This window comes from Hypanus sabinus, chromosome 8 (assembly GCF_030144855.1).
Source record: "Hypanus sabinus isolate sHypSab1 chromosome 8, sHypSab1.hap1, whole genome shotgun sequence".
In the NCBI taxonomy this organism is placed as follows: domain Eukaryota; kingdom Metazoa; phylum Chordata; class Chondrichthyes; order Myliobatiformes; family Dasyatidae; genus Hypanus; species Hypanus sabinus.
Genome location: NC_082713.1, coordinates 21334536 through 21465030, shown reverse-complemented (window position 1 = coordinate 21465030; position 130495 = coordinate 21334536). Strand labels below are relative to the sequence as shown.

General features: G+C 42.3%; 1 protein-coding gene across 4 annotated transcripts; it reads right to left on the bottom strand.

The window, feature by feature from the left end:
- Positions 1–12101: 12101 nt before the first annotated feature.
- Positions 12102–91825, bottom strand: eda2r (ectodysplasin A2 receptor). Of its 4 annotated transcripts, none has more exons than XM_059976812.1 (13): positions 91721–91810; positions 90959–91239; positions 73494–73568; positions 61500–61610; positions 52627–52805; positions 47911–47996; positions 38630–38794; positions 36159–36299; positions 32629–32728; positions 22911–23400; positions 20085–20121; positions 19131–19165; positions 12102–14823 (listed from the first exon to the last, which is right to left on the bottom strand). In XM_059976812.1, the coding sequence occupies exons 3-12, from the start codon at positions 73530–73532 to the stop codon at positions 19158–19160; spliced, it is 1356 nt and encodes a 451-aa protein (XP_059832795.1). In that variant the 5' UTR covers positions 73533–73568; positions 90959–91239; positions 91721–91810; the 3' UTR covers positions 12102–14823; positions 19131–19157. The 4 variants fall into 4 exon arrangements, with proteins under 4 accessions (XP_059832795.1, XP_059832794.1, XP_059832796.1 ...); XM_059976811.1 differs by lacking the exon at positions 91721–91810 and adding an exon at positions 91329–91343; XM_059976813.1 differs by lacking the exon at positions 90959–91239 and having other exon boundaries at positions 91721–91825.
- Between the last annotated feature and the right edge of the window lie 38670 nt (positions 91826–130495).

The following is a 130495-nucleotide window of genomic DNA, read 5'->3' as shown; positions in this document are numbered from 1 at the left end:
CAAAAAAAATGTAAAATCTGATAAATGATCTAATTGACAGCTTCCGTACTGATTGAGCTAATAGAGTTCTCACAAATTGAATTATTAATTTGAAGAGATTACAGAAGTCCAAGACTCCTCTCCATTTTGGATCAGGTTAACAGCCAGCTGAAATACATTATAATTATTACCTCTGCTTTAGGGCGAGTCCCAAGACCTGATTGTATTAAGAAAGAATATGGTTGTCAGAGAGGGCAATGCCAACAGGCTCTGTGTTCATAGTCAAATGTATTTATTTCACTCACTTTACAGATTTGTGCACACAAAGAACAATAACTCCAGCTAACAACTGGAAAGCTTGCCAGCATACAAACGGCTTCATTCAATAGGAGTCTGAGAGTTATAGTTCAACAATTTGGAAAACATGATTAAGACAGTGAACCGAGATTAAGGCAGTGACATTCACAGCATGTCCAATCTTCCAACAAAAGGTAACAAATACAGCATCCCTCAGACACTTCTTGAGCAAATGCAGAAGTCCATTGCCCCTGCCTTGGTGGTCATAGATCAGAAGTTCAGCAAACACAAAGACACAGAGATAAGAACAGAAAATGCTTCAAGTACTCAGAAAGTCTGATAACATTTGTGCATTGAGAAATAGTGTTAATGTTTCATATTGAAGACATTTATTTGGAATTATGAAAAGGCAGAAATTATACTTAGACTATAGAACAATCCAATACATTATGGGCCCTTTGTCCCACAATGTTGTGCTAACCTTTTAACCCACTCCAAGATCAATCTTCTCTCCTATACAGCCCATAGCCCTCCATTGTATATCCCCTAAACTTTCCTCCACTTCTCTACGCATCTTAAAATGATAACGTTTTGAGGCAGCAGTACAATGCAATACAAAAAATTACTACAGTACGGTGCAAATGTTTTAGGCACCCTAGCTATATATCTGCATGCCTAAGACTTTTGCATAGTTCTGTATTTCTCCTATAATCTTATACAGTTCTATCAAGTCACCTCTCATCTCCTTCACTCCAAAGACCAAAACAGTAGCCGGCTCATCCTTTCCTTATAAAATGCACTCTCTAATCCAGGCAACATGCTAGTAAATGCCCTTTGCACATTGTCTAAAACTCCAACATTCTTCCTATAAAGCGGCAACCAGAAATTAAATCTTGATTTAAGTTGCAGAGGTGGGAGGGTTGGAATGCCTGTGATAGGTTGTTGATACCAGATTTGAGAGGGTGGTGGAAGTTTATTAATCACAGCTGATCCAACTATCATCATTGGGCTACCAAGGGTAAGTAAGTGAGAACACATCCACAAAATGTAGTACGCTATGAGAAAATAACAATAGTCTATTTTGGCAAAAACAATAAAGATTAGCATATTTTCTAAACGATGACAGATTGCAGAACACTGACATTTAAAGTGTCTGTGGAATGGAGTGCCTGATTCACCAAAGGGAAGTATGCAGTTTTACAAATAATTAGGAGAACTAAAGGAATTTTTAGGGAACGTGAATAAAAGGCATGGGTAGAATAGAATGTGAAGATGAAATTACTGCTGTCACAGCAATGATCTGATCAAATGGCGGAATGGGTTGGGGAGATGGTTACCCTTACTCCTGCATTAGACACTAATGGTTATTTTGTAAACAGGAGATAAAGGAAAACAGGGATACACCTGATTGGGAGGTGAGATGCAGTTCCCAGGAATCATTAGAAGAGTTGATAATGAGATTTGAGGACCCGAGTTATAGGGAAAGGTTGAATAGGTTAGCACTTTATTCCCTGAACCATAGGAGAACGAGAGGTGACTCCATAAAGGTATACAAAATTATAATGGGTACAGGTGGGTAAATGCAAGCAAGCTTTTTCCACTCCATTTAGGTGAGATGAGGACTGGAGGTCATGGGTTAAAGGTGATATATTTAAGTGGAACATGAGTGGGAACTTCTTCACTCAAAGGGTGGTGATAATGTGGAATGAGCTGCCTATAGAAGTGATGGATGTGGGTTCAATTTCAATATTTAAGAAAAGCTTGGATAAGTTTATGGATGGGAGGGGTATGGAGGGGTATTTTCCAGGTGAAGGTCAATGGGACTAGGCAGAATAATAGTTTGGCACAAATTAGATAGGTGAAGGGCCAGTTCCTGTGCTGCAGTACTCTTTGACTCTATGAGTAGAAGAGAATGAGGTGAGAGAGGTCATAGTGGGTGTGAGATTCAGGGTGCACTGAATGCAGTAAACTAAAGGGACATGAAAGCCTTAGAGAGGGTGCAGAGGAAATTTACCAGCATTGGAGAAAACATCTAATGAGGAAAAGTTGAGTGAGCTTGGACTTTTCTCTTTGAAATGAAGGTGAATGAGAGGTGACTTGATAGAGGTGTTTAAGATAGATACAGGCATAGCTTAAGTGGAGAGTCAGCGGCTTTTCCCAAGATGGCACTGGCTGTGCAGTTGAATTATCCCTTTACCTGGTAAATGCATTTATGTCCCAGGAAGTGATACAAGGTAAGTTTTGTATCTCCTTGGGGTGCATGGGAAGATAGGATATTGGCATTATGAAAAATTAACCAGAGCATCACAAGATCGATGTGATGGTGGCATCTTATTGAAGGAGATGGAAATTACAGAACTGATATGTTGGAAGAGTGAAAGGAATCCCATCACAGCTGTCAGGCCATAAAACACAGGAGCAGAATTATGCCATTCAGTGCAATGAGTCTGTCCGCCTTTTGATCAGGGCTGATTTAAAGTTCGAAGTTCAAATGATCAAAGTAAGTATTCTGAATACAACATTGAGATTCTTCTTCTTGCAGGCAGCTGCAGAATAAAGAAACACAATAAAACCCACACAACAGAAACTATCAAATACCCAATGAGCAAAAAAAGGACAAATCATGCAAACAATAAAAAAAATGCATGCAGGATATTAACTGTAGAATCCCTTAAGTGAGTCCACAGCACAGTTCAATGCTCAACTTCCACTCAACCCCATTCAACTGCCTTCTCCCCAGATCAGAACTTTTAATGCCCTTGCTAATCAAGATCCTACTATCCTCCAATTTTAAAATACCCAATGGCCTGTCCTCCGCAGCCACTTGTGGCAATGATTTTCACAGATTCACCATCATCTGGATAATTAAGTTTCTTCTCATCTCTGTTATAAAGGAACATTGCTCTATTCTGAGGCTGTGCCCTTTGGTCCTAGACTCTCCCACTATTGGAAACATCCTCTGCACAGTCACTCTATCTAGGCCTTTCATATTAGGATGGGAGGAAACCAATAACCTCATGCAGCAGGAAACAGGCCCTTTGGCCCATCTTATCTATTCTGGTCAGGACACCCAACTAAACTACTTACCTTTTCTGCAGCTATGTGCGGCTCTGTCCAAGCTGTTGTGTATTTCAGCCTCTCGTTGTTCAATTTCAGATGTTCTGCATCTGCATTTGTTTACATTTCAATAAATAAACAATTTCAAGTCAGAAAGAGATTACTTGGATGGCATCCTGCATTTGAAACCTGCTACTTTTGTTCTTTCAGGCAGCATAGTTATAAGATTGGGAGGTAATTGTATCCTGTGCTAGGAATCATAATTAGAGACTGAATCAGTAATAAATCTTCTCACCCAGAAAACTGAAGGTGCAAACACTAATCCTGAAAAAAATGTATGGAAGAATTAAACTGTACAGACAATTTCAGGGCAATGCTGAATGAACAGGGAAGAGCGACTTGGGATAGCTCCAGTGGAAATTGATGCAGACTTAATAGATTGAATGTCCTCTTTTTCTTAACTTACCTTTTTTTTTAAGTCATAATAACTTGGTAATGATTTATTATTGTCACAAAAGATTCTTGCAAATTTCTGCAGATGTACAATAAAGAACATTCTGACTAGTGGTATCACTGCCTAGTAAGAAATCTCTAATGCAAGAGGCTGCAGCAGGTTGTAGATTCAGCCAGATGCATCATGGGAACAATCCTCTCTGTCATCAAGGACATCTGCAAGAGGCTGTTCGTCAAGAAGACAATATCCATCTTCAAAGGCCTTCAGCATCTGGGGCATGCACTCTTTGTGCCATCAGAGAAAAGTCACAGGGACTTAAAGATATATACGCTCACCATCTTAATAACAGCTTCTTCTCCTCTACCATCAGACTTCTGTACAGTCCAGGATTCTGCCTTCTTCATGTAACATTTGATGCTCTTTCAAATTGAGAACCTAGCAACCTCCACTTTAAATATACCCAACAAGTTGGGCTCCACAGCCATCTGTGGCAATGAATTACACAAATTCCTCCTCATCTCTGTTCTAAAGGGATGTCCTTGCATTATGAGACTGTGCCCTCTGGTCATAGAATCCTCACTATAGAAACCATCCTCACCACTTTACCTTGGCCTTTCAATATTTAATAAGTTTAGGATGGGAGGAGACCAACACTCTCATGTAGTATGTAAACAGGTCTTTTAATATTTGGTAGTGTTCTGTAAATTAATTTATTTGAAGTACAAGCTAGGTGCCTGAATTGATCTGGCAGCCTATTTTTACTGCATTAATTAGTTCATTATTATAAACATACCCAGTTCTTGAACTCACTGTGAGCCAGAATTAGCAGGACTTGTGTCCTACTCCAGAGAGAAAGAAAATGCTTAAAGGTTCAACAGCAAATGATCACTCATCTTTAAACTGTAAATTGCAGAACTCAATTTATTTCCATTGGGGAAAATAAGTTATTGCAGATTTTTTTTCATTGAGAAGAATATAGAAGAAGAGGACATGCATGAATTGGATTGTTCACCTAAGATTGGAAGGGCAGTTTCAGAATCAACAGGAGCTGAAGTTTCAAGCAACAGATTTTGTGAAGAGTCATTGATACACAGAATAATCTTTCTTAATTGGCTAGTTACATATGTATCAATTAGCACTTTTAAAAATAGGCCTGGTTGAGTATCTGGTTAGGAATGGGGCTGAGATTTCACGAACAAGCACAGATATCAAATGTTGAGTGAAACGTGATGGCCGTTGGCTCCTGGGAACACACAGGAGCTTGACAGGTGGAGGGGCTTTTGCTTGTTTCATGTCAGCATAAGCAATCTTGGACCTTACAAACATATAATGAGGAGCAGGAATAGTCACATTATTCACCATTTAATCAAATCATGGCTGCTCTGATCAAAGTTTTTGTTGTTGCCTACTTATAGTATCTTCATTACATACATTCCCATCCATCATCATTGGCTAATATAACAACCATGTCTCCAGTACCTTCACACAAGTAATTCTATATAACTTGCAAAATTACTGGCTGATCTCTCAAAGTTTCCGAGCAAGTTGATAGGGCACATAAAAAGGCATATGGCATGTTTGCCTTCATTAGTTGGCTGATTGAGTTCAAAAGCCATGAGGTAATGTTGCATCTCTATAAAAGTCCGGGTAGACCACAGTTGGAATATTGTGTTCATTTCTGGTTGCCTTATTATAGCAAGGATGTGGAAGCTTTAGAGAAGGTGCAGAGGAGTTTACCAGGACACTGCCTGGATTAGATGTCTTATGAGGATAGGCTGAGTGAGCTTTTGTCTTTGGAGTGAATATGAGAGGAAACTTGACAGGAGTGTATTAGACAATAAGCGACAAAGATTGAGTGAACAGCCAGAGACATTCCCAGAGTCCAGATGACTAAAACGAGGGGGCATAACTTTAAGGTGATTGGAGGAAAGTATATGGAGGACATTAGAGGGAGGTTGTTTTTTTTTTCCATAGAGAGTTGAAAGTGTGTAGAAAGTACTTCCAGGAGTGGTGATAAAGGCAGATACCTTAGGGACATTTAAGAGACTTTTAGATAGGCACATGGATGAAAGTAAAATGGAGGAATATTTGGGAGAGAAGGGTTAGATTGATCTTAGAGTAGGTTAAAAAGTTCCCTAACATTATGGGCCAAAGGGTCTATACTGTGCTGTTGTGTTCTATGTTTTATGCTCTAAATATAGAGGATCCAGTCTATATCCCTATTTCATATTACTGCTTACTTTACAACAACCAGAAAAGAACTATCTTTTTCCCATTTTCTCATCCCTGTTAGCCAACTCATCATTCACTCATGCCTATATGTAACCTTCTAAACCATAAGCTTTTCTTTTCAGCAATAACCTTGGGTATGATACCTTATCAAAGACTTTTGAAAGTCTAAATATGGTAACCTCACCAGTTCACCTTCATCTAAAATACATGTTTCTCCTTCGGAGATTGCCAGTAAGATACACAAATTATGAATCCCCTATCACTATAGCATGTTGACTTTGACTGTTTCCTGAGAGTCACATTACTAAATCTTCATTAATAATCTCTTGCATTTTCTCCATGACAAATGATAAGTTTACTGGTTTAGACCATAAGATTATAAGAGACAAGAGTGAAGCTATGCCATTCAGCCCATCGAGTCTGCTCTGCCAAACCCATTCTCCTGCCTTCTCCATGTAATCTTTGATACACCATTCAACCTCCATTTTAAATACACCTAATGACTTGATCTGCACAGCCATCTCTGGCAATGAATTCCGCAGATTCACCACCTTCTGGCAAAAGAAACTCCTCTTTAGCTCTGTTTTAAAGGGGCAATCTTGTATTCTGAGGCTGTGCCCTTTGTTTCTAGACTGCCCATTAAAGGAGAAATTTTTGATTTGTTTGTAGAACAAAATTTGATTTCAGAGCAATGTTTGTGGAGTAATATTTAATCTGATCACCCTGCTAAAAGGTAATGCTCTTCTAATTTGAACATGGTTTCATCACACCCAGTGCAATCAGCTGTGCTGATTGAGAATATATGAGGTAGGTTCACTATTTAGAAATGCCATTAACCCAGGGCTTTTGGAAAATTCCCCAAAAGGTCAGGCAGTAACTGTGGGGAGAGAAAAGGAGCCCACATTTGAACCTGAAACATCAACTTTTCACAGGTGCCAACTAACCTGCTGAGATTTCTAGACTTTTCACTTGATCTACATAAAACAACATAAGAAAAAGCCAAGCGAAGTTGCTCAAAATTACATTAATCAAACAGTTTTAGGCATTTGTGGGTTTCTAGAGTTTTAATTCCTCAGAGAAACAATGTTTAATTACACAGCAAATTAGAATGCTGATCAGGTGGAATTAAGTCCTCACCTGAAGATAATTAAGTAAAATTTCAAGAATGGGGAAATTGGTGAAAATTGGCTTGTTGCATAAATCAACCGACTACTGTGTTGTGGAGCTATTTGAATCAGGATGTGGATCAAAAGTGATAAAATTATACAACACTGAAAATAGAGCCTTCATCCCTACCTACTCTACTAAACAAATTGCTTAACTGAGCTCATCCCAGTGTGCCATGTTTGGCCAATTCCACTTCTAAACCTTTCCTATGGTAGTAATTAGAAGAGGACATGTCCTAGGTGGTGGAGGACCTTATCGGTGGATGTTGTCTTTTTAAGACACCACTCATTAAAGATGCCCTGGACACTATAGAGGGTACTGCCCTTGATGGAGCTGACTAATTTTACCACTCTCTGCAGCTTATTTCAATCCTGTGCAATAGCTAACCCCCCCCCCCCCCACTACCAGAGGGTGCTGCAGCCAGTTAGAATGCTCTCCACTGTACATCTGTAGAAATTTGTGAGTCGTTTCGGTGACATACCAAATCTCCTTAAACTTCTAAAGAAATATACCATTGTCTTCTTTATGGCTACATCAATATGTTGGGTCCAGGTTAGGTCCTAAAAGATACTGACACCCATGCATTTGAAATTGCTCACTCTCTCCACTTCTCATCCTCCTATAAGGACTGTGTGTTCCCTTGCCTTGCCCTTTCTGAAGTCCACATCAGGTTTTTGGTCTTACTGACGCTGAGTCTTACTATTGCTTCCTCTGGAAGCTTGCTCCACACACTCACCTTCCTTCATATGAAAGACTTGCCTGTCAGGTTCTGTTTAGATTTTTTCCTCTCACTATAAACCTATACCATCTAGTTAAGAACTCCCATACCTTGGAGACAGTGTCTCAGAGTTATAGAACTGATTTCTGCAGGAACAGACTTCTACCTGATGTCTGCAGCAAGAAATGACTGGTGACGATCTCTGATGATGGATGCTGCTTGCTATGACAGTGTTTCATGCAGAAGTGCTCAATGGTTGGGAGGGCTTTACCCATGATGAACTGTGTGGCGTTGCTTCCAAAGTAAATCTTTGGAACATAACACTGAAGTAGAATAAAATTAATCTATTCTCTCTTAGAGTAACAGAGTCTGCTATTTTTATCCAGTCAGTGCAGAAGTGGCCATCTTAACAACAAACTTCTAACTCACAACTAAACACACATCCTGAGTCAGTAGCACAGAGCTTGGCAGCTGTCCATTACGAGCTGGTTATATAACAGCAGCTCATCTTTAAATACTGTCTCTTCATTATTCACTCCAGAACAGAAAAGAAAGCTGGAGCTGCCAGCTTCAAACAAAGCCTACAAATCTCTGATCAAACAGCTGCAGAAGATCATTAACATCAGAAGGCAATTCCATCGATAATTGCATCTTGAATAGCTCTTCGGATCTAAATCCTTGTACTTTGTGAGGTTTCATTCACACAGAGGAAAACAAGTACACTGGATCTGATCTTCACAAGAATTCTGAAACACAAGGAAACATGCTATCAGCTGAAAACAATTTTTGGATGGATACGTGTTTGCTCCATTTTTCCACTTGACCTTGCCCTCTGGGTTTCACATATGCTCCAAAGAACTATCCATGGCACACTGGAAAATTGGACCATATCATCCAGCAGTACAGCACATAGATGGAAAAGTGTTTAGATTTGATCCCTGCTTGGCTAAGCATTCATCTGGCTACACTCAGAAATAGGAATATTAAACATGATACCCACTTGAAGCCATACAGCATATGGATCTACATCTGTGTGGATAACAGCCGAGAATAAGATTGGGCTCAGTTCTGCAAGGTTTATAACTAAGTATCACTCCTTTCTCGAATCCAAGCTTACACATGCAAAACACTAAATTGGACTCATAGAGTACTCCAGCACAGAAACAGGCCAGTCATCCCATCCAATCTATGCTGACCTGACCTTCTACATATTCCCATCTATTGCAACTGGACTATACACTCCTAAACCCCTCTCATCCATGTACCTATCTAAACTTCTCTTAAATGTTACAATTAAACCCGCAACTACTGTTAGAGTAATTTTTGGGTTTGACACATTTTCATTTAGCAAATGACTTCATCCACCAATCCTGAAATCTGAATATAAATTGCAGCTCTGAGCAAGAGGTCCCTAAAAGCCTTGAAACTCAGATCAGACATTGCTGATTAAAATTCATTTAGATGTCTGTGGTGTGAGTGCGAATTGGAAGGCATGACGTTTGTGTGTAGTTTCAAAGAAAGCATTGTGAATGCATTGTAATTATGGAATTGTCCTATAATGTTTAGCACACCAATATCGAGCCCCATGTTGGCCAGGCAGACCTTTCAATGGAAAAGGCCTCATTATGATGCCTGCTGTATCTTGTTTTGTCGAATAAAGAGGCAGCTTCATAATCTACCAGTACTTTTCTTCAGTGATATCATTCACACAACCACCACCAATTCTGCTGACAGCTTTTTCCTCTGAGCAAAGAGGTTTTCTCTTGCATAGCCCTTAAATATTTCACCTTTCACCCAAATGAGCCAACCTGGGGGGAAAAATATAACCACAATATTCTGCAGATGCTGAAAATCCAGAGCAGAACACCCAGAATGCTGAAGGAACTCAGCAGGTCAGGCAGCATCTGTAGAGAGCATTAAACAGTCCCTTCATCCTCACCTCAAAACTTATCAGAGAGAGAAGGTCATTGCCTGAAACATCAACCGCACTGGACTTCCAACATCTGCAGAATCTCTCATGTTCGTGTTTATGATTTGCTGCACCACTGTGAAGTCTCTTCAAGGTATGTCTACCATGAAGAAGCTTAAATCCAGATGCAGGGTCTTGGTCCAAAACATCGACTGCAACTTGTTACATTGTGGTAGCACAAACACTCGAGTATGATGTTCTCCAAAGGGGTTGTCTATTAATGTGTTCTCAGAAGGATCTGGGAGCCACATATTGCTGGTGTTAGGATGGATTCTCTTAATGGAGGATGTTTGTGCATGATTGATCCAAAGAGACACTGCACGGTCCTTGACAGATTAGGGTCAGGGTCCAGTGGCGTGGAATGCAAAATGACCGTGGACCTTTCTCTGCCATTGTAATGTGTCACCATCTTCTGCCAGCTCCACCAATGAGGTATTGAGTGGATCATTCTCTGTCTGGAACTTCCCCTTTGACCTTACCCCCATGGGTGACCCTAGCAGGAGCTAAGTGCGAGATGGTTAATCTCCAGACAGCTCAGCTATTGGGATCGCAGGAATACACAAGCCTCTCCACCACAACAAAGTGACAATCTTTGGAGCAGTGTTATATGTTGTGCAACTTCAATATAACATTCCAGCTCCTGTAGTCAATGTCCCAATGCCTATTTGTTACTTTCTTCAGAGAGATTTTTATTTAGTCATTTCAGGGATGTGGGCAATGTCAACATTTACTGCCCTCCCCAGTAGCCTATCTTCCGTGGATAACTTGGAGTCCAAGAAACTTCCATAATTCTGAGTTTCTGTGGACAAATTGAGACAAACAAAATGTGAAATTGGACAGAGAAATATTTTTTGTTGTTGCCTGAATACAGGACGAGAAACCTTACCATCTCTACACCCCTCGAGCCACACGCTGTCCTCGATAACTTGCAGCCACTGGGACTGCGAAGAGGTTCAAATATGTGATACTTCCTAACAAGAACCTCAGATGTCCGAGTTGATCATCATCTTAGATATATTGTTCAAAAAGAAAAGAGCTGGTCATTGACTTCAGAAAGGGAAGGGGATGCACATGCTCATTTCTACAACGGCATTGAGACCGAGATGGTTGAAAGGTTCCATTTTCAGAATCAGGTTTAATATCACTGTCATATTTCATGAAATGTGTTTTGCAGCAGTAGTGCAGTTCAATACATGAAAAACTATAAATTACAAATATATATAAATTAATTAACTAGTGCAAATAGAGAGCAAAGATAGTGAGGTAGTTCTCATAGTGTATGAACATCACTAACAGCTTGTCTGGTCCAGTCACATTGACATCACAGCCAAGAGAGTTCACAACACCTCTATTTTGTCAGAAGGCTAAAGAAATTTGTCATGTCCTCATCAACTGTTACTAATTTGTATTGACGCACAGAAAACATTCTAAATGGATGCTCAGTACAGCAACTGCTCTGCAAATAATCACAAGAAACTGCAGAGATTTATGGATACAGCTCAGTACATCACAGGAGCTGGCCTCCCCTCTGTCTATGGTTCTCACTGCCTCAGTTAAGCAGCCAGCATAATCAAAGACCCACACCTCCTGGATATTCTCTCGCTTCCCCACTTTCATTAACCAGAGGATACAAAAGCCTGAAAGGATAGAATACCAGGCTGAAGGACAGCTATGATCCCTTGTTATCAGACACTTGAACAATAAGAAGGACCTTCGGCCTCATAATCTACATTGTCATGATCTTGCACTTCATCATTGACCCGCACGGCACACTTCCATAAGTTTATTACACTTTATGCAGCCCTGTCACTGTTTTACCTTATTCGAGCTCAAAGCACCATGTAGAGGTTTGATCTTTATAAGCATTATGCAAGACAGATTAATAGTTCAGTATAGACTAGATGGGCCGAAAGGCCTGTTTCTGTGTGGTAGTGTTCCATGACTCTACAAACATTGTATTCTATCTTGGTGAATGTGACAATGTTTCTAGTGGGCTGCACGGCCAACTCCAGACTCCATACTAATAACCAATAACTTGAAGAGATTTCAAGGAAGCTTTACATAGATGAAAGGTCATCATCTTGAAATGTTAACTCTATCTTCAAAGATGCTGCTCGACCTACAAAGCATGTACCGCTTTTATTTCGTATTTCCAGCATCTGTTGTACTTTTTTTTCGTTTTACATCAGAATCAGGTTTTACATCACTGGATTTTGTTGAAATTTGTTGATTTGTGACAGATGTACAGTGCAATATATAAAAGTATAAATTCAATAAGAAATTATATATATGTATATATACACATACATACATTAAAAATTGAATAAGCAGTGCAAAACAAAAGCAAAAAATAATTGAGGTAGTGTTCATGGGTCAGTTTACTGTCCATTCAGAAATCTGATGACAGAGAGGAAAAGGTTGTTCCTAAAACATAGAGCATGTTTCTTCAGGCTCCTGTACCACCTCCTGATAATAGAAATGAGAAGACGGTATATCCTGAGTGAAGAGGACATCGCCTTTTGAAGATGTCCTCAGTGTTGGGGAGGTTAGTGCCCATGATGGGACTCACTATACATCTCTTCCTTCAACTCTATTCAGGGCCCCAAACAGTCCATCCAGATGAGGCAATATTTCACTTGTGAATCTACTGGGGCTGTTTATTTTCTCTGGTGCTCCCAATGTGACCCCCCCCCCACAATGGAGAGACCTATCATAAATCACGAGACCGCTTTGTCAAGCACCTTAGCGCCATCTGCCAAAAGCAGACCTTCCTTATGGCCAAACATTTTGATTCCCATTCCCATTCCCTTTACACCATGTAGGTCCATTGCCTCCTCTTTTGCTAAGATGAGGCCACCCTCAGGTTGGAGGAGCAACACCTTATGTTCTGTCTAGGTAGCCTCCAACTTGATGGCATGAACATCGATTTCTCCTTCCAATAAAAAACAACTTTCCTACCCTTCCCCTCTTCTTCCTATTCCCGACTCCGGTCTCTTACCTCTTCCCACCTGTCTATCACCTCCTTGTAGGTCCTCACCTCCTCTTCTTTCTCGGCCCACTCTCCTCTCCTATCAGGTTCCTTCCTCTCCAACCCTTTACCCTATCATCTTCTAGCTATCCTCTTTCCTCTTCCCCCGACCTTTTTATTCTGGCATCCTCCTTCCTTTCCAGTCCTGAAGACCGGTCTTGGCCTGAAACGTCCACTGTTTATTCATTTCCATACATGTTGCCTGATCTGCTGAGTTCCTCCAGCATTTGTGTATGTCACTTTGGATTTCCAGCGTCTGCAGAATTTCTCGTGTTTATGATTTACAACTCTCTGCAGCTTTTTCCAATCCCGTGCAATAGCCCCTCCATACCATACAGTGACACAACCAGTTAGAATGCCTCCACTGTATTTCTGTAGAAACTTGCTGGAAAAGACAGCCAGTCATTGATACCTCACAGTCACCATCACTGATCTGAGAAAGAAAATATGACTTTATTTTTAAAAAAAGCTGATTTAATTAAATGCCCCAGTCATCAAACTAGGATTCAACTTGTTTTATTTATTCTCTTGATAACCAGGCCAAAAGCACAGTACTACCATTCCATAACCAAATTAATAATGTTGGGGACATTATTAAGCTATTAATTGTAGAATAAGCACTTAGTGAGCAATAAACTAGAAGCTTAAATATAAACAGACACCAACTCCAACAGTTGGGTACATGGAGAAAACAACTTGTTTAGTGGGTTGGGAAGGCTAGAAGTTCAAAAGTGGAGGTAATAGAATGGGAGATGAACCTGGATCCTATTTGTTTTGAGTGTGGAAGGACAGCTGCTTGAGGACCTGAGTGAGGTTGAAAAATGTACTCCACTTGGCCCAAGCTCTTCTCACACCTTTCAGAGCCCTGATACTAGGTACTGGATGCTTTGATAAATGATAAGATCTCCCTCCTGTCTGTGTTCTGAGTCCGCTCTTCCTTTGCTTATAAAAAAATTAAACATTAAACATCTTACATCAACATCAATAACTATAGTTTTGTTCAAAAAAGTTGAATATCCAGATAAGTGCTTTTAGTCTTTAATGTTAGTGCAAAGTTATTGAAATAATTTGCAAAAATGGAATATCAGCACACAAACAAATAAACAGTCAGTTAAATGCAAGAAACTTATAGTAGATGACAGAATATAAAATTCCACAGGGTTAAATCACAGTATTGAGTTCATTTCTTTCCTGAATGCCCTGCAAAATATTTCAGACATTTTTTTAATGGGTAATGTTTTTCCCAATTTCCCCCAGAAGATAACTCATCTTACGTTTTCACCTTAAGGCTAGTGGGAATAATGGCATGCTGATTGCTTCTTGAGCCCTTACTCAGCTGCTGCTATTACAGGTATTTATTATGTAGTATTACTGGGCTACTGGCAATGAATACCAGCAATATGTAGAGAACTGAAGTTCCACATCTTCCAGAAAGTAATCCCGTTACTGAAAAGTATCACTGGAATAGCAGAGATAAGAATTGTTCCTCAGTAACAAACTTGGATTGTCTAAATGGTCCTCATGCCCCTTTTTGAGATTGCAACCAGATTTTGTATCACCGTCCTCAAATCTATTAGGCTTCATTACCTCACCATTCTACAGAAAAACTTAAACCCATCCCAAATAACTACAAATTAATTGGTCCAATCAATATCCATTAATTATGTTCCACTGATGGAGTTGCTAAGATGATCCAAATGTCACATCACTGTAGTGGCTGAAGGGTCTTCAAGGGATCCGGCACCAATGTCCGAGTACAATAGCTAAAGAGCTCAGTCCCCTTCCTGTCATTCCCCATCTTTCTATGAGATTCCTGTTTTCTAAGTGCCTCTTCCCCTTCAGGCTCAATGCGGAAAATTCCATCTTGAGTACTCAACCTTCCCACAATCTCCGCAGGAGCTAAATGCACACACCTGGAACAGCTAGAAAAGGTGAAAAGCTCGCATTAAAATTAGGAAATGGTGATAATTTAACATTACAATTAAGAAAAAAAATAATAATTTCTGTAACTAAATTACACTAATCATTCTAGTTAGCCCCCCCCCACCCCCTCCCTCTATTACCTCAACCACTGCACTGTAAGCACTTGAAACCACTGTTTATAAAGCTGTTTATATTATAAATGTGTTGGCGCGTGGCCTAGTGGGCAAGGCATCAGACTAGTAACCTGAAGGTCTCTGTTTTGAGCCTCAGCTGAGGCAGCGTGTCTGTGTCCTTGAACAAGGCATTTAACAACACATTGCTCTGCGACATCACCGGTGCCAAGCTGCATGGGTCCTAATGCCCTTCCCTTGGACAACATCGGTGGTGTGGAGAGGGGAAGGCCTGCAGTTTGGGCAACTGCCGGTCTCCCATACAACCCTGCCCAGGCCTGCGCCCTGGAAACTCCAGGCGCAGATCCATGGTCTCTCGAGACCGACGGATGCCACCACCACATATTATAAATACAAGCTGGTATTTATGTGTTTATGCATATTTTATTCCATATCCATACTTCTGACATTATTATACAATTAATTATTCTTTATCATTAATGTTAGTATCAATGTTGCTTTCATGTTGCACATCTTGCTAATACATGGCAGCAAATTCCTAACACGTGAATGTACATGGCAAATAAAGTTGATTCTCGATAAAGTATTTTTGTTCTGATGCAAGCTGATCCCATCGTCATGAAGCCGGAGACAGTTAGCCTTTCTCCTTTACTCTTTGAGGTGTATTTCTCATTAAGCTACTCCCAAATTAATGCATCCTTTACAACTTGTATTTCTCCTTAGCACCACTGAATCCTGTTTCATCTACGCTTTCTTAGTTCCACCTCGCACCCAGATCTAGTATCTAATATCGCGGCAGATCTACCACTATAAATATCCTCTGACAATCATTTTTCAATGTAAGACCACTTGCTCATTAAAGATTAGCATTGTTTGTCAAATGCATATCTAAAGATCAATGAATACAATGAAACACGTCATTTGTGCCAATGATCAGCACATCTGAGGACGTGCTGGGGGTAGCTCACAAGTGCTGCTAACGTAGCATGTTCACAACTTAGTAGCCCTAACCGGTTTGTCTTTGGAATGTGGGAAGAAACCCGCCCTCCCAAAGGAAACTCCTGTGGTCACATATTGTGCTGTGCTAACCATGTATCCACTTAATCAAAGTTGTTTTCAGCTAGACTTGTATTATTATGGGAGTTTACCTATGAGTAATCATTTGTCATTGGGAAATTAGTCTATGTGGACTTCGATAGAATATTTTAAAAATCCACTTGGTGGCCACTTTATTAAATGCACCAGCTTGTTAATACAAATATCTAATCACCTAATCATGTGGCAGCAACTCAATGCATAAAAATATGTAGACATAGTTAGGGGGTTCAGTTATTGTTGAGACCAAACATCAGAATGGGGAAGAAATGTGACTTTGACCATGGTACCAGACGGGGAGGTTTGAGTATCTGTTAGGTTTGAGTAACTGTGACCAGCTGTTCTGGGGCTGAAAATACCTTGTTAATGAGAGAGGTCAGAGGAGAATGGCCAGACTGCTTCAAACTGACAGTAACTCAAATAAACATGCAATACAACAGTGGTGTACCAAAGAGCATTTTTGAACGCACGACACATGAAACCTTGAAGTGGATGTGCTACTGCAGCAGAAGACCATGGACATGCATAGGGGCCACTCTATTATAGTTGTAAGGTAGCCACTGAGTGAATGCTCATATAACACGCAGGGAGGCTGTTGAGTAGACAAAGAGGTTTGGCTGCATGAAACAATGTAAAGAACAAAACGCTGGAGGAACTCAGCAGATCAGGCAGCAATTCTGGAAATGAATCAACAGTCAATATTTCAGGCCAAGACTCTTCTTCAGGACTGGAAAGGAAAGGGAAAGATGCCAGAATAAAAAGGTGAGAGGAGAGGAAGGAGGACAGCAAGGTGATAGGTGAAGCCAGGTGGGTAGGAAAAATAAAAGGCCCGAGATGAAGGAATCTGAGAGGGGAGGAGAGTGGACCATAAGAGAAAGGAAAGGAGGAGAGGACCCGGGGGAGGTCATAGGCAAGTGGGAAGTAAGAGGCCAGAGCGGGAACAGAAGTAAGGGAAGGGGAAGGGAATAGTTTTTTAACCGGAGAGATCGATATTCATGCCATCAGGATGGAGAATATAAGGTGTTGCTCCTCCACCCTGAGAGAGGCCTCATCTTGGCACAAGAAGCAGCCATAGATTAAGACTTTAGAATGAAAATTGGAATGGGAATGGAAATTGGAATTAAAATGTTTGGCAATCGGAAGTACCACCTTTGGAGAATGGAGCAGCGGTGCTAGATGAAGCTGTCCCTTAATACAAGGTATTGTGTATAATAGAAAGGCGGACTTATGCATTGCTTACCTATTATGCAGTTTACCTTCTCCTTCATTTGCTGGGGGCCTCCCACAAAACTGGCCTGACCCTCCACCCCAGTTACCGTTTTAGCATATTTTTCTGGGTGTGCTATGATATTCTGGGGCAAGAGTCAGCAATACATAATCACAATTTATAAATGTGATAATTGGTGTCACTTCCAGAATTTGAATTCAAGTTAGATTACAGGAAATCTCAATACATGGAAGTTCTGTATTGCAGAAGGCAGCTTAAAAATATCCAGTTCATTGTTATATAGAAGTTAATTATATTGTTTGTAGACTTTGATTCTGACCCAACAACTTGCCCTTAATCAATTCTTCCAAAACATGAAGCAACTGATCAATTATCTCTTGGCTTTTTGTTGGGTATCTCTGGCACTAAATAATTGATGCAGTATTTCAACACAAGTTACAAGCAACTGGAAATATCCTATTAACTTTTGTGTGATATACGCATAGAAGAAACAATAAATCTTACTAAATACTCTCCAAAGAGATATGGCTCATTTGATTTCCAGCTGCATGAATACTGCAAACATTACATGCCTCCTGATTTAATAAAAGGAGCTTGCATTCAAGTACTAAATATCATGGATCAAAAGTTAGGAGGAGTGGTAGTTTTAAGGTGGGTCCTAGTGAATCAAAGATGAGTGAAAAAACAAAGTGGTTTGGTGGAAGGAAATACACAGTTGGGGAGTTAATAAGAATATTCAGAGCACAACATAGCAGGTTAAAGAGAATCAGGGAGTAATTTTAAACACAAAGATACCTATTATAAAGACAGATACCAACGTAGACTAGTAATGACAAGAGTGATATATGCTCGATACTTGCGTAATGCAAGACACAGGCAGCAGCATTGTGGATAGACTTAAGTTTACTTTAGATCGAGGGTGGGTGTCTAGCCAGGAGACCTTTCAAATAATTTACTTATGGAACAAATAAAATTCTGGATGAAGCTTTTGAGTATAGACAGGCTGTGTTATAGACAGAAGCATGTATTGTTAGGGTGGTAGAAGTGAGAAAAGCTCATCTTGAAATGGATAGAAGGTCAGAAAATCAATTGTGAATTGTACTATTTGACTGGCACGCATAAGGCCTATAAAAGATTCTTCCCCTTGGAAGCTGGACTCGCCATCTTTGGCTGTTCCCAATCCACTCTATGCTTCCCTACAGCCATACAATAGTCTCTGATGCTGGGGATGACTGTTGCCAAAAGACTTATTCTGAGGGAATGGAAATCACCCTCTCCCCCTTCTTTCTGGAGCTGGATGACTGACATGATCTCAGTCATACAGATGGAGAGTCTCAGGTTCATGAGAACCAATTCAATTATAAAATTATATAATTAAAATTATAAAATTTCAGGCCATCTGGGATCCATTTCTTGCCTACCTAGATGAGGGCGGGGGCAGATGAACAATTTCCCCCCAGCAAATCTCTCACGGTCCTCATTTGAGACTTAATGTTTAGCATTTTTGAGCACTCTGTACAACACTCATCCCTCTAATGTTATGTCCCTTTTTTCTTTTTTCTTGCTTATTTTATTTTTATACATGCCTGACCTTATATGTTCCTGTTGATTTTATTGATTTTCGAAAACAAAGTATTTAAAAGAAAAAAAAATCAACCATGACAGTTCAATATTGATTATCAGGAGGAAAATGCAGATGTACATTGTTTTTTTTTGTAGAGACAGCAATTTCCAAAAAATATTTCACTCTGTTGACCATCCAAAAAGAGAATCAATTCAGAAAAGAATCCACCAAGGTAGGTAAAGTGATGAATATTGCAGAGACTGGGGGAGGGGCAAAGAAAAGACTTACCTTGAGTAGGTTCATGGGTTTTTCAAATCAGGCATCTAATAAGAAAAGATGTACATTAGCTGGACAGATGGAATCAAATGGTACAAATCAACAAAAGGATGCATACGCACATTCTAGAAAAAGATATTCTTCAACATTCCAGAACTGGTAGCAGGCTGCACAATGTGGCTTGATCTTTTGGCAAGGCGGTGACCAGCTCTAGAATCTTGAAGAATATCTATCACAGTAACCTTATCATAAAAAGGAAGAGGTGATCACACAGACATTGCAGAGCACAAGGTTGAAATGTCTGGGACATCTACATAAAGCACCATGAATCTGGGTCTAATTGAAACCAAGGAATTTCACCAGAACACAGATGAAATAATAGTTCTGATGAAGGTTCTCAGACTGAAACATCAACTGTTCATTCCTTTTTATAGATTATGCCTGACTTGCCAAGTTCTTTCAGTATATTCTGCGTGTTGCTCTGAATTTCCAGTATCTACAGAATCTCCCATGTTTAAAATGAAACAGTTTGATCAATATCCTCAAGTGCCCAATTCAACTTTGGAGATCAGAAGGATTTGCAGTTTTATGCTTGTGTTTCTCTATAAGTGGGGGAAAAAAACCTTTGGTTTTCAGTATTAAATCCTTGCATAGATTTTGACTGTAGGGTGCATTCAGCTCTACAAATCTAGTTCCACTAAAGTCAATAACCAGTTGAGCATAAAAGATACAATTTAATTCTAAGTGGACTGTTCTGTTTGGTGTTCAGGCTGACAGTTAAATGTAAAACTAACCTTAAATAATTGAACTTCTGTTTAACACATTTTGTGGCATCTTAGTCTGTGCATTTAGATGCCTTGTCCTCTAGTTCACAATGTTGTCTACACTTCTGAACCACTTAGCACTTCAGGATCTCCTGATGTCATAAAAACTCTCCTTAAGAATGTCAATCTTTTCTTTCCTTACCTACAATTAGGCAGCTTACTTCAGGAAACCCTCGGCACTAGATACAAAAGCAATATAAAATAGGTTCATGAGAAAAAATAATTTCACTCTGAAGTCTGAAATTTTCCAAAAGTAATTGCAAAAACAAAACCAAATTCATAACTACAGATAAATTGAAACAAGTGGTGAAAATACACAGCAAATAGAGATCCAACTACTGATTACAAGTGGGAGCAGAGACTGATGAAGTCTAGGACGATGGTCCAAAGTGAATTTCTGATGTAATTCTACTGATCAGCTGCTAGAAGGAAATGGTTGCCTGTATGAATGGTGAGCTAGGGAAGATGGTGATGCTGGTGTTATGCAAGCTGGTCCTGGGGATCACTTCAGAAGCTACATTTTAGCCCAGAGTCTATCCCATATGCTTTAAAGAGGAAGGAGAGAGAGAAAATTGGACCACAACAACTGTGCACTGGGTGTAGCCATCAGAAGTCTCACAATGACCTAATCCTCCAGTAGCAATGGAGAAACAAAGGAAAATTCAGAGAAAACAAATGGTCATAGCATCTTCTATGAAGTTAAAGGGCAGTGAAAGTAAAATGGAAATAACCAGAGAGAAAGAAAATTGCTGGTCTGAGGTGAGAGAACTCTCAGTTAACAGATTTTTGCTTGGCAACGTGTGCAAAATGCTGGAGGAACTCCGCAGGTCAGGCAGCAGCCATGGAAGTGAGCAGTCAATGCTTCAGGCCAAGACCCTGCTTCAGGACTGGAAAGGAAGGGGGAAGATGCCAAAATGAAAAGGTGGCAGGGGCAGGGGAAGAAAGATAACGAGAAGGTAATAGGTGAAGCCAGGCAAAGAGTTGAAGATGAAGGAACCTGAAAGGAGAGGAGACTGGATCATAGGAGAAAGGGCATTGAATCATTTTTCCACTAAGTGCCATTTGGAGATGTCTAGTTACTCAGATGCCTATGAGACCATGACCTTTGCAGGTCTCCCATACATCACACACAAAGCCAGTTTGACTTATTTTTGCTCTAAGCAACACAGGTCACTGCAGTTCCATATACTTAGAAGGGCTTGGAATTGGTGCCACTCCTAGTGAACATAAATCTCACGATCAACAGTTAATGTAACAAGCTTGGGCTGTCGACCAAGTTCCATGACAGCATGACTCAGAGTGCTACAAGGACAAAGAGTATGTGAAAGGAAGCATCACATGTTGATGCAAAAATACAACAGCAACGGAAATAAAGAAAAACTCTTTCAGCTTTCCAGGAGATGAGGTACGAAGTGTGTTATCGTTGGTTATTTTAAAACAGGTAACACAGCCAAGAGAAGAAAACACAAAGTTAAAAGCAAAACACTCCAGCATCTCAATGATATACTATTTGATCCTGTTCTGTTGAACTCTTTAAATTATGTTTTTATATTTCAAATAAAACATTAATGACCTGAGCTCTCTGCTATAATTGATAATTTCAAAGCCCATTGAGTTGCAGTCTTCCTAAAAATACAAGATGGAATCACAGAATACGATCATCAAAACACATCTCTATAAGTACAAATATTTAATTTGACTTGCTATTAATTTAATTAATACCCCTAGTTATAAATAACTGGAAATTGAGCTATTTATTTTTCAAGTGCTGGATTTCTATATAATGAAGACACAATTTGAACTCACTTGTCATTGTAATAACCTTCTCATATTTGACTGATTTAAGTGGTACCACTTATCAGACACTTATTGAAAGAGTTAATTTATACACCATTAGTTTACTTTGAGTAAAGACCTTTCCTTAGTAAAAGATCTTCTTATGTGAAAATGAGGACCTGCAGTAGAATAGTGTGGCAGGATCTCAAAACTAACAAAATCCATTGAATTCCATTTAAAGATAAATAATCTGAGATTGCATCATCAGGCTCTGTACATGCCTGAACATCCCCACACACTAAGCAAGGAAACCTGACCAGCAAAAACCAGGCCCAACCAGGGAAGAGCAATGGGGGCAAGGATAAAGGAGGATGTTTCCTTCCAGAAAGGAGGAACATGTAGAATGTGAAACTTTGCAACTTCTGGACAGAAATTGTGATTGTACTCTGTTAATTCTGCTCGGCTATTTGTGGGTCTGAGCACTTCATGGGGCTCAGCTTAAGAATCTGTCACTTGCTGATTTTTACTCTTTCCTCTGCCCCACAACTTCTCACTCTAGCTTCTGCCTCCTTCCGGAACTGATTAAGAGAATCGACCCGAAACTTCGGCTGTTTTGATACCTGACTTGTTGGGTTCCTCCAAAATTTTGAATGCTGATGCCAAGGTTGCTAACCCTAAAGCAAAGAATCTCTTTCTAGTGCATTCCGCAACACCAAAATAATTACAGATGTCTTCCAAACAGCAGGAACATGTACACTTGTATTCCTTTATACACATCTCCTCTGTTGTCTGGTTGTGAACACCCACATCACATTGCCATACCCTTCATAATCAACATTCTGCATCTTAAAAGAGAAAATTTGCTGTTAAGAATGTGAAAACGCTAATCAACAAACATCCTTTCTTGTTTTACGTTTTCAAATGGTTTCAAGTGTTTATTAACGCACATGAATGCTTAAAAACATAGCATATTTGATTTATTTGGGTTGGTTATGTGGAAGGAAGCCTTGGCGATACAAGTGATTTTTGTGTTTTCCGCAGTAAGTCCCCCACCTTTTTTTGCTCAGCATAGTATTTGCCCATTTCTCACTTGGAGAAAGGAAGGTAAAAGGGCGAAGAGAAACAAGTTTCCAATCATTTCCAAATGTGCCTGAGACATCAAACAATCATTTTAATTGAAACAATTGCTCACCCAGTTATTCCCAGTGGATGGACCGTAAAGCTGAACGTTACCACTTCTAACACCGTGGCATTCCTCTGATCTGCTCTCACTACGCTTCCACACCCACGGCTCCTTTACACTAGGATCGGCTGTAACGCTACTGGAGGCTGTATTAGGCCTTGAGGGCCGGTAGTGTGCTGCGGTCTCTTGGGCCTCGACAGTGCATTCATCTTGCACATCCGCCACATACTCCTGTAGGTCCAGCTCAGTGCACTCAACCGGGACGTGCTGCAGTCTGCTTTGGTGCCTTGAGGCGCAATGCAACAGAGTGGTGCTGTAGCCTTCGCCCACAGGCAGAATACTAACACTTCCATCGCATTCCAGGAGGAATGTGCCATCTAGTCCATCATTTGAAGATCTTGGGGTTGGACAATCACTGCAGCTGGTTGCTTGGACCAGAGGTTGGCCTTCGGGAGAACTGTGTGGAAAGGAGCTAGGGAATGTAGCACATGTAACGGTGCTGTAAAAACCAAAAAAAAGTTATTAATAAATAATTACCAACAAAATTTTACTCAGTGACCACTTAATTAGGTACCTGTGTTTGTTAATGTAAATATCAAATCAGCCAATCATGTGGCAGCAACTCAAAGCATAAAATCATGCAGATATGCAGACACATTATCATAGAAATGGCGGAGGATTCCATGCACTGCCTTCTCAATACTATCAGATGAAGTTGTATGCAGAACTAGTATTCTGCTTTCCATCAGCTCACTGAAAATGGGGGGCTGTTTTCCAGATTGAAGAGTAACCATTAATGCAGCAAGAACCAGGGATTTTCTTGCTCTGCATGGACTAACATGTGGCCACACTGACGTTTCACCTGTCGTGTTTAGCAGCATCGTAAGTGGCACCTTGTCAAAGGCCTTCTGAAAATCCAAATAACCAATATCCACTGACTCTCCTTTATCTATCTTGCCTATTATTTCCTCAAATAATTCCAATAACTTTGTCAGGCAAGATCTCCACAAAGAAAACTATGCTGTCTTTGGCCTATTTTATCAAAGTAGTCTAAAACTTCACCTTTAATAATGGAATCTAAAATATTACCATCTATTGAAGCCATGGAACTATCTGGTTAAATCACATCCATTCTTTCAGAAGCATGCATGCTGTGGAGGACACAGGTAAGAATGCGCCATTCTGAGAGTCCAAAGCAGAGGTGGATAGAATCTCGGTTTCAACGTAGTGAGGACGGAGTGCGAGAAGAGGTCGATGAGCTATAAATCAGCAGAAACCCCAGAGGGAGAGCAGCAAGAAGTTCCGACTGCCATTTATCTCTCCCCTCATGGCTCCCATTCTTAACTTCTTTACTTACCATAGTCCACCACTGGTGGCCCTTTGTGTTCCACTTAGCTTCTCCACTTTCCCCTTACAGCACCATCTTCTCATTTCGGCCATTGGGGAGGAGGTACAGGAGCCTGAATTCACACACTCAACGTTTTAGAAACTGATTCCTCCCTTCCACCATCAGATTTCTGAACAGTCCGTGAACCCATGAACACTACATCGTTATTTTGCTCTCTTTTTGTCCTACTTATTCTTTATATTTTTCTTATTGTAACTTGTAGTATTGTTATGTACTACACTGTACTGCTGTCACAAAACAAATTTCATGATAATAAACTGGATTCTCTTTCTCCATATTTTCTCTCTTTCTCTGTCTCCATCTATCACTTAGTCTCCCAACTCCACGCCTCCTCCTCTTCCCTAATGACACAATTGGTCTGTCACCTTTTACTCCCCTCCTTAGTCCACCAGTCACCTCAGACTCCTTTCTCGCTCCCTTTCTCCTCTTTATACTAGCCACCTTTCCTCCCCAACCTCAGCCCTGTTGCAGGTTTTCACCCAAAACATCGGCAATTCCTTTCCTCTTACAGGTGCTGCTCAATCCGTTGAGTTGCTCCAGCAGATTACTTGTTGATAGTGAGGAAAAACTAAAGCAATTAATTTTAAGTTCAGAAAGAAGGGGTTATAATTGAGGAGTTATGGTCCTGTAGTAATATTAAAAACAATAGCATGATCATTGTTTGCTCTGGCGACCTAATGCTGATTTTTATTTCTGTACCTGCATTAGGGAAACAGATGAGGTATTATGCAGACTTTGTTTTGATGTGAACAGGTTCTAGGCAGTTGCCTGGAGCCCAAGGGGCTGGATATTCCAAAAGGTTCACATGAAATCTGTTTTGAGTAGCATGAGGTTACACACAAAAGCAACATTCTACTAACCACATGCACAGACCAGTTAATCTGCTGTTGAATGGAATTTAAAACAGGGCAAGCAAAGGTCAACAATACTCTGATTACTTTTGTTGAAACAACTGGAGTGTATAATTCCAGAGTCTGTTTGCTTGAAGTTAATCAAATGTTAAATTTCACCTGTTAATTCTTTGTGGCTTTTGTGATATTCCTGATACCAAGTCCAAAAGGCATGACCACTTCATTTTCTTCTCCGTTGAAGGCCATTGACTAAATTATGGCAAACAGGATTGGTATAGATGGGTACTTGATGGTTAGCATGATAAAGTAGGCTGTGGGGTCTATTACTGTGCGCTATGATATTAAAATAGAAAAAAAACCTCTTCTTTCTGCTTTGCCCTGCTGTCCTAGTGACCCCATAAAAAAAAATGAGATCCATGATTCACCTGACTGCCAAAGTAACTTTTCCCAATATTAACAAGTTAAAATAGTGGGGAGTTGTCATTAACTTCGAAATGTCTTGACTAAACTAGCAAAATGCTTACAGATACCACTTGGAGACCCACTGTAACTTGCTCCTGATGGGCACTACATATGTGGCTGTCAGCACAGAGGGGTAAGAGACAATGCAGATACTGGAATCTGGAGCAGCAGACAATCTGCTGCCAAGGTTTCAGGTTAAAACCACAGGGTTTTGATGGAAAATATTAAAGATTCCTTTCTTCCCACAGATGTTGCTGAACCTGCTGAGATCCCCCAGCACATTGTTTGTTACAACAGCTCAGAATTAGATTTAATATGTTAAAAAATCAGAAATAAGTAAGACTGCAAGATCTAGGAGCAGAAATAAGCCATTTAGCCCATTGAGTCTGCTCCACCATTTCATCATGGCTGATCCAAATTTCCTCTTAGCCCCAATCTGCTGCTTTCTCCACGTATCCTTTCATGTCCTGACCAATCAAGAACCTATCAACTTCTGCCTTAAATATACATAAAGGATGGGCTCAACAGCTGCCTGGGGCAAAAAATTCCACAGATTCACCACTCTGGCTAAAGAAATTCCTCCTCATCTCCGTTCTAAAAGGATGCCTCTCTATTCTGAGGCTGTGTCCTCTGGTCTTGGACTCTCCCACCATAGGAAACATCCTCTCCACATCCACTCTATCAACATTTCTATAGGTTTCAGTGAGGTCAGCCCTCACTCTTCCGAATTACATCTAATACAGGCCCGGAGCCATCAAACACTCTTCATAAGACAAGCCATTCAGTCCTGGAATCATTTTCGTGTACCTCCTTTGAGCCCTCCCCCCCCCCCCCCAGTTTCAGAACATGCTTTCTAAGATAAAGGCCCCAAAACTGCTCACAATGCTCCAAGTGAGATCTAACCAGTGCCTCAAAGTTTCAACATTACATCCTTCCTTTTATATTCTAGTCCTCTTGAAATGAATGCTAACTTTGCATTTGTCTTCGTCACTACAGACTTAACCTGCAAATTTACCTCAAACAAGAAAAAAATCCGCAGATGTTGGAATTCCAACAATATACACAAAATGCTGCAGGAACTCAGCAGGCCAGGCAGCATCTATGGAAATAAGTACAGTCAACGTTTTGGGCCGAAACCCTTCGGCAGGACTGGAGAAAAAAAGCTGAGGAATAGACTTAAAGGTGGATGGGGAGAGAGAACCACCAGGTGATAGGTGAAACCTGGAGGGGGGGAATGAAGTAAAGAGCTGGGAAGTTGATTGGTGAGATGAGGTGATAAAGGAAAAGTGGGGTGGGAAAAGAGATTGGAGGCTACCCAAACAGAACATAAAATGCTGCTCTTCCAACCCAAGTGTGGCCTAATCATAACAGTGGAGGAGGCCATGGATGGACATATTGGAATGGGAAGTGGAATTAAAATGGGTGGCCACTGGGAGATCTCGTTTGCTCTGTCTGCCAGAAAGTTTGATAGAGTGGATGTGGAGAGAATATTTCCTATGGTGGCAGAGTTTAAGACCTGAGGACAGAGCCTCAGAATTGAGGGTCACCCTTTTAGAATGGAGGAGGAAATTCTTTAGCCAGAGGGTGGCGAATCTGTAGAATTCTTTGCAAGTATCCAGAATGAATCCACAATTCACTTTTTACCAACAGAGCAATGCCACCCCATCTGCATTCCTGACTATCCTTTCAATACAATGTGTATCCTTGGGCATTAAGATCCCAGCTAGAATCTTTCAGCCATGATTCAGTGATTCTTAATATGTCATACCTGGCAATCTGCAACTGAGCTGCCAGTTCATCTGAATACTGCACGCATTCAGGTACACCACCGTCAGTCCTGTATTACCACTTTTCTATTTTGTCACACCATGCTCAAACTTTTGATTCCTAACCTTCTTTGAGATCTTACCAACATCTGCCTCTGAAACCTCTCCACTATCTGTTCTGGCAGTCTGGTTCTCATCTTCCTGTAACGCTAGTTTAAACCCCACCATGAAGCATCAGTAAAGTAGTGAGGTAGTGCTTTGCAGGTGCAGCAGGCTTTCAAGAAGGCAAATGGAATGTTGGCCTTCATTGCTAGAGTGATTGAATTTAAGAGCAGGGAGGTTATGCTACAACTGTACAGGGTACTTGTGAGGTTGCACCTGGAGCACTATGTGCAGTTCTGGTCTCCTTACTTGAGGACGGATATACTGACTTTGGAGCTGATTCACCAGGTTGATTCCAGAGATGAGGGGACTTTAGACTATGAGGAGAGATTGAGTCGCCTAGGACTGTACTCCCTGGGATTCAGAAGAATGAGAGGAGATTTTATTGAAACATATAAAATTAGGGAAGGGATAGGTAAGATAGAGGCAGGAAAGTTGTTTCCACTGGTAGGTGAGACTAGAACTAAGGGACATAGCCTGAAGATTCAGGGGAGTAGATTTAACATGGAGATGAGGAGGAACTGCTTTTCCCAGAGTGGTGAATCTGTGGGATTCTCTGCCCAATGAAGCAGTGAAGGTTACCTCGGTAGATATATTTAAGACAAGGTTGGATAAATCTTTGCATAGTAGGGGAATTAAGTGTTTTGGGGGAAAAGGCAGGTAGGTGGAGATAAGATCAGCCATGATCTTATTGAATGGCGGAGCTGGCTCGACGGGCTGTAATGGCCTATTCCTGCTCCTATTTCTTAGGTTTTTCTTATGTTCATAGGTTCAATGTCCATTTAGAAATCAGAATGTAGAGAGGAAGAAGCTGTTCCTGAAATGCTGAGGATTCACCTTCAGGCTTCTGTATCTCATTCCCGACGGTAACAGTGTGAAGGGGGCATGTCCTGGATGGTGGAGAAGAGGCTGTACTTAGCCATAATGCTCCCTACCTTCCTCCAAAAGCTAACATTTAAATTTATACCTCATTCTTCATGAGGCCTTACCAATAGAATCCCATCACAATCTGGCTCAGTGCCTTCAGAATCATAAATAAATCTTGGTAGGGCACTAAGTCAAAATAGAAGAAACAGAATTCTTCAGGATATGACCCTGTCAATTACATTCACGTAGCTATCTTCAGGTAAAAATCACACTGTAATCTGTGGGGTCAGTGTGAAAGCACCAAATAAAGAAGGCCTCAAAATGGCACCAAGCTGTGACCTCTGCTAAGTCGCAGCTCAGATGTAGTTGTTTTTAAATTGTTTTTTTTCAGGTTTATAAAGATGGTTTTGGAGGCAGAGAGGGAAGTTAGTGTTTAGGATAGGGTTTAAGGACAAGTCTGTGGGGGAATTAGAGGTCAGACGGAGTCCAGGTTTCCACTCCATGCTCGAAGACCAGTGATGCTGACGTGGCTTATCTGTGGTCAGATGTCATGTGTTGGCCCAGCAGAGAGCGGAAAAGTGCCCCACGAGGTTAGTGAATGGTCGGCGTTCCAGAGTCAGAGTTTCTCATGGCCAAGCGAAATAAGTTCTGATGCCCCCCCGGTTCATGACTCAGTGAGACTGGAGTTTAATGCCTAGTGTTCAGTGAATCGAGGCCCGAGGGTCAAATCAGAAAGTCCAGAGGTCAAGGCCCGTTGGACGGAGCCGAGTCCGTGAATCTCTACAAGTCCGCTGGGAAAGTCAACACCCAGCGTCAGTGAACCCAAGTCTGAGTCTGCTGGAGACTGCTAACCTGTCCTGGGATGAAGAGACTGTGTGCGTGGGTGAGAGGGATGAACAGACCCTGTTCTGCTGTTGTTTTATTGCTTTCTGTAGATGGAGCACGTCAGCCTGGGAAGGCAGTCCATCTAAGAGAGGGAAAACTCTGATTTCAAACCTCCGCTGCCTTGTGGCCGTACCCACTTATGGGAAAGGCTTCGGGAGTAAACCCTGAGGACAAATCCGGAGCTGGAGTCCCTAAGGCAGTCCGATGTTGTCTTCAGCCTCACTCTGGCAACTCCTGTGACGTCACTGGTGCCAAGCTCCCTTGCCCTTCCCTAGGAGTGGCATGGAGAGGGGAGACGTGCTGCTTGGTCAACTGCCAGTCTTCCATATAACCTGCACAATGGAGATGCAAGACTTTCCAGGCGCAGATCCATGGTCTCGCAAGACTAACAGATGTCATCATCATTATTGCTTGCTGTGTTGGGCCTTGTTCTGCTGAGCAATGTTGATAAGCTAATTTGGCATCGGAATGTGTGGCGACATTTGCAGGCTGCCCCCAGCACACCCTTATGCATGGTGGTTGTTAACGCCAACGGCACAGTTCACTGAATGTTTTGATAGACACGTGACAAGTAAACTTGAATCTTTAAAATGGATGAGAGGATGATACAGACTGGTGCTTGTGTAGAGCTTGCAGCTGTACACTCAAGCCTCTGCCTGCCTTCAAAAGAGGGATTCCTATACTTTCCCTGCCCCATCCTCTTCCAGGCTCAGAGTGAACCTCACTGCCAACAATAATACATGTGAAGGATCCTGCTCCTCCCTCTTATTCATGGACCATTTTCTATGGAAGTCCTGGGGTAGGAATGCTTGCTAATGGGAACTGCTATCCCAGCCCTTCCCCCCCCCCCCCATTAAAGTACACAACCTGAGAAGAACAAGGTGCCATTGCTTATAAGGAAGCTGTTGAGAGGATTAGCTTTATTTGTCAAATGGACATTGAAGTGTTGAACTATACAGAGAAATCAAATCAGCAAGGATTGTGCTGGACAGCCTGCAAGGGTGGCCATGCTACTGGTGCCACCCAGAACTCACTAACTCAGCCATATGGTCTTTGGAAAGTGGGAGGAAGTGGGAGCAGGCGGAGGAAATCAAAGAGGTCATGGAGAGAACATACATACTCCTTACAGACAGCAGCGAGGATTGAACCCTATTTGGTGATCACTGGCGCTCTAAAGCGAAGCATTAACCGCTACACTGCCATGCTTGTTGTTTGGTCTCCTCTTGTTTCCCATCAGTCTCGCACAAGAGCTTCTGGTGGAGGACATTTATACAATACGGAATACCAAGCCACATGCTCAAAGTACATCATTACATCATGGAAAGAGTTCGGAAAAGGTTGACGAGGATGTTGCCATGACTCCAGCGAAAATCAGAATCAGGTTCAATATCACCGTGGCGAAAGTTGTTGTTTGCAGCGTAAGTACAGTGCGATTCATAAGAAAAACTATACATTACAGCAAGAAATACAAATATATATAGCGCTAAAAGAGAGCCAAAAATTAGTGAGGCACTTTTCATGGGCTGGTTCATTAGCCATTCAGAAATCTGATGGCAGAGGTTAGGCAGGTTAGACTTTATCCCTTGAAACAAAGGAGACAGAGGTATGATTTTATGGAGGTGTGTAAGATCATGAGGGGCATAGAAAGGGTGAATGCACACAATCATTTTCTCCGGAGGAAAGGACTTCCAAAACTAGAGGACATTGGTTTAAGGTGAGAGGAGTAAAATTTACAAGGGAGCTAAGGGGTAATTTCTTCAGAGAGTTGTACATATCTGGAATGAGTTGTCAGCTTTGAGGACATAATGAGCACAGTAGATAGAGGGGAACAGATGGACGTTATTTACTTGGATTTCCAGAAGGCATTTGATAAGGTGCCGCATAAAAGACTTATCTATAAGATAAGGATGCACAGAGTTGGCATGGATAAAGGATTGGTTAACTAATAGAAAGCGGAGAGTTGGGATACATGGCTGTTACTCTGGTTGGCAATCAATGGTGAGCGGTGTGCTACAGGAGTCGGTGCTGGGCCTGCAACTGTTCACGATATACAATAACGATGTGGAAGAGTGGACCGAGTGTAGTGTATCTAAGTTTGCTGATGACACTAAATTGAGTGGAAAAGCAAATTGTGCAGAAGATACAAAGTGTCTGCAGGGAGATATGGATAGGTTAGGTGAGTGGCCAAAGGTCTGGCAGATACAGTACAATGTTGGTAAATGCGAGGTCATCCACTTTGGTAGGAAAAATTGAAGATCAGATTATTATTTAAATGGCAAAAAAAATTGCAGCATGCTGCTGTGCAGAGGGACGGGAGTGCTTGTGCATGAATTACAAAAGATTGGTTTGCAGGTACAGGAGGCTATCAAGAAGGCAAATGGAATGTTGTAGAGGGATTGAATTTACAAGCAGGGAGGTTATACCACATCTGTACAGGGTACTGGTAATTAAGGGTTATGGGGAAAAGGCAGGCAGGTGGAGATGAATCCATGGACAGATCAGCCATTATCTTATTGAATGGTGGAGCAGGCTCGACAGGCCAAAAGGGCTATCCCTGCTCTTATTTCTTATTTCAATAAAAGTATTACAAATACATTGGGACAGTTAATTGGATAAGAAGAGCTAAAGGGATATGGGTCAAATGCTGGCAAATGGGACTAGCTTCGATGAACACTTTGGTCGGCATGCTCGAGTTGGACCAAAGGGCATGGTTTCAAATTGTTTGATTCTTTATGCCACAGCATTGTGCACAATGAGATCCATTGAAAGGTAGTTATCACTAATCCAAGTTATTTATAGAATAACTTATTAAGGCAAACTCAACACTGGGTGCCACAATAGTGTAGTGGTTAATATAATGCTATTATAGTTCAGGGCATCAAAGTTCGGAGTACAATTCCAGCTTCCTCTGTAATGAGTTTGTGATATACATGGGTTTCCTCCTGGTGCTCTGGTTTCCTCCCACAGTCAAATGACATACCAGATGACAGGTTAATTGGTCATTGTAAACTGTCCTGTAATTAGGCTATGATTAAATAAATGGGTTGCTGGGCCAGAAGGTTTGTTCTGCACAGTATCTCTAAATAAGTAAAACACTGGAAGATTAGCATTTGATTAACCAGGGGAACATGTCGACAGAAATTTAATCGTGTTACTGCTCTAATTGGGAAAATCAGGTTTTCAAAATTCCATTTATCACCACCTAATCACTTCCGTAGACTAAGTTAATATTTCACCAATCACTGTGGTTAATATCATCACCACTGGCCCCCAGCTCCTTACACACACCAAATGACCACCTGTTTGTACCTTGTTACCAAGTTTACCTTCTGTCCTGGTCATCAAATCCCGATGGACACAGATAAGTCACGAAGCATGATCTCAAGGTAAGTGGTGCATCTTCAGGCTGAACCACATCAGCTGGCCCTAAGTACAAGGACAGCAAAAATGACTTGTGAAAGTGAAATGACTGGTTTTATCTGCTCCTGGTAACCAGTAACACAAACTTTGTTGCAGTTCATTTGGAGAAGAAAGTAAACGCTACTCATTCCTTACTAAATTTCTTTCTTTAAAAGACTGATCATTATCCAGACTAGAAATTCAACCCTGTAGTGTAAAATTTTCAAGCATGTCATAATAGAAATCTGTAAAGTGACCAAGTGGAGCTCTATTTGGTAGGTACTTTGGGAATGATTAAGGTAGCCATTGTACATACAATAGTTACTCAGTAAATTACAATGATGTGGAGTAATGTGCATTGTTATTATGAAACTATACCATTAAAGCACGAGTGATACAGCCAATCACTAAAGAGCATGCTTCAACTAAAGGCCGAAGAGTTTCTCCTGCAAAAATGGGAGGACCTTTTCCAGTCCCTGAGACAAAGAGATGATTTCGTTCTTCCTGAGGTAGATAAAACAAAGACATTTAAAATCCATCTGAATGAGTATATGGATAGGGAAGGTTTAGAGCAGGAGCTTCCAACCCTTTCTTATGCCAAGGACCCCTACCATTAACTGAGGGGTCCACGGACCCCAAGCTGGAACCCCTGGTTTAGAGGGATACAGTCTAAATGTACGAAAATGGGGATTAGCTTGGTATAGATGAATGGGGCCGCGGGGCCTGTTTCATCCTGCATTATTCCATAATTCTACGATTGATAGCCATTATCCCACTTTCAATTAGAGTCCATCTCCACTTTGGGTCAAGTCTGTACCAAAGCAGTACCACAGCTTGAAGTGGCAATCCTAATGGAAACTTCTACTTTATGATCTCATACCAAAGAGATTACACTGCAAATTTTGCACAAAGGCCCTAGCTCATAATCATAAATCCATAATGCATTGTACATTATGTGTATTAAAATCTAATCTTCACAAAGCCTTGCATAAAACCTAACAGGTTAATTGGTCACATGGTGTAATTGTGAGCTCATTGGGTCAGAAGGGCCAGTTACTGTGTTCTATCTCAAAAAAAAATGTGAAGAACAATGCTAGTTCAAAGTATGTTTTTATAGACGCAGAAGAATTTCTATCACTTAGAACATAAAAAGTAAAAGTAGGTTATATTGCCCCTCAAGTTCACACTACAATCAAATACAATCACGACTTGTAGGATCTTTGATCTCTGTTCTACTTTCCTGCTTATCCCTCAAATCCTCTGCATTGAATATACTCAATCGCTTGACATCCTAAACTTTTTAGGGAAGGTTTACAACCCTGAGAAGAAATTAGTCTGCCGCTCAGTCTTAAACATGTGCTAATTTATCCAGAGGTAATTTCCCCAGGGTTGTATGGGGCATCAAAGGACCGGTAGTACCTCTGGTGAAGAGGCTTGCCATGTTTATTCTGGGGCTGATCAATCACCTTTCCGCTAGTCTGTACTCTCAGCTCTTACTTGTGGCTCCAAGTAGCTGTTTGCATGTGACAGTGGCCACACCCCCAGTACACCACTTTAAACTTCGACACACTTTCCAATTGTCATTCTCCATGTTCTTGCAACCAAGGCCAATATTCTACTTCACTCCCAAATATACTGCTGTTGCTTTTCTACCTGAGTATGGCCTCATCATGACAGTGGAGGAGGCTATGGATTGACATATCGGAATTGGCATCACAACAGTTAAGAAGGCCATTCTCATACTTCAACCCACAGCCTCCTCTACTGTCGTAATGAGGCCACACTCAGGTTGGAGGAACAACAGCTTATATTCCATCTGGGTAGCCTCCAACTTGATAGCATGAACATTGATTTTTCAAGCTTCCCTCTTATGTGGGAAGTTCTCCTCCCTCTGGTGTTCCTCCCCTTTTTCTTTCTTCCATGGCCTTCTGTCCTCTTCTATCAGACTCCCTTTCTCCAGTCATCTCTTTCACCAATCAACTGCCCAGCTCTTTACTTCATCTCTCTCCCTCACAGTTTCATCTATCACGTTGTGTTTCTCTCTCCCCTCCTCATCTTTTAAATCTACTCCTTTTTTTTTCTCCAGTCCTGCCGAAGGGTCTTGTCCTGAAACTTCTGTCTGGCCTGCTGAGTTCCTCCAGCATTTTGTGTGTGTAACTTTTAAAATATGTTCTGATTTACATTTTCATATCCATATATAAATATCAATCTCACTATATTCGAGATTTATTTTTCATGGTCTGTAAACTGACCTCCCCATCTAATTCTCATTCAGTTAGATACACAGCTAAGAATTTAGTCTTGCAGTGGCACACTCTACACCTCAGACAACTCCTACCATTCTTACATCTAAATGATACAGTGTACTCTCTTCAGCACCATGTCAAACTATCCTTTGTACAAACAGTTTGCTTCAGCTGAGAATGCATTTCATTTGAGCTAGAAGCCCCAAAGGTTAGACTTCTCCTCACTTCTAACTTTTAGCATAGTACTGAACTGTACAGCAGTTCTAGAATTGCCAGCCATCAAATCTGAAGTCAAATTGAGCTTCCAATAAATATTAAGGCCCCATGAAGTTATATAGCAGCAGGAGATTTTCTCATGACCTGATGAAAAACCAACTTCCTTTAACAAGCAGATTGACTTCATTCATACCATTTTCTATCAATTAGGAGCAAGCTGTGCACAGCTTGACTGCAACATTTACTTGTGTGCAAGCCAGCAGCTGAGAGATGAAGAAACAATCTACATTGGACACAAATTACTGTTAAATTATTTCTCCTGTTTGCATGTTGTGCAAAATGTAAGCACATATCCAATGGTATATCAAGCTTAATACCCACTGCATAATGTTGTTCTGTCTCACTCAGTATGAATTTCCATACATCTTTTGTATCCTGACTGACATTTATATTAACAAATTATTTTGTTGAAACACACAAGATTCTAGGAAAGTTTGACAGTGTAGGTGCCAAGACATCATCATCTTTGCTGTGGAGAGAAAAATCAGGGAGCAGAGTTCCAGAGTCAGAAATTAAAGAGAAGTTTCTACACTCTGAGTATGCTGAATCTTTAGAATTCTCTGCATGGGTTCCTAACCTTCCTAATGGACCAACACCATTAAGCAAGGGGTCCATGGACCCCAGGTTGGGAACCCTGCCACAGCAACAAGCCGTGGAAACTGTCATGAACTTATTCCAGACAGTGGTTAATACATCTTGAACTCTAAGGAAGTCAAGGGATCTGGAATGTGGCAGGAAAATGGGAAAGTCATTGACTTTTGTGAACACAAAGTCATATCCTAACCTTAAACTCTACTATTGTTTTTCTCTTGAGCATTGGATTTGGGCTTATTGGTAAAGCCAGCACTTATTGCTCACTCTGTGTTCCCCTACAATGATATGGTGTCAGCTTTTATGCCATTGCAGTCACAGTTTTCATAATGGGCTTCCCTTACCGGGAGATTGTGGCAAATTATTCACAGCATTGGCATTCTGACAGTACTTCACCAATCCTTCAGTGCTTGTGTTACCCAACTGTCCCTCAGAAGACAAAGACTCCATTCTGGCTCGCTCATGCACGGGGGGCCTCTGAAGTCCTAAAAGAAGAAGTGTGAGTGAATGAACTTTGTTGAGGAAGGACAGTGACATAGATGCATCTAGCTAAAGTTCCAATATACGTCCTCAGAAGAAAAGTGTTTCTTTAACATTACATTAAACTCATTAAACTTAATAGAAGGGTTCAATGCACTTCATAGGAGAAGACCACCTCATTTATAAAATTACTTTCTCCACAGCTGGACAGTTCTAATTGCTTTATAGGTAATGAGAAAATTTCAATTGTCGTGGCGGCTCTGTCCAAAAAAGCGGCTGAAAAGAAGACTAAAATATAAAGAAAGCAATGGGTCGGCATGGCTATGCAGTGGCCAGAATAGAGTTTTAATGAATTTCTGCCGCTGTCTGTAGTAAGTTTACATGTTCTCCCCTGACCTGCGGGTTTCCCCCAAGTGCTCCAATTCTCCGCCCACATTCCAAATGCGTTAGAGTTAGTAAGTTGGTACCAGAAGCAAGGCAACATTTTCAGGCTGTCCCCTTCTCAACCCGAAACGTCGACAGTGCTTCTCCTATAGATGCTGCCTGGCCTGCTGTGTTCCACCAGCATTTTGTGTGTGTTATTGCAATTTCCAGCATCTGCAGATTTCCTCGTGCATCCTCGGACTGTGTTGGTCACCGACGCAAACTACACATTTCACTATGTTTCAACGTACATGTGACAAATAATCTCGTCTCTCTGATATATTCTGCACTGTAAATGCTGGAAACAGGAATCAGCTACATCACTGTCACCGGAATGAACATATTAGAATTAGGTATCAGTGTCTGATGAGGAAAAGCATCCAATTCAGCGTTAAAACTAAGGTCTTTAGAAATTTATTCTCTCAGAAAGTAGTGGGTCTCTGGAATTCTCTGCCACTGAGAGTAGTAATGGCCAGATCTTAAGAAATACTTAAGGAAGAGATAATTAAATATCTGAAAGAATAAGAAATTGAGGGCTAAGGAATTAAGGCTACCATGCTCAGCCAAATATTAAACTGCTGAGCAGGGTTGAGGGATGATGGCCTACTTTTCTTGTGTTTTTGAGACTGTTGCTCTAACAGGAGTTGGAATGTTATTTTTAAGTTACATAAGTTGGTGAGTCTAAATTTGGATTATTGTGTGTAGATCTGGTCACCAAACCACAGCAAAGATATCAATAACCTCAAAGTAGAGAGAAAATTTACAAGGATGTTACCGGGACTTGACAACATGAATTTAATCCAGGCAAGTGTGAGGTTTTACACTTTGGGAGGACAAACCAGGGTAGAACCAACATTGTGAATGGTAGGGCACTGATGAGTGCCGTACAATAAAGGGACCTGGGAATACAGATCCATAATTCATTGAAAGTAGCTTCACAGGAAGATGAACGTGTAAAAGAGAGTTTTTGGTGCATTAGCCTTCATAAATTTGGGCATTAAGTATATGAGTTGGGATGTTATGTTGATGTTGCAGAAGATTTTGGTGAGGCTGAATTTGGAGTATTGCTTGCGATTCTGTCATCTTCCTAGAGGAAAAGTATCAACTGGAAAGAGCACAGAGAAAATTTACAAAGATGTACTGGGACTTGATGATCTGAGTTACAGAGAAGGGATGATTGGTTAGGACTCAATTTTCCCCCTTGGAGCATAGGAGAATGATGGGAGATTTGATAGTGACATTCAAAATTATGAGGTAAATAGATAGATTGAAAGCATGCAGGCTTTGTCCCCTCTGGTAGGGTGAGACTAAAACTAGAGGCCAGAGGTTTAGGGCGAAGAGTGAAATATTTAAGGGGAATCTGAGCAGAAAGTTCTTCACTCAGAGGATGGTGTGAGTGTGGAATAAGCTGCCAGTGGTAGAGTTCAACTGCAACAGTTAGGAGGAGTTTGGAAAGCTACGTGGATGAGAGGGGTTTGGAGGAATATGGTTTGGGTGCAGGTAAATGGGACTAGGCAGGACATGAGGTTGGCCTGGACTGAATGGGCCGAAGGGTCTGTTTCCACTCTGTAGTGCTCTATGACTCTACCTAGCAGGACAAGCAAACATGACAGCACAGTGGTTACCGTAACACCTCACTGTGCCAGCAATTGCAGTTCAATTCCCTTCACTGTCTGTAAGGAATTTGCACGTTCTCTCTGTGACATGTGGGTTTCCTCAGGTTGCATTGTTTCTGCCCACATTCCAAAGACATGTGGCTTAGGGTTAATGAGTTATGGGCACATTATTTAGTGCCAGAAGCATACATGCAGGCTGCCCCCAGCATGTACTCAGACTGTGTTGGTCGTTGATGCAAATGATGCACTGCACTGGATGTTTCAATATATGTGAGACCAATAAAATTTTAAGTTACCATTGCTCTGCTTTTCTGCAATCAGCCGTCGGCAGTAGATGAAACAGAGAAGTAGCGCAGCCAGTAGGACTGTCGTCAGGGCACTGCAGATCACAGCGACGAGGGCCGTGTCATATGGGGGAGAGGCAGAGCTCAGAACCCTCACCACATTTGTTCTGGAGGTACCTGGGAAGCAACAGAGAAAGAGGATGCCGTAAAACTCCTGCGCAATGCAGACATTCTATTCTTGGGTTGAAGATCCATCCCAGCACAGATAACAAGCAGATCACCAAACTTCCATGACTTTGCTGATCAGCTGCTGTCCATGAAATTGCAGGGGTACATTGCTGGCACACTGGACCCTTTCCAGGTACACCCCAGCACTTGGAGAATGGAGCATTCACAACTTAAGTACAGATACAGAATAACATAGTGATCCTGCACTCGTTCCTCAATGCTGTCAGAAAAACTTGCATGCAACACTTGCATTCTACTTTTATTAGTTCACTGAAAGGACAGAGGTGTTTTCCAGTTCAAAGTGTAACCATCAGTACAGCAAGAACTGGGGAATTCCTTGTTCTGCATGGACTGACATATCACCACACTGTATTTCATCCAAAGGTGAATTATTGACCAGGATTATTTTAAAGCCAGCTTCCATCATATTTTATGTTTTAATTTATTTTGAAATACATTATGGAACATGCCCTTCTGACCCAATGAGCCACATCACCCAGTAACCCAGCTATTAACCCCAGTCTAATCATAGGATAACTTACAATGACCAATTAACCTACTAACTGGTACGTCTTTTGACTGTGGAAAGAATCCAGGGCATCCGGAAGAAACGTATGTTTCATGGAAGGACATACAAACTTCTTACAGACTGTGTCAGAAATGAACTCTGAACTCCAATGCCCCAAGTTGTGGTGGTGTTCTGCTAACCGCTATGCTAATATGGCACCCATTTTAGAACCTAAAATTGGGATTAATTCCCAGTCAGTAGAGAAACATTATGACCACTTTGATCACTTAGCACTACAATGGACTTTCGTTCTAATTGGTATAGAGTCACGAGTGTCATAGAAAACTACAGCAGAGAAAGGCCTTTTGAAACACCTAGTCTATGTGGAAGCATTTAAACTGCCTAGTCTCGTTGACCTGCATTTTGACCATACCCCTCCCATCCTTCACATACCCAAACTTCTCTTAAACCTTGAAATCAAGACCACATCCACCACTTGCGCTAGCAGTCCATTCCACACTCAATTCACTCTCTGAGTGAAGTTGTTTCCCTTCATGTTCCCCCAAAGCATTACACCTTTCACCCTTAACCCATGACCTCTAAAGTCTCACCCAAACTCTGGAAAAAGCCTGCTTGCCTTCACCCTATCTACACCCTCCATAATTTTGTTTCCCTCTTTCAAATCTCCCCTTAATCTTTTACGTCCTAGGGATTAAAGTTCTCACCTACTCAATCTCTCCTTATAACTCAGGTCCTCTAGTCCCTGCAACATCCTTGTGAATTTTCTCTGTACTCTTTCAATTTTATCTATACCTTTCTTGTAGGTAGGTGACCAAAATTGCCTACAATACTCTAAATCAGGCTTCACCAACATCTTGTACAACTTCAACATAACATCCCAAATCCTGTACTCAATATACCAAGGCCAATATGCCAAAAGCTTTCTTTATGACTATCTACCTGTGATGACACTTACAATGAACTATGCGAATTGTGTTGTGAAAGTGTATAATTTGTGTCCAATGTATGTTTTCTTGTGAATGTTGCTTATATGATGCTATGTGCATGTGAGGCCGCTGCAAGATCATTTTTCAGTGCACCTATGCATAGACATACTTCTGCATATAACAAACTCGACACTGATTTTTAATTCTGTGCAACACTGATGGAGAACAATTCTTGTCACTGCATTACAGGCAGGATGTGTTGGCTTTGAAGAGGTTGCAGCTGAGGTTCACTAGCATGTTGTTTGAACATAGACCATAGAACATAGAATAGTACAGCACATTACAGGCCCCTTGGCCCACAATGTTGTGCCGACCCTCAAACCCTGCCTCCCATATAGCCCCCCCCCCACCTTAAATTCCTCCATATACCTGTCAGGTAGTCTCTTAAACTTCACTAGTGCATCTGCCTCCACCACTGACTCACCCAGTGCATTCCATGCACCAACCACTCTCTGAGTGAAAAACCTTCCTCTAATATCCCCCTTGAACTTCCCTCCCCTTACCTTAAAGCCATGTCCTATTGTACTGAGCAGTGGTGCCCTGGGGATGAGGTGCTGGCTGTCCACTCTGTCTATTCCTCTTAATATCTTGTACACCTCTATCATGTCTCCTCTCATCCTCCTTCTCTCCAAGGAGTAAAGCCCTAGCTTCCTTAATCTCTGATCATAATGCATACTCTCTAAACCAGGCAGCATCCTGGTAAATCTCCTCTGTATCCTTTCCAATGCTTCCACATCCTTCCTATAGTGAGGCGACCAGAACTGGACACAGTACTCCAAGTGTGGCCTAACCAGAGTTTTATAGAGCTGCATCATATAACTGTTTGGATTAGGTAGAGTTAGTTGCAAGGAGAGATTGGACAAATTTGGATCATTTTCACTGGAACATAGGAGTCTGAGGGGCAGCCAAAAAGAAACATATAAAATTACACTGGACAACAAATTTTTTCACTAGTGTTACTTCCTCAGAATTTTTTTTTGTTTATGATACTCTGCTTGAAGATGAACACAAATATAATTTCAAACTACTTGTATCACGTAGGAATTTGGAGAAACAACAAATTAACTTTTATTGAATATAATGTGTTTAATTGCATAATGGTGCTGATGCTTTGCAATAGTTCAACTATGTTAAAAATACTTTGTTAATGATTTTCATTTGTACTCAGTGTCTGAGACTTCTCGCTTAAGTGTCCAATAATAATTCGCCAGCATTGATGGATTCCAGTTGCCCTGGTATCTTTCCTCCATGACCGCAATGTCCTGATGAACCCTTTCACCATGTTCATCACTAACAGCACCAAGATTTGCAGGGAAGAAGTCTAAATGGGAATGCAGAAAATGGATTTGTAGTGACATGTTACATTTCATGGTTTTATATGCTTGAAGTATGCTTTCAACCAGCTGCATATAGTTCGGTGCTCTGTAGATGGCGAGAAAAATGTCAACAACTTCCTTGAAAGCCTTCCGTGTGATTTTCTCCGGTCCCACTAGAAATTCTTCAAATTGCCTGTCACTGATGACCTGTTTGATTTGTAGACCAACAAAAATGCTTTCCCTAATCTTGGCATCAATTATTCTGGGAAGCATCTATCTCAAATATCGAAATCCTTCATAGAAATTTTTGTGCCTGATGATAGCAAATTCCATCCTAACAGTCCTGAACCCAATAATTATTACTAAACCCTGTCCTGCCATGCAGCAGCCACGCCACCTAAGCATGCTTGGACAAGATAGGAAACTTTCCCAGCTTACATTTTAATTGACTTGAATTATAAATTGAAATAATAAACATAAGTGATTTCAAAAAATGGTGCAGGTTAGGGAAATTTCATGGTGATCTTCATGATCAGTAGCCCAAAATTCATGAGGTACACCTAAAGGTATTCAGGAAGCAAAATCTTTGTTGTCCAGTGTTATGAGAGGCATAAAAAAGTCAAATATTAGAGGGCATAGTTTTAAGATGAGAAGGGAAACGTGGGTCCCTTGAGCTTGCTGCCAAGTGAGAAGTAGTAGAAATAGATATAATCCCAACATTTTAGAAACATTCAGACAGACACACAAGGTGGCAAGGAATAGAAGAGCAAAAACCCCTTGCAGATGGGGTTAGTTAGATTGGGATAGTAGTTGGCACAGACATAGTGGTCCATAGAATTTGCCCCTGTACCACACTAACAAACCTATGTTCTGACAACAGAAAACAAGATCATTAGACCATAACATATAGGAGCAGAATTAGGCCATTTGGCTCAGCCATTTCATTGTTCTCCCACTCAGCCCCAATCTCTTGTCTTCGCCCTGCATCTCTTCAAGCTCTGACTAATCAAGAATCTATCAAACTCTGCCTTAAATATACCCAGTGACTTGGCCTCCACAGCTGCCTTCGGCAATGAATTCCTCAGATTCACCACTGATGATAGGTGGTTATGGAGAAGTACAGAATTGATCCTGTAGCCCATGGATTCAGTGATTCAGGACATTGAGAGGGGGAACAGAAAGGTGATGATTTTTTAAAAAAAAAATGTACATAAATTCATCTTTTACGAAGTGTGGAATTTAAAAGCAAAAAAAAACCACCCTGTAATTTTCGTTTGTACCCTTCAGCTTCTTTTCAGAACATCCTTAAACACTGCCCAGTAATGAAGTGCTTTGAGCGCAGGGAACACTGCAGAAAACCACCACACAGAAAATAGCCTCGCAAAAGCACTGATGCGACAATGATCTGACAATCAATGACAATATCTATCCTACAAATGGTGACAAGAGGTTAAATATTGGCCAGAATACTTTGGATAAAACCCTTTGTTCTTTGAAATAATGCCTTGAAATAAATGATCAGTTTCTCAGCTTACACCCAAAAAAAACAGCATTATTCAACTACGTACCGCTCCCTCAATGGATTATAATGCTCAGACTGGAGGGGTCTCAAACACAGAACCTGTAGGTTTAAACTCAACGTGAATGCAAATGAGCCACAGCTGACGGTATGTAATTGATACTACAGTCAAAGAACAGCAGATCTCTCACTATGCACACAATTTCATGTTGGAATAAGAGCATGCACATAAGAGATCACATTAATATTCTCCCTGAAAGATTAAGTCACACAACTAAAGTCTAGAATAAGAAACAAAAAAAACACACAGATGGTACAACTCGGAAATATTTTCTGCTTTTGTTAAGAACTGGTATGCTTCTGTAGACAGCACTAAGGTACTTTGCTGAATTAACTTTTATCTTGATTTAATCATTATTTATACATGGGACAGTATAAATCATCTGAGACAGACCTGCTATGAGTCAATATCATTCATTGTACCTTTTATCATCTCACTCAACCCCAAAGCCATTCTTTTTCCTTAAAGTTCAGAAGGAAAATATTTTCTTTTGAAGATTAAGTGGGAGGTTTGCAGACAATTCCTTATCCAAGTTAAAATCTACTCATACGAGTATTTGATGAGTGTCTCATCATAAAACAAAACTGGGAAACAGTATATTTGCCCTCCACGGTTACAGAAACTTAATGGCCTCATTGCATGCCATGAATTTCAATTGGCTAGAACTTAATTTACCCAATTCTTTTTTCTTGAAGTCACACAATTGAAAAATCAAGTCTCCCCAGAGATAATAAGGGCAAAATTGACAGAGGTGTACAAAATTATGAGGTGCATAGATAGGGTAAATGCAAGCAAGCTTTTTCCATTATGGTTGGATGAGACTAAAACTACAAGGGTGATGGGTTAAGGGTGAAAGGTGAAATATTTAAGGGGCAAATGAGGGAAAGCTTCTTCACTCAGAGGGTGGAGAGGGTATGAAATGAGCTGCCAATGGAAGTGGAGGATACAGGTTTGTTTTCAACATTTAAGAGAAATTTAGCCAGGTACTATGCTCTGGGTGTAGGTCAATGGAATTAGGCAGAAAAATTGTTCAGCATGGACTAGATGGGCTGAAAGGCCTGTTCCTGTTCTGTAGTGCTGAATAACTCTGTGATAACCACCTTTTACCTGTCATTTTGCACTACAGGGACAATTTATAACCCAGGCCCGAAGTCTAAAAACAGTAACAGTAGACTGTAGAATGTGCCCCAGAACTGGGCTTCAGGTTATTTAGCTTAATTAATTAGTTTATTTTATCATCAGGGTGCAATACAGTCCCTTGCTTGCATGAGTGAACAGTATACATGGTGATGAAAAAAATCCAACAATAAATATAGCGATCAGCACAAATGTGTGGGAAACAGTATGGGGAGGTTAAATACAAAGTACATTGCACACTTGGCAATAAAGAGAAGGAAAAGCATAAAAGGTCAACACAACAGCCCATACCCGAGTCCACAGGAGATGTCAGAATTCAAAAAGTTACAAGTGGTGCCTGGGAGGTGGGGGCAACTATTCAGCAAACAGGGTCTGGGGAGTATCTCTACCATTACTAAGGTACAGTAGTTAAAATACAAAAAAAAGTGTGTGTCTGTTGAAAGTACTGTTATAGTGTAAATAAAACTCTTGGATTTAGAGAAAGGAAATACATGAAGGGCAAGTCATTGCCGCATGACATAGTCACATGGAATGCTGCTCTGGGACAATGGAAGTCAGAGATGCTCCCGGTGCTCTTGACGACATTTCCAATAGTGGGTGATTCTTGGACCAGGTAGCACAGCTCCACAATACAACAATGACCCTTGAGAACAGAGATAGGAGGGATTTTTTTTTAGCCATTGCCACAGATGGCTGTAGTGGGCAATTGGTTGAGTATATTTGAAACGGAGGTTGATAGGTTCTTGATTAGTCAGGCATCAAAAGTTACAGTGGGAAGGCAGGAGAATGCAAGTGAGAGGGTTAACAAATCAGCCAAGTTTGGCTGATTGGCCTTATTCTGTTCCTTTGCCTTATGGTCTAATGGTAAACGTACATGCAGCCATGAAGCCTGCTCTGTAGAAATGGAACTGTGGCTGGAGTGAAGGTGGAGCAACGACAGAGTAAGGCAAGCCGATTTAGAAAAGAGGCTAAGAAAGGGAACAAGAGATTGCCGGGAAGAGAGGAATGCAATAGCTAGCACAGGAAACCCCAAGGGACATCTCCCTCTCAGGCAAGTACACCATTTTGGGCCTCATTGTGGGGAAAACGTCTTCTCAAGGAAGTGGACCACGGGTGTTGGGCTGAAGAGGAAGGTAGGAAAAAGAGTGGGGTTTCAAAGATAAGGAAACAAATAGATGTTTGGGAAAGGATGTGTTGGCAAAGTTACAGAACATTCTGGAAGAATGGTCATGATACATATTGATATGGGGGAAGGCAGGGGAGTAGGATCGAGAGGGAAAATAAATCAGGCATGATTGAATGGCAGAGCAGGTTTGATGGGCCAAATGGCAAAATTCTGCTCCTATGTCTTATGGATGAACAACTTAGATGAAAAAAGTGATGAGATCAGACAGACTGAATATAAGTTAAGAGATAACTTTTAAAAAATCCTCAAAAGATAGCTATCTCAGTTGCTTTCATGCCTCCTATATCCATGTGTAAGTGGGTATAGGAGGATGAGGAAAATGACTGTGGCAAGTGAAAGGGTATGGGAGGATGGGATTTAGATTCCTGAGGCAATCTGGGGGAAGTGGAACCTGTACTAACTGGACAAGTTTACACCTAGGTTGGTCTATTCCCTCTGCCATTGCTCTGGGTTAACTTGGACCACAGCTGTGTATAATACACACCACTGTGTATTATACACAGCTTTACATGCATACTTTCAGTGCTGGATTAGAGGTAAATGCTTACCCAAGTCTTAGCAACCCCTCACTCATGCCTATTCCAAATCCCTCTTTTCTGACTGGTGGTGCTCCATTTCTAATTTGCTGTCTTCATCCAACCTATTCTGCCCAGCCTCCAATCCCTTTCCTCCACCATTGCTCTTACCAAACAGTCCAGTCCTCATCTCTCCCCTCCCTTCAAGACACACAAACATGTGCCAAGGTGCCCTCTCAGAATGTCGTGGCGTGTCCAACGAGGACCACACTGCACAGTTTTAAATGCAAAACCGTGCAACACCTGTCTTCCTGTGACAGACACCCGACACAGTGATACAACCACACTCCTTACCCCATCTCATCAGACCTCGCCCACCCATTTGACTGCTTTGGAGCATTCTGGTCATAAAGAACACCATTCAGAAGCAATGATAGACTGAGCTGCAAATTTGGCAAAAAAATTATCTTCAAAGATAACACAGCACTGAATATTTGTTGTCTGTCTGGAGATTATCTGCCTTACTTATATAGTATTTTTTCTCCTGCACTGACATACATTATCACTGTACAACCTGTTCTGACTTCTCTGCCAATACCATTCTATTAATAGTCATTGTGAAACATATGATAGTGATTTTCAGTTACTGTCTGCGGGGATATGACCTGACCTGTGCTTGACTCCTCCCTAAAATAAGGACTGAGATCAGAAGGCTGAAATGTGGGGGTGGGGGAGTGTGGTGGGTGTCTATGAACCCAGATGAGGTACTCCACCTGTCCTACGGCACCTAGAATATGTCTCGTAGTGTGCATGGCCCAAAATCTCCAGGAAGTGAAAATGTTCCACTGCTGGCAACCCAGGAGAACATTCATTCGGTTTTCCTTTTGGCTACACTTCTTTAGTCCATTTGTGGAACTAGAATTAGAGTACTAGGGTGTGGAAACAGCCCTTCATGTCCTGGTTGTCCATCCGTTAGTCCCCTTTCTCTGCATCTGGCCTATATCCCTCAAAGCCTCTCCTATCTGTGTATCAGTCCAATTGTATTTAAGTGTTACTAATGTACTGTACCTGCCTCAATCACTTCCTCTGGCATCATTCAATTTACTGACCACCCTCTGGGAGAAGAAGTTGCCCCTTGACCCTTTTAAATCTTTCCTCCCTCCCCTTAAATCTAAGCCTTTTAGTATTGGATTCCCTTTCTCTGAGAAAAAGCCTGTGTGAATTAACCCTGTCTGAGCCCTTCATGATTTGATACACCTCTACAAGGTCTGCCCCTCCATCTCCCACACTCCAAGAAGCAAAGTGCTAACCTGCTCAACCTCTCCATATACAGTAACCCAGGCAATTTTTAGATAGAAACAGATTGGAGACAGAAGTGGATGTGGAGAGGATGTTTCCTATAGCTTGGGGAGTCCAGGACCTGAATAAGGAGGAATTTCTTCAGCCAGAGGGTAGTGAATCTGTTGGATTCATTGGCAGCTATGGAGGCCAAATCTCTGGGTATGTTTAAGGCAGAGGTTGATATGATCTTGATTAATAAGGATGTCAAACGTTATGGGGAGAAGGTAGGAGAATGAGATCGAGAGGGATAGTAAATCAGTCATGATGGAATGGCAGAGCATACTTAATGGGCTGAATGGCCTAAATCTGCTTTCACATTTTATGGTCTTATGGACCAGATACCCAACAGGTGTGGAAGAAATAGGATTATTGGGTCAATAATGGTGGCAGTATGAGCAAGTGAATTTACTATATATTCTCGAAATATGCATAGTCTCGAGCACAGTTTGAAATCTGCAGAGAAGCAGGCACCTACACTGGGATTGACCGGGAGTGACTGGGTCACTGCAGGGAATGCACTCTGTGTCCAGCAATCCTCCAAGCCGGGTTTTCCTGTAGAATCTGGAAAAGTATAAAGGAGAAGATTAGCAAACAGGACTGCAGAAGAGGAATGATGATCGGCATAGTTCTAAAAAAAAGCACCAATAAAAGTGCATTTATGATTTCACCACACATGGATCTCATAGTATTTTTCCTGAGGATGCACATTCAACATTACAGGATCAGAGTTTTCCCCTCCACCACAGATTTCTGAAAGGCCCATGAACACTACCTCACTAATTGCTCTCTTTGGCTTGATTAATTTATTTATTGACTTCCTTAATTCATTCATGCGGGATGTGCCATGTAGTATGATGTGAGCAACCACGGTCTTTCCATGACCATGAATGATTTGTTTCTACAGAAGTGGTTTGCCACTGCTTTTTTCAGGGCAGTGTCTTTACCAGACCGGTGACCCCAGACATTATCAATACCCTTTGGAGATTGCCTGCCTGGTGTCAGTAGCTGCACAACCAGGACTTGTGATAGGCACCTGCTGCTAATATGACCATCCACCACCTGCTCCCGTGCTTCACGTGACCCTAATCAGGCGAGGTTAGGGGAGGGCTCAGGAAGTGCTGCACTTTGCCCAAGGTGTGACCTGCTGGCCAGCGGACAGAAAGAGTGCCTTACACCTCCACCTTGCCAGCCCACTCACTTATATACACCAGGGGCAATTCACAGTGGCCCATTAACCTATAATACTCCCCGTTTTTGGAATACGGGAGGAAACTGGAGAACTGGGAGACAACCCACAAAGGAGACCATATAAACTCTATATATAGACAGTGATGGAGGTTAGGATTGAAAACAGTTTGCTAGAGCTGGGAGGCAGGAGCCCTACAAGCTGTGTCCTTGAGAAAGAGAACCACTAACTCTAGTTATGCGATAGCTGACCCTGATCACGAGGATAAGCATGTGCTACACCTTGCCCAAGGGTGACCTAAAGGCTCACGGAAGGAAGGAGCCTCTTACACCTCCTTTGGTCAAGACGCATCTCTACCCCGCCATCCTTTACTTACTTATATATCTATTTATTTATTTGCATGCTTGCTGGTTATTTATTCTTGTAACCTATAGTAATTTTATCTGCAATGTCCTGTACTGCTGCTACAGAACAACATATTTCATGACATATGCCAGTGAAATTAAACCTGATTCTGATTGTGATTCTGACATTTGCAAAATGATGCGAAGGACTCCTGCTGTTTCACAGTCAGTACAGAGCGTAGGAATGCTACCCAGTTGTAACCTGATACTGGGGAAGACCTGGAAACAGAGACAGTGCTACAGGAAAAGGATATGTATGTTGACAGTTAACCTACCGCTCTTGGTTAACTGTCAACATACATATCCCTTTCAAGCTCTAAATGTGCATTCTCCCATTTGTAATAAGGTAATTGCTGTCTTGTAACAAGCCTGAGGTATTGATGGCTCTCCAAGTGCACAAGCTGCCTATGAAATTCACTGCTTCGTAATCTAAATGAGTAAACCGTCTCGCTGTTGTCAGTGAAACTGTTGCCATAAAATAACGACATGTCTTTTGTGTCATAGAGTCATGAGTCAGAGCTGTCCAGCACAGAAATGGGTCATACTGCCCCAATGTACATGCAGACCTTTTTACTCATGTACACTAATCCTATTTAAAGAGAAATGTTAGCTTTATTTGTCAAATGCACATTGAAACACTATTACAGTGAAATGTATCATTTTGCACCACAGCAAATCAAATTGAACCAGCCTATTAATGCAAGTATCTAATCAGCCAATCATGTGGCAACAATTCAATGCATTAAAGCCTACAGACATGATCAAGAAGTTCAGTTATTGTTCAAGCCAAACTTCGGAATGGGGAAGAAATGTGATCCAAGTGACCTTGAGCATGGAATGATTGTTGGTGCCAGATGGAAACAGCTGATTTCTTAGGATTTTTAAGCATGACAGTCCCTAGAGTTTACAGAGAATGGTGTGAAAACAATCCAGTGAGTGGCAGTTCTGTGCACGAAAATGCTGTGTTGAGAGGTCAAGGGAAAATGCCCAGGTGAATTCAAGCTGACAGGAAGGTGACAGTAACTCAGACACCCGCACCACAACAATAGTGTGCAGCAGAGCATTCCTGAATCCACATCAAATCAAAGCTTGAAGTAGATGGGCTATAGCAGCAGAAGATCGCTTTATTAGGTCCAGGAGTCCACTGAGTGCATGTCCCTTGTACTTTTGCGTGCCTCTGTCAGGTCACCCTTCAGCCTCCTTTGTTCCAGGTAAAACACAAGAACATCAGAAAGTAAGATCAGGAGCAGGTGACTTAGCCCTTTACTCTTTCCCCTCAGTACTCAGTATGAGTTTGGCCAATCAATGCAGGCCTCAACTTGCGCCTGTCCATTCTGGTACCTCATCTTTAGCTAAGATGCAAAAATTACTGCCAGAGCCCCATCCACCTCCTCCTTTTCTCCTATAGCGACCTTGGACAGATCTTGGAATATTCGGTATAGTGACTGACACTCCAGTTCAGAAGGTGGCGGTAATGGGAGGGGAGGAGGGGAACAGGGGAGGCACCCCTCCCCCCAAGGCAGCAGGCATTCTGTCTGGCTAAAGCTGAGGTGAAGTTGACACTGGTCAGAAACACCACATGCAAAGCTGCGGGGCCCAATAATATACCAGGTCAGGTTCTGAAAAACTGCGCAGCCTAGCTGATAAAGGTGCAGACAGATATATTCAACATTTCTTCGGGACAATCCATTGTCCCTTCGGTTTTCAAGTTGGCAGCCATCATTCCAGTGCCAAGGAAGGCCACAGTAACCTGCCTAAATGACTATTGTCTGGTAACATTAACATCAACCATTATGAAATACTTTGAGCAGCTGGTCATGGAGCACATTAAAGCCCTTCTCCTGGCTACAGTGGACCCTTTCCAGTTTGCTTTTGTAGAGAAACGATCCATTGATGATGCAGTAGCCTGTGCCTTCCACTCTGTCCTGTCTTGTATGCCAGACTGCTGTTTATAGACTTCAGTTCCGTGTTCAACACCATCATACCCCAGAAACCGGTGGGGAAACTGTCCGTGCTGGGTTTCAACTGCTACCTCTGCAATTGGATACTGGACTTCTTAACAGTAAGGCAAGAGCCAGTATGCGAGGGCAGGAATGTCTCTCATTTCATTATGCTGAGCACTGGTGATCCCCAAGGCTGTAGGCTCACCCGCTACAAAAGCAATGACTGTGTCGCAGGATTCAGCTCAAACCGCGTCATCAAGTTTGAGGATGACACCACAGTGGTCGGCTTTGTCGAGAGCAATGACGAGATGGCATATAGAGAGGAGTGAAGCGGCTGGTGAATTGGTGAGGGGAGAACAGCCTAAGCCTACACGTGAAGAAGATAAACCATTGTGGACTTCAGGGAAGTGCGGATGAACCACCCCCCTCTACAAATACTTGGCTCCTCCGTAGAGGGAGTTAAGTGCACCAAGTTCACACCATGGATGGCCTCACCTGGTTCCTTAATATCATCTTCCTGATAAAGAAGGCACAGTGTTCCTCATTTTACAGGCACACCATTGAGAACATCCTAACAAGTTGTATCTCCATCTGGTATGGGAGCAGTTGAGCATCAGATCTGAAGTCCCTACAAAGGACTGTGAGAACGACTGAGAGGATTTTAAGGTTCTCCCTACCATCCATTGGGGGCATTTATCAGGTGTGCTGCATACACAGGGCCCTTAGTATTTTTAAGGATCCTACCCATCCATCCAGCATCCTCTTTGACTTTCTACCATCAGGTAGGAGACTCCGATGAATAAAAACAAGAATGGTCACGATAAGAAAATACTTCTTTCCCCAGACCATTAGGCTTCCTAACTCCCATTCATATTGTATTCAAAGTGTCACTAGTTAATCTGTTACATACCTTACAATATTTAATATTAATGCACTTTTGTTTATCTGTTTGTAGATTTTATCCTTACTGTCATGAATTATTGTATGTTATGTGTACTAATGTGCTTTACACCTTGGTTTGAAAAATCATTATCTCCATTCTATATACAGTGCCTATAAAAAGTATTTACTCCCTTTGGAAGTTTTCATGTTGTATTGTTTTTAAGTGGCCATGTCAGAGTCCAGACTTCGATTCAGTTTGAGAACTTGTGGCTGAACTTGAAAAGGACTGTTCACTCATGATCCCCATGCAATCTGACAGAGCTTGAACAGTTTTGTAAAGAATGGGGAAAAACTGCAGTATCCAGATGTGCAAAGCTGATAGAGACCTATCCACACAGACTCAAGGCTGTAATTGCTGCCAAAGGGGCAGCTACTAAATACTGACTTGAAGGGGGTTGAGCAATTATGCAACTAATTGTGTTTAATAATTGTAATAAATTTGGATCACCTTGTAGAGATCTGTTTTCACTTTCACTTTTTCTGTTGATCAGTGTCAAAAAAAGTCAAATTAAATCGACTGTGATTCCATATTGTAAAACAATAAAACATGAAAACTTCTGGGGAGGTGAATACTTTTTATATTTTAAGTTAAATGACAATAACTTGACTTGATGGAACATATCAGTGATAAATCCTCATTATTTTTTAAACTCTGGTTTCAATAACATTGGTATATCAAGGGAAATGCATCAGTTGAAAAACCCCAACACACTTACCCAGGCAAGCATTTCCCGCACACAGCATTACTAGAAACTGTGCAATTCACTTCCTGAAATCGATTCACAAGGGAGCAAGAGAGACACCGTTTGCACTTCTGCCGTCCCCAACCTTCCTTGTACCTGTTGGGTCTGCAGGCCACACACTGAGCATCAGCCCCAACTCCAAAACCGCAGTCCTGCAACAAGTGGACAATTACAGAAAGGTTACAGTACAAAGGTCATTCACTGTAGTGTCTTTATGCTACTCTGTGCTTGTCCATATCTCCTACCAACTCCTCATAGCCCTGCAATATATATATATTTCTTATTTCAAAAACATATCCACCTCTTTTTGAAATTGAGAATTGCATCAGCCTAACATCCCCTGGCAAAGTTGTCCATATACTAAGTATCCAATGTATTAAAAGTGCTTGTCCTCACATCTCTTTGAGTTGTTTCACTGGTTACATTCACTCCATTTCCTCTACTTTTTTTATATCAAAAGAAATAGGAGCAGAATTAGGCCAAGCAGCCATTATAGTCTTCTCCGCCATTCAATCATGGCTGATTCTTCATCCCTCTCAATGCCATTTTCCTGCCTTCTTTCAGTAATTTTTGATGCCCTGACCAAACAAGAAGCTGTCAACTTCAACTTTATACAGTATATACCCAATGAATTGGGCTCCAGGATGTCTGGGGCATAGCGTTCCACAAATCCACCATCCTCTGGCTAAAGGAATTCTTCCTCATCTCTGTTCTAAAGGGAAATCTTTGAATTTTAATGTCCAATAGTGATAGAGTCTCGGGAAAGAAGGCATCCTCTTCGCATTCTCTATGTCGGCCTTTCAATTTTCAATAGGTTTCAAAGAGGCCCCCCTCATTCGCAGAATGATCAGTTTGCTTGTAATTGTCACTCTCTAGACCAGTGGTTCCCAACCTTTTATATGCCATGAACCCCTACCAACAGGATGGAAATCACTTCTTTGGATTCTTGACAATCAGTACCTTCATGCCTTTAAGTATTTTCAAAAAAGATTTATGAGAACATTCTCAGGACTCAAGGCAAGGACTTTATTCCCTAAACTTTGGGAGACCTAGATTATAAATGTCTCTAAACATTATGAAGGGTGAAGAGATGAGATATGAGATAGGGTGAAAGCACACAATATTTCTCCCCCAGGGATATGGAACAAGCATCTTGGGCGCTTAGTTTTAAGGTGAGAAGGGAAATAGGGGCTGAGGAGCAATTTCATCTTGCACATGGTGAGTCGCCAATGCAACAAGCTGTCACAGGATGTGTTAAAGGCAAGTACAATAATGATGCTTAAAAGGCATTTGGCTAGGAAAGGTTTAAAGGAATACGTTCAACTGCAGGCAGATAGGACTAGCTTTAGGGCCTTATTCTGTGCTGTATTGATTTATGACCCTACATACCTTTGTTTGATCCCCTCTCTGCCTCTACAATTTCAAGGAAAACAACAAAACTTCTTTCAATGTTCTTCATCTCTGGAGTAATGATAATAAATCTCTCCTGAATCTTCTCTATAGCTCTTGCACCTTTTCTAGAGTAAACTCGGAGAGCATATGTAACATGAAGAGGAAACCCACACCGCTGCAGACAAGGCAGTTATTGCAGGAATGCCGATTGGACGCAGACATCTGGTTGGATTCCATCCTACTCAGCCAGTTGTAAATGTTTTGTATACTCTGCGCGACAACCAAGAGAGAGAAGGCAGCTTTGATCTCAGGCCTGGTTACTTAATGAGCAGAGTCTCCTAACAGATGCACAGAACCAACCCTTCCCAAGCCTCAGTCCCTCCAAATGTGCAGCCGCTATGTCAAACTATATACGACAATGGTGTCAAAATGGTTGTTGAGATACATCTGGTGTGGTAGTGTAGTGGGCAGTGCTTGTGGCTCTCACTTTCACTGGCTTGTGGCTCTCACTGGCTAGCAGTCTTGCTGAATGTGTAAGTCTTTCCCTGCCAGTACATAGTCTCTCCATCTCTCCAACAGCAAGGCTCATGTGCCTCCTCCCTAGCAACACACAGAAACAGAACTCCTTTCAGACTCGGGCTGAACTACAGAGGATGGGAAGGAAGTCTGGCCCCTGCACACACAGCACGCAGGCCCACCAGTGTGTGCACACACACTAGTGCTCATGAACCACATCCCCAGCTATGGGTAAACAGACCCACTGCCTTGTGGGCCACTTCAGGTCAGACAATGGCTACCAGACAGCAAATCCAAAGTGGAGCCCCTAACGCAGATGGACATCATTCAACATCCGTCCGGCAGCTCCTGCAGCCAAGCTGGAACCAAACGTATTGCTTCATAAGCTTTCCTTTAGACCACACTGGTGAGGCCAAAAGGCAAAAGGTGAGGCTTTTCAGGATCTCCATACCTTCCACCCAGGCTTGTGATGATGATGATTATCACTTATTGTCCTTCCAGACAGATGGATGATAACCAACCTATGGTTACCAATGCTGTAACACCATAAGACACAGGAAAAGAATTAGGCCATTCAGCATATAGAGTCTGCTCCACCATTCCTGACTGATTTATTACCTCTCTGAACCCCATTCTGCCTTCTCACCTAACCTTTGATACCCTGACTAATTAAGAACCTATCAAACTCCACTTTAAATACCCACTGATTTGGCCTCCCTCTCCACAACTGACTGTGGCAATTAATTCCGAAAACTCTATTCTGAGGCTGTGCCCTCTGGTTCTAGACTTCTCCTCTATAGGAAGCATCCTCACCACATCCACTCTATCTAGGCCTCAATATCCAAAAGGTTTCAATGAGAAACCTCATTTTTCTAAACTCCAGCAACTACAGACTCAGGGCTATCAAATGCTACCTATACATTAACCCTTTCATTCTGGAATCATTCTCAGGAAACTTCCCTGGACTGTCTCCAACGCCAGCATTTTTTTTCTTAGATAACATCATCATTTCATGCTGTGTTGTATGACATGGGTGATCATGACCCCATGACCATGATTGTTCTGGGCAAACTTCTCTACTGAAATGGTTTGCCATTGACTTCTTCTGGGCAGTGTCTTTACATGATGGGTGACCTCAGCCATTATCAATACGCTTCAGAGATTGTCCACCTGGCATCAATGTTCACATAACTGGGACTTACTAGATAAGTGGCCAAAGTGTAGTTTGACCAATGCCTTACAAAGCCTCAGCCTTATATCCTTGCTGTTATATTCTAGTCCTCTCGAAAAGAATGTTAACATTGCATTTACCGTTATTACCAATGACTCAACCTGCAAGTTAATCCTTATGGAATCCTGCACTAGGACTCCCAAGTCCCTCTGAACCTCTGATATTTTAACTTTCTTCCTGTTTAGAAAATAGTCCATGCCTTTGTTCCTTCTACCAAAGTGCATGACCAAATACTTCACTACTCTACATTCCAATCTGCTACTTGCCCATTCTCTCAATCTGTCCAAGTCCTTCTGCAGAGTCCCTGCTTCATCAACACTACCTGACCACCTATCTTTGTACCATCCAAAAATCTGGGCACAGAGCCAACAATTATGTCCTCCAAATCACTGACATGTAACATGAAAACAGCGGTCCCAATACTGACCAATGTGGACCAGCACTAGACGTTGGCAGCCACCCAGAAAAAGCCCCTTTTATTCCCACTCTTTGACTCCTGCCTTCAGACAATCTTCTATTCATGTTAGTATCTTTCCAATAATCCCATGGGCTCTTATTTTGTTAAGCAGCCTCATGTGCAGCATCTTGTCAAAGGGCTTCTGAAAATCCATGTAAACAACATCCACTGAATCTCCTTTGTCAATACTGCCTGCTATCCTGCAAAGAATTCCAACAGATTTATCAGGCAAGATTTTAATTTGAGGTAAACATGCTGACTTTAGCCTATTTTATCAAGTGCCTCTAAGTACCCCAAAACCTCATCCTTTATAATGGATTCCAAAAGCTTCCCAACCACTTAACTCAGATTTACTGGGCTATAATTTCCTTTCTTCTGTCTTCCTCCCTCCCTCCAGAGGGAGTGGCATTTGCAATCTTCTAATCCACTGGAAACATTCCAGTATGTAGTTTCTCCTCTCTTTCCACTCCCCCACCTTTTTATTTGGGCATCTTGCCCCCTCCTCTCAGTCCCAAAGAAGAGTCTCAGCCCAAAACATCGACCGTTGGTTCGCTTGTTCTCTTCCATTGTTGCTCCTGGCTTGCTGAGTTCTCCCAGCATTTTGTGTGCTTTGCTTTGAATTTCCAGAAGCTACAGACTTTCTTGTGTATATGATCATTACTAATGCTGCAAGAATCTCTTAAGCTTTTTCAGTATCCCTGGAGTATAGTCCATCTGGTCCTCTACCTTCAGATCTTTCAGCTTCCCAAGCACTTTCTCCTTTGTTATAGCAACTACCCTCACTTCTGCTCCCTGATACACTCACATTTCTGCCATACTGTTAGTGTATTCCACCGTGATGTGACATAAAATACTCATTAAGTTTGTCCGTCATTTCTTTGTCCCAAATTACACCTCTCCAATGTCAGTTTCCAGTAGTCTGATAACTGCTCTCATCTCTCTTTAGCTCTTTATATATCTGAAGAAACATTTGGTATCGTATTTTATATAATTGGCTACCTTACTTCCTTATTTCAATATTTCTTTCCTTACAGGTTTTTTTTTTAACTTGCTTTCTGTTAGTTTTTAAAAGTTTCTCAATCTTCTAACTTGCCACTAATTTTTGCTATGTCATATACCCACTTTTATGTTTTTATGCCGTATTTGTCTCTCCTTGTCAGCCATAGTTGTGCCATTCTCTAATTAGAATACTTCTTCACTGTTAGGGATGTATCAATTCTGAATATCTACCAGCCATTGTTGTTCTACCTTCATCCCTGCTAGAATTCTCTTTCATTCTGCAATTCCCTTTTCTCCACTGTAACATCGATACATCTGACTTTATCTTTCCCCTCTCAAACTGTAGGATGAATTCTATCATATTATGATCACTGACCCCTAAGAGTTCCTTTACCTCAAGCTCCCTAATTAAATCTGGTTTATTACACTACACCCAATCCAGAATTGACTTTCCCCTGATGGGCTCTACCACAAGCTGCACTAAAAAGGCATCTTGTAGACAGTCCAGAAATACTCTCCCTTGGGATCCAGCACTAATCTGATTTCCCAATCCACAGGCATATTGAAATGCACCATGATTATTGTAACATTGCCCTTTTTACATACCTCTTCTATTTCCTGTTGTAATTTGTATCACATATCCTTGGCTGCTGTTCAAAGCCCTTTATATAACTTCCATCAGGGTCTTTTTACCCTTGTGGTTTCTTAACACTACCCACAAGGATTCTACATCTTCTGATCCTATGCCAATTCTTTCTAATGATTTGATTTCAATTTTTTTACCAGCAGAGTCACTCCACCCCATCTGTATGTCCTTATGGTACAACACCAATGATCCCAACTATGATCTTCTTTCAGCTATGACTCAGTGAGGCACACAACGTCATACCCGCCAATCTCTAACTGCACTAAAAGATCATCTACCTTATTCTGTATACTGTGGGCAATCAAATATATCCCCTTCAGTCCTGCATTCCGCGTCCTTTTCCATTTTACCCCCATGCTACAATGTAGTTCATTCCACTGAATAAAATTTTGCCCTACCATCTGCCTATCCTTCTTCACAGTCTTATTAGCTGCTTAAATACCAACTGCCCATCCTTAAGCTCTATCACACTGGTACCGATCCCCCGCCAAATTAGTTTAAACCCTCCCCAATACGTCTAGCAAACCTTCCTGCACGGATGTTGGTCCCCCTCTGTTTCAGATGCCACGTGTTCTTTTTGTACAGGTCATACCTTTCCCAGAAGAGCTCCTAATGATCCAGCAATCTGAAACATTGCCCCTTGCTCTAGTTCCTGAGCCATACATTCATCTGCCAAATCATCCTATTCTTACACTCCCTGGGCTTCAGTACCCTCAATGTTAAACAGGAGTAATTGTTGGAGATAAAGAACGAGGCAGAGGCATTATCAAATTAATATTCCCAAGATGCCAGAGTGCCACTGGGTTTCTGGCAAAATTTGAGCAACCTGTGCATTGTGCAATAAATTCAATGCCCCAAAATTGCCAACATTTACTCCCATTGATGTGAGGAAGCTTATGATCCAAGGGAGTCATGTGAAATTGGAGAAATTCCAAGCATCTCCAGAGACAGGTCCACCATGGCCACTTTGAATGGCAGAGCACAGTTTGCCTCAGAACCCAGTGTATACCTACCAAGTTCAACTGATGTACATTCAATAACCCCATTCATTTGTACAGAGTGGAAAGTCATGAGGAAGAGATACAAGTTCCAATTAACATTCACCTTGTTGAAGGAATTGACTTGATTTGAAAATATGCAAATTTTAAGTGTTTCAAGTGCTGTATTTTAATTGCCAAATTCATGCAATTAATTTGTATTTAAAGAAAGATTAGCTTTATTTGTCACATGTACATTGAAACATCAAAACATACAGTGAAATGTATTGCTTGTGTCAAATCAAATCAGCGAAGTTTGTGCGTGGGGCAGTCCACAAGTGTTACTGTGCTTCCAGTGTCATCATAATAGACACACAACCTGCTAACCCTAACCATACATCTTTGGAATGTATAAGAAAGCTGGAGCAACCAGTGGAAACCCACAGGTCACAGTGATAATGTCCAAACTGCTTGCAGATCGTGGCTGGAATTGAACTCCAATCGACGATCACTGGCACCCACCAAAATTGAACATTTGCCAACAATATGTTGGGTGGACCACTAACTCTGAAAATACAGTGGATTCCGATTCATTGGAACATCAGTTAATCAGGGCAGCCAATTTTTTGGGACAACTCTTCAAAGAACAAAAACTAATCAAGAAAACATTTGGGACTCCTTTTGTTTATTTGGGACATAATGCTGCTTAATTGGGGCAGGAAATTGTTGCGGAACAGTTTATAACTAGTGTCAGTCACATTCACCCCTGTAGCTGTTAGAAACTGCACTTAGAGTGAACAGTTTTTAAATAGTGTCGGTTATGTGTTGGTGTTCAAAAAGAATAATCAGTGAATTTTGTCACTGATAGTTAGCAAGAAATAAATAGTAAGACAATTCAGAACTTTTGCTCACCATGGTTCAAGACTTGAAGATGCCAAAAACAGCTAGAGTGAAAATGAAATTATTTCACTACTTCAACAAGTTAGAAACTATGAAGAATTTAAAGGTATCGACTATCATCTTGAGTGTTACAATGAATTTAAAGATTTGGAGGATACAATCATCAAAAAGATTGTATGAAGGCAGTTCATTATATGCTCCAGATGTCTACACTGATTAAGTTCATTTACTGTCAATCAAAAGGTGACTTATCTACCTTCAGGACCTTTCCGTTTCCCAAGAATCTTCTCTCCAGTAATAGTAACTTCAAATGCTTCGTGACTCCTGACACCTGGAACTTCCTCCATGCTACTCATGTCTTCCACAGTGAAGACTGATGCAAAATACTTAATCAGTTCGTCTGACATTTCCTTGTTCCCGATGTCCACTCCTGCCTCTCTTTTACACTTTATGTATCTAAAGAATCTTTTGGTATCCATTTTAATATTACTGTCTATCTTAGTTTTGTATTCCATCTTTACCTTCTTAATGATTTATTTACAAACGTTTGTAGTTGCCTTCTGTTGGTTTTTAATAACTTTCCAATCTAACTTCCCACGAATATTTGCTCTATTATATGCCCTTTCTTTGGCTTTTATGTTAGCTTCGACTTCTCTTATTAGCCACAGTTGTGTTATCTTGCCTTTAAAATTCTTCTTCCTCAATGGAAAATATATATCCTGTGCCTTCCAAGTTGCTTCCAGAAACTCCAGCTGCTCTGCCGTCATTCCTGCCAGTGTTCCTTTCCAATCAATTCTGGCCAACTTCTCCCTCATGCATTGGTAATTCCCTTTACTCCACTGTAATACTGATACATTTGACTTTAGCTTCACCTTCTCAAATTTCAGGGTGAATTTGACCATATTATGATCACTTGCCCCTAAGGGTTATTTTACCTTAAGGTCTTTAACCAATTCTGGTTCATTGCACAGCACCCAATCCAGAATAGCTGATCTTCTAGTGGGCTCAACCATGAGCTGCTCCAAAAAACCATCTCGTTGGTACTCTTGAAATTCCCTTTCCTGTAATCCAGCACCAACCTGATTTTCCCAATCTACCCACATATTGAAGTCCCCCATGACTATTGTAACATTGCCCTCTGGCATACATCTTCTATCTCTCATTGTAATTTGTAGACCACAACTTTACTACTGTTTGGGGGTCTGTATACAACTCCCATCAGTGTATTTATACCCTTGCAGTTCCTTAGCTCTATCTACAATGATTCACTAGTCAAGTCAGAGCTCTCCTTGCTTACTGAGATTCTCATCCCAGTTCCTTCATAATATAGGCAGTCACCAAGCCACTTGCTGCCAATTCTAAGCCGATATATCAATTTATTTTATTGGTTCTTAGAAAAACTTTAGAATTGATCATGTCAATGCAGTAAAAGAATAAAGATTTGTATATCAAAGGGTTTTCTCACCATAAGTAGTTCACACTTCAGAGTCAGAAACACAGTTAACAGTTCAAGCCAATGGCTTTCCTATCAGAATTGATATGAGCAGCCATTTCAAATCATTGACTGGAATTTTTTTTTTTTGGTTGTGTTGCTCTCTCTACTCGCAAGCTTGACCCAGTGAGCATTTCTGGCATTTTTGGCTGTTAATTTTAGATCACCAGTTCTGCAGTACATTTTGCAACCCTTGCAGAGTGGACACATTGCAAGCTCCCTGGACAGCTGCATACCTTCGACACTTCTTGTCCTGGTCCACACTCCTTACACAATTTGCAGTTTCCATCGACATCCACGTACTCATTCTCCTGGCAAGTATTCAAGCTGGCAAAGACATTGAGTAGCTGGAGAAGTCAAAAAGAGATAGATTATGCATGTTTTAACTTTGTACAGATACTTCCTTGGCACACAGCTAGTACTCATGAACTAAGAGTCTGATCATTTCACTGTTTTTTTTAAAATGTTATTTTAACATATTTACACAGGGACTGTATCAATAAGAACGAAACACTTCTTTCAGGTGATGACAGCTCCAATTACATTAATACCAAGTAGTGGCAGTTCTGACATGGGGTGAAAATATACGAGCAGCTCTGACAAACCCTCAATAGAATAAAAGAGTTCTCAAATGAAAGGTTAAACAAGTAGTCTGGGCAGTCATAAATCTAGCTGTTCTGTGGGTAAACTCAAGGAAACAGTCCAGGCCTGGTCCAATCCTAGTGCGTACATTTCCAATCCCAGAACGGCATTTTGGCAAGGTTCAAAACCCGCACTGAGCGAAACTCATGCTCCATTTTTATATGCCTGTGCTCAGCAGAAACTCTTTGCACGGAGAAGGTCAAAATGGCAGCCAGGTGTCAGTGTGCCCCTGTCATCATGAAACAACGCTCCTCCAGCCCCAATCTGGGCACAGTGAAGTTCACATCCACACCAGTGATGATAGCTCCAGTAATAACAGGTAGTGTTAGTTACCGGATTAACAGCCAAACTCTGGAGCACTGGTCCAGATAAAGGAGTGTGAATTCCCTCCCAGGGTAACTAAGGGTTTTAAATTCAAGTACAGGGAAACTGTATAATTCAGCATCATGTTCAGCACAGCCACTGAGGACTGAAAACCTCTTCCTGTATTGTATTGTCCTATTCTATACAAGCCATTCTCTGCAATAGTTGCACAGACAATTGGTGCTGAGCCAAAAGAAGTGTTGTGTTTTCTCTTGGAAAAGTGATTTCATTCCTCAATGTTGGCATGTAGCACAATTATATAGATTGTGCCATTCAGACAATGCTCTTACTTTGGTTATATGTATATTGTACGGTTAGTTTTAGTGTGCAAGTCCCTCAACACGTTGGATGATGTGTGCAGTGTGTACTTGACAGATTATCCAGTAAATCAGTACTTCCTAACCAAGTGAATGTTTTTAATTTTATAATTTTATTTTATTGTTTTACAGTGGTGCTAGGAAGTTTATGAACCCTGTCGAAGTTTCTCTATTTTTGCACAAGTATGACCTAAAATATGATCAGATCTTCATGCAAGACCTAAAACAAGATAGATAACTCAATTAAATAAATAACACAAAACACATTATACTCATTCATTTATTGTGAAAAATGATCCAATATAACACGTATTTGTTGGAAAACCTCTGGGGCAATGCCTTCTAGTAAAGCTATTTGGAGTCAGATGTCTAGCTCTACTGTATGTTATCCCGTGTTACATCTCACAGTTGTGACGAAAACACAGCAGGAGAGGCAAAATTCAAACCAGGCTGAAGCATAGAGGGATGAAGCCTCCTTTACCTAGCATCTTGTTAGCGAATGTGCAGTCACTGGGATAAAAAAGATTGATCATCTCATGTCAAGGCTACTGTATCAGAGGCAAATGAGACCAATCTCAATTGTTTGTTACACTGAAACTTGGTTAAATGTGGATACACTGGATGCAGTGATATGACCAGAATGTTTTACAGTTTTCAGAATGGATCGAACCGTGAATTCCTGTAAGGAAAGAGGAGGCGGTATATGCTTTTTAATCTGTTCCTGTTGGTGCATGGACATTGGTGTTATGTCAACTTCTTGCTCCTCTGATTCAGAAATTCTAACGATTAAACGTAGACCATTTTATTTGCCTCAGGCGTTCTCAGCCGTGACCCTGTCTGCAGATTCAATACCACCAACAGCCGATTAAAGCAAGCACTCGAGAAACTGCACAATGTTATCTGTAAACAAGAAACAGCTCATTCCGACACACTTCAAATTATAGATGGCGACTTTAAACAGGCCCATTTGAAGAAAACGCTGCTCAATTATCACCAGCAGGTAACCTGTAACACCAGAGGTCCCAACACACTAGACCACTGCTACACCATGATAATGAATGCCTGTCATTCCCTCCCAAGACCGCATTTTGGCAAGTCGTATCATTTGGCTGTACTCCTACTACCTGCATACAGAAAGAGCCTGAAGAGCAAGGTTCCAGAGAGCAAGACAATTAAGAGGTGGTCGTGGAAGGCTGAGAAATGGTTACAGGATTGCCTTGAATTAGTGGACTGGGCTGTGTTCAAGAACTCATCTGAGTATCCGAATGACCACAAGGGTTCTGTGTGTCCCCACAAAATCATTCAGGGTTTTCCTCCAATCAGAAGCCCTGGATGAACAATGAAATCCGGAATCTGCTGAGAGCCAGATCAGAGGCATTCAAGTCTGGAGATCAAGAATGCTACAAGAGGTGCAGATATGATCTCCTGGAAGTCATCTCTTAGGCAAAGTGGGGATTCTGGACTAGACTGGAATCAACGAAGGATGTTCAAAAGCTCTGGTATGGTTTGAATGCCACACCTTCCCACAAAGCTAATTCTTGTGACATTGGGGACAGAAGAGCTTCACTTGCAGATGAGCCCAGTGCCTCCTATGCTCACTTTGATCACCAGTACTGGACGGAACTATCACACATCCCCATATCTCCTGATGATTCTTTCGTCTTGGTATCTGAAGGTGACAAGCAGTCTGCCTTCAAGAGAGCAAATCCAAGGAAAGCATCTGGTCCAGATGGAGTACCTGGTTGAGTAATGAAGACCTGTGCCAACCAACTGAACTGGCTGGTGTATTCACTGACATCTTCACCCTCTTGCTCTGGCTACGTGTGGTACCCATCTGCTTCAATGAGGATTCAGTTGTACCGGTGTCCAAGAAGAGCGTGGTAACCCACGAACATCTGGACAGCAAAAATGCATACATCAGGATGCTCTTCATCCATTAGAGCTCAGCATTTAACACATCATCCCCTCAAAACTAATCAGTAAACTCCAAGACCTAGGCCTCAATGCCCCCATGTGCAATTGGATCCAGGATTTCCCCATTTGTACACACCAGTCCGTTCAGATTGGCAAAAACGTCTCCTCTACAAATTCCATCAGCACAGGAGCACCGCAGGGATGTGTACTTCGCTGCCTGCTGTACTTGCTTTACCCCCATGATTGTGTGGCTCAGCACAGATCCAACACCACATCCTAGTTTGCTGATGACACCACTGTTGTAGGCTGTATCGAGGATGGTGATGAATTAGCAGACAGGAGGGAGTTTGGTGTCGTAACAACAACTTCTCACTCAATATCAGCAAGACCAAGAAACTGACTGTAGACTTCAGGAGAGGGAAACCAGAGGTCTATGAGCCAGTAATCACCGGAGGATCAGAGGTGGAGAGGGTCAGTAACGTTAAATTCCTGGGTGTCACTATCTCAGAGGGCCTGTCCTGAACCCATCATATACAGAAAAAATATAATTGTGAAGAAAGCAAGACAGCAGCTCTATTTCCTCAAGAGTCTGCAAAGGTTTGGCATGTCATCAAAAACCTTGACAAACTTCTCTAGATGTGCGGCAGCAACTGTGCTAACAGGCTGCATTATGGCCTGGTATGGGAACGCCAATGCCTTGAGACAGAAAATCCTACAAAAGTAGTGGAATTAGCCCAGTACATCACAGGTAAAACCCTCCCAACCACTGAACACATCTACATGAAAAGTTGCCGTAGAAAAGCAATAATCATCAAAGATCCTCACCACCAAGGCATGCTCTTTCCTCGCTGCTGCCAACAGGTACAAGGTACCAGGTTCAAGTACAATTACTACCCTTCAGCCATCAGGCTCTTGGACAAAAGGGGATAGCTACACTCATTTAAGGACTCTGTTATATTGTTATTTCATGCTCGTTATTTATATCCACATTTGTTTACAGTTTATAATTCCTGGTGTTCCTAGACTACTAGACAGGTATATGGAGGAATTTAAGGTGGGGGGGGGGGTTATATGGGAGGCAGGGTTTGAGGGTCGTCCCAACATCATGGGCCGAAGGGCCTGTAATGTGCTGTACTATTCTATGTTCTACGTTTACAGTTACTGTTCTATAGATTTGTTAAGCATAAATAAGAATCTAAGGGTTGTATGTGGTGATATGTAGGTAAGCCAATAAAAAATTTCACTTTGAACTTTGATATAAATGACCTGCAGTAAAAGTTGAAACAGGTAGCAAGTTGAACTTGCCACACTTCAAGTGCATAGATATGCACTTGAGATTTTGAGACATTAAGGGCTACAGACCAATTGGTGATAAAAGGGATTAATATTAAGTGGGTGCTTGGTGGTTGCCATAGTCAAGTTGAATAACTTTAATGGTAATATAGCAGCTCTATAAAACCCTGATTACACCACACTTGGAGTATAGCGTTTATTTCATGTTGCCTCATTATAGGAAGGATGTGGAAGCTTTAAGGAGGGTGTAGAGGGTTACCAAAACACTGCCTATATTGAGGATAATTTGTATGGTTTGACTTTTCTCTTTGGAGGGAAAATGGATGAGATACGAATCGATACAGGTGTGTAAAATGATAAGAGGCATAAATCAAGTAATTTTCCCCATGGCAGTAACAGTTAATACAAGGGGAAATAATCTTAAGGTGATTGGAACAAAGTACAGAGGGCATGTCAGAGATAAGCTTTTTAAATACAGTCTGCCCTCCTTATCCGCAGGGGATTGGTTCCAGGACCCCTCGCGGATACTAAAAAATGCAAATGCTCAAGTTCCACATATAAAATGGCACAGTATTTGCATATAACTTACGCACATTCTCCCGTATACTTTAAATCATCTCTAGATTACTTATAATACCTAATACAATGTAAATGCTATGTAATTGGTTGTTATACTATATTGTTTAGGGAATAATGACAAGAAAAAAGTCTGTACATGAGATGTGAGGCGAAAGAGCAATGCGCAAACAATGAGTGCTGGAGAGAGAACTTCCAGGTTTTCCCGATCCACGGCTGGTTGAATCCATGCATGCGGAACCCACGGATAAGGAGGGCCGACTGTATATACAAAAAGTGGTAGATGTATGGAAAGTGTTGCCAGGGGTAGGGGTAGGGGTAGAGGCAGTTACATTAGTGACATTTAAAAAAAAACCTTTAACGGGCAACAAAAATGGAGGGCTCTTTGACAGGGAAGGATTTTATAGTAGAAGGATTTTAGACTGATTTTGGAGTAGATTAGAAGGTCAGCACATCATAGGCTAAAGGGCCTGTACTGTGATGTGCTACTCTACCTCAATGTAAGGTAGACAAAAGGTCCTGTTCCTTTAATACTGATATAGTTGATATATATATATATATATATATATATATATATATATATATATATATATATATATATATATAATAGCTGATATAGTTTTCAATGCCCTCATCTAAATCGTTGACATAAATCGTAAAGAGCTGTGGTCCCAATACAGAGCCCTGTGGTACCCCACTAGTCACCTCCAGCCAGTCCGAGAAACACCCATTCACTGCTACCCTTTGCTTTCTATCTGCCAACCAGTTTTCTATCCATGTTGAAACCCTGCTCCCAATGCCATGAGCTCTGATTTTACTCACCAATCTCCTATGTGGTACCTTATCGAATGCCTTCTGAAAATCTAGGTACACAACATCTACTGGCTTACCCTCGTCTAACATCCTTGTTACACCCTCAAAAAACTCCAACAGATTAGTCAAGCATGATTTGCCCTTGGTAAATCCATGCTGGCTCAGCCTAATCCTATTACTGCCATCAAGATGTGCCACTATTTCGTCCTTAATAATGGACTCAAGCATCTTCCCCACAACTGACGTTAGGCTAACAGGGCGATAGTTCTCCGTTTTCTCCTTCCCTCCCTTCTTGAAAAGTGGAATAACATTAGCCACTCTCCAATCTTCAGGAACTGATCCTGAATCTAAGGAACATTGGAAAATGATTACCAATGCATCCGCAATTTCCTGAGCCACCTCTTTTAGAACCCTCGGATGCAGACCATCTGGACCCGGTGATTTATCAGCCTTCAGTCCTACCAGTCTACTCATCACAGATACTTTCCTAATGTCAATCTGTCTCAATTCCTCTGATATCTTATGACCCTGGCCCATCCATACACCTGGGAGATTGCTTGTGTCCTCCCTGGTGAAGACAGATCTAAAGTACGCATTAAATTCTGTTGCCATTTCCCTGTTTCCCATAACAATTTCTCCCAATTCATTCTTCAAGGGGCTAACATTGTTCTTAACTATCTTCTTTCTCTTCACATAGCTAAAAAAGCTTTTGCTATCCCCTTTTATATTCCTGGCTAGACTGAGCTCATACCTGATTTTTTCTCTCAGTATTGCTTTTTTAGTTAAGATCTGCTGTTCCTTAAATCTTTCCCAATCATCTGTATTCCCACTCATCTTAGCCCTGTCATACTTCTTTTTCTTTAATGCTATACAATCTCTGACTTCCTTTGTCAACCACCGTGGCCCCTTACCCCTCTTTGAATCCTTCCTTCTCATTGGAATGAACTGCTTTTGCATCTTTTGTATTATCCCCAAGAATATCTGCCACTGCTGATCCACTGTCTTTCCTGCCAGGGCATCCACCCATTTAACTTTGGCCAGCTCTTCCCTCAGGGCTCCGTAGTCTCCTTTATTTAATTGCAACACTGACACCTCTGATCTGCCCTTATCCCTCTCAAATTGTAGATAAAAACTTATCATGTTATGATCACTACTTCCTAATGGCTCCTTTACTTCAAGATCACTTATCAATTCCTGTTCATTACACATCACCAAGTCCAAAATAGCCTCGTTCCTGGTTGGCTCAAGCACAAGCTGTTCCAAAAATATATCCCTTAGACACTCCACAAACTCCCTATCCTGGGGTCCAGCACCTACCTGATTCTCCCAGTTCACCTGCATGTTGAAATCTCCCATAACGACTGCATTACCTTTAGCACATGCCAATGTTAAGTCCCTAATCAACTTGTACCCAATATCCACGTTACTGTTTGGGGGCCTGTACACGACACCCATTAGGGTCTTTTTACCCTTACTGTTCCTCAGCTCAATCCACACAGACTCTACTTCCCCTGTTCCCAAGTCACCTCTTGCTAAGGACTGAATCTCATTCCTCACCAACAGGGCCACCCCACCCCCTCTTCCCATATTTCTGTCTCTACGATAGCACGTATACCCTGGTACACTCAATTCCCAGGCCTGATCCCCTTGCAGCCATGTCTCCGTTATCCCAACAATATCGTAGTTCCCCATTTTCATCTGAGCTTCAAGCTCATCTGTCTTATTTCTGACACTACACGCATTCAAGTATAGAATTCTTAGCCCATTCCTCCTCTCTTTGCTTAAAACACTGTCTACTGTACCTAACCCAGCTCCTTGAACTTCCATCGGGCTAATTGCACCTGAATTTTGATGACCTTCTCAAGATCACCCAAACCTTGTACACATTTAATCCCATGCTCCTTCTGACCAACCCTCTGGATCTGGATCCCTGCCCCCCTCCCCGAGCAGCACTGGCAAACACTCCTGCAAGAATGTTAGTACCCCTCTGGTTCAGATGTAGACCATCCCTTCGAAACAGATCCCAATGTCCCTGGAACAAAGACCAATTATCCAAAAACCTGAACCCTTCCTTCCTGCACCATGCTCTCAGCCTCGTATTAATGTGCATAATCATTCTATTCTTCGCCTCACTCGCACGTGGCACAGGTAGCAATCCCGAGATTGTCACCCTGGAGGTCCTACCTTTCAGCTAACTCCCTAAGCAGGACCCCCTCACTCACCTTACCTACATCGTTGGTCCCTACATGGACCACTACATCTGGGTTCATGCCCTCGTTCTCAAGACGATACTAAACTGGGTGGCAGTGTGACATGCGAAGAGGACGTTAGGAGAATACAGGGAGACTTGGATAGGCTGGGTGAGTGGGCAGATACTTGGCAGATGTCATTCAATGTGAATAAATTTGAAGTTATCCACTTTGGAAGCAGGAACAAGAGGGCAGAGTATTGTCTGAACGGTGTAGAGTTAGGTAAGGGAGAAATGCAAAGAGACCTAGGAGTCCTAGTTCACCAGTCAATGAAGGTGAATGAGCAAGTGCAACAGGCAGTGAAGAGGGCAAATGGAATGTTGGCCTTTGTTACAAGGGGAATTGAGTACAAGAGCAAGGATGTCCTTTTGCATTTGTACAGGGCCCTGGTGAGACCACACCTGGAATATTGTGCACAGTTTTGGTCTCCAGGTTTAAGGAAGGACATTCTGGCAATTGAGGAAGTGCAGCGTAGATTCACTAGGTTGATTCCTGGGATGGCAGGGCTGTCTTACGCAGAGAGATTGGAGAGATTGGGCTTGTACACGCTGGAATTGAGGAGATTGAGAGGGGATCTGATTGAAACGTTTAAGATAATTAAAGGATTTGATAGGATTGAGGCAGGAAATATGTTCCAGATGTTGGGAGAGTCCAGTACCAGAGGGCATGGATTGAGAATAAGAGGTCAGTTATTTAAAACAGAGTTGAGGAAGAGCTTCTTCTCCCAGAGAGTTGTGGAGGTGTGGAATGCACTGCCTCGGAAGACGGTGGAGGCCAATTCTCTGGATGCTTTCAAGAAGGAGCTAGATAGATATCTGATGGATAGGGGAATCAAGGGATATGGGGACAAGGCAGGGACTGGGTATTGATAGTGAATGATCAGCCATGATCTCAGAATGGCGGTGCAGACTCGAGGGGCCGAATGGTCTACTTCTGCACCTATTGTCTATTGTCTATTTAACACTAGAACTCTAATCACTGTTTTGTGGCTTCATGTCATACAACCATGACTGACCAAAAGCTCATGCTGCCTCTGCAAGATGGACTGGGTCTCTAGACCCTCTCACACCTCAGCAAGGTATATTCATACATCTCCATCAAAGGAACATTCCTGCAAGTCCCCAGCAACTTCCTCAGCCATCACTGAAAAATCATACTCAACAACCTGCAGCTGTAAAGTACCCAGGTCCAAATAATACTGCCACCCCTCACAAGCAACTGGGTTTCATCTCCACCAGTACTTTGTACTGAGGTGCAGTACTCAAAAATGTGGTTCAGATGTAACAAATCATCAGGCAGTCCCAGACTCTGGAATGGCCAGCTTTGGTTTGAAATTTGCCAGAGTGGTTTAGAACCTTTGACCAAAGTGAAGTGATGCCCAACAAATGAAATCTGAAATTGGGTAAAGCCAAATTGATGGCCGTAGCCTCTCTTGCGACCTCCACAATTTCCTCACTGGCGGCGAGGGTGTGGGAAGCAGACACAGTCAAGAACTCACTGCCCGAGTCCATCATGTAGGCAATGGCTACACCCATCCCATAACTAAAGGAATATCTTTACTTGAAGCACTTTAATCATTAAAAGGTCCTCTTCAGAAGGTAACCTTGTGCAAAGCACAATTGTCACACTAACTTCGACATGCTGTCGTGGACCTGGGTGGACTCACTAATCTCTGCTAGTTGATATGCTCTTTTCAAAGAGTCAGGGGCCCCCTTTGTTTAACAACTTGTGAATGAGATTCCTATATGGTTGCTAAGCTCTAGCTCAGGGGTGGGCAAACTTTTTGACTTGTGGGCCACAAAGGGTTCTAAAATTTGACAGGGGGGCCGGACCAGGAGCAGATGGACGGAGTGTTTTGGTAATACACCTCATAAGAGAAAATAAAATATCATGGGATATGTAGAAAACATGTGCTTTAATTTCAATTGAAAATGAACAAATGCATTACAACAAAATATCTGTCTTTGAAGTCCCATGGTATTTAGCTATTTATTGAAATGACTTTTAAAACACTGAAAATTAAATGAATAAAATACAGCTTTTTTTAATAGTAACAGTTATTATTTTAAAGCACTGAAAATTCTGTTATCCTTCAAGATATTATCATCATCACTCTCCTCCTGACTGTCTTTATTTCAAAAACGGTAGGAGATGCAGGTCTACTTGTCCTGCTCCTTCTTATTCAATTGTCCCCCGTGCCAAAACTCAACAACGACCAGCACAAAGACAGAACAATGACAGCGCGCCAGTATGCAAAGCGCATTATTTGATCTGGAGCGCATTTTTTATTTTGAGAACGAACGTGCACCTGCGCACTACTCATGTCCATCACTTAACAGAAATGACATGTAACATGTAAGGATTATTGAAAAAAATATTTTCAAATGCATTTTTTACATAACACAACGAAGAAACTTATTTTTAATTTCAGTGGGAACAGTGTTGTTGGTCTCCATTTTTAGCCAGCGCATCAAAGTCTGGATTTAGTTTTGTTGTGGCGATTCTTAGGATGGATCTGAGGTGTTGGTCAGTTAACTTGGATCTGTGGCTGGCTTTGTTGATGTTCATGACGCTGAACGCCTGTTCACACAAATAGGTCGAGCCGAACAAAGAGTAAAGCGCAAATGTGGAGTAATACACTGCACCTCACAAAGGTCAATGTATATAGAGTGCGTCATCTATTGGGAAAACGCCAGAATTGCGGGGAAAAAACGTTAACAAGGTTTATTAATATAATTTCATCAAGTTCTGCGGGCCGGATTAAAAAGCTTAACCGGCCGCATATGGCCTGCGGGCCGTACTTTGCCCATGCCTGATCTAGATCCTCTGGCAAGGAGGAACATATAGACAGGAGTAAATTTCAATGGATTAGTCTGCTCTTTCACATCCAACACCACCATCACCACCTTTTCCACCCCCCCCCAAATAAGTTTCTGCGCTTTCCTCCTTTTCTATTCCCCTCTCTTCTAACCTAGCTATTACCTGTCATTTAAAAAACAAATGGATAGATATACGGACAGGAAAGGAATGGAGGGTTATGGGCTGAGTGCAGTTAGGTGGGACTAGGTGAGAGTAAGCGTTCGGCACGGACTAGAAGGGCTGAGATGGCCTGTTTCCGTGCTGTAATTGTTACATGATTATATTATCAACCCCCATCCCCCTCCCCTTTCTGCTATGGCTCACTTTCCTCTCCTATCAGCTTAAGTGCAGAGGGCACTGGTCCTCTGATAGGAAATAGCTTGGCTCTCAAACAAGTGAAAAAATACACCTATACTCAACAATGCCGTTGTACAAGTTGAAGGAACACTTGCACAGAAGATACTGGAGATACCCGGGCACTACTCCAACACTATGAATTGCCACCAAATTAAAGCACAATGTGAGTGGCATCCATATTTGTCATCTCACATATCATACTGAACAATGCCAGATGTTTCCCCAACAGTTTGCAGCCCCCTCCCCAGTGTATAACTGGTTTTGAGTCACACTGAAAACTGCTCAGGAATGCCGAGAAATTTTAAAAGAATGCTACCAAGACCTCAGGACCTGAGTTACAGGGAAAGATTAAATAGATCAGGACTTTATTCCCTGGAATGTAGCAGAAGGAGCAGAGATTTGATAGAGGCATACAAAATTATAAGGGGCATAGATAGGGTAAATGCAAGCAGGCTTTGCCATTGAGACAAGACTACTGGTTATCGGTTAAGGGTGAAAGGTGAACTAGAGGGGGAACTTCTTCACTCAGAGGGTGGTGATAGTGTGAAACCAGCAGAAATGGTGGATACAGGTTCGATTTGGATGGGAGGGGAATGGAGGGCTATGGTCAAGGTGCAGGTCATTGTGAATAGACAGAATAATAGCTTGGCATGGACTAGATGGGTGAAAGGGCCTGTTTCTGTGCTGTAGTGTTCTGATTCTCTGATACTATGAATGTTACAATCCATTAAGTAATGATCCACACCCACATCAATCACAGTCTTCACTGGACGGTCATCCATCATACCATATGGTACACTCTATACTTAAAGGCATCTCCACAATTCCACACACTACAAATACATACCAGACTGAAGAAAACGAGGAGCTCACACAACAGTCCCATTTCCAATTCTTCTTCCTGATAGCCAGGACTTCTAACCTGAAAATCAAGCACAACTTTTATCATCTGGTTCTGGAAATCCAGCAATTCATCCTTCTTACTCCTGGTGTGAGGTAAGTTTTTTCCCCTCATTTATGTATAATTAGAGAACTCTGAAGCATGATCCAGTGGTGAATTGACTGGGTTATCCCTCTGCCCCCGCTACTGTGTTGCTGAACGTGGCTATAGCATTAATTCACACAAAGTAAAGCTAAGCATGGGTCTTCCAAGGAATCCTGGATGCGTTCTGGCATCCTGGTTGTGATAAACCATGTACATCTGTCTGGACATGCCCCTCTGCTGACTGCTCCTGTGGCTCCTCCCACAGACCCCTGTATAAAGGCGATTGTGTCACCGCTCCTCCCACAGTCCAGGGCGGTCATCCGGCATGAATGTGCTCCATTTTACAACTAATAAAAGCCTTTCAGTATTTAGTCTACTTCCAGTCTTTTGGAGTTATTGATTGTGCATCACTGGTATATGTCTATGAAGGTTCCTAGTCACCCAGGTCATTGTATATCAAGCAATAGTAAATCAAGGCAACTAAACTTGCAGTGTCATCTAGAAGACATTTTGCCACTCATCTGAGAGGCTTTTTCATTCTAATCCATGGCAGTCAGTTTTCCGACTTATAAACTGTACCGAGTAATTTGAAGTTATAACAATCACATGAGGATCATTAAAAGTCATAGAGGTAATGAGAGGGTCATTAGTCATATCTATGCCTAATAGACAAGGGACATTCCTTTGATGGTAACAACATGCACATTTTGGACAGGGAGGACAAGTGGTTTGAAAGCGGGGTTAAAGAAGCCTTCTTTGTCAGACTGGAAAACCCACCCTTGAATAAAGGGGATGGAGTACAACAGCACCTATCAGATACTTACAATGCAGTCATAACATCTCTACTCCAGCGTCTCCACAACAGTTCACACCTCCACCCATGCTAAGATAACCACCTCATTACCTCTACAACTTTTAATGACCCCCATGTGATTGGTATACCTTTAAACTAATTGCAGAGTTTAAGCCGGAAAGCTACCCACCATGGATTAGAATTGAAAAAGCCTCTCGGAGGAGTGATGAAACAGCTTCTAGACGACAGAGCAAGTCCAGCTGCCTTGACTTACTGCTGCTTGGTATCCTGGTATAGTTAAATGATGTATGTTAACCCATGCTAATGTTAACCTGTTGTAGTAAGTGTCCAATTTACCCACTCATTGAGAGATGCTCCCCATGGGAGACGGTGTTTTTAGCTGACAACATCACGGCGCCAGTTGAGTTTAAATCTAGCGCACAGTAACCTTTTCACTCTCTGAATCACCTTGGACCAGGTAGTCGAGGGTGCCAGGGAAACGGTCAGTAGTGGCGGTGTGCTAAGGTAAAGAGGGCCCAGGCTAAGTATTTGCAACTGTGTGTACGTTTAGTATTTGATTTGTCCTGCTACTTCAGGCACTCAATTTAAAAAGTTTGTAACCGAGTGTAACTCAAAGGGTTCACTGAATGTTTAGTGTCTGCCTTGTCCTGTAAATAAATAATCTACTTAACAGTAATGTGTCCTCTGTCCCCACTCACCAAACCTGAGTTCACACAACAAAGCTATAATTCTACTACTTTAAAAACAATTTTTGTCTTCATTGATCATAGAGTAGGATGTGCCTCGAGGTTCATTGTGATATGCTTTATAGAACATAGACCAGTACAACACAAGAATAGGCCCGTTGGCGCACCATGTTGTGCCAAACCCATTAAATTAGTAACCACACAGTTAATTAAACTGATCTCTTCTACCTGCACAATGTCCAAACCCCTCCATTTCCCTCAGATTTGTGTGCCTATTACACGGTCTCTTAAAAGTTTCTGATGTTTCTGGCTCTACCACCACTCCAGGCGGGGCATTCCAGGCACCCTCCAAACTCTGTGCCAACCAAGCTGCCAGTCTAAACTGATCCAATTTGGCTGCACTGGGTCGATGTTCCTCCATCCCCTTCTGTGCTTGTGCCTGTTAAATGCCTCTTAATAATTTCCATCAAACAGTGGAGCTTAGGAGATGATGGCACCTAACGGTGACTCTTTTGCTTGCATCTTCGGCCACAGCTCTATTTCGATCTTTAATGTCTCTATTTTTCCCTTTCTGGGTTCTTTTGAAGACCCTGACCTGCAGTTGCATGCTGACTCTGGTTCGCTGTGGGAATGCTATTTGTTAGACCAAGAACGTGGCCTAGAAGACTGGTGTGCCTTCAGGATTCTGAGATCTCGTGGCTCAAAGTCGGTGCCTCGGCAGGAACCTGGTGTGTTGCAGGAGTATAGGGAAGATCGAAAGCAGCTGGCTGCTGGCTGTGTGCCCAGAGACGCAAGTTCTTTAGGCACAGAGCTCAGAAAAGTCGACAAAATGGACTTTTAGCATCTTAAATCAGGTGAGTTATTTGTGTCTCCCCTCTCGCTGTGAAATGGGGACACCTCTTTTTCCCTTATTAGGGAGAGAGAGAGCCTGTGGTATGCAGAATTACTGGGTGAACGAGTAGTCCTTGGGGTACTGCAAGTCTGAGTCTTTATTGATGCTTTGCTGCACGCTTGAGTGCTCAGTGGGTGGGGGGGTGCTGATGCTTTTTTTGCTGGTGGAGAAGGGGGGGTCATTGCTTTGCTGCTGCTTATACATGAGCGGGGGAAGCTGAGGGGGCTTAGGGGTTCTAACATTTAACTCTCATTCATTCTCTGGGGCACTCCTCTGTTTTCATGTATGGTTGCAAAGAAAAAGAATTTCAGGATGTATATTGTATACATTTTGCTGACATTAAATGTACCTTTGAAACCTTTGATTTCAGCTTCCACAGCTTCAGCTGGACTCACCACTCTGCATTAAAAAAACCTTGTTTAACTTAAACTTTCCCTCTCTTACATTTAACCAAAGCTTTGTAATAATTGACACTCCCACACTCTGACAATTTTTCTTATCCACATCCTTTATGATTTTATACACTTCGCCCTTCAACTTCCGAAACTCCAGAGAAAACATTTCATGTTTGTCCAAACTCTCCAAACAGTTAATACTCTTTAATCCAAGCAACATCCCAGTGATCCTCTTCTACAACCCTCCAAAGCTTCCACATTCTTCCTATGATGCGCCAACCAGAACTGCATACGATATTTCAAAGTTGTAATGGCTGGACTGAAAAAACAAGTCAATCACGCTGCTGGAACTAGACATCCAAATGAGAGAGACAGAAGAGCAAAGTTGTGGGCAGACTTCTGATATAGGAAACAAAGGAAATTGGAGAATATTAGTAAGGTGTTTCAATTATTGAAATATTTACTATAAAACTTACAGAACCATAATCAGAGAACTGTTAAAGGATGTCCTTTAAGGTGGATGAGCCATGGAGAATACTACACAAGTATCAGATAATGAAGCCAGGCGACTGGAGAATAATCAGTGAGAGAATAATTTAATTATAATTGCTGCCAAAAAAAAATTGTACAATTTACCATAGCTTTGGAAAGGACAAAGATAAAACAGGAATTAAAATGTCTATATTGTTGCAAGGCAAATCCTCTTTTGATAAGATGTGATGTAGCAAAGGCAGACTGGAGACACGTACTCAAGTAGAAATTAATGACACAGCAGTGGGAAAGAGTCAAGGAGGGAATTCAAGGGGCTCAGTGTGAAGAAAAAGGGTGAGATTGTACTATCTTTTATCCCCTGAATGAGATGCACAGAATGATAACAAGAAAGCTTATCTCAGGCAAGAGTTTAACACTGCCAAAAGATGGGAAGAGAATAAGAAATGCTAGGATGACATTAAAAGAGGTATTAGGAAAATAAAGGACATGAAGAAAATCCTACCAAATAAAATAAATTTCAAAGGTTCTTTTTAATCATCAGTTTGAGTGCAAGAGGATCATTCAAAGAGGACCTATTAGAGATTAACAAAATAATGTTTAGAGATGAGATAAATTTCTCACTGAACATTTTCAATTGTTCCTCAAAGAATATGGAGCTGATACCAATGTTATGGTAAAGGTGTACCACTGAGAATTATTAGACCAATTTAAAAATAATAAAAAAGAAAAACTTTTAAGAGTAATAGCATTTTTGGATGTAGATGAATCACTAGGCCTGGATGAAATGTGTTCCAGACTGCTAAAAGGAGGAAGGAAATTACAGGGGCTCTGACAGTCGTTTTCCAATCGCCTCAGCTTCTGGACAGAGGCCAGAGATTAGGAAACCTGCTGACATTGTACCAAGTTTTCTTTTAAAGAAAGGGAGAAAGAGATAAACAAATAGTTACAAACCGATTGGTTTAACTTTGGTGGTTGAGAAATTATTTAAACCAATTCTGAAGGACTGTATAATCCTTCATTTAAGAAAGGCAGATATTAATTAGTGACAGTGACAAAGGCATTCTTAAAGGAATATTATGTCTAACTATGGATTGTATTTCTTGAGACAATTATACGGTTCATGAAGGCAGTGCATGTGATGTGATGTAATTTACACAGGCTCCAGCAAGGCTTTTGATGAAACTCCAGTTGGCAGCTGGTCAAAAGTAAAAGCTCATGGCATCCAAGGAAGAGTTGCAAACTGGATCCAGAGCTACATACGATCAGTGGCCAGTTTATTAGGTATAGGTACCTGGTGTGGGCTTCTGCTGCTGTAGACCATCCACTTCAAAGTTCAATGTGTTGTGCATTCAGAGAAGCTCTTCTACACATCACTGTTGTAACGCATGGCTACTGTCACCTTCCTGTCAGCTTGAACCGGTCTATCTATTCCCCTCTCCCATTAACAAGGTGTCTTCACCCACAGAACTCCACTCACTGAAAGTTTTTGTTCTTTGTTTTCACACCATTCTCTGTAAACTCTAGAGACTGTTATGTGTGAAAATCCCAAGAGATCAGCAGTTTTTGAGATACTCAAGCCACCCTGCCTGACACCAACAATCATACCACTGTCAAAATCACTCAGATCACTTTCTCCTTATAGGTATGTCTACCAAAAAATGTGATTTGTACTACAGTCCAATTTTAACCCATATGCTACAAGTGTTTAGAGCAGCAGAAAAATTCCTAAAAATTAAAAGTGTATGGTGCAAATCATCTCCATTATGGAACAGTAATCATTTTCTATCTGGGGGGAAACCATTCACTAACAGAACTTGGGAGGATAAAGGTTTTACTACTCTTCAAATATTAATGGGGCAAGTACTATCCTTAGCTTTCAAGAACTGGTATCTCAATATAATATTGATAAACACTCTCTTTTCTACTTTAGAGTAAGATCAGCTTGTAAAGCCTACGGGGTTCCCTGGGGGTCAGGTTTAAAGGACCATCCTATTTAAAGTTGAATCCAGAGTGCTCCAAGACAGATAGTGTCATATATCTATGACAAATTAAATTCCCAGAAATATATGCCCACATCAGGAATGAAAGCCTGGGATAGGGACATATCTGAATTGGGACAAGACTTGGACTGGGATGTGATTTGGGATAGTGCTGCCGGTGCTTTGAAAAACCCAAATCAGCAGTATATACACTTGAAATGTTGTCATACAGCATATCTAACACTGAGAATTAGACATCAAATGGAACTGGTTCCTGACCCATATTGCTCATTTTGCTCCCACGGAACCGTTGGCTCTTTTATACATATTGTATGGGAATGTCCAAGGGTTTTTGGTTTATGGGGGAAGGTTATTAGTACTGTTACAGAACTAACGGGGGTACATCTTCTAAATGATAACTTCCACCTTTCCCTTATGGAAAAAAACCATGCAAAATCTGGCTGGCAGGTCTGACTGCAGCTAAGAAGATTGTAGCCCAGCGTTGAAAACCTCCCCATGATATTTCAAATACTCACTGGCTTTGAAGCTTTTTGGACATTTCTTACCTGGAATTATCATCAGCAAGAGTAAATAATGCACCCCCAAACACAATCTTAATGTGGACAGATTTGATAGCTAACTTAAAAGATCTTCTGTTAAAATAGGAATGCTCTGTTTGTGTATGCACTACTATTCAGTTGGTTGGTGGAGGGGAGAGGGGGTTGGAAATGAGGGTTGGGGGGGCTGAGTTAAACGGTCAAAATGTAATCGGCAACTGGTTGTATTGAACGTAATTTGTCAATGTTGCAATAAAAATTAGTGATTCTTTTTTAAATCACTTAGATCACATTTCTTCCCCATTGAGATATTTGGTCTGTACAACAAATGAACCTCTTGACCATGTCTGTGTGTTTTTATGCATTAAGTTGCTGCCACATGAATCGCTGATTAAATATTTGCATTAACGAAGCGTACAACTGTACCTAATAACATGGCCACCGAGTGTATTTTGCCCTGCTGTCTTGTCTATCAATGTTCTCCTGTAATTTAAATCTACTTTCCACTCCCCCCCCCACCCTACTTTCAATCCCTTTGCCAATTTTTGATTTGTCTGCAAATATCATTCTATTTCAAATTATTAGTCAACTGATTAATAAATATAACAAACAATGACGGTTAAGCAGTGTTGCTGTGACTAGGAGGCTGTTTTCAGTAGGGATCCCAAAGGCTCAGAATTTGGCTTGTGTCGCCTTTATTAATGAATAAGTTAAAAGTAGGAGGAATAAATCTTTAAGCAGAAGGATAAAATTGATGGAATGTTCAGCTGGATTGAAATGCAGCCAGTAGAATTCCATTCAAGAGTCAAGATTGGTTAATGTCATTTGCTGTACACAAGTGTAAGGGAGACCAAAATAATTGTTACCTCTGATCCACTGCAGCAATGCAGCACAAAAAAAAACAGAATAAGATAAAGAGCACAAAAGTTAAATAAAAACAAAAACTTAAAAAACGATATATAAGATTCCACCTGATGAAGTGTAAGACACCAGAAGACAGGAGTTTACAACAAATGAGAAGTTAGTGTGAGGTGTGGAGAATCATAGACCTTGGAATGCATTTCTGTGGATATGGAAATGTTGTGGAATTGATTGATAGGTTAGTATTAGTGATGTACAAAATGCTTAGTAGAGACATAGAACACAAAAGCTGGGAACTCAGGCTATAACTGTATAGACTAGGCTAGGCACACCACAACATGAACACCGTATTCCATTCTGGTCACGATAAAGTGATGTATTACAGTGGGTGTAAAGAATTAGCTTAAGGATCTGCCAGGAATGCAAAGAACTCAATCCTAATTTAAAGGCTTCAGCTTGAAACATCAACTGTTTATTCCTCTCCATAGATGCTGCCTGACCTGCTGAGTTCCTCCAGCATTTTGTGCAGTATATATTGCTCTGGATTTCCATCATCTGCAGAATCTCGTGTTTACATAAAATATTTTCTATGAGAAAGGATTGGATTTGGCTCTTTGGATGTCAAGGGAAGAGTTAATTAAGGTATATAAAATTATGAAGACACAGAAGTCTGCAGATGCTGAAACCTGGAGTAAAGAATGAGCTGCTGGAGGAAATCAGTGAGTCAGGCAGCATCTGTGGAGGGAAAAGTCAACGTTTTGGGTTGACACTCTTCATCTGGATTCTGTGAGCAAACAGGAAGAACTGATTTCCCTTAGCAGTGATGAAAAATTTGGGGGTATTACATTAAACTAATTGAGAGGGGAATTGGGGAAATTAAGGAAAACTGATTTCACCAGTAGGGTAGGGGTCACCTCAATTGTGAACAGATTCCGCAACTTATGGATTCATTTTCAAGGATTCCAACTCACGTTCTTGGAAGTATTTATTTATTCGATTGACTAGTTGATGGCATACTTTCTCTTCTTTTGAATATTGGTTGCTTGCAAGTCTTTGTGTGTAGTTTTTCCACTGGTTCTATTGCATTTGTTCTTTTGTGAATGCCGATGCTGGCAATGAATCTCAAGTACATGGTGACATAAGTGTTCTTTAATAATAAACTTACTTTGACTTTGAGTCTGGGACATACAGCTTGAAAGACTGGTTTGAAACCTTTCTGATCATGCAATGCCCATGGAGGAAAACATGAACTTCTGTTGAGATTTTTGTGGTCAAGACTCCGGATTAGGGCACACTTGCCACACCTAATGATTCAGAGGTGATATCACTACCAGTGGAGCTACAAGACCAATGAATATATAATTAAAAGCAATAAGAACTGAAGCTGCTGGAAATTGTAAAGCAAAAGTGAAAAGGCTGAAAACAGATCAGCAGATCAGGCAGTAACATTTCAGGTCAAAGGCCATCCCTCAGAACTGGGCACAATTAGAAGAAAAAAAGGCACAATTAAACTTGCAGAAAAGGGGAAAGGAGGGATAGAGGGAACACATGTCTGAGATAGGATGGACATCAAGGGACGATGACTGGTAACATGGATTTGATAGTGACCTCAAGATACCACCAAGAACCACGTGCTCAAATTACACATTCTAAAAACAAACTTCATTATTTTGGGTCTTTTGTAAAGAAATTAATCAGTATATGATGTAATACTCAATCCCATGATGAAAGGAGAACGGAAGTAAATTTCCCGTAAAGATTGATCACAGGGGTACATAGCGATCTGAATTGTGTGATTGTAACAGAAAAAAAACTGCTGCTAACTTAACTAAAATTAGCATTTGCCATCCTATTTACTTATCTTAATTTGTCACCGATTCCACTAACAGTATACTTTCCCAAGATCACTTACTTTAAGGCAGGTTCCCTATATTCTGCACTTTACGTTTACAGACATTGGGATTCCAAAGTACTTCACAGCCACATGCACTTCAATCCATTGGTCAGTTCCCACACAGTTCCAGAGCAATCCAAAGCTAACATACACCCTTGTTATTCATTCCTCTACTTCAAATATTTATTTAATTTTAACTTGAGAAGCAGTTCATTCTGGCTTAACCACCCTGTGTGTCAGAACAACTCTGCCTCACCAGTAGGCTCTTTGAAGGAGTTCCACCTAAACCACTCCCCTGTGCTCAATGACAATATTGAACTGATAATCTGTCAATCTGCTCAGTCTAAAGAAATCGTATTTAACTCAATGAATGCTTAAGTTTTCAAAATTTTAGTCCAAAGCAAAACAAAATTAAAATCAAAGTCGGGCTTATTATCACTGGCATGTGTCATGAAATTTGTTAACTTAGCAGCCGCAGTACAATACAATACATGATAATATAGAAAGATAAATAAGTAGATCAATTACAGTAAGTATATGTATATTAAACAGCTAGATTTTAAATCGTGCAAAACAGAAATTATATATTTTTAGAAAGTGAGGTCATGTTCATGGGTTCACTTTTCATTTAAGAATCCGATGGCAGAAGGAAAGAAGTTGACCCTAAAACACTGAAAGTAACAATGATGGTAACAACGAGAAGAGGGCATGTCCTGAGTGATGGGAGTCCTTAATAGTGGACGCTGCCTTTCTGAAGCATCATTCCTTAAAGATGCCTTGGATATTATGGAGGCTGGTACCCAAGATGGAGCTGACTAATTTTACAACTTAATGTAGCTTATTTCAGTCCTGTGCAATAGCTCCCTCCCCCCTTACTGGAGAAGTGATGCAACCTGTCACAATGTTCTCCACAGCTTGAGTGTTCCCCTGACAACCCAAATCTCTCCAAACTCCTAATGAAATATAGCTGCTGTCTTGCCTTCTTTATAGCTGCATCGATATGTTGGGTCCAGGTTAGATCCTCAGAGATCTTGACACACAGGAACTTGAAAATGCTCACTCCCTCCACTTTGGACCCCCCCAAGGACTGGTTTCTGTTCCCTTGTCTTATCCTTCCTGAAGTACTGCTCCCAAAAGCCTAACTAGAACATTGGCTTTTTTCACCAATGACATCACATTCTGGCAATAAATGTCAGTCAGGTATAATTTGTACTTCCACTCATTTTGCTTTGGAATGCAGCATGAGATTTCCAAAATGTTCACACAGACAAGTCTCATATGTTCCATTTGTCTGTAGGACACTGGTTAATGGAGTACTAATGGTGTAAATGAGAACAAAAGTGCAGACAGAAATGAAGCTTGAAGCAAATTGTCTTCTTGATTACATGAAACAAAATGATCTCTATAATTTGTAAGTATTATTACCAATCTGGATCTCCTTGAGCTTTTAAGAAACTGAAAGTTAATGCAATTCAAGTGAATTTTTAAAGTAATTTTCTGACTATTAAAACACACAGTAGGACTGCAAGAGATATATAAAATAAAAAAAAATTCAAGACCAGGACGCATCTGTTAAAAGCTCATTATGTATTCCTCTGTTCTGGTGGAAATGATCCCTTTGAATCGAATCTCTGAGAACAAGCAGCAGGTAATCATCTAGCCAAAATAAAGTCTAAGAAGTAGTTTGAAATTATTGGATAACTCAGATTTGTTTTGTTATACAATTTCTACACAGATATGAGTTATGTTTCTCTTGGCTTAGCCCATTTCATGGATATGGTCCTTGGTGCAGTTTAACAACAAGCATAATACCAGTCAGTTTCTTGCCTTTGTCTCGTATGTCCACTGACTGGTTATTTAACACCCCAGCTGTCTGATGAGGCACAGAAGGAAATTAAAGGCATTGTGGCGACCCATTTCCTGGCACATCCGAACCAGCTCACAATTAGCCAGCGTTCCGGCTAAGGGAGATAGCCTACGGGGATTTGTGAGTTGTGTCTTTTGGAGCATCTGCGCCACACCGGGGGGGGCAGGTTGAGGGAGGCTTAAAAGCAAGGCTGTGTAGTTCGAATAAAGTTTTCTTTGACTGCAGTTTTCGACTCCGTGTCGTTATTTTAGCGCTGCGTGTAGCACACCGCTACAATTGGTAATCCCGACGGTCCAAACGATTTTTGGACCAGAGATGACCGATGGCCGCCTCTGTTCATGCGGTTTCATTGAAACTGCCTGGTTTCTGGACGCCGCAACCACACCTATGGTTCCAGCAAGCAGAAGCCCAATTCCACGTTCGGCAGATAACCTCAGAGGACACACGTTACTACTACGTGGTGAGCTCCCTCGACGAGGACACAGCGGCCTAGGTCGCGGAGTTCGTACAGTCGCCCCCGGCGGACGGCAAGTACACGGAATTCAAAGCCCTGCTCCTAAGGACTTTCGGATTCTCACGGCGCGAGCGGGCTGCCCGTTTACTGCACCTGGATGGCTTGGGAGACAGGCCTCCATCGGTTTTAATGAATGAGATGTTGTCTCTGGCCGACGGACACACACCCTGCCTCATGTTTGAGCAGGCATTCCTGGAGCAGCTGCCCGAGGACATACGCCTGCTGCTGTCCGACGCGGATTTCAGTGACCCCCGGAAGGTGGCAGCCCGGGCGGACTTGCTGTGGAACGCCAAGAAGGTGAGTGTGGCGTCCATCGCACAGATCACCCGGCCACACTCCCAGCAGCAAACCAGTCCAGGCCCGGCCGCAGAGCCCGCTAACCCCAGGGGCAGGGGTGCGGAGCCCAACGAACAATGGTGCTTCTACCACCAGCAGTGGGGCGCAGAAGCCCGCCGTTGTCGCCCACCCTGCAAGTTCCCGGGAAACGCCAGGGCCAGCCGTCGCTGATGGCTACGGCAGCTGGCCATCGGGATAGCCTCCTGTATGTCTGGGACAAGCGGTCAGGACGCCGCTTTTTGGTCGACACCGGTGCCAAGATCAGCGTTTTACCTCCGACGAGTTACGACACCCGCAGCAGGGCACCGGGGACCCCCTGAGGGCCGTGAACGGCAGCACAGTAAGGACCTATGGCACCCGTCAGGTGCAGCTACAGTTCGGCTCCAGCCAGTTCACGTGGGACTTCACACTGGCCGCCGTAGCCCAACCGCTTCTGGGTGCGAATTTTTTGCAGTCTCACTGCCTACTGGTCCACCTGCCCAGGAAGAGACTGGTACACGCCGAGACCTTTCAGACGTTCTCCTTGGGTGCAGCCCAGTTGCCAGCCCCAAACCTCGGCTCCATCACGCTGTCCGACAACGACTTCACCAGTGTCCTGGTGGATTTTCCTTCGGTTCTGGCACCGCAGTTCATGGCAGCCATGCCCCATCACGGCGTACAGCACCACATCCCGACCCAGGGACCACCCCTCCACGCCCGTGCTCGGCGGCTTCCCCCGGACAAGCTCCGACTGGCGAAGGAGGAGTTCCAGAGGATGGAGGAATTGGGGATCATCCGGCGGTCTGACGGCCCATGGGCCTCCCCCCCGCACATGGTGCCCAAAGCGACAGGGGGCTGGAGACCGTGCGGCGACTACCGCAGGCTGACCGAGGCTACCACACCGGACCGCTACCCTGTGCCGCACATTCAGGACTTTGCAGCAAACCTGCACGACGCACGGATCTTCTCCAAGGTAGACCTCGTCCGGGGCTACCATCAAATCCCGATGCATCCGGACGACGTCCCCAAAACGGCTCTCATCACCCCGTTTGGCCTTTTCGAGTTCCTCCACATGCCGTTCGGCATGAAGAATGCCGCACAGACGTTCCAGCGGTTAATGGATGCGGTGGGACGCGCCCTGGACTTCGCATTCATCTATTTGGACGACATCCTCATAGCCAGCAGCAGTCGTCGGGAGCATCTGTCCCACCTCCGTCAACTCTACGCCCGACTAAGTGAGTACGGTCTAACAATCAACCTAGCCAAATACCAGTTCGGGCTCGACACCATTGACTTCCTGGGCCAAAGGATTACTAAAGACGGGGCATCCCCTCTGCCCGCTAAGGTAGATGAGGTCCGGCATTTCCCCCGACCCACCACGATCAAAGGCCTTCAGGAATTCGTAGGTATGGTCAATTTCTACCACCGCTTCCTCCCTTCAGCTGCCCGGATCATGCGCCCCCTGTTCGCCCTGATGTCGGGTCCGGGCAAGGACATTACCTGGGACGAGGAGTTCGCCGCCGCTTTCGTTCAAACGAAGGAAGCCTTAGCGAATGCCGCGATGCTAGTGCACCCCAGAATGGATGTCCCTACCGCCCTCACAGTGGACGCATCTAACACAGCAGTCGGTGGGGTACTGGAGCAACTCATCGCAGGTCGCTGGCAACCCCTGGCGTTTTTCAGCAAACACCTGCAGCCACCTGAGCTCAAATACAGTGCTTTCGACCGGGAACTGTTGGCGCTATACCTGGCAATCCGGCATTTCAGGTACTTCCTCGAAGGTCGGCCCTTCACCACGTTCACGGACCACAAACCACTTACCTTTGCGTTTACGAAAACGTCCGACCCTTGCTCGTCCCGCCAGCAGCACCATTTGTCCTACATCTCTAAATACACAACGGATGTCCGGCTCGTCTCGGGTAAGGACAATGTCGAACGCGCTCTCTCGCCCTAACATTCATGCCCTTTCCCAAGGGGTAGACTTTGAGGCGCTGGCAGAGGCACAGCAGGCAGATGAGGAGATTCCGAGTTACAGAACCGCAGTCTCTGGTTTGCAGCTCCAGGACCTCCCCGTAGGCCCAGGTGAGAGGACCCTACTCTGTGACGTCACCACCGGCAAACCTCGTCCTGTCGTCCCGGCAGCCTGGCAGCGGCGCATTTTCGACTCCATTCATAACTTGGCTCACCCCTCCATCAGGACAACTGTCCGGATGGTTTCCAGCAGGTTTGTTTGGCACGGACTCTGCAAACAGGTCAGTGAATGGGCCAAAACGTGCATGCACTGCAGCGGCAAGGTGCAGCGGCACACCAAAGCTCTGCCACAGCAGTTCCACCCCACCCACCAGCGTTTTGACCACATTCATGTGGATATCGTGGGCCCCCTGCCAGTGTCGTGAGGAGTGCGGCACCTCCTCACTATCGTGGACCGGTTCACAAGATGGCCAGAGGCGGTCCCGCTCACTGACACCACCTCCGAATCTTGCGCCCGAGCACTGATCGCCACCTGGATATCTCGCTTTGGTGTGCCAGCCCACATTACCTCCGACAGAGGTGCCCAGTTCACCTCCAGCCTGTGGTCAGCTATGGCCAGCCTTTTGGGGACACAGCTGCACCACACCACTGCCTACTGCCCAGAGTCGAACGGACTAGTGGAGCGTTTCCACCGTCACCTGAAGTCGGCCCTCATGGCCCGCCTGCGAGGAGCTAACTGGGCGGACGAGCTTCCCTGGGTCCTACTCGGCATCCGCACGGCGCCCAAGGACGACCTGCACGCCTCGTTGGCCGAGTTGGTGTACGGCGCAACCCTGGCCGTTCCCGGGGAGTTCATACCAGCCCCACGGGGGCAAGAGGAAGATCCTGCAGCAGTCCTGGGCAGACTACGCGAGAGGCTCGGTGACCTGGCCCCTGTACCCACTTCGCAGCATGGGCAGAACCCGACCTGCGTACCCAAAGACCTGCAGAACTGTAAGTTTGTGTCTGTATGAAGGGGCGGGCATCGGCCACCGCTGCAACGGCTCTACGAGGGGCCGTTAACGGTGCTCTAGAACAACGGGTCCACGTTCGTGCTGGATGTTGGGGAGAGAGAAGAGGTTTTCATGGTGGACCGGCTCAAACCGGCCCATGTGGATCTGGCGCAACCGGTCGAGTTTCTGGCACCTCGGCGCAGAGGCCGACCTCCCAAACAGGTTCCGGCCCAGACTGTGGACATTGGGGGGTGTATCGCCAGTTCTGGGGGGGGGGGGGGTTATGTGGCGACCCATTTCCTGGCACATCCGAACCGGCTCACAATTAGCCAGCGTTCCGGCTAAGGGAGATAGCCTACAGGGGTTTGTGAGTACGTGTCTTTTGGAGCTTTTGCGCCCCACAGGGGGCAGGTTGAGGGAGGCTTAAAAGCAAGGCTGTGTAGTTCGAATAAAGTTTTCTTTGACTGCAGTTTACCAACTCCGTGTCGTTACTTTAGCGCTGCGTGTAGCACACCGCTACAGCATAGCCATATAGACCATAAGATATCACAGCAGATGGAGACCATTTGACCTATCAACTTTGCTCTTCCATTCAATCATGGCTGAATTTTTTCCGACTGCAGCCTTACTCACATAACCCTTAATCCCCTTAACAATCAAGACTGTATCAATCACTGCCTAAAATGCACCCAATGTCTTACCCTCCACATCTCTCTATGGCAATGAATTCCAGAGATCTATCACCATCTAGCTAAAGAAGTTCCTCATCCCAGTTTTAAGGGAGCATTCCTTTTCTCTGAGGCTGTCCCCTCTGACTCTATAATCTCTTCACATCCACTTGATCCAAGCCATTCAGTAACTAGATACACAGATGATTCTGCAGAGCCTGGAAATCCAGAACAACACACACACAATGCTGCAGGAACTGAAGTCAGGCAGCATCTATGGAGCTGGAAGAAACAGCGGACCTTTAGGACTGAGTCCCTTCATCAGGATTGTATCCAGTCCTGATGAAGTGTCTCGGCCCTAAACATCAACTGTTCATTCTCCTCCATAGATGCCGCCTGACCACCTGAGCTCCTCCAGTAGACAGTATCCAATAGTTTTCAATGAGATCTCCTCTCATCCTTCTGAACTTCACTCACTACGGCCCAGAGGCATCAAGCACTCCTCAAAAGTTAAGCCTTTCATTCCTGGGATCATTCATGCAAACCTTCTCTGGGCCCTCTTCAGGGCCAGCATATTTTTCCTCAGATATGGGACCCAAAATTGTTCAAAATATTCCAAGTGCAACCTAACCAACACTTTATAAAGCCTCTATATTGCATCCTTGGTTTACTATTATAATCCTTTCAAAATGAATGGTCACATTGCATTTGTCTAATTTACTTCTCATGCATACACCAACTTAACATTAAGGGAATCCTGAACCAGGACCCCAAGTCCCTTTCCACCTCCTGTTCGTGAATTCTTTCCGCATTTCACCATTATTCTTCTTACCGAAGTGCGCAACCCCACACTTTCCAACACTGTATTCCATCTCCCATTTTGTTGTCCAGTCTCCCAATCTGTCCAAGTTCTAATGAAGACTTCCTGCCTCTGTAATGCCCTTTCAACTATCATCTGCAAATCTGGCCACAGTGCCATTGGTCACTTCATCCAGATAATCATTGTATAAGGTGAAAAACTGCAGTCCCAACAGTGACCCATGTGCAACTCCACGAGTCACCAGCAGTCTCTTTATCCCCACTAGCACACAGAAAGTGCTGGAGGAACTCAGCAAATCAGGCAGCATCTATGGAGAGGAATAAACAGTTGGTGTTTCGGGACAAGTACTTTCATCGTCACTGACTGACTTCAGACAGTCAGTCAATCTTTTATGCATGCTAGTACTTAGCTTCTAACAAGGTTAATACTGACTTGGGTGGTTTTAACCTGCTCCTGCTTGCTGCCATTTTAACTTTGCCCTTTGTGGAGGTCAGGTAGGACTCCTTACTTTTAAATCAGTGTCTAAAGGCACAGTTACCGCCCTTCTGTGATTTTACCTGATGCCTAACCAGCTGGCAGTCAAAAGAGGCTAAGAAAATATTTACAAACAAGAGAAAATCTGCAGATGCTGAAAATCCAAGCAACAGACACACAAAATGTTGGAGGAACTCAGCATACCAGCAGCACCTATGGGCCCAAAACATCAACTGTACTTTTCTCCATAGACGCTGCCTGGCCTGCTGAGTTCTTCCACCATTTATATTTACTATGCATTTCTTTTTCCCCAATTACTTGAAAGTCAAGAGCAGCAGAGACACTCTCTTGGCTCCCACAGGATCTCCCAGCTGTATTCTCCTGGTAACAGCCATTTAGAACTTGGGGGTCTTTAATGAGTGTGGCCAAAGGGATTGAAGTGCTGCAGACATAGTAGGTTCAGAGAAGTTCATAGAAGCTTGTCAAAGTTTTAGATGTTATACCGAATCTTCACAAACTCATCTGATTCATACCAGCCTTGTGACTGGTCTGCGGAATTCTCTCTCTGAACCTACCATCTCTGCAGCTCCTTCTACTAATATTCACCTCTTTGGCCACAAAGACCATCCAGGGCATCCTTATTGTTACCATCAGGGAGAAGGTACTGGAACCTGAAGACAACACACTCAACATTTCAGGAACAGCTTCTTCCCTCCGCCATCAGATTCCTGAATGGACAATGAACCCATGAACATCACCTCACTATTTTGCACTCTTATGGCAATTTTTAAAATATTTCTTCTTTATATATATATATATATATATATATATACACACACACACACTAATACATAAATATTGCATATGTATCTCTGTACTGCTACTACAAAACAGCAGGTATAACAACATTTGCCAGTGATAATAAAACTGATTCTGACACTCATGGTCACCTCTCTTAACAGTTCTTTCTTCATGTTGGTTTCAATTTTTTGCTGTAACATCTCCTGAGCAGAGGCACTGAACTTTTCGCGAGTTTGGCGAGTGTATAGAATTCCACAATTTAACACCAGTGAAAAAACAAACTGGCAACACTTAAGGCAGGGGAAAAAAAAAATTAAAGACCAAACGGAACTTGCCAAATATTACTGTGAAGTAATCACGTCCCAGAATAACCAGGTCCCGGAATGTCCAAGAGTGTTGCGTGCATCGCACTAGAGTTTTGTTAAGTTGAACCTGCACCGCTTTTTGACATCATATACCCAGTGCATGGGCCCACGTTTTTAGAGAGACTGACATCTGCAGATCTAACACGGCACGTATAATGCGGCCGGGGCGTCTGAAGCCAGTGGGATAAACTGCGAGATTTGCCCTCTTAGTGCCTCGGTACATGCCCCAACTTGTTCAACGCACGGAACTGCTGTAGCGGAAAAGTGAAAGGGGAGGAATTAAATCAACACTTCCTAAATAATTTAACAAATTATACGGATGTATGAAACAGCCAATTACCGAGAGAATGAAGGTAAGTTACAATTATTCGATCTTATGCACCGTAGTAGATTGCTGGACAGTTACTGAAGTATACATCAGGAATGAATTAAGTTTGCTTGCAGCGGCGCTAACTTCATCATTCATAACATGCCCGGGCTAGCAAATCCAAGTCGTTAACTCAAAATTAATTTAAGGCAAAATAAAATTCGGAAATGTAAGAAATAATATTTATACACCTGTGCAAAACTTTGGTCAAAAGAATTATTTCTTAATTCTTAATGTTTGCTTGTTTAAACTTCCTGTCAAGCAATTATTTCAATCAGTGGAATATTTAACCACATGATAATTGTACTGAATCGCTGTTCTTTCCATTCAGCAGTGAACTTCATTAGCTCCCAACTTCTTTTTACCTTGGAACTTGCAGGACACAGTAACCGTAAGATTTGACCCCTTCACGCCACGCACCGGACAACCTTTGGAGCCTGGATTTCTGTTATTCCTGCTTTCAATTCTCCCCGCCCCTTCTGGCTGAATGATGCTAAATCCTCTTTTAACTATTGGAGAACCACACACTTCCTTCTCCCGTCTTTGCTTGGCCTCAGTTTTTGGGAGAGTTCCCCTGAACTCTCAACGGTGAACAGACCTGTAGACTTTTATACTGTCTGCTTGGTGCATTTCTTTCCCAACCCTACTATCAAGGTTCAAGATACTTTGTTGTCATTCTTCAAGGAGAACAAAATAATTGCTGCTCTGGATCCAATGCACCATTAAAAACAATAAATATAAAAGCAATCCTATGAAACACAATGTAAAAGTAACTGTAAAGTGGCAGGACATGGGGGGGGGGGTGAAGGGTGCTGAGGGGCTGTGGGAAGGTGTGGCTGATATGGATGCAGTGATGGTGGGGCGGGTTAATGGATGGAGGTGTTTACCTGATGGCTTGGAGGAAGTAACTGTTTTTGAGCCTAGTTGACCCCAGAGTTTCTTCCCTGATAGGAGTGGGACAAACAGTCCTTAAGCAGGGTGGGTGGGAACCTTTATGAAATTACTGGCCTTTTACCGGCATCTTTCTGTGCATATGTCCTTGATGGTGGGTAGACTAGTGCCAGAGATGCATTGGACAGTTGTAGAGGCTTCTTGTCCGCCTCGGGCATTTTCCTGGCGTGCCGTGATGCTCTCAGCTGCACACCTGTAGAAGATCATGAGTAGCAAGGTGCTTAGTCCAGCTCTCTTCAACCTCCTCAGTAATTAGAGCTGTTGATGTGCTTTCCTAACTGTGGAGGATGTGTTTTGGGGCCATGAGAGATTGTGCGAGATGTGCTTTTTGCAGGAACTTCTCTTCAAGGGCAATGGTGTTTCCATACATGGATGTGATGCAACCAACCAATCACTATGCTCTCTAGCACACATCCATAGAAGTTTGTCAAAGTTTCAGATGTTGTGCAAATACAAATACTGCACACCACAGATCTCACCAAGTCCTTTTGTAATTGCAATAAGAACCCATCATCCTTTCCCTTCTCTGGCTCTGTATCCCTTTTGCTAATTACCTTTCTGGCTCTCAGCTTCACCCCACTCCCTCTGGTCTTCTCTTATCATTTTGCATTTTCCCCTCCCCTTCCTACTTTCCAATCTCTTACTATCTTTCCTTTCAGTTAGTCCTGACGGAGGGTCTCGGCCCGAAACATCGACAGTGCTTCTCCCTACAGATGCTGCCTGGCCTGCTGTGTTCCACCAGCATTTTGTGTGTGTTGCTATTTTTATTATTTGTCTGCTCATAATAAATGGAAACATATTATTTGTCTTCCTAATTGGCCACTCTACTGTATGTTGACTTTCAGGCACCCTTGTACAGGACACCATGTAAAAATAATCTGTCTTTCTGTTATCTGCACCAAAGTATAGATAATTTTACATTTTTTTCACTTTGCCAAGTGTTTGCTGGTCTATGTTTGAATTGTAGCCTCCTCCCTTCTGATATTCCCAACCAGTCTGTAGAACATGGAACTGTGCTGCACAGGAGCAGGACCCTTAGCCCACAACACCTGTGCTGAACACAGTGCCAAATTAAACAGAATCTCCTCTGCCTGGCATACTCCTACCATCCCTGCATATTGATGTCTGCACTTCAAGGTCTCTTAATTGCCACTATCATATCAGTTTCCACCACTATTCCTGGCATCTCAATCCAAGAACTGACCACTCTATGTTTAAATTAAAACCTGCCCCACGAATCTCCTCTAAACTTCCCTCCTCTTACCTTATAACCTTATAACAATTACAGCACGGAAACAGGCCATCTCGGCCCTTCTAGCCTGTTCCGAACACTTACTCTCACCTAGTCGCACCTACCTGCACTGAGCCCATAACCCTCTATTCCTTTCCTGTCCATATACCTATCCAATTTTTTTTTAAATTACAAAATTGAACCTGCCTGCACCACTTCTACTGGAAGCTCGTTCCACACAGCTACCACTCTCTGAGTAAAGAAGTTCCCCCTCGTGTTACCCCTAAACTTTTGCCCCTTAACTCTCAACTCCTGTCCTCTTGTTTGAATCTCCCCTACTCTCAATGGAAAAAGCTTATCCGCATCAACTCTATCTATCCCCCTCATAATTTTAAATACCTCTCAAAAGTCCCCCCTCAACCTTCTACGCTCCAAAGAATAAAGGCCTAACTTGTTCAACCTTTCTCTGTAACTTAGGTGCTGAAACCCTGGTAACATTTTAGTAAATCTCCTCTGTGCTCTCTCTATTTTGTTGACATTTTTCCTATAATTCGGTGGCCAGAGCTGTACACAGTACTCCAAGTTTGGCCTCACCAATGCCTTGTACAATTTTAACATTACATCCCAACTCCTATACTCAATGCTTTGGTTTATAAAGGCCAGCATACCAAAAGCTTTCTTCACCACCCTATCCACATGAGATTCCACCTTCAGGGAACTATGCACCATTATTCCTAGATCACTCTGTTCTACTGCATTCCTCAATGCCCTACCATTTACCATGTATGTCCTATTTTGATTATTCCTACCAAAATGTAGCACCTCACACTCATAATATACCTCACACCCTTATGTGCAGGTCCTCTAGCATTTGACATTTCCATCCTGGGAACAAAGTTGTGCTTGTATACACTATCTGTGTATCTATGTCTCTCATAATTCTATAAATTTCTATCAGCTTCCAATGAAGTTCTGGAGAAAACAGCCCAAGTTCATTTAACCTCTGTTTATCGTTCACACTTTATGGAACACACTTATCCAAGCAGTGTTCTTGTAAACGTCTTTTGTACCCTTCCAAAACTTCTACAGTGGGGCTAGAAAGTGTGCAAACCCTGTAGAATTTTCTCTACTTCACATAACATAGAACATAAAAATTTACAGCACATTACAGGCCCTTCGGCCCACAACGTTGTGCCGACCATGTAACCTACTCTAGAAACTGCCTAGAATTTCCCTAGTGCATAGCCCTCTATTTTTCTAAGCTCCATGTATCTAAGAGGCTCTTAAAAGAACCTATTTTATCAGCTTCCACCACTGTCGCTGGCAGTGCATTCCATGCACCCACCACTCTCTGTGTGAAAAACTTACCCCTGACATCCCCTCGGTACCTATTCCCAAACACCTTAAAACTATACCCCCTCCTGTTAGCCATTTCAGCCCTGGGTAAAAGCCTCTGGCTATCCACACGATTAATGCCGCTTATCATCTTATACATCTCAATCAGGTCACCTCTCATCCTCCATCACTCCAAGGAGAAAAGGCCAAGTTCACTCAACCTATTCCCATAAGGTACGTCCTTCAATCCAGGCAACATCCTTGTAAATCTCTGCACTCTCTCTATAGTATCCACATCCTTTCTGCATACATATTCCTTAAAATGTGATCAAATCTTCACATGTCCTAAAACTAGATAAAGAGAACCAATTAAATAAATAACACAAAAACATTATTCTTGTTTATTTATTTATTGAGAAAAATGATCCAATATTACGTGTATTTGTTGGAATAAGTATGTGAACCTCTGGGGTAATGCCTTCTACAAAATATATTTGGAGTCTGCTGTTCCAATCAATGAGACGAGATTGGATGTTTACGTTGTAGAGGTGTCCTGCCCTATAAAAAAGATACACAAAGTCAGGTTGCTGACAGAGCCTGCTCTTCTCAAGAAAGGTCTGCTTATGTGCACCATGTCTCAATCAAAACAGCTTTCAAAGGACCGTAGAAGAAGAATTGTAGAGATGCATGAAGCTGGAAAAAGCTACAAAAGGATTTCTTGGGACCTGAATGTTCATCTGTCCACAGTAAGAGAAATTGTCTACAAATGGAGGAAACTCAGTATTTTGCTACTCTCCCTATGAGTGGGCTCCTGCGAAGATCACACCAAGAGCACAATGTGGGAGATGAAAAAGAATCCAAGGATAACAACAAAAGACCTGCAGAAATCTCTGGAACTTGCTAAAGTCTCTGTTCATGTGTCCACTATAAGAAAAGCACTGAACAAGAATGGTGTTCATGGAAGGCCACTATGGAGGAAGCCACTGCTCTCCAAGAAAAATACATTGCTGCACATCTCAAGTTTGCAAAAGACACCTGGATGTTCTAGAACAATGTTCCGTGGACAGATGAGACAATTTGAACTTTTTGTCAGAAATGCATATTGCTATGTTTGGTGGAAAAAGGGCACTGCACACCACCAAAACCTCATCCCAATTGTGAAGCATGGTGGAAAGAGCATCATGGTTTGGGGTTGCTTTGCTGCCCCAGGGCCTGGACAGTTTGCAGTCATTAATAGAATAATGAATTCAAAATTGTATCAAGACATTTTACAGGAGAACGTCAGGGTAGCAGTCCATCACCTGAAGCTCAATAGTACTTGGATAATGCAAGAAGACAATGATCCTAAAGACAGGAGTAAATCAATAACATGATGGTTTAAAAAGAAGAAAATTGTGTTTTGGAATGGTTGAGACAAAACCCTCACCTTAATCCTATAGAAATGTTATGGAAGGACCTGAAGCAAGCAGTTCATGCAAGGACGCCCACCAACATCCCAGAGTTGAAGCCATTTTGTAAAGTATAATGGCCTAAAATTCCTAAAGCCGGTGTGCAGGACTGATCAACAGTTAGCAGAAACGTTTGATTGAAGTTATTGCTGTACTAGGTGGTCACACCGGTTGCTGAAAGCAAGAAATTCATGTAATATTGGATCATTTTCTCAACAAGTATAATGTTTTTTGTTTATTTAAATGGGATCTCTTTATCTAGTTTTAAGACTGATGTGAAGATCTGATCACATCTTAGGTCATATTTATGCAGAAATAGAGTAAATTCTACAGAGCTGACAAACTTTTTATCACCACTGTATATCCTTCTTGACTCTTTTACTCAAAGCCCCAGTCACTGAAGACTAACATGCCATTTGCCTTTTTCATGTCCCTATCTACTTGTTTTCATATCATCGGCAAATGTGGTTCCTTTGGCCAATTGTTGTTAATAAAACAAGAATAGCTGGGGTCAAAGTGCCAATCCTTTGGTATCCTGGCAATCCCAGCCTGTCAGAGGAAGGATCCACATCCCACTCTTTACTTTCTGTCTGATAACCATTTCTCAATCCATGTTGGCATTGTTGGATCCGGAAACAATTTTGTCTAGAAGGTTCTTCTAAAGATATGAATGAGGCTAAAATCTTCGGGTTGCAGCCCTTGTACGAGGGTTGATTGATAAGTTTGTGGCCTAAGGTAGAAGGAGTCAATTTTAGAAGACCTAGCACATTTATTTTTCAACATAGTCCCCTCCTACATTTACACACTTAGTTCAGCAGTCATGGAGCATACGGATCTTGGACCTCCAGAAAATGTTCACAGATGGGTGGTTGATAAGTTTGTGGCCTAGGGTAGAAGGAGATGAGTTATACAGCTCTCGTTATATGCACATGCAGGTCAACTCTTTGAGTGATTATGCAGAAAGTTTGAAGTTAATAACTCACCTTCTACCTTAGGCCACGAACTTATCAGTCACCCTGATGCGTTATTAACTGATGAGTTATTTTCTTCAAACTTTCTGCATAATCACTCAAAGAGTTGAGCTGCATGTGCATGTAATGAGAGCTGTATAACTCATCTCCCTCTACCTTAGGCCACAAACTTATCAATCACCCTTGCTGTGGACATTTAAGTGTGTAAATGTAGGAGGGGACTATGTTGAAAAATAAATGTGCTAGGTTTTCTAAAATTGACTCCTTCTACCTTAGGCCACTAACTTATCAATCACCCCTCATATAAGAAATAGCTGTCAAGTATAACAGCAGGCAACCAACTCTCACTAAAACCAACACTCTTTGGTAAGTAAGGAGGAAAGGAAAGGACAATGAACTTGTATCATTGTCTGTCTTTATACTGAAAACTAATTCAAGCTGGATAGATGAGGGAATTCTCTGATAAGGACAGCCTAGGAGACAAACAGGATAGCTTTGATTTACTTACACTGCCATGACATCCCAGGCTTACAGACTAGAAACTACAAAAACATAGAATCAGAGATACCACTAAAAAAGACAAAACACAATACCACAGACAAACCGGTAGTTAAACAAGCATACAGTATAAGTCATCATAAGTAAATTTAATCCACCAGAAGAATGACAATACAGGCTCTAATGCAATGTTCTATTATCCCCAACTCTGTAACTGTTGAGTGATTTGTTGTTTGGAAGTCTTAGCCAGATGGGACACACAGTGAAAACCTACATCAAGGAGTATAGGAGGTATGTCTGTTTGGGTTACCTGGAGAAATTGGTGGTAGCAGAACATTGCATTTGCAATGGTCATAGGATTGACTTTGATGGCACAAAACTTTGTGCTGCGCCAATGGCTTTTTGGACCACTTGGTAAAGGAAGCCATTGAAATAAAACTAGAGAAAAAGAATTTTAACAAAGGCAAGGTCCGCTCTAAGTAAGAACTGGCATTCAATTGTAAACAAGGTGGGTGAGCAGAAACAAGAGAAAACCTGCAGATGCTGGAGATCGAAGCAACACACACAAAATGCTGGAATGGGAATGACAGTGGAGGAGGCCATGGATGGACATTTCAGAATGGGAATGAGAGTCTCCCAATGGCCACCCATTTCAATTCCACTCCCTATTCCTATTCCAAAATGTCCATCGATGACTTCCTTCACTGTCGGGATAAGGCCATACTTAGGTTGGAGGAATCAACACCTTATATTCCATTTGGGTAGCCTCCAAACTGATGGCATGAACAGCAATTTCTCAAACTTCCAGTAATGCCTCCACCACCACACCCGCTTCACCATTTCCTATCTCCTTGTTCTTATCTCATGTTACCTCCTTGCTCGCCTGTCGCCTCCCTCTGGTGCTCCTCTCTACCCCACTTTTCTTCTTTCTTCCATGGCCTTCTGTCTCTTTCACCAATCAACTTCCTAGCTCTTTGCTTCATCCCCCCCCCTCCAAGTTTCACCTATCACTAGGTGTTTCCCTCTCCCCTCCCCCATCTTTCAAATCTACTCCTCAGTTTTTTTTCTCCAATCCTGCCAAAGGGTTTCTACTCAAAACGTCGACTGTACTTTTTTTCATAGATGCTGCCTGGCTTGTTTAGTTCCTCCAGCATTTTGTGGTAGAGCAGAAGCTTGATTGGATGAGGACTAACCATTCAGGAGGGATAGACAAGGGGATATAAATACCACTGGGCTAGACATGCCCAGGAATCATCCCTGATGAAGATGGCAGAGTTTGTCATCGAAGCATTGTTTATAATCAAGACTTGTACCCAGCTGGAAGCCCAAGAAGCGTTTATTCATAACCAGTGTTTTGCAAAGTTGCAACATAACAGCCCAGTTTTTATAGTCTGTACACAGCCTGTGAAGGCAAACATGCCATATGCCTTCTTCATCGCCCTATCAATCTCAAAGTCAAAGTCAAGTTTTATTGACATATGCACAAGTACATGTATGCACAAATGTAATGAAAAACTTACTTGCAGTAGCATGAGAAGCACATAGCATCATTTAAGCAGCATTCACATCCACTGCTGACCTTTCAATGAGATCTGGTGAGTGTTCTCTCAACCAGACAAGCACACAATATTCCAACTGCACCATAACCAAACTTTTATACATCTGAACCGAACAGTTTCTCAATCATAAAGCAGCAGTCACACACACGAAGAATGATGTTAAGAAGTTTATCAGTCCTGATTTTTATCCCAGGATGGGTCACTCACTCCAGGGAAGAAGAGGAAGATGACTAAAATTACTGGAGCGTTGCTATTTTTCAGCCTTGTTTTCGTGGCACAGTCACAATCAAATTGGCAGAGGCGGCCTCATCCAGGTCTGGGAGTAGAAGATTTAAAAAAGGAGGTTTTGCAGGATCTTAGCTTTTGTTGGCAGCATAGTCACAGTCAAATTGGCGGAGGGGGTGTCATGCAGATCCAGGTGCAAAATATTTTAAAAGGGAACTTTCACGGGATTTAGGCAGCACAATCATGATTCATTAGCAAGGGCAAATAAAAATGAAGCAGTGACAAGCAGAGCAGCCATTGTGTGAGGGGACCACTGTTAGAGTGGAGAGACTTCAGTAAAAATAGGCTTGGGCAAGGTAAATATCTGATGAGTTTCCTCTTCTTTCTTCTTCATTCTTCATTCCTCATCTGTCAGTGCATGGTTAGAGCAGTGAGAAAGACACCAGGGGCTGGTGTGTTCTACATGTGAGATGTGAGTATTCTGGAAGAGCTCCAACCTCCCGGATAACCATATCTCCACCAGGTGCAGTAAGCTGCACCGCCTCTGGGAATGTGTTAAGGAGCTGTGTCTCATACAGGAAACTGAACAGCTGATAGGAACTACAGGGAGGTAGTCACCCTGAAGTCACAGGAGGCAGGAAAATGAGTGACTATCAGGAGAGGAAAGGGAAATGGACAATTGCACCGCCTCAGGGAATGTGTTAAGGAGCTGTGTTTCATACAGGAAACTGAACAGCTGATAGGAACTACAGGGAGGTAGTCACCCTGAAGTCACAGGAGGCAGGAAAATGAGTGACTATCAGGAGAGGAAAGGGAAATGGACAATTGCACCGCCTCAGGGAATGTGTTAAGGAGCTGTGTCTCATACAGGAAACTGAACAGCTGATAGGAACTACAGGGAGGTAGTCACCCTGAAGTCACAGGAGGCAGGAAAATGAGTGACTATCAGGAGAGGAAAGGGAAATGGACAATTGCACCGCCTCAGGGAATGTGTTAAGGAGCTGTGTCTCATACAGGAAACTGAACAGCTGATAGGAACTACAGGGAGGTAGTCACCCTGAAGTCACAGGAGGCAGGAAAATGAGTGACTATCAGGAGAGGAAAGGGAAATGGACAATTGCACCGCCTCAGGGAATGTGTTAAGGAGCTGTGTCTCATACAGGAAACTGAACAGCTGATAGGAACTACAGGGAGGTAGTCACCCTGAAGTCACAGGAGGCAGGAGAATGAGTGACTATCAGGAGAGGAAAGGGAAATGGACAATTGCACCGCCTCAGGGAATGTGTTAAGGAGCTGTGTTTCATACAGGAAACTGAACAGCTGATAGGAACTACAGGGAGGTAGTCACCCTGAAGTCACAGGAGGCAGGAAAATGAGTGACTATCAGGAGAGGAAAGGGAAATGGACAATTGCACCGCCTCAGGGAATGTGTTAAGGAGCTGTGTCTCATACAGGAAACTGAACAGCTGATAGGAACTACAGGGAGGTAGTCACCCTGAAGTCACAGGAGGCAGGAAAATGAGTGACTATCAGGAGAGGAAAGGGAAATGGACAATTGCACCGCCTCAGGGAATGTGTTAAGGAGCTGTGTCTCATACAGGAAACTGAACAGCTGATAGGAACTACAGGGAGGTAGTCACCCTGAAGTCACAGGAGGCAGGAAAATGAGTGACTATCAGGAGAGGAAAGGGAAATGGACAATTGCACCGCCTCAGGGAATGTGTTAAGGAGCTGTGTCTCATACAGGAAACTGAAGAGCTGATAGGAACTACAGGGAGGTAGTCACCCTGAAGTCACAGGAGGCAGGAAAATGAGTGACTATCAGGAGAGGAAAGGGAAATGGACAATTGCACCGCCTCAGGGAATGTGTTAAGGAGCTGTGTTTCATACAAGAAACTGAACAGCTGATAGGAACTACAGGGAGGTAGTCACCCTGAAGTCACAGGAGGCAGGAAAATGAGTGACTATCAGGAGAGGAAAGGGAAATGGACAATTGCACCGCCTCAGGGAATGTGTTAAGGAGCTGTGTTTCATACAGGAAACTGAACAGCTGATAGGAACTACAGGGAGGTAGTCACCCTGAAGTCACAGGAGGCAGGAAAATGAGTGACTATCAGGAGAGGAAAGGGAAATGGACAATTGCACCGCCTCAGGGAATGTGTTAAGGAGCTGTGTCTCATACAGGAAACTGAACAGCTGATAGGAACTACAGGGAGGTAGTCACCCTGAAGTCACAGGAGGCAGGAAAATGAGTGACTATCAGGAGAGGAAAGGGAAATGGACAATTGCACCGCCTCAGGGAATGTGTTAAGGAGCTGTGTCTCATACAGGAAACTGAACAGCTGATAGGAACTACAGGGAGGTAGTCACCCTGAAGTCACAGGAGGCAGGAAAATGAGTGACTATCAGGAGAGGAAAGGGAAATGGACAATTGCACCGCCTCAGGGAATGTGTTAAGGAGCTGTGTCTCATACAGGAAACTGAACAGCTGATAGGAACTACAGGGAGGTAGTCACCCTGAAGTCACAGGAGGCAGGAAAATGAGTGACTATCAGGAGAGGAAAGGGAAATGGACAATTGCACCGCCTCAGGGAATGTGTTAAGGAGCTGTGTCTCATACAGGAAACTGAAGAGCTGATAGGAACTACAGGGAGGTAGTCACCCTGAAGTCACAGGAGGCAGGAAAATGAGTGACTATCAGGAGAGGAAAGGGAAATGGACAATTGCACCGCCTCAGGGAATGTGTTAAGGAGCTGTGTTTCATACAGGAAACTGAACAGCTGATAGGAACTACAGGGAGGTAGTCACCCTGAAGTCACAGGAGGCAGGAAAATGAGTGACTATCAGGAGAGGAAAGGGAAATGGACAATCAGTACAGAGTACCCCAGTAGCCATTCCTCTCGATAATAAGTATTCTGCTTTGGATACTGTTTTGATGGGGTGGGGGGGGGGGGGGAATGATCTACTGGAGCAGTCACAGCGACCAGGTCTCTGGCACTCAGTCTGGTGCTGTGGCTCAGAGGAATACAGTAGTAATAGGGGATTCCATAGTTAGAGCAGTAGATATGAGATTCTGTGGACATGACAGAGTCTCCAATTTGGTAGGTCGCCTCCTAGGAGCCTGGGTTAGGGCCACCTCGGATCAGGTCCGGAACATTTTAAAGAGGGAAGGTGGACAGCAAGAAGTCTTGGTACATATTGCCACCTATGACATAAGTAAGAAAAGTGCGGAGGTCCTGAAGAGAGAATTCAGGGAGCTAGAAGCTCCAGGGTAGCAATCTCTGAATTGCCACATGCCAGTGAGAGTAAGAATAGGATGATTTGTCAGATGAATATATGGCTGAGTAACAGGTGCAGGGGGCAGTGTTTGAGATATCTGTATCACTGGGCTCTCTTCTGAAGAAATTATGACCTGCTCAAAAAGGGTGGGGTTACACCTGAACCCACAGGGGACCAATAACCTTGTGAGAGCAGTTGGGAACAGTTTAAACTAATTTCTCAGGAGGGTGGGAACTGGAGTGATAGGGCTGTTGGGTTAGAAACAGAGGTAGCGTGTAGTGGGAACTTCAGGAAAGACAGGCAGAAGATAGGGCAACATTGCAGTCAGTGGGATGAGTTGCAGAGTAAAAGGGAGACAGAATCGAAAAGGGTGATGAATACAAAACTGAAGGTGTTATATTTGAATGCCCACAGTGTACGGAATAAAATACAGTTAGAGATTGGCAGGTATTGTGGGCATCACTGAGTTGTGGCTGAAAGAAGGTTATGCTTAAAAGTTTAACATCCAAGGGCACACGTTATATCAAAAGGACAGGCAGTTAGGCAAAAGGGGTGGAGTGGCTCCACTGGTGAAAAATGAAATCAAAACCTGAGGAAGATGTGAGACAGGATCAGAAGACGTAGAGTCCTTTAGGGTTGAGTTAAGAAACTACAATGATAAAAAGACTCTGATGGGAGTTATTTATGGGCCTCCGCATGGGGATTTCAATATGCATCTAGATTGGGAAAATCAGATTGGTGCTGGATCCCAAAAGAGAGAATTTGTAGAAGGCCTTCAGGATGGATTTTTAGAGCATTACGTGATAGAGCCCACTAAGGGATCAGCAATTCTGGATTGGGTGTTGTGCAATGAACTGGATTTGATTAGGTAGTTAAGGTAAAGGAACCCTTAGGAGGCAGTGATCATAATAAGGTCGGATTCACCCTGCAATTTGAAAAGGAGAAGCTATAGTCAGGTGGATCAGTATTTTATTGGAGTAAAGGGAATTACAGGGGCATGAGAGAGAAGATGGCTAAAGTTGATTGGAAGGGAACACTAGCAAGGATGACAGCAGAGCAGCAATGGCTGGAGATCCTGGGAGCACAGGATAGATATATCCCAAAGAAGAAGTATTCTAAAGGCAGGATGATGCAACCTCGGCTGACAATGAAAGTCAAGGTCAACATAAAAGCAAAAGAGAGGGCATATAATAGAGCAAAAATTAGTGGGAAGGCAGAGGATTCTGAAACTTTTAAAAAATAACTGAAGGCAAAAAATTAAAGGCATAAGTGTGGAAAAGATGAAATGTGAAAGTAAGCTAGATAATAATATCAAAGAAGATACCATTTGCTTTCAGATATACAAGGAGTAAAAGAGAGGCAAGAGTAGATATTGGACCACTGGACGACAAACCTGCTGATGAACTAAGTATTTTGCATCAGTCTTCACTGTGGAAGACACTAGCGCAGGCATGGGCAAACTACGGCCCGGGGGCCATTTGTGGCCCGTTAAGCTTTTTAATCCAGCCCGCAGAACTTGATGAAATTATATTAATAAACCTTGTTAACGTTTTTTTCCCGCAATTCTGGCGTTTTCCCAATAGGTGACACACTCTATATACATTGACCTTTGTTGAGGTGCAGCGTATTACTCCACATTTGCGCTTTACTCTTTGTTCGGCTCGACCTATTTGTGTGAACAGGCGTTCAGCATCATGAACATCAACAAAGGCAGCCACAGATCCAAGTTAACTGACCAACACCTCAGATCCATCCTGAGAATCGCCACAACAAAACTAAATCCAGACTTTGATGCGCTGGCTAAAAATGGAGACCAACAACACTGTTCCCACTGAAATTAAAAATAAGTTTCTTCGTTGTGTTATGTAAAAAATGCATTTGAAAATATTTTTTTCAATAATCCTTACATGTTACATGTCATTTCTGTTAAGTAATGGACATGAGTAGTGCGCAGGTGCACGTACGTTCTCAAAATAAAAAATGCGCTCCAGATCAAATAACGCGCTCTGCATACTGGCGTTCTGTCCTGTTCTGTCCTTGTGCTGGTCGTTGTTGAGTTTTGGCACAGGGGACAATTGAATAAGAAGGAGCAGGACAAGTAGACCTGCATCTCCTACCATTTTTGAAATAAAGACAGTCAGGAGGAGAGTGATGATGATAATATCTTGAAGGGTAACAGAATTTTCAGTGCTTTAAAATAATAACTGTTACTATTAAAAAAGCTGTATTTTATTCATTTAGTTTTCAGTGTTTTAAAATTCATTTCAATAAATAGCCAAATACCATGGGACTACAAAGACAGATATTTTGTTGTAATGCACTTGTTCATTTTCAATTGAAATTAAAGCACATGTTTTCTACATATCCCATGATATTTTATTTTCTCTTATGAGGTGTATTACCAAAACACTCCGTCCATCTGCTCCTGGTCCGGCCCCCCTGTCAAATTTTAGAATCCTTTGTGGCCCACAAGTCAAAAAGTTTGCCCACCCCTGCACTAGCAGTATGCCAGACGTTCAAGAGTGTCAAGAGGAGAGAAGTGAGTGCAGTTATGATTACTAGGGAGAACGTGCTTGGGAAACTGAAAGATCTGAAGGTAGATAAGTCACCTGGATCAGATGAACTGCGCCCCAGGGTTTTGAAAGAGGAAAATGAAGTGATGGTTGTCACCTTAGCACTGATCTTTCAAGGATCACTGGATTCTGTGAGGGTTCCAGAGGACGTTAAATTGCAAATGTCACTTGAAGGGAGAGAGGCAGAGAAAGGAAATTATAGGCCAGATAGCCAGACTTCAGTGGTTGGAAAAATGTTGGAGTCAGTTGTTAAGGATGTGGTTTCTGGGTACTTGGAAGCACATAACAAAATACTCCACAGTAAACATGGTTTCCCTAAGGGAAAATCTTGCCTGACAAATCTGCTGGAATTATTTTGAGGAAATAACAAGTAAGATAGGCAATGGAGAATTAGTGGATGTTGTGTACTTGAATTTTCAAAAGGCCTTTGACAAGGCACAGCACATGAGGCTGCTTAACAAGACAAGAGCCCATGGAATAACAGGAACGATACTAGTATGGATATAGGTTTTGCTGATTGCAGGAGGCAAAGAATGGAAATAAAGGGAGTCTTTGCTGATTAGCTGGCAGTGACTAGTTCCACAGGGGTCTATGTTGGGACCAATTCTTTTTACGTTATATGTCAATGATTTGGATGAGAGAATTGGTGGCTTTGTGACTAAGGTTCTGTACAAAACAAAGATAGGTGGAGGTTCAGGTAGTGTTGAGGAAGCAGGAAAACTGCAGAAGGACTTATAAAGATTAGAGGAATCGGCAAAGAAGTGGTAGATGGAATACATTGGTGGGAAGTGTATGCTCATGCACTTTGGAAGAAGGGACATAAGCATTAAACTATTTTCCAAACAGGGAGAACATTCAAAGGTCTGAGTTGCAAAGGGACTTGGGAGATCTTGTGCAGGATTCCCTAAAGGCTAACTTGCAGGTTGAGTCAGTGGTGAGGGAGACAAATGTACTGTTTGCATTCTTAAAACATTGAAATCTACAGCACATTACAGGCCCTTCAGCCCACAATGTTGTGCCGACCATGTAACCTACTCCAGAGACTGCCTAGAATTTCCTAATCACATAGCTCTCTATTTTTCTAAGCTCCATGTACCTGTCTTAAAGTCTCTTAAAAGACCCTATAGTATCTACCTCTATCACCGCCGTCAACAGTACATTCCACACACCCATCACTCTCTATGTGAAAAACTTATCCTTGACATTCCCTCTGTACCTACTTCCAAGCACATTAAAACTATGTCCCCTACGTGCTAGTCATTTCAGCCCTTGGATAAAGCCTCTGGCTATCAACATGATTAATGCCTCTCATCATTTTATACACCTTGATCCGGTCACCTTTCATTTTCCGTCACTCGAAGGAAAAAAGGCCAAGTTCACTCAACCTATTCTCATAAGGAGCATGCTCACCAATCCACACAATGTCCTTGTAAATCTCCTCTGCACTCTTTCTATAGCATCCACATCCTTCCTGTCGTGAGGTGATTTCGAGAGGATGTAATGCTAAGGCTTTATAAGACACTAATGAGGCCTTAGTTGGAGTATTGTGAACAGTTTTGGGCCCCTTATTTAAGAAAAGAAGTCTTGACAATGGAAAGATTTCAGAGGAGGTTCACAAGAATTATTCTGGGAGTGAAAGGCTTATCGTATGAAAAGTGATCGATGGCTCTTGGCCTTTACTCACTGGAATATAAAAGAATGGGGAGGGATCTCATTGAAACCTATCAAATGTTGAAAGACCTGGATAGAGTGGATGTGGAGAGGATGTTTCCTGTGGTGGGGGAGTCTAGGACCAGAGGCACAGTAGCAGAATAGAGTGGCATCCATTTAGAATGGAAATGAGGAGTATTTTCTTGAGCCAGAGAGTGGTGACTGTAGAATTTGTTGCCACATGAGGCTGTGGAGGTCAGGTCGTTGGCTGTATTTAAATACAGTTTGATATTTTCTTGATTATTCCAGATGTGAAAGATTACAGGGACAGGAGAATGGGGTGACAGTAAAATGGATCAGCCATGATGAAATGGCAGAGCGGATTTGATGGGACAAACAGTCTAATTCTGCTCCTGTGTGTTAGGATCTTATTTATGAGCACAAATTGGGATGGGGGTTGGGAGACAATGAAGATAGAGGAGGTTGTGCTTATATAAAGTGACATGTCTGCTGCTTGCTTTGATGTGATTTGCATCAATACATTGTGTGCTTGCAAAAAAATAAAACATTTGTTAAGCACTTTATCACAAAGACTGTACTCTGTTCAGTTAATAAAATTTATAGGGATCTTGGCACATCAATCCAGCACAGATTGTAGCAGTGATAACATAATAATCCTTGCAGGGTTTTCCAGATTCGTAATCAACATCATATCTTTCTCTCTATAATCGGTGCCATCCCACTCAAAGTGTTTCTTATAAATGACTGTCCAATTTCCTGTCAGTTTCTTGTAAGTGAAAACATGCACAGAAATCATGAATTGTTTCTACAATAGACTTTGGCAGATAATGAGCAATAAGTTTGGATGATACTGTGAGATGGTCATTGTGCATTCACACCTGAAGACTTTTGCAGACTCGTGGACTAAATTTCTCCTTAGATCATAATGGTTGAATGTGAAAATAATTATCCATTGCCAAACAAGATGCTAATAGCTCTCTCCTGATTGTTCATTTGTTAAAACTCACTTGTCAGGAGTTCAACTGAGTCATATGGACCAAATGTAGTTTCTGATCTTGGCTGAATTACCTACTGTTGGTCATGCCAGCTCCTCCAAGACGACCACAACTTTGTCATGGGTTCCAGGCTAGTGTGCTTCAATGACCCACAGAGCTATGTTGACTGGAAGAAAATAGCTTTGGTTCAGCAGATTTTTAGAGTCTGGGTCAAGAAAGAGAGAGGAAGGTTGAGTTATTTTTGTCAGCCCCAAAACATTACTGCATGCTGAAAGAAAAGGAAGTATTTGTGCAATTGTTTATCAAGATGTTGAAGATACAATATTTTTCAACACCATTTACAAAAGTCTTGGCACTTATTGTAACTGCTAATGTGCTATCTCTCTCAGAACCTATGGACTCATATTCCAAGCCGAGTACTGGGTCTTCCCACTCCGCCCCCCCCCCCATTCACTTCAAAGTGTTCAGCTTGTTCCCCATAAATACTTAACCAGTTTCCTGTCCCCTTTCTTGCAAACATATTTAATGCAATCGAAGCAAACTGATTGTCTCAGTATTTGCCAGATATAAAGTAACAGCAAGTCTGAATGGTAAAGAGAATTGGGATTATCTTTCCTCTTTTGAGGAATGTTTTTTCTTAAATATACAAAAGGCTGCAGAAATCGGGCTATAATCATTTCCAGCCCCTTTTCACAGGCTATTTTACATGTGGGGAGGGGTTAAACTGAAGAAATGCCTGATCTCCATAACTCGCACGATCCCTACTATATCGAGCCTAATCTACTGATGGAAATATCCTTCTGCTGCTGTACCCATTTCTGTGATTTAATTGTTGGAGAAGTAGCCATAGTTCTGGACCACTGACCAAAAGCATGGACAAATCCCACAGGCATGAGATTTAAATTAAAGTAATTGAATAAAATAAGTAAAAGTAGTCTCGAGTAGCAGTGGTTATAAGAACACTAGCTTGTTGCAAAAACCCCTTCTCCTTCACTGATGACCTTCAAGGAAGTAAATCTGGTGTTCTTACCACACATGACTTACAAGTATATGTGACTTTGGACAAATCGGTGTCATTAATCCTTACGACATAGGAGCAGAACTCACCCTATGGGATCTGCCCTGCCATTCCATCATGGCCGATCCTATCTTTTGCCTTCTCCTCATAACCTTTGATGCTCTTTTTAGTCAAGAACCTATCAATCTCCAGTTTAAATGTGCTGAATGACGTTGCCTCCATGGCCATCTGTGGCAATGAATTTCACAGATTCACTATGCTCTGGCTAAAGAAATTCCTCCTTATCCTAGCTCTAAATTTACCTCACTCTGTTCTGAGGCTGCGCCCTCTGATCCTAGACTCGCCCACTGTAAGAAACATCCTCTCCACATCCACTCTATCTAGGCCTTCAATATTTGATAGGCTTTAGTGAGGTTCCTCCCCCGCCCCCACTATTCTTCTAAATTCCAGTGAGTACAGACAAGGAATCGTTGAACATTCCTCATACATTAACCCTTTTATTCCTGGAAACACTTGTGATCCTCCTCTCGACCCTCTCCAAAGCCAGCACATCTTTTCTTCGATAAGGGGGTCAAAACTGTTACAATACCTCAACTCCTTCAAGGAAGTAAATCTGGTGTACTTACCTGATATAACCTATTTGTGATATCCAAACCATCGATGCGGTTAGTACTGAACGGTCCCCCTAACTTAGTGGCACTGAAGTATGAACAGTGAGTGCCAGTCACACAGGAATACCCTCATCCCATAAACAATAGAGGTTCATTATGACAATGAATCATAATGCATGTAGATAGATGTATTCAGGTGGTCAGATCCATCCCCATCTGAAAAAATATTCTGAAAGCCACCTTTTCCCAATAGTTACTGTCATCTTGTTTGCAAACTGCCCTAAAGTTAATATCAACCATTGCCCTCTGTCATTCTAACCTTGCAGAGAAACAATAGATCTCCCACTGCTAGACCAAAGCAGTCTAGTAGAAATCACTACATCTAGTGTACATTGAAATGAATGTCTTCAGAAAGATGGGAGTGTGGGCTGAGGCAGTATGATAGACAAGAGAACTATTCAGGAACAATAAAGAATGATGATGCTCCTGTGACTTAACAAGGCAGGTACGATAGCATAGTGGTTAGTGCCATGCTTTTCAGTGTCAACTATATGTTCAGGGTTCAATTCCCGTCACTGTACCAAGAGTTGGTACATTTTCCCTGTGTCAGTGTGGGTTTCCTTAATTCCTCTGGGTGCATCAGTTTCCTCCCATGTTACGAAAAAACGGACAATTAGGATCAGAGAGCTATGGACATGCTATGTTGACACTGGATGCATGGCAATACTTGTTAGCAGCCCAGCACAATCCTTACTGATTTCATTTGGTGCAAACAGTGCATTTCAGTGTAGCTGTATGTGAGAAATAAAACAACATTCAGACCCCACATAACACTACCCTGATCTGTTGCAACACGGTTATTCAATTCTTTATTGAAATTTTTTCAAAATGACTAAAAGTCATTCTAAACAAAACTTCTCAAGAGCAGTCACCAATACAGTAAACATTCAATCAGCCAATGAGAGCACTCTACATATGTTCTGAGCCACTCACAGCCAATCATATACTAGTTCATGCACTGCTTCCCCCCACGTGTGTAAACGTTCTTGCTCTTTTGCAAATGTATTCCATTCTTTTTCACCTATAATGTCTGGAAAACAGCCTGCAGTGAGTGTAGTAAATCTAAGATGTCTAGGCAAAGAATTAGCATGGATGTGAAACTGCAAAGTGATATGGTGTGAGGATGTTAACGATGGCAATGTTGAAGCATTACTGCATTCTCATAGTGAGAGCCTTAATAATGAAGAGCTTCCAGAATTGGCAGAGCAGCACATCCTGGGTGAATCTGAGGACACAGATGGAGAAGAGGAAGCACTAACAAGAAACCTCACCACAAAATTCCTCAGCACCAGCATCACACAAATCGTGGACCAATTCATCAATAATGAGCCTGACTGGGAGCGAAGCAATAAGGCAAAGAGAGGTGTTCTCAACATGATTCCCTGCTGCCAAGAACTGCTTCATGAGCGGAAACTTAGGCAAAGATTAACTAATCTCGACGCTTGCTGGAGGAAGAAGCCAAAGTTCGAGGAGGACTCACAGCCTGGTCCATCCTCTAAGATGTAACCACCACCCACTTCCCTCCGCTGCTGCTGCCCTGTGTTGCTGCTCCATTGAGGTACAGGTTAGGCTTATTTGCATCTTTGTTACTCCACAAATTACTGTACATACATAAAATAATATAGCACACATGTCCATTGACGTAATGTTAGGATGACCCTGCACAGCATTGATTTGTGTAGCGCTCCAACTCCAAGAAATGCGTCCTCAGTGCTAAGCGGTGTCTGAGTGTCACCGCTTCAAAGATCTTTAACATTCGTCATCATGGATAATCAGCATTGGCCATTTAAGGCTGGCCTTGCCTGAAAGGTGTAAGTTTACAGGAATTAATATAAACCATGGTATTTTTTAAATAGTTGGTTTTTACTCAAATTTTAAACCCATTTGGCACAACAGGTCCACAGCAGATGCCATTTCATTGGCTCTTCACTCAACCCTAGAATGTCTGGACAGCAAAGATGCAAACATCGGGATGATCTTTATTGACTACAACTCAGTATTCAATACCATCGTTCGCTCAAAACTAATCAATAAGCTTCAAGCAACACACACAAAACGATGGAGGAACTCAGCAGGCCAGGCAGCATCTATGGAAAAGAGACCTTGGCATCAATATCTCCTTGCAAAATTGGATCCTTGATTACCTCACTGGAAGGTCCCCAGTCAGTTCTGATTGACAACAATACCTCCTCCACAATCACCCTCAGTCTGGGTGCACCACAAGGCTGAGAGCTTAGCCCCCTGCTCTACTCACTTTATACTTAGGACTGAGGCAAAGAACAGCTCAAATGCCATATTTCAGTTTGCCGACAACATCACCATCAATGACTGAAACAAGGGTGGTGACAAATCAGCACATAGGATGGAGATTGAAAATCTGGCTGCTTGGTGCCATTGTCAGCAAGACCAAAGAGCCGATTATTGACTTCAGGAGGAAGAAACCAGAGATCCTTGAACCAGTCCTCATTGGGGCATCAGAGGTAGAGGGTCAGCAACTTTAAATTCTTCGGTGTCACCATTTTGGATAATCAGGTAGAAGTTACAGGAGCCTCAAGATCTACACCAGTAGGTTCAGAAACAGTTACCACCTCTCAACCATCAAGCTCTTGAACCAGAGTGGATAACTTCACTCACCCCATCATTGAACTGTTCCCACAACCTGTGGAATCATTTTCAAGTATTCTTCAGCTCATGTTCTCCATATTTATCTTATTTTATTTAGAGTTACAGGGTGGAATAGGCCTTCCCAGCCCTTTGAGTCAACTCACAACAACCCCGATTTTACCTTTTCTTAATCACAGGAGAACTTACAATGACCAATTAACCTACCCGGTACATCACTGGATTGTGGGAGGAAACCAGAGCACCAGAGAAAACCCATGCATTCCATAGGGAGGATATGTAGAAACTCCTTACAAAGGACGTAGGGATTAAATTCCAAATTCCAATGCATCAAACTCTAATAACGTTGTGCTATCGTCATGTTTGTGGATGACACAAAATCAAGAATATCAAGAATGATGACAAATTGGAGTTTGAGAGGAAGTGGGGCAGCTGGTGGATTGGTGTGCGAAGAACAACGTAAGCCTGAATATGGAGAAGACAAAGGAAATCATTCTGGAGTTCAGAAAGGTGCAGACAAGCCATCCCCCTCTGAGAATATATGGCTCCTCCATAGAGAGCTAAGTTCACCAAGTTGCTGGGTGTTCACATCATGGATAACCTCACCTGGTCCCTTAATGTCACCTCCTGGATCAAGAAGGCACAGCAGCAGCTCCATTTTATAAGATTATGCCAAGCAAGCCTCCCAACACTCATCTTAACTGTGGTTTACAGAAGCACCTTTGAGAGCACCCCGACAAGTTGCATCCCCATTGGGTATGGGAACAGTTGAGTATTGGACCAGAAGACCCCACATAGGACTGTGAGAGCAGCTGACAGGACCATAGGGGTCTCCCTACCATCCATCGGGAACATTTATCAGGTGCGCTGCATACACAGGGCCCTTAGTATTATTAAGGACCCCACCCACCCATCCAACATCCTCTTTGACTTTCTACCATCAGGCAGGAGACTCTGATGCATAAAAACAAGAATGGTCAGGATGAGAAATAGCATCTTCCCCCGGGCCATCAGGCTTCTGAATTCCCGCCTGCATTATATTCAAAGTGTCACTGGTTAATCTGTTCCATACCTTACTACATTTAATATTAATACACTTTGATTTGTTATTTATCTGTGATTCATCTGTAGATTTTATCCTTACCTTCATAAGTTATTGTATGTTATATGAGTTATGTGTACTGCTGTGCTTTACACCTTGGTTTGTTGCCTGATCATATACATAACCATATACATCATATGGCTATATATGTTTTATATATATGTATGGAGTTAAATGACAATAAACTTCACTTCACTTCACTTGACTAACTGCTACACTACCATGGCACCACAGCTATTGTGTTTTTTCTCTTCTATATTTTCAGTTTGTTGGTTTTTTCACATTGGTTGTTTGTCCGTCCTATTGGGTGCGGTCTTTCATTGATTCTATTGTGTTTCTTGGACTTACTGTGTATGTCCACAAGAAAACGAATATCAGGGTTGTATGAGGTGACGTATATGTACTCAGATAATAAATTCACTAAACCCTTGAACTCTCTTATACAGGGGCTGAAGAGAGAATGAATAGGCTTCTTAAACAAGATGGCCACATCAGCTCACTCTCGAAAATCAATGGAAATCACAGATGCTTGAAATCTGAAATAAAAATAGAAAATGCTGAAAATGCTCAGCAGTTCTGGCCATTGAGAAATGTTTCAGATTTAAGACCCTAATCAGGGTCACGTGCAGCCACTTGAGCAGGTGGTGGAAGGTCTTATGAGCAGATGGTGCATATCACAAGTCCTAGTTATGCGACTACTGACACCAGGCAGACAATTTTTGAAGAGTATTGATAATGGCTGAGGTCACCAGTCTTGAAAAGACACTGGTCTTTACAATGGCAAAACACTTCTGTCGAAAAATTTACCAAGAGCAGTCATGGTCCTGGAAAGACCATGGTCGTTCACATCAAACAACAGTGTGGCCTGACTAGTGTCTTATAAAGCCTCAGCATTATCTCCTTGTTTTTATATTCTATTCCCCTTAAAATAAATGCCAACATTGCATTTGCCTTCTTTACCACACACTCAACCTGTGAATTAACCATCTGGGTGTCTTGCATTCCTAAGTCCATTTGCACCTCTGATGTTTGAATTTTTTCCCTGTTTAGATAATAGTCTGCACTATTGTTCATTTTACCAAAATGCATTATCATACATTTCCCACCAATGTATTCCATCTGCCACTTTTTCCCCTTTCTTCTACTTTGTCTAAATCCTGCTGCAATCGCATTGCTTCTGCAGCACTACCTACCCCTTCACCTATCTTCGTATCATCCACAAACTTTGCCACGAAGCCATCAATTCCACTATCTAGACCGTTGACAAACAATGTGAAAAATATCAGTCCCAATACTGACTCCTGAAGAACACCGCTAGTCACTGGCAGCCAACTAGAAAAGGCCCCTTTTATTCCCACTCTCTGCTTCCTGCCTGTCAGCCATTCCTCTATCCATGAAAGTATCTTTCCTGAGGATTTTCCACAGGATTTTATCTTGTTAAGCAACCTCATGTGAGGCACCTTATCAAATGCCTTCCGAAATGATATCCACTGCCTCTCCTTTGTCCACCCTACTTGTTAGTTCCTCAAAGAACTCTAACAAATTTCCCATTACAGAAACCATGCTGACTTTGACTTATTTTATCATTAGTCTCCAAGTACCCCAAAACTGCGTCCTTAATAATGGACTCCAACACTTCCAACAACTGAATTTAGGCTAACTGACATATAATCTCCTTTCTTTTGTCTTCTTCCCTTCTTAAAGAGTGGAGTGACATTTGCAATTTTCCAGTCCTCAAGGACCATGCTAGAATCAAGTGATTCTTGAAAGGTCATGACCAATGCATTCATTGTCTCTTCGGCGACCTCTCTCAGGACTCTGGGATGTAGTCCATCTGGTCCAGGTGACTTAGCCACCTCAAAATGTTTCAGTTCACTGCCACTTTTTCCTTTGTAATAGCGATGGCACTCATGGACCTCTGACATACAGCTTGCATCTTCCACAGTGAAGACTGAAGCAAAGTACATATTAAATTCATCTGCCATTTCTTTGTCCCCCATTACTACCTCTCCGGCATCATTTTCCAGTGGTCCAATATCAACTCTTACCCTCCTTTTACTCTCGATATAACTAAAAATACTCTTGGTATCCTGCTTTATATTATCCACTGGTTTGTCCTCATATTTCATCTTTTCCCTCCTTATAGCCTTTTTAGTTGCCTTTTGTTGGATTTTAGAAGTTCCCCAATCATCCAATTTCACTTTTGCTATCCTTGGCTTTTATGCAGTCCTTAACTTCCCTTGTCAGGCACAGTTACCTAGCCCTGCCACATGAGAACAACTTCTGTGGGACATCTATCCCGCTCCTTGTGAACTAGTCCCAGAAACTTCAGCCTCTTCTGTCCTGCCGTCATCCCCACCAGTATCTTCCTCCAATCCGTCTGGGCAAGCTCCTCTCTCATGCCTCTGTAATTCCCTATATTCCATTGTGATACTGAAACATGTGACTTATGCTCCTCCCCCTCAAATTGTAGTATGAATTGAATCATATTATGATCACTGTCTCCTTACTTTAAGTTGACTAATAAGATTGGATTATTACACAACAACAAAAGAACATAGGAATTGTGAAGTGTCCATTCTTGCCCCTCCATGATGGTAGCAGCCAAATCCCCAGGCCACAAATGCCTGACAAGTAGTTATGCAGCCTGCTGTCTGATTGTTCACATTACGCAAAGGCTTCCTGTAAATCTTACACATTTAGGATTATTGAACAAATGAACTTTTAGAAATGGTGTCACCAGATATTCCACTTTGCCCATTCCCTTGCAGTCAACCACTTGCATGGAATATTTCTCAATCTCCATCTCATTTTTTTTACTTTCTATTAACCTGGACTTGTGGTAAATATATCATTGCTGGCAACTAACTGATCAGGCAACATTTATTGAAATAGTTAACATTTCAGTTTGAAGACCCTGACAGATGCTGCCTGATTTGCTAAATATATTTAGATTTTATTTCCAACATCCAGATATTGAAAGATTTTTCAAGCAGGGAACAGATGCGTCCAACTGCACAACAGATGATTGAATCATGTATACACAACAAATTGAGCAGTATTTTAAAGCAAGTTGTTCAATGGTTCCATTTAATATCAGAGAATGTATACAGTATACAACCTGACATTCTTACTCTCCACAGACATCCACGAAACAAAAACCCCAAAAAATGAATGACAGAAATATCAGAACCCAAAGCCCCCCTCCCCTCCCATGAATAAGCAACAGCAAAAGCAACAACCCTACTCCTCCCCCTCCCCTCTGCTTGCACCAGAAAAAGAACCAAACCACCCCTGCCATGCAAGCAATTGCAAAAGTCAGTGAGAAACTTACAATCCATAACCCAACACTTTGGTATCTCAGAAAGGCTCTCTTGCATCAGCGAGGGTGAGAGGTCGCTCCTGCAATAACGAGAGCAGGACACCAACAGCTCACTGTTCTGATATTACAATATACTGTATTGCTTCTCCAAGCACCCACCCCACCAATTCGAGAACCGACAGGCTCTCACACAACATCAAAAAGAGAAAGAGAGAGGACCTCTCAAGCACAGGGTCCTTCTTCCGAAAGTGTCACACACCACCTGCTGTCTCAGTGTTTCAGTCTCCCGTGATGCTTCAGTTGGCGACATCGGTGAAGAACCGGGTTGTCTTCGGGGGCCTCACCCAGACAGTGCACGTCTTCCAGGCTGCTCCTGCAGATATCGAACTATCAGTCCACACGGCCAGTCCGAGAACCTACCACTCGTGGAGAACCATAGTCTGAGCTACAGCTGTAGATCACGGACTCTGACAGGACCCCACACACCATAGAAAGAAAAGGAAGACATGAGAAAAAAAGAATAAGGATGAATATGGTGGGACTTAAGTTCTGAGTGGTGTACATTTCAATACAAGTAACATTGTATGACATTTATCCCTCAATGAGACTTGGTTGCAGGAGGGGTAGGACTGGCAGCTCTGTGTTCCAGTATTCCGTTGTTTTTTGTCTCAAGAGAGTGGGAGGGATTAAAAGGGTAGCCTTACTACTCAGGGAAAAGGCCACGGCAGTGCTCAGACAGGATAGATTAGAGAGCACGTCTACTGATGATATGCAGGTGGAAATGTGGAATAACAAAAGGATGAACACATTAATGGGATTATTTTATAGACACACAACAGTCTGCAGGGTTTAGAGGAACATATTTGTAAAGAGATTGCAGTCTGTTGCAAAAACATATGATTGTAATAATAGGTGATTATAACTTCCCACATACTGTGTAGGGGAACACTTTGCATCTCGTGATCATAATACCATTAGATTCAAGTTAATTATGGAGAAGGATATGTCTAATCCTCAGATTGAGATAAATTAATTGGATAAAAGCCAACTGTGATGGTATCAGAAAGTGTCTGGCACGGGTGGATTGGGACAGCTTGTTTTCTGGCAAAGATGTACTTGGTAAGTGGGAGGTTTTCAAAGGTGACGTTTTGACAATACTGAGTTTGTTTCTCCTTGTCAGAATAAAAGGCAAGGATACCAGTTTTAGGGAAACCCAGTTTTCGAGTTATTGAGTTATTGAGTTATTGAAAAAGGAGGTGCGTAAGGAAGGAGTAAACAAAGTGATTGAGCAGACAAGGTGAAGGAGAATCCGGAGGACTTCTACAGATTATTAAAAGAAAAAGCATAGCAAATTGCTCCTTTGGAAGATCAAAGTGGACATCCATGCAGGGAGCCAAAGGAGATGGGGAAGATCTTAGATGGATTTTTTGAATCTGTATTTACTCGAGGGACAGACACAGAGTCTATAGATGTGAGTCAATGCAGCGGTGAGGTCATGGACCATATGCAGATTACAGAGGGAGGGGAAGTGTCTTCTGTCTTGAGGCAAGTTAGAGTTGATAGATTCCCAGAGTCTGACAAGGTGTTCCTTCAGACTCTGTGGGAGGCAAGTGCAAAAACTGCAGAGGCCTTAGCAGAGACATATAAAATAGTCTTAGCCATGGGTGAGGTGCCAGAGGATTGAAGGATAGCTAACATTGCTCCATTTAGGTAAGGCTCTAGGCACAAATCAGGAAATTATAGGCCGGTTAGCCTGACATCAGAAGTGGGTAAATTATTGGAAGGTATTCTAAGGTACCGGATATATATGTATTTGGATAGACAGGGACTGATTAAGAAGAGTCATCATGTCTAACCTTACAGAGTCTTTCAAGGAAGTTACCAAAAAGGTTTATGAATACAAGGCAGTAGATGTTGTCTACATGGACTTTAGCAAAACCTCTGACAAAGTCCTGCATGGGAGGTTGGTCAAGAAGGTTCAGCTATTTGGCATCCAAGACAAGGGAATAAGTTGGATCAGACATTGGCTTTGTGGGGGAAGCCAGAGAGTGGTAGTAGAGGGTTGCATCTCTGGCTGGAGGCCTGTGACTAGTGGTGTGCCACGTTTTTGTTTATCATCTCTATCAATGATCTGGATGATAATGCGGTAAACTGGTTCAAATAATTTGCAAATGACACCACGATTGGGAATGAAGTGGAGAGTAAGGAAGACTATCAAAGCTTGCAGCAAAATCTGAACCAGCTGGAAAACTGGTCTGAAATCTGGCAGATGGAATTTAATGCAGACAAGCATGAGATGTTGAAATGCAAGGATAAACCAGGGTAGGTCTTACATGGTGAGCAGGAGAGCAGATCGGAATACAGATCCTTAAATCCTTGAAAGTGGCATCAAAGGTAGGTAGTATCATAAAGAAAGCTTTTGGCTCATTGGCCTTCAGAAATCGAAGTATTAATTATGTGAGATGGGATGTTATGTTGAACTTGTATAAGAACTTGTTGAACCCTAATTGGGAGGATTATGTGTAGTTTTGGTCATCTAACCAACAGGAAAGTAGTCAGTAAGATTGAAAGAGTGCAGAGAAAATTTACAATGATGTTGCCAGGACTTGAGGACTTGGGTAAAGGGTAAGGTTGAATACATAGAAACATAGAAAATCTACAGCACAATACAGGCTGTTTCGGCCACAATGCTGTACCGAACATGGAATTACCTAGGGTTACACATAGCCCTCTAATTTTCTAAGCTCCATGTATCTATCCAGGAGTCTCTTAAAAACCTTGTCATATCCACCTCCACCACCATTACTGGCAGGCCAATCCACACACTCACCACTCTCTGCATAAAAACTTACCCCTGACATCTCCTATGTACCTACTTGCAACCACCTTATGTTGGCAATTTCAACCCTAGGAAAAAGCCTCTGACTGTCCACACAATCAATGCCCCTCATCATCTTATATACCTCTATCAGGTCACCTCTCATCCTCCACTGCTCCAAGGAGAAAAGGCCAAGTTCACTCAACATTGTTCTCATAAGGCATGCTCCCCAATCCAGGCAACATCCTTGTAAATCTCCTCTGCACCCTTTTCATACTTTCCACATCCTTCCTGTAGTGAGTTGACCAGAACTAAGCACAGTACTCCAAGTGGGGTCTGACCAGGGTCCTATATTGCTGTAACATTACCTCTCAGCTCTTAAACTCAATCTCATGGTTGATGAAGGCCAATGCACTGTATGCCATCTTAACCACAGAGTCAGCCTGCACAGCAGCTTTGAGTGTCCTATGGACTTGGACCCCAAGATCCCTCTGATCCTCCACACTGCCAAGAGTCTTACAATTAACACTATATTCTGCATCATAATTGACCTACCAAAATGAACCATCTCACACTTATCTGGGACTTCATTCCCGAGAGTGTAGGAGAATGAGGAGAGATTTGATAGAGGTATTCAAAATTATGAGGGGTATAGACAGGATAAATGCAGGCAGGCTTTTTCCGCTGAGGTTGGGTGAGACTAGAACTAGAGGTCATGGGTTGAGGATGAAAGGTGAAATGTTTAAGAGGAACTGAAGGGGAATTTCTTTACTCATTTCTGAGGAGTGTGTTGCCAGCAGAAGAGATGGATGTGGGTTTGATTTCAACATTTAAGAGAAATTTGGATAGGTACAAGGATGGGGGTGGGGGGGTATGGAGGGCTACTGTCCGGGTGCAGGTTAATGGGACCAGGCAGATTAATAGATTGGCATGGATTAGATGGGCCAAAGAGCCTGTTTCTGTGCTTTATCTGCAGGGTATTTTTTATTTTCATTTACATTAGTCTTCGCTCTACTATTTCAGTTTTATCTCACTGATGTTTGTTTGGGCGTTTCTGAGCCTTATGTTATTTTTATTTCAGTCTAATGTTTTAATAGACACATAAACTCATTAAATTGGAGAGGGCCATTAGTGTGGAGCACCAATCATAGCATCACATGTAGTAATAACTTTCGGGGTTATGTTGCAGTTGCTCTCTGAGCTGCTGTCTGTCTCGTTCTCTCTCTGTCTCTCTCCTTTTCTTCCTTCTTTGAGTATTTTCTGCCAAATTCACTGTCTTTGTGAGTATTAAGGTGAGGATGTTTTCAAAATAAATTTGGCTAAACTAAAGGTGACAAATACTTCAAAAATATGATTTGTTCATAACAAAAATGTATGCAAAGGAAGGAACAGTGCAGAAAGTTATTTTGCACTTATGGTTATTACATTACAGTAGTACAAAGTTCTTTTTAAATGAAAAACAAACAGCACCATTGCCACTCATATGGTACTCTGAAGTGATATGTTGTGATATTCCCTTTTCTTTGTTTGAGGGGCATCCCCACTCAGCTCCATTTGCAGATGGACCCTACACTGTTGTCCTTGTCCACAGAACCTTTGTATTGTCTGCGTCGAGCTTCAGTTCATCCTCCAGCACATACTAGAGTGCACTAGTCAGCAGCATCCCCTTACGGACATCTCGCTATGCTAGTGATGCACCATCAATAACTCACACTGAGACGTAAGGCGAGATATCGGCTTTAATTGACTGAAGAAGGAACCAGCAGTGAGTGACCATCATATTACATCCTGGAGAATGAGGCAGAGGATTAGAACTGAATCGCCTTTATACAGGGGCCTGTGGGAGGAGCCACAGGAGCAGTCAGAAGGGGGCGTGTCCAGACAGGCACATAGTTCACCACAGCTAGAAGACTCATAGGTTTCAAGTAGACCAAAAGGCAACGCTCACCAAATTGAAGACCTCCTGTTTGATGTCTGTCTTGCTGTGTATCCTGGGAAAGCCATAGATCAGAGAGTATGTAGCTGCTGGTGACGGATTGGGACACGGACCCTTGTATTCTTCTCCACACACTCTTAGCAAAACCACAGTCTGCAAAGAGGTGGATGCCACCAGTGTGATAGGTCGTTTGTTGGTGACACAGCTCAAGGTTTAATATAGCTCAGGTACTTGCGGGTCTTTTCGATGGGCTGCAATCAGCGCGAGAGGTCGTTTGTTGACAGACAGACATACTTTATTGATCCCGAGGGAAATTGGGTTTTGTTACAGTCACACCAACCAAGAACAGTGTAGAAATATAGCAATATAAAATGATAAATAATTAAATCATGCCAAGTGGAAATTAGTCCAGGACCAGCCTATTGGCTCAGGGTGTCTGACACTCCGAGGGAGGAGTTGTAAAGTTTGATGGCCACAGGCAGGAATGACTTCCTATGACGCTCAGTGTTGCATCTCGGTGGAATGAGTCTCTGGCTGAATGTACTCCTGTGCCTAACCTGTACATTATAGAGTGGATGGGAGACATTGTCCAAGATGGCATGCAACGTGGACAACATCCTCTACAGTGTGAGGTTTAAAAAGAGCCAGTGCTTTGGTAGAAGGAATAAAGGCACAGACTATTTTCTAAATGGGGAGAAATTTCAAATATCAGAGATGCCAAGGGGCTTAAGAGCATTCATTTGGAGAGGACTAGAATGCAATAGTGAAACTTTATAAGGCATTGGTAGACCACGCTTTGAGTATTGTGAACAGTTTTGGGCCTCTTAAAGAAGAAAGGATGTGCAAAGAAAGATTGGAAAGGGTCCAGAGGATGTTCATGAGAATGATCTCAGGACCATTAACATTAGCATTAACATTTGAGGAGCATTTGATAGCACTGGGCCTGTACTCAATGGAGTTTATAAGAATGAGGGCAGATCTCATTGAAACCTAGCGAATATTGAAAGGCTTAGATAGATTTGCTATGGAGAGGATATTTCCTACAATAGGTGAGTATATTACCAGAGAGCACAACCTCATGATAGAGGGAGATTAGAACAGAGATGAAGAAAATGTTCTTTAGCCAGAGGGTGGTGAATCTGTGGTATTCATGGCCAGATATGGTTGTTCAGGCCAGGTCATTTGGTATACTTGAGGTGGATGTTGATAGGTTCTTGATTAATCAGGATGTAAAAGGTTACAGGGGGAAGGCAGGATAATGCGGTTGAGTGGGATATCAAATCTGCCATGATGGAATGGTGGAGAAAATATGCCGAGCTGCATGGCCTAATTCTGCTCATATGTCTCATGGTCTTGACTGTTAAAGAGCCTCTCTGACAGACGGTTGGGACCATTTACTCAGGGAACAAACCTATAAAATCCTTAGAATCCTTGTCGCACAGTGTCTGCAGGAGGTTCCTTGCTGACAACTGCCTGATAGATCTGAGGTCAAAAGTGTTTACTTGGTAATACACTTCAACAAAGGACAGGCAGCACAGCAGTGTCCATTTGGCTGGGACGTGGTGGGTAAATGGGGTCAGGCCTATCTTCTGCAACACTGGGAATGGACAGAAACTTGGCACATTAGTAACTTGTCCATACTTTACTTGATGCAGTCAGATAAAAAGGATGGGGGCAATGCCCCCTTTTGCCCCCATTGCCTGGGCTCCTTTACAACATGACCCGTCAGACATGTTCCAGCTTGCATCCCTAAATAGACTGGAAAAGGCAGAGGAAGCTGAATAAAGTTTATTGTCACTGTCTTACATGTCGTGAAATTTGTTGTTTTTATGGTAGCAGTTCAGTGCAAAAAAACATAAAATTACCATAAATTACAAAATAACAAAAAGCACAAAAAATAATGTGGTGTTGCTCATGAGTTCATGGATTGTTCATCAATCTGATGATGGAGGGAAAGGAACTCAAATTTTATTTTTGTTTTTCATTTCAAGATATAGCACTGTAACAGGTCCTTCTGACCCAGTGAGTCCACACCTCCCAACTACACCCACTTGACCAATTTGCCCATGGACCCGTACATCTTTGGAATGTGGGAGGAAATGGGAACACCGTAAGGAAACCCATAGGGTCATGGGAATACTGTACAAACTCCTTACAACGACAGCAGAATTGAATCCAAGTTGCCGGCACTGTAATTGTGTTACCGGAATCTCTGTACTACCGGGCCACCCAAAGATATTCCTGAGTTGTTGAGTATGGGTCTTCATGGTCCCTGAGAAGAGGTTATGTCCGGAATGTGATGGCACTTAGTGATAGATTCTCTCTTCATAAGACACTTCCTCTTGAAGGTATTCTCAGTGGTGGGGAGGGTTGTGTCCTTGGTGAAGCTGGCTGCATCTTGAGGTCCTGTGCATCAGAGCCTCCAAGCCAAGCTGTGATGCAACCAGTATCAGTGCTGCCCAATGTACATGAATAGAAATGCGCAACTCCTTGGTGACATACCAAATCTCTTCAAATCCCTAAAAAAGTAGCACAGGAAGGAAAAGACCACACCTGCACTATTCACAGCAGCACTGAGAGCATATTAGAGCTGATTCATATGTTATTGAAAGAGAACTCTGTGTCCACTAAACCATTTTTTGTTTGACATTCCCAATCCACCACAGCCAGTCTTGGTTACATACATCAGGTACTCTGAACCAGATCGCCAGCGCTCTCAGGTAACTGAGCCTGATGGCGAAGGGAGCAATTGTTTGGTCAGGCCAGTTGCTGAAAAGCATGTCTTTACTCTTCCTGTGGTTGACTCTGGCACCTGATACCAACCCAAATTGGTCACAGATGCAGATCAGTCTGTGAATTTACCGAGGAACCAAACAGAAGACAGCAACATATATGCCTTATATCGTACATGTACAAGGATGTTTTAACTCATGAACACAAAAGATTCTGCAGATGCTAGAAATCCAGAGTAACACACTCAAAATGCTGGAGAAACTTAGAAGGTGAGGCAGCAGATATGGAGGAAAATAAACAGTCAGTAGTTCGGGCTGAGATTCTTCATCAGGACTGGAAAGGAAGGGGGAAGGGGTACAAACTAGAAGGTGATAGGTGAAACCAGGTACAGAAAGGTGGGTGGGTGGGGGAAGAGGGGTGAAGGAAGAAGCTTTATTGGCTGCATGGAACAGTCCATGTTTTTGTTGGCTATGTGTAATAGTCTATGATCTAAACTCACATTGGTATCACTCCCCAACTTTTGTGCCTCCATTTCCTGACGATAGCACCCTTTTTGTACTTTTATCCTTACTGACGGATTTGGCATAGGGTTCAATCTAACACACACAAAACAGGGGAGAGTGGACAACCCTGCCTGACTCCAGACTTGATGGGGAAGCAATCTGTTTCCCACCATTGATTTAGACTGTACCGTGGATATTTCTGCAAGACAGTTGGATCAAGTTTCTAATTCCCTCCACAAAGCACGTCCATCATGCATGAGTGTAATATTCCGCTGAAGGCCTTCTCCAGGCCCAGGCATCCATCTCTCTACCCTGCACAATAAGCAATGGTATCCCTGAACAGCACAAGGCTGTCAAAGATTTTCCTGCCAGTTACCACACAGGTTTGGTCAGGATAGATCAGATTTGACCTGGTTGGCGAGATTCTCTGATAGGACCTTATAAACCACATTCAACACTGCAATGGGTCTTCAGTTCCTGATGCCCTCTCTCTCCCCCTCCTGCCTGTTGATGAGGATACATTCGCATCCGAAAGATGACCTCTTCTCATTCGTACCATCAAGGAGGAGATATAGGAATCTGAAAGCTCACAATCAACATTTTAGAAACAGTTTTGTCTCCACTGCCATCAGATTTCTGAACGGTCTATGAAGCCAGTAACACTAGTCCTCTTATGCATGATTGATTTATTTATTCATAACTTATAGTAACTTCTTTGTCATGCACGGTACTACTCTAGAAACTGTTGTGCATGAAAATCCCAGGAGATCAGTAGTTTTTTTTAGATATTCTGGCACCAACAATCATTCCATGGTCAAAGTCACTTGGATCACATTTCTTCACCATTCAGTTGTTTGATCTGAACAACAACTGAACCTCTTGACCACATCTGCATGCTTTTATTTATTGAGTTGCTGCCTCTTGATTGGCTGATTAGATATTTCCATTAACAAGCAGGTGTACCTCATAAAATGGTGACTGAATGTATGTCAGTGATAGTAAACCTGATCCTGATTTGACTCTAAGACCCTTTTACTTTGCCAGAAAGAAATTAAGGGAGAGTTGATTTAACTGGAAGTGGTAATGAACCAATGGGATATTTTGTCATTTTGTAGAGGATGTGCTGATCTGAGACTGGTTAATAAGCATCTCTGAAACAGACAATTAAATCAGCATAAGAACACTGCCCTTTTAAAAGTGTGAAATGCATTTGATTATACTTGAAAGTATCATTTTACCATCAGTTCTGGCTGTTTAAGCAAATAGAGAATCAAATTATGAAATAACCAAGTGAAAGTTTTTTTCAATCTCATATCTCGGCAGATTCAATTCCCAAATTTGTGAGTATTTCTGCACTGAAGCTTGCGCACACACAAGACAGGAATCCAAACTATTTGACAACTGAGCACATCATAATGTGCCGGAGAATTCGCCCTCTCGACGTTGATTTGTTCATCTGACACGAGTTTCTTTGGTGCTCAGTCGTCGCAGGAATGTCACACATTGAGCAATTGTGTCATATCCTTCACTTGTGAACAGATCTAAAATATACTCCTTAACTAAGCTACAATTTTCCTTTCTTTGAGTAATGCATCCTTCCCCACTGGTGTATTTGTTTTTTTTTATTCATAAGCATGTTGGCCCACAAATCGGCTCTGCAGCCGTGCTTTATAATCCAGTTTCAAGGAACATTGAAGCCACTGGGACCAGACTGCAGACTTGATAGGATGAAAGTCTGGCTGCCAGATGCAAAGGGCCCATTTGCAATGAACCTCTACCTATTTAATCTCTACCTAGATCCGTGATGCTAGATTTTATTTTAATCCTATTGAAATGAAGGGTATCAAAGTTAAGGTGAGGATGGGGTCCATTTTTCCCCTAGAGTTCTTTTATCTTTTATCAGTCATGGTTCAGATGCCAGTTTAATGATATTTCCAATGCTGCCTAATCAAATGCACCCATGTAGCATAGGTTATATTCATGGTTAATCTTTTCTTACAGTTTCCAAACAGCTGGCTGGATTACCATAAATTAGACACAAGTGATTGACAGCTGGTTTTCTACAGGCTTATATGGAAGAGTACTTTCCATTCCGTTTTCACAGGTATAGTAGAGAGATTACTCATCCAGTGAGATGTTCTCCTAAGGGGTTGTCTATTGGTGGATCCTCAGGTGGCGATAGAGGTCAATCCAGGATCTACAAATTCGTTGGCCATGTGCGCATGAGTAAGTGGCAGCCGTATTAGAGGTTGGATCTTTTGGTTGTTCATTTTCTCCTTTGGCAGCTGCTGCTTGTCCTCTGTAGCACAGGCAACACCGTTCTCATTCAGCACAGCTCTCTTTTGAACAGATTTCCTCTTAGTTTGTCAATTAAGTGCAATGTCTTCCCAGTTCTTAGATGTAGTGTTGAATTTCCTCAGGCTGATATTGACATTATCTTTGAAGTGTTTCCTTTGCCCACCAGGGGCTCTCTGACATTCCTTCAACTGGGAGGAAAGGGCCCATTTGAGGAGATGTGAGTCAGGTATCGAAGTTGGTATTTCTCAGGTGCACAATTTAGAAACAGAGCCTTTGCCCCACCATCTTGCTTCTCTTTGTACTTTACCATTTGCCTCATTTAGTCCAAAGCACTCTGTGCCTTGACAATAGAAAGCTTGTCTAAATGATTGGACTAGCTTTATTTGTTGCATATACATCAAAATATTGAAACCAGTGGTGAAATGTGTTCAAACAACAACACACACAAAATGCTGGTGGAAAATCAGCAGGCCAGGCAGCATCTATAGGGAGAAGCGCTGTCGATGTTTCGGGCCGAGACCCTTCGTCAGGACTAACCGAAAGGAAAGATAGTAAGACATTTGAAAATAGAGGGGGGAGGGGGAAATGCGAAATGATAGGGGTAGACCGGAGTGGGTGGGATGAAGCTACGAGCTGGAAAGGTGATTGGTGAAAGTGATACAGAGCTGGAGAAGGGAAAGGATCCTGGGACGGGAGGCCTCAGGAGAAAGAAAGGGGGGGAGCGCCAGAGGGAGATGGAGAACAGGCAAACAACTAAATATGTCAGGGATGGGGTAAGAAGGGGAGGAGGGGCATTAACGGAAGTTAGAGAAGTCAATGTTCATGTCATCAGGTTGGAGGCTACCCAGCCGATATATTCCTCCAACCTGAGTTTGGATTCATTTTGACAATAGAGGAGGTCATGGATAGACATATCAGAATGGGAATGGGACATGGAATTAAAATGTGTGTCCACTAGGAGATCCTGCTTTTTCTAGCGGACCGAGTGTAGGTGTTCAGTCTGCGTCGGGTCTCACCAATATATAAAAGGTCACACCGGGAGCACCAGACGCAGTATACCACACCAGCCGACTCACAGGTGAAGTGTCATCTCACCTGGAAGGACTGTCTGGGGCCCTAAATGGTGTAAGGGCAGGTGTAGCACTTGTTCTGTGTTATTTGAAGTGTGTTATTTGCCCACACAGTTCAAGAATAGGCTAAGGGCAGTTCACAAGTATCATCAAGTTTCTGGCACCAACGTAGCATACCCCAGCTTACTAGCTGTTGGGATGTAGGAGGGAAGCGGAGCACCCAGAGGAACCCCACATGGTCATGGAGAGAACATCCATATTCCTCACAGACAGCGACAGGAATAGATCCCTAGATGGTGATTACTGGCTCTACTGCTGGCACAGTGGGGTTTAAACTAGAGTTGCGGGAGCCAGAGTGCAGTTAGTTAGCGGAGAGGTTGTGGAGGCATATATTGGAAAGACCTCAGAATAAGTTAGGAATCAAAAACCTGAGCATGGTGTGACTAATGCCCCATGCTGGCTGTATTTCAATGCAAGAAGTAGCATTGTGAAGGCAGATAATAGTGCTGAAGGTGGCATAGCTGGCTTTCAAACAGGCAAATTGAAGTGAGGAGAGGCTGTTGATAGGGAAAAATTGCAGACAAAGGATGAGTTGCAAGGTAGAAAGTGGACACAATCGAAAAGGGAGAAAACAGGATGTATCTGAATGCACACAGTGTACAGAATAAAGTAGATGAACTTGCAGCACTGTTGCAGGTTGGCCGGTATGACGTTGTAGGCATCACCGAATCATAGCTGAAAGATTACAGCAGGGAGTCTAATGTCCAAGGATGCACATTGTATCGGAAGGATAGGCAGGAAGGCAGAGGGAGCGGCATTGCTTTATTGGTAAAATATGAAATCAGACTATTAATAAGAGGTGGCTTAAGGTCAGAAAGTGTTGAATCATTGTGGATAGAGCTAAGGAACCTGCAAGAGTAAAAAGACCCTTATGAGTGTTGTATACAGATCCCCTAACAGTAGTAAGGATGTGATAGAAAATGCATGCCAAAAGGACAATGTTACAATGGTCATGGAGGACTTCAATATGTGGGTAGATTGGGAAAATCAGATTGGTGCTGGATTACAGGAAAGGGAATTTCAAGAGTACCAACGAGATGGTTTTTTGGAGCAGCTCATGGTTGAGCCCATTAGATGATCAGCTATTCTGGATTGGGTGCTGTGCAATGAACCAGAATTGGTTGGAGACCTTAAGGTAAAAGAACCCTAGGGGATAGTGATCATAATATGGTCAAATTCACCCTGAAATTTGAGAAGGAGAACCTACATACAGATGCATCAGTATTACAGTGAAGTAAAGGGAATTACAGAGGCATGAGAGAGGAGTTGGTCAGAACTAATGTGTAAAGAACACTGGCAGGGATGACAGCAGAGCAGCAATGGTTGGAATTTCTGGAAGCAATGTGGTAGGCACAGGATATATACATCCTGAAGAGGAAGAAATATTCTAAAGGAAAGATGACACAAACATGACTAACAAGAGAAGTCAAAGCCAACATAAAAGCCAAAGAGAGGGCATATAATAGACCAAAAATTAGTGGGAGGTTAGAGGATTGGGAAGCTTTTAAAAACCAACAGAAGGCAACTAAAAAGTCATTAAGAAAGTAAAGATGAAATACTAAAGTAAGCTAGCCAATAAAATTAGAGTGGATACCAAAAGTGACTTCAGAGACATAAAGTGAAAAAGAAAGTTGAGAGCAGATATCAGACAGCTAGAAAATGATGCTGGAGAGGCAGTAATAGGAAATAATGAAACGGTAGACAAACTGAATAAGTATTTTGCATTAGTCCTCACTGTGGAAGACACTAGCAGTATGGTGGGAGTTCCAGGTGTCAGGGGGTGATGAAGTGTGTGAAGTGACCCTAACTTGAGAGAGGGTTCTTGGGAAAAAGAAAGGTTTGCAGTTACATAAATCACCTGGACCAGATGGTGTACACCCCAGAGATCTGAAAGAGGTGACTGAAGAGATTCTGGAAGCATTAGTAATGATCTTTAAAGAATCACTAGATTATGAGATGGTTCCTGAAGAGTGAAAAAATGCAAATGTCACTCTACTGTTCCAAGAAGGGAGAGATGCAGACGAAAGGAAACTATAGACCAGTTAGTCTGACCTGTGGTTGGGAAGATGTTGGAGTTGATTATTCAGTATGAGGTCTCAGGGTACTTGGAGGCACATGATAAAATAGGCTGTAGTCAGTATGGCTTCCTCAAGAATTCTATAAAGAAATATCAAGCAGGATAGACAAAGAAGAATTGGTTGATGTTGAAGGCCTTTGACAAGTTGCCAAACATGAGGCTGCTTAACAAGCT

Coding starts and splice junctions, on each gene's coding strand:
- eda2r (XM_059976813.1), bottom strand. CDS start 73,532: ATGGGACTGTTGTGTGAGCTCCTCGTTTTCTTCAGTCTG. Junction 36,300..38,629: donor TGCAGAAAAGCAGAGCAATG/GTAACTTAAAAT, acceptor TTCTTCTTTTAG/GACTTCAGAGGCCCCCCGTG. Junction 20,122..22,910: donor CATCCACTGGGAATAACTGG/GTGAGCAATTGT, acceptor TTTTGTATCTAG/TGCCGAGGGTTTCCTGAAGT.